Below are 143,842 nucleotides of genomic sequence, written 5' to 3' on the forward strand. Positions count from 1 at the left end.
TTCACCATGATCAAGTGGGATTTACTCTGGGCTGCAGGGGGGGTTCAATACTTGCAAATTGATCAACGTGATATACCACATCAATACAAGAAAGGATAAGATCCTCTCCATAGATGCAGAAAAAGCATTTGACAAAATACAGCATCTATTCTAGATAAAAACCCTCAACAAAGGAGGGATAGAGGGAAACATACCTCAATGTCACAAAGGCCACATAAGAAAGACCCACAGCTACTATAACCCACAATGGGGAAACACTGAGAGCTTTTCCTCTACCGTCAGGAACAAGACACCGATGTCCACTCTCATCATTACTATTTAACACAGTATTGGAAGTCCTAGCCTCAGCAATCGGAAAATAAAAAGCAACAAAAGGCATCCAAATCAGCAAGGAAGAAGTCAAACTTTCACTATTCACAGACAACATAATACTCTATTTAGAAAACCCGAAAGATCCCACCAAAAAATTGTTAGTACTCATACATGAATCCAGTGAAATCACAGGATACAAAATCAACATACAGAAATCTGTTGTACTTCTACACACCAATAATGAAGCAACAGAAAAAGAGACCAAGGAATCGATCCTATTTACAATTACACTGAAAATAAGATACCTCGGAATAAACCTAACCAGAGGTAAATGATCTGTAGTCTGAAAGCCACAGAACACTTATGAAAGAAACTGAAAAGGACACAAAGTAATGGAAAAACATTCCATGCTCACGGATTGGAAGAACAAACATTGCTAAAATGTCTATACTACCCAAAGCAATCTACACATTTAATCCAATCCCTATCAAAAACACCACCAGCAATTTTCAAAGAACTAGAATAAACAATCTTAAAATTTGTATGGAACCCTGAAAGACCCCACATAGCCAAAGCAACCCTGAAAAAGAAAATCAAAGCTGGAGAAATCATGATTCCAGACTTCAAGCTGTATTACAAAGCTGTAGTCATCAAGATAGTATGGTACTGGCAGAGAAACAGGCATAGAGATAGACAGAAGAGAAAATCCAGAAACAGACCCACAACTATATGGTCAACTACGACAAAAACAAAAATGAATTATGGGGACTTCATCAAGATAAAAAGCTCCTGCACAGTGAGGGGAACAATCAACAAAATTAAAAGGCAACCAACGGAATGGGAGAAGATATTTGCAAATGACATATCTGATAAAGGGTTAGTTTCCAAAATTTATAAAGAATTTATAAAACTCAACACCCAAAAAATAAATAATCCAGTTAAGAAACAGGCAGAAAACATGAACAGACATTTTTCCAAAGAAGACATCCAGATGGCTAACAGACACATGAACAGATGCTCAACATCACTCATCATCAGGAAAATACAAATCAAAACCACAATGAGATACCACCTCACACCAGTCAGAATGGCTAAAATTAACAACACAGGAAACAACAGGTGTTGGCAAGGATGCAGAGAAAGAGGAACGCTCTTACACTGTTGGTGGGAAGGCAAACTGGTGCAGCCACTCTGGAAAACAGTATAGAGGTTCCTCAAAAAGTGAAAAATAAAACTACCCTATTATCCAGCTATTGTACTACTAGATATTTACCCAAAGGATATACAAAAATACAGATCTGAAGGGGTACATGCACCCTGATATTATAGCAGCATTATCAACAACAGTCAAACCATGGAAAGAGCCCAAATGTCCATCAACTGATGAATGGATAAAGAAGATGTGTATGTGTGTGCGTGTGTGTATAACAGAATATTATTCAGCTACCAAAAAGAATGAAATCTTGCCATTTGCGATGACATGGATGGAACTAGAGTGCATTATGCTAAGCAAAATAAGCTGGTCAGAGAAAGACAAATACCATAGGATTGCACTCATATGTGAAATTTAAGAAACAAAACAGATGAACATATAGGACAGGGGTGAAAAAAAGAGGGGGGGAAACAAACCATAAGAGACTCTTAATGATAGAGGGTTGATGAGGGAGGTGAGTGGGGGATGGACTAGGTAGGTGATGGGTACTGAGGGCACTTGTTATGATGAGCACTGGGTGATATATGTAAGTGATGAATCACTGAATTCTACTCCTGAAACCAATATTGTACTGTATGTTAACTAAGTAGAATTTAGATAAAAATTTGGAAAAAAAATCAGTACAAAAATAAATAAGTAAATATGGGGTGCCTGGGTGGCTCAGTTTGTTAAGCATCTGCCTTCAGCTCAGGTCATTATTTCAGGGTCCTGGGATCAATCTCCACATCGGGTTCCCTGCTCAGCAGGGAGTCTGATTCTCCCTCTCCCTTTACCCCTTCCCCCTGCTCATGCTCTCTCTCACTCACTATAAATAAAACTAAAAATAAGTAAGTAAATAAGTAAGTAAGTAAATAAATAAATAAGCTTTCTGCTAAAGTTACCTATGTAAATAGCTTAGATTCAATTATGTAAATATATTTATATAAGGCTATGATAAAAGTAATTTTAGCTTGTCAGGTTTATATGTACAGAAATTAAAACTTCAAAAAGTAACATATAACTGAGAAGTAATATATTATAGAATATACAACATTACAGTTAATCTCGTATAGTTTTTTGACAAACTATAGTTTAAAAGCATAGTTTTTAACAGTGATCTATACCTGCACTTCTGTAGCTCAGATCTCCAAGAATTTTATCCCCAACTTTTCTGAGTTTCCAGTGTTGCCGTAATCTCAAAAGCTCAGAGTTGAAGTCTCTTTGCAGCTTATTTTCTTGGTTTTCAGTAACTGATTTGGTCAGTCTTTCTGCCCCCTTCAACAGGATCTGTGCTGCTCCAGCGAGCGACTTCTTTTTAGATATCAACTGCAGTGTCTGCGGATTCTATCAAAAACAATAGTGTAGTTCTGTATTTTTAAATGATTTCAACGTTCTCTTAATAATAAAATACCTACTTGAGAGAAAATTGAGAAATTAAAAAAAAGCAGATAACACTGTTTTTTGAAAAATAACCTTATTTCTCTGGTCAACTCAAATAAACTTATGTTAAACCACAAACACCACACTGGACTACAAATCAGAACTTACACCAACTCTGCCCAGCTTAGATGGGGTTCCCTTCTCACGTGGTACGCACGCCCACCCCCCCACCACGTGTACACCCTTTTGTGGCACTCATTATTCTTCTGCTGGAAGTCTGTAATCCCTACTTGAAGGGCATCCACATGATGGTAAAACCTACTATTCCATAGACCCTAGAACGATGCACGGCACACAATGCTTGATTTCTGGAACAAATAAATGATCCCAATAAGTACAGCTGTAGAATTATCTTATATTACGGCAAGCTACTAATGTGCCTTTGGAATACAGACTGAAGCCACCAGCATTAAAATTAATGCACTTCACCAAAGGCTGATTTTTGGAAAACTGCTGAGGATTCACAATTTATACATTATATATGCATACATAAATACCCATCATCACCACCAATTTGTGTGCTCTAGTCACCAGATACACTTCTAGAAAGACAAATTTAATACAAGAAAGTCTTCTGATTGTGTGAGTCAAAATCACCAAGTCTCATCAAATGTCACAATAATCTTTTGACCATATTGGGGGACCTAATTCTAAGTTTTTAGAGAGCTCAGAAAATTCCTGGAGACTCCTGGGTGGGAAGACCACAGGAAGGTGGCAAAGGCTGTGGGCCAGGAATAAGGTGCTAGAGTTCCTGGCTTTGCTGTCTAATCACTGGCTTTACTGCTTCTGAACACGTCACACATCTCTCTGAGTCTTAGTTCTCTCTCCATAAAACGAAGGAACCAGAATGAATGGTCTCTAGGAAGTCTTCCAGCACAATGTTTCTAGACCCTGAAACTATTACTACATGAGTAATTGTATCCAATTCACTCCACTTTACAAAAGGGTAAAAATCACCACTACTTCCTTTCCTTGCCGCTAACCTGGTCATGGACCTGACGCTTGTTTTCCTCAAGAACCTCCTAAGGGGCCTCCCTGCTTTCAGGCTCTTCATGAACCAATTCATCCTTCTGTTGTCTTTCATTTTCTAATGTTCAAACACTGAACATACTCTTCATCAAACTTCAACAATTGTACCTAGCGTTCAGTAGCTTCCATAATTTGGTCTAATTTTTCTAACCAGGCCCTAAAAAGAGGTTGAAGGGGAAAGCTGAGACTTCGAGAAAATCACTTGTAGAAGGATCCAGAGCTAATGAGGGCAGAGGCAGGATTTGAATCCAGGTCAGTCCGACTCCAAAGCCATTTTACCATCACGTTTTTGTGTAATACACTACAGATCAATGATCCAGGCTATAAGAATTTGTTAAGATCTGGGAAACTTTAGGGGCACCTGGGTGGCTCAGTCAGTTGGGCAGCCGACTCTTAAGTTTTGGCTCAGGTTGTAATCTCAGGGTTCTGAGATCAAGCCCCACTACGATCCATGCTCAGGACAGAGTCTGCTTGTCCCTCTCCCTCTGCTCCTCCCAAGCTCCTGCTCTCAATCTCTCACTCTAAAATAAATAAATAAATCTTAAAAAAAAAAAAAGATCTGGGATACTTTAAAGTATTACATTACTAATGAAACTTAACTGTTCTGAGGGTCACAGGGTCATTAATAAAATAATAAATAAAGGAGATATGTTTTATGTCTTTGTTTTGAACCTCTTTGTCTTTAAATTTTCATCTGGACTTAATTTTGCATGAAAGGTAAAGGAGACAGTAGGCACAAAGCCTGAGAAGTGGTCCCGGGACTTAATAAAATGGTACCATTATTCAACCGAAGTCCACACATACCTGTTTTGGAGGAAGTGCATCCTGAGAGACCGGATCAAGAGTCATAAATTTCTTATCCCTAACAATACTGAGGACATCATAGAGAACGCACATCTCTGTCAGGGCACTTCTCAAATTGTTCCTCACGGAGTCCCAAGGCCAAAGGGAAGGTTGAAATTTTACCAACCCTAAAAAGAGAAAGAAAAAAAGAAATTCACAGGTATGAGTTATACTGAGTAGAAGACAAATCTCATTTAGATGTTACAAGTACTAAAAGAAGAAACGATGACTTATTTCAAACCATTTCCTGTTTTATCCCATTCTGTGAACCCTTTCTTGAATCTCTGTAGATATTTAAGTTAGCATTCCTACAGTGGCAAAACAAACATGGTATCTAATTTCCACAGAGCTTAAATCTGACATTCCAACACTATAGGCAGGCATTTCAGTATTTTTTTAATGTATGCAAATAACCTTTTTCTTCCAGCTTTTAAAACTTCAATAATTGGAGAGCATTTCCAAAATACATTAAAGTGCAAAAATAAAAATGACCTATACTGGCAGCATTCAGATATTAAACAACGTTAACATGCCTTCCAACCTCTCAAATAATTTCGTTAAATTTCACCAAAACAAGCTCACTGCATAGAGTTCAAATAAAGTTATACAGTAAAAAAGTAATAAAAGTTTTCCTTTATCCCCCACCCCTAATTCTCTCCTCTCCTGAGAGGTAATCAAAATTAACAGTTGGGGCATATCCATTCAAATGCTTTTCAATGAATTTACATACATTTACTTCCATTTTTCTATTACTTGCTTTTTTCTCCAATTATTATGTCCTAGAGATACTTCCATGTCAGCACATATAGATCTATTTCATTCTTTTAACAGTTTGACACTCTGGAGCGTGGATGTACAGTAAGTTTAACCATTCCTACTTAATGGACATGTGCGCTGGTTTCACTAATGCTAGTAGTGGTAAACACGTTTAACACCCATCTGCGTACATGCATAACTTTTTCTGTAGGCTGTATCCCTAGCTGTGATTTAGTGGGTCAAAGGAGATGCACATTTAATACTTTTGACACATACTGAACGGCTAAACTGTCTTTCAAAAACGTTTTACCAATTCACATTCCCAACCCCGGATGTTAAGTTTTCTAAGTTGCTGCTAATGGTATGCACGAGAATAGTGTTTTAATGAAGTTTTAATTTGCCTCTCCCTACTAGTAAGATCTGATGTCTTTTTCAGAGAGCTGTTTATTATACCTTCAGGCTATTTTTCCAGTGAGCTGTCTTTTTCCCCCCCAGTTTGCAGGGAATCTTTGAACATCAGGGATAGCAACCGCTGTCTGTCCTACATGCTGCCAATACTTTTCCCAGTCTCCCATTTATTTTTTTACTTTATTCGTGGCACCTTTTTCCACTATTACTTGAAAATTTTACGTACTCTCTCTCTTTGGCTTTATAATTTCTGTTTCCTATCTTGCTTAAGGTCTCTTCTGCTCCCAAAGTTCTATGTTTGTAACTTCCTTCCAATCTTTATTCTCTTCATTTGCATTTCAATCCTTGTGGAAGTAATCCCGAGTGTGAAGTGTGAGACAGTATTTTTTACTCCCAAATGGACCCCCAACTGTCCTAACACCACTAGCTCGAAAATCCATCTTTAAATTCCTATTTACACAGGGCCTGTTGCAAATACTCAAACCAAGAATTGTATTTTTTATCCCCGACAATTACGAGAATCCAAAACCCACTCATACTGTTTCTACTATTCTCTCCTAAGGAGCCTCCTCCTTTCAGTTTTGTGTTCCCTGTAACCCATTCGCTACATAGAATCCAGAGTATTCTTTTTAACATACACTCACCTGTCTACTTAAATCATTCCAAAAGCTATCAGTTGTCCTTCCAATAAAACCCAAATGCTTATCTTGGTCTACTGGCTCGACGTGATTTGGCCCCCGCCGACCTCTTAGACCTTACCTCATATTCCAGTCAATACAGATCTCTCTCTTTTCAGTAGGCGTTATTAGCATCATCCCCACTGCACAGGGAAGGAAAGTAACTCGGACAGTAAGTGGCAGAGCAGCGATATGAACCGCAGGCCTCTTAACCAAGTGTGCCAAATCACAGGCTGAAACACTTCATCAGTGACAGTGTCTCAAATGCTCCAACTCAACATTAAGAGGCAGGCAGCGCCCTAAATTATCCAGCTGTGAAAAGACCCCAGTGAGCACGATCAGTATTCCGCGCGGATGTTGTCAAAGTTCGTCCACGCACCGCATTCGCTCAGCGCGGGAGAGCCGGAGTGCCAATACCCGGGCGGGTACCGGGGCCCCCAGACCCGCCGGCGGACTCGAGCGGCACACACGGGCCTTACCTTCCTCATCGTCCTGGTCCGCGCTGGACCCGGAGCCGGCCCAGTCCTGCGCGTCGCCCTCGGCCCCCGCCGCCTCCTCCTCCTCGGAGCCCGAACCCTGGCTGAAGTCGATCCGCTGCGCCAAGCGCGCCAGGTTCTGCGACATAGACAGCGGCTGCAGGTACGTCTCAGTGCCATCCAGGCCCACCTCCTGGACCTGCTTCTCACAGGCCGACTCGATGCTGATCCGCACAGCGCGCACTCCAGACATGCTGGCGGCGTCGGGGGGCGTCCGGAGGAACCCCGCGCAAGCCGAAAGCCGAAGTGAAAAGCAGAGGCGCCTCCGAGGAGAGCCCGCAAGCCGGGAATCGCGGCGCCTCAGCGCACCTGGGGTAACCAAACACTGCTGCCGGGCGGGAAACAAAGCCGAGGGCCAAGCGACTTTCCCAGAATGCACTGCAGTTCCCCACCCCGGCTCGGAGTCTCCCGGAACCCAAGCGGCAGGGGCCGGCGCTCCGGGCTTCCGGGGAAGCGCTTCCGGTTTTCCCTGCGCTGCGTCGGGAAAAACTTCCTGGTCTGTAGAAGGCGTGGCCGGCAGTGGGAGGGAGGAAGGGAGGGAGGGATTCCGGTGTTGAGGGCGTGGATTGGCTGGTCCCTGGTGTCCGTCTGCATTTTAAAGTGTTACTTGCTTGAAGTGACGGAGTACGGAAAGCTCAAGAGAGCTGAAGAGAAGTAGGGAAAAGGAAATGAATGGGTCCATGGGTCTTAGCAATGGGAGTCCCTCTGACAATGCTGAGATTTGAGGGTTTACACTCAAAGAAACATGTGTGAAGAGTTATAAAATAAGGATGTAATTTGAGGAAAAACATAAATAGTGCTTATCACTACTTAAAATTGTACTGCACAATTAGTTTATCTGTTTTCCTGTTAGTTGTAACCCCTGGACAGCGACTATCTCCAGGAAGCATAATAGACACTGGCATGTAATATCAGCTTAATTTTTATTTCATGCCTGAGTAACTGAGAATAAGTAATACTTTAAAAGATTAAGAAGCAATGGTATAACTTCAGTCTGAATCCCCAAGAGTATGTCATTAGTATTAATTCCACAGGGGAGGATAGATTATTTTATATTACAAAACTCTAAGGAATTATGTATAGCATTAATCATTTTTTTCAAGATTTATTTATTTGAGAGGGGGAGAGAGAGAGAGAGTATGAGCAGGGTGGAGGGGCAGAGGGAGAGGGAGAAGCAGACTTCCCACTGAGCAGGGAGCGTGACCGGGGCTGGATACCAGGACCCTGAGATCATGACCTGAACCAAAGGCAGACCTGGGCTGTTGAGCCACCCAGGCATCCCTATGGTATTTATCATTGATGAGGGATAGAAGCAGAAAAATGTTTACCTTCAGGCCAAAAGGCAGACCTATAGCCTGCATAGCTTTGATAAGGATCAAACAGGTGCTGGCTCCTACATCCTTTTTTTTTTTTTTAATTAATGACTTTTCTTTTTTCTTTTTTTTTTAATTTTATTTTATTATATTATGTTAATCACCATACAGTACATCCCCAGATTCCGATGTAAAGTGATGCTTCATTAGTTGCGTATAACACCCAGTGCACCATGCAATACGTGCCCTCCTTACTACCCATCACCAGTCTATCCCATTCCCCCACCCCCTCCCCTCTGAAGTCTTCAGTTTGTTTCTCATAGTCCATAGTCTCTCATGTTTCATTCCCCCTTCTGATTACCCCCCTTTTCTTTATCCCTTTCTTCCCCTACCGATCATCCTAGTTCTTATGTTCCATAGATGAGAGAAATCATATGATAATTGTCTTTCTCTGCTTGACTTATTTCACTTAGCATTATCTCCTCCAGTGCCGTCCATGTTGCAGCAAATGTTGAGAATTCGTTCTTTCTGATAGCTGAGTAATATTCCATTGTATATATGGACCACAGCTTCTTAATCCAGTCATCTGTTGAAGGGCATCTCGGCTCCTTCCATGATTTGGCTATTGTGGACAATGCAGCTATGAACATTGGGGTGCATATGGCCCTTCTCTTTACTACGTCTGTATCTTTGGGGTAAACACCCAGTAGTGCAATGGCTGGGTCATAGGGTAGTTCAATTTTTAACTTTTTAAGGGACCTCCACACTGTTTTCCAGAGTGGCTGTACCAACTTGCATTCCCACCAACAATGTAGGAGGGATCCCCTTTCTCCACATCCTCTCCAACAATTGTTGTTTCTTGCCTTGTCTATCTTTGCCATTCTAACTGGCGTAAGGTGGTATCTCAGTGTGGTTTTGATTTGAATTTCCCTGATGGCTAATGATTTTGAACATTTTTTCATGTGTCTGTTAGCCATTTGTATGTCTTCATTGGAAAAGTGTCTGTTCATATCTTCTGCCCATTTTATGATTTGTTTATTTGTTTCTCGTGTATTGAGTTTGAGAAGTTCTTTGTAGATCTTGGATACCAGTCCTTTATCTGTGGTGTCCTTTGCAAATATATTCTCCCATTCCGTGGGCTGTCTCTTAGTTTTTTTGACTGTTTCCTTGGCTGTGCAGAAGCTCTTTATCCTGATAAAGTCCCATAAGTTCATTTTATCTTTTATTTCTCTTGCCTTTGGCGATGTGTCGTGAAAAAGGTTGCTCTGGCCGATGTCATAGAAGTTGTTGCCTATGTTCTCCTCTAGAATTTTGATGGATTCCTGTCTCACATTGAGGTCTTTCATCCATTTGGAGTTTATTTTTGTGTATGGTGTGAGAGAGTGGTCAAGTTTCATTCTTTTGCATGTAGCTGTCCAATTTTCCCAGCACCATTTATTGAAGAGACTGTCTTTTTTCCACCGGATGTTTTTTCCTGCTTTATCAAAGATTAGTTGCCCAAAGAGCCGAGGGTCCATTTCTGGGTTCTCTATTCTGTTCCATTGGTCGATGTGTCTGTTTTTGTGCCAGTACCATGCTGTCTTTGTGATCACAGCTTTGTAGTACAGCTCGAAATCCGGCATTGTGATGCCCCCAGCTTTGTTTTTCCTTTTCAACAGTTCCTTGGAGATTCGGGGCCTTTTCTGGTTCCATACAAATTTAAGGACTATTTGTTCCAGTTCTTTGAAAAATGTCCTCGGTATTTTGATCGGGATAGCATTGAAAGTGTAGATTGCTCTGGGTAGTATGGACATTTTAACTATGTTAATTCTTCCAATCCATGAGCATGGAATATTTTTCCATCTTTTTATGTCTTCCTCAATATCTTTCAAAAGTGATCTATAGTTTCTAGGATATAGGTCCTTTACGTCTCTGGTTAAGTTAATTCCAAGGTAACGTATGGTTTTTGGTGTTATTGTAAATGGGATGGATTCCCTAATTTCTCTTTCTTCAGTCTCGTTATTCGTGTATAGAAATGCAACTGATTTCTGGGCATTGATTTTGTATCCTGCCACCTTACTGAATTGTTCTATAACTTCTAATAGTTTGGGAGTGGATTCCTTTGGGTTTTCCATATAGAGTATCATGTCATCTGCAAAGAGAGACAGTTTGACTTCTTCTTTGCCGATTTGGATACCTTTGATCCCTTTTTGTCTTCTGATTGCTGTTGCAAGGACTTCTAGTACTATGTTGAATAATAGTGGCGAGAGTGGGCATCCTTGTCGTGTTCCTGATCTTAAGGGAAAGGCTTCCAGCTTTTCCCCATTGAGAATAATGCTTGCAGTAGGCTTTTCATAGATGGCTTTTATGAGATTGAGAAATGTACCCTCTATTCCTACACTCTGAAGGGTTTTAATCAGGAAAGGATGCTGTATTTTGTCAAATGCTTTTTCTGCATCAATTGAGAGGATCATATGGTTCTTGAGTCTTTTCTTGTTGATATGATGTATCACATTGATTGATTTGCGAGTGTTGAACCATGCTTGCATCCCAGGTATGAATCCCACTTGGTCATGATGGATAATCCTTTTAATGTACTGTTGGATTCTATTAGCAAGGATCTTGTTGAGGATTTTGGCATCCATATTCATTAGAGAAATCGGTCTGTAATTCTCCTTTTTGAGGGGGTCTTTGCCTGGTTTGGGGATCAAGGTAATATTAGCCTCATAGAATGAGTTTGGTAGCTTTCCTTCTGTTTCTATTTTTTGAAATAGCTTTAGGAGAATAGGTATTATTTCTTCTTTGAATGTTTGGTAGAATTCCCCAGGAAAACCGTCTGGGCCTGGAGTTTTATTATTTGGAAGGTTGTTTATCACTGACTCAATTTCTTCATAGTTAATTGGCCTATTTAAGAAATCTATTTCTTCCTGTTTCAGTCTTGGTAGTTTATAGGTTTCCAGGAAGGCCTCCATCTCTTCCAGATTGTTTAGTTTTTTGGCATATAGCTGTTGATAAAAGTTTCTAATAATCCTTGCAATTTCAATGGTGCTGGTCGTGACCTCTCCCTTTTCAGTCATAATTTTAATAATCTCAGTCCTTTCTCTTTGTTTTTGGACAAGTTTTGCCAGTGGTCTATCAATTTTATGGATTCTCTCAAAGAACCAGCTTCTAGTCCTGTTGATCTGCTCTACTGTGCTTCTGGTTTCTAATTCATTGATTTCTGCTCTAATCTTGGTCAACTCCTTCCTTGTCAGTGGGTTAGGCCTGTCCCTCTGTTGCTGTTCCAGTTTCTTGAGGTGAGAATATAGAAACTGCATTTTAGATTTTTCTATTCTTTTGAGTGAGGCTTGGATGGCTATGTATTTCCCCCTTAGGACTGCCTTTGCAGTATCCCATAGGTTTTGGACCGTTGTGTATTCATTCTCGTTGGTCTCCATAAATTGTTTAATTTGTTTTTTGATTTCCTGGTTTATCGAGTCATTCTTGAGCAGGATGGTTCTTAGCCTCCAAGTGTTTGAGTTTCTTCCAGGTTTTTCCTTGTGGTTGAGTTCCAATTTCAGAGCGTTGTGGTCTGAGAATATGCAGGGGATAATTTCAATCTTTTGGTATTGGCTGAGACCTGTTTTGTGTCCCAGAGCATGATCTATTCTTGAGAATGTTCCATGGGCATTTGAATAGAATGAGTATTCTTTGGTTCTGGGGTGTAGTGTTCTATATATATCTATGAGGTCCAACTCGTCGAGTATGGCATTCAAAGCCTTTGATTCTTTGCTTAGTTTTTGCCAGGGTGTTCTGTCTATTTCTGATAGTGGGGTGTTGAGGTCCCCTACTATTACTGTGTTCTTATCTATATGTCTCTTTATTTTGGTTAAGAGTTGGCTTGTGTATCTTGCTGCTCCCCTGTTGGGGGCATATATATTAATAATTGTCATATCCACTTGTTGAATACTTCCTTTAAGAATAATATAGTGCCCTTCTGTATCTCTCTCTATGGCCTCTAGTTTAAAATCCAGTCTATCTGATATGAGAATTGCTACTCCAGCTTTCTTTTGAGGTCCATTTGCGTGGAAGATGGTACTCCATCCCCTTACTCTAAGTCTGAATGCATCTTTGGGTTCAAAATGAGTCTCTTGTAGACAGCAAATGGATGGGTCATGTCTTTTTATCCAATCTGCAACCCTGTGGCGTTTTATGGGAGAGTTTAAGCCATTTAGATTGATAGAGATTATTGACAGATATGATTTTAATGATGCCATTTCTCTTTAAAGTCTTTGTATCGGTTGTGACTTGCTGCTCTGTATCACTCTTGGGGCCTTTTTACCTTTATAGAGCCCCCCTTAATATCTCCTGTAGGGCTGGTTTCGTGGTTACGAAATTGGTTAATGATTGGCGATTTTGGAACGTCTTTATTTCTCCATCAATTCTGAATGACAGCTTTGCTGGATAAAGGATCCTTGGCTGCATGTTTTTCTCTGAAAGAGCTTTAAAAATGCCCCCCCAAGCCTTTCTCTCATTCCAGGTCTCTGTAGACAGGTCTGACGTAATCCTGATACCTTTGCCTTGGTACGTGAGAAATTTCTTTGCCCTGGCCGCTTTCAATACTGTATCCTTGGATCTAATATTTGCGAATTGCACTATGACATGCCGTGGCGTAGGTTTGTCCTGGTTGAGCTTGGATGGGGTCCTCTCTGCCTCTTGGACACGAATGCTTGTTTCCCTTGCTAGATTAGGGAAGTTTTCAGCTACAATTTGTTCAAATATCTCTTCTAGACCTCTGTTTTTCTCCACCCCTTCAGGGATGCCGATGATTCTGACATTGGATCGTTTCATAGAGTCAGTAATCTCCCGTAATCTACATTCGTGGGCGTGGATTTTTTTAAGACCAGCTTCTATTTTCGTTTTTTCTTCTACTAACCCATCCTCCAATTCGCTAACGCGTTCCTCTGCCTCGGTGACCCTGGCCGTCAGAGCCTCTAGTTTTGACTGCATTTGGCTCATAGAATTTTTAATTTCTGTCAGATTCGCTCTCATTTCTGCCCTTAGGGATTCTATATTCTCAGCAACGCTTTCTCTGATGCTTTTTTCAAGTTTACTCATCATCTTGACCATTGTTGCTCTGAATTCCATTTCTGATAATTGGGATACATCCATATGTATTAATTCTGTGGCCGAGGCCAATTCTGTGGCAGAGGCCACAGACTCATTATCTTTTCTTTGCTGGGGGGGACTTCTCCTTCTCGTCATTCTGATGAAGAGAGATTGCAGGGTTGTCCAGAGCCCAAGTGTTGACTGGGACCCAGGCCGTGCGCCCTTGTTTTATAGAGATCTTAGGGATGTGGGCTTCTTCCTTAAAGAGTTTATTTATTTATTTGAGAGAGAGAGAGACAGTCAGCAAGAAAGGGAACCCAAGCAGAGGAGTGGGAGAGGAAGAAGCAGGTTCCCGGTGGAGAAGCCCGATGAAGGACTCCTTACGGAGCGTTGTGATCACACCCTAATCCGAAGACAGGTGCTTGGTGACTGCGCCACTCAGGCGCTCCGGGTTGTGGGCTTCTTGATTTTTCAGCCTGCCTTCTGGGGGAGGGGCCTGCCTGCAGGTACTCAGAAAACCCTGTTTGGGTAGAGTCTCTGTGTCCCTTGCGAGGGGGGATGGGGATGGGCACCCTGTGAGCCGGTATTTCCGGGCTTTTGTTCTCTGGCGGCTTTCCCTGGCGGTTTGCTATGCCTCTTCTGAGAGAGCAGCAGCGGCTGAAATTCAGCCTCTGTCTCAGAACAGAGGGATCGCGGATCGTTCTCCACTGATGTTCTGGCCACTTTAACTCTGTTTCTGTTGGTGCTGCTCAACCCTGCAGCATCCCGGGCTGTGCGCCCCACACCCGGCGTCCCAGCCCTCACTTCCAGGGCCGGCACGTCTCTGTCCTTTGTGTTTCCAACCCCGCCCGCCGCCAGCCGCCCCGCGCGGGCTCCCGGAGCTCCCCGTCTCAGTCTGGTGTCTCACGGGTGCTGACCGCGAGTCCGCCTGCTCCCCCGTGCAGGTGGCCCTCCAGCCGCCAGCCGCCCCGCGGACGCTCCCGGAGCTCCCGGTCTCAGCCTCGATCCAGTGAGCACACCGGAGCTCCGGAGCTCCGTGAGATGCTTGGTGGTGCACGCTCCCGGCTCACGGACTCAGTCTGCCGTTTCCAGAGTGCGGGTCCGCGGTCTGCCCGCTCCCCGGTGCAGGTGGCCCGCCAGCCGCCCTACGCGCACGCTCCTGGAGCTCGCGTTCTAAGTCTGCTGTCTCGCGGGTGCCATCCGCGAATCCGCCTGTTCCCCCGTGCAGGTGGCCCGCCAACCGCCAGCCATCCCGCGTGCGCTCCCGGAGCTCCCTTCTCAGTCTGCTGTCTCAAGCGTGCGGGTCCGTGGTCTGTCCGCTCCCCCTTGTAGGTGGCTACCGCTTCCCGGCGCCCTGACACGGCGGCTCCCTCCCCCTTCTGTTTAGCTTCCGATATCTGTGCGCGGTTTCACGGCTCCCCGCTTCGTACCTCGATACTCAGCGCTGGAGATGTTCATTTGTAGAGATNAGATCCAGATGTATCTTCCTGCGTCTCAGGCTGATTCCGTGGATATTCCTGCTGGTCTGGTACCTATCCAGCTCAACTCAGGGGACCGGCTGAAAAAGGGGTCCCCTACTCCTCCGCTATCTTAACCTCCCCCCTGGCTCCTACATTCTTAAAGGATCTCACTGACTGCATTTACATCTCACCCATAGTTAATATCGAGCTGATTGATAAGCACCAGAGAAATCTTGTAAAAGTAGTCTTACAAGGAGAAATTTGAAGAAGACATTTATGATCTAATACTCCCATATGTCCCCTCCCCCTTGAGCACTAAATTTAGAACCACCAGCTTCACACAGCAGAAGTGCACCTCTTTCTGCTCATAGGTCCTGTCCCTGTGCTATAAAAAAGCACCTTTTTGTACAGAAAATGTCTCAAAAGTTTTTTTTTTCTTTTTCTCTTTCTTTCTTTCTTTCCTTCCTTCCTTCCTTTTCTTAGAGAGAGGCAGAATGTGCGAGTTGGGGGGCAAGGGCGGAGAGAGAGAGAGGGAGAGAATCTTAAGCAGACTCCATGCGTAGTAAGGAGCCCAAGGAAGGGCTCTCATGACCCTGAGTTCCTGACCTGAGCCAAAATCAAGAGTCAGACGCTTAACTGACTGAGTCACCCAGGTGCCCCTCAAGACTTCTTTCCTGACCATTTGTGGCCCCACATCAATCATGAGTCTTTTCAAGTTTTGTACTGACCAAGATAAAATTTAAGTTTTTGACTTACTTTCCTAAGGTGTTTAGGAAAATAGGATTGCGCTGTTATCAGCCTCTACCGAATCAATGTGTGGGGGTATGTGTTAGGAATGTGAATTTTCAAGAGAGAGAGACTTATTTTTTGGAAGCTCAACAGTAATTCTTTTGCACAATCATGTTTGAGAACCACTATACTTTTATGCATACATTTGTAAAAGGTTTTAACACTTTAAAATTTGATTAATATTTATTGTTAACTCTACTTGAGCCCATCACTGTGCCAAGTGTTTTAATCATATTTCTTATTTCGTCTTTTTAAGGTTCTCGTACTTCTGCATTTTGGCCCTGGCATCTGCTATCTCATCTGGGTTAGGGCACACACCCAAGAATCAGAATGGAGGCTGGGCTCAGCTGGAAGGTTCTACTTCAAGATCTAGGGCCACAGGTCATTCAGATAACTCTGTACCAGGTGTCTCTCATTGTTCTTGGACTAGCAGGCTGTTCAGGGTATGTTCTTATGGTGATGGCAGAGGTATAAGAGGGAAGTTTTGCCTGCATTACATGTCTGACATCCACATGGTCCAGGCCAAGCCTAAAAGTCAAGGAGGGGAGAGGGGAGACTCTCAGCCTTTTCAGTTGAAGGAACTTCAGAGTTACAGGGAAAGGGGTGTAGATAAAGGGAGGAATGAGGCCAACAACCTGTCACATATGGAAAATAATCCAGTTACATTCCCCCATCTCACACCATAAATAAAAACAACAATGAATTAAAGATCTAAGTATAAAAAACAGAGTGAAGTCTTCCGCAGACTCAGATATATATGAGACTAAGTCCTGTTTAAAGGGAAGTGTTCTATGAAAATTATTTGTCAGATTTTGAGGGTTCATGGAGCTCAAATCTTCCTAGGGAAGAAATGAGCCCCCGACACACAAACAATTTTTCAAGACTGAGGAGACAGAGATCTGCTAGGATCTCAATGAAAACGCCAAGGAACACATGGAATAACAGGCTGTAAGTAGAGGTGGCCTGAGTCTTATTTAAAATGTAACCGTACTCCAACCCAGCTCAATCTCTGATTACATCAAGGAATCAGTCTCTCACTTTATCTACCTTACAAAAGAAAGGTGGAAACTCTTATCAGTGGAAGATACCTAGAACATACAATATCCAGCTTATAATAGTAGTAATTGTTGTACATATGTAAAAAGGCAGGCAAGAGTGACTGATAATCAAAACTTAGAACAATAGAAACATATCCATGTTGATCAAAACATTGGAGATGGGGCAAGAACTTTAACTGATCGATGATGTTAGATGAAAATGGAGAAAATGGATGAACCAAGACTGGAAATGATTTTCTAGTCTATTGGGTTGATTTAGTCCATCACTGTGCCAAAACCACACTCTTACTTAATAAGTTTATAAATGTTGTAATCTATATATCAAATATCTCTGACCTTGTTGTCTTGATAAACCTTTGTTTATCTTGACATCTTGCTATCCCATATTTTAGAATCAACTGATCCTATGAAAAGCCCTACTGGCATTAGACTGGCATGGAATTGAATTTATAGATTTGACAAGAAATGCTTCTGGTGCTTCTATGATATTGCATTTTCCTAAATATAAGTATTTATTTTGCATATTTTTAAGTTTTCAACAGTTTTATAATTTTCTCCATGATGATTATATATAATCTTTGTTAAAGAAAATATTGCTATGTACTTTTGATAACATCGTAATTGATATTTTTCAAATTTACATTTTTAACTATTTCTTACTTATTGGTATGAAGAAATGCAACGCATTAATATACATTGATTTTATATTTTGGAAACTTCTTGAACTCAGTCTAATAATTTCACTATAAACTCTCTTGGGTTTTCCAAGAATCAATCATATTTTCTGCCAAAAAAAATTGTGTTTTTCTTCCTTTTCAGTCATTACTCTTTCTTGCCTGCTTTTTCTGGCTAGAACCTCCAATAGTTGATGATATTAGGCATACCTGTCACATTTCTTTTTTTTTTTTTTTTTAAGATTTTTTTAAACTAATCTGTACACCCAACATGGGGCTTGAACTTACAACCTCAAGATCAAGAGTCACATGCTCTACTGACTGAGCCAGCCAGGCGCCCCATCACATTTCTAATTTTAAAGTGAATATGGCATTAACATATAGCTTTGTAAATACATATATAGCATTGCACAAAACTGCTTCTTGGAGGGGCGCCTTGGTGGCGCAGTTGTTGGGCGCCTGGGTGGCACAGCGGTTAAGCGTCTGCCTTCGGCTCAGGGCGTGATCTCGGCGTTCTGGAATTGAGCCCCACATCAGGCTCCTCCGCTAGGAGTCTGCTTCTTCCTCTCCCACTCCCCCTGCTTGTGTTCCCTCTCTCACTGGCTATCTCTGTCAAATAAATAAATAAAATCTTAAAAAAAAAAAAAACTGCTTCTTAGAGCAGGCGCTACGTGTTAGCTGCATAGTCAGGTGGTCTTATTTTGTTCACAACAACGTCTTTATTGTTTCTTTTTCTTTCTTTCTTTTTTTTAAAGATTTTATTTATTTCAGAGAGAGAGAGTGAGAGAGAGCACATGCAGGGTGAAGGGCAGAGGGAGAAGCAGACTCGCCGCTGAGCGGGGAGCCCAATGTGGGACTCAATCCCCTGACTCCAGGATCATGACCTGAGCCAAAGGCAGATGCTTAACTGACTGAAACCGCCCTACTGTTTCTTTAACATTTAAAGTTCCCTCCTGCCTCGGGATTTTTAAATCTGCCAGAAAGATGTTTCTCCAAATAACTTCATGATTCACTTTCTCATTTCTTTCAGGTCTCTGCTAAAATGTCTCTTTTTCAGAGTCTTTTCCTGATTTCCCCATATAAAATGTGTAGTAAAGAGTCTAATTCCATTTTTTATGTTTGACTGCTGACAGCTTTTAAGCTTCACTCCTCCCTCTTCCCATTCTGCTCCATATTTGAGCAAGCTGATAAGCCTGGCTGCTCCTTCTTTGACACTTGTGGGAAATTTAAACTGCATATGGAATCATCACCCTGGCCCTAACCCTTCACCACCATAAAAACCCCAAGCCAGTCTCCTTTCCCCATTATCTCAAGCCATTTTTGGACCTGTTTGGGAGCTGTCCTGCTTTCCCCAGAGAGCCTCATTATGCAAGCAGTAAATCCTTTCATACCCTTTGGGCCGTGTGTGACTTTATCCTCCTCGACATCCAAACCAAATTTTGGGTGATGAATCCATCCTGTCATATGTGAGATGGACACAACAGTCCATCCTGTGCTTTATTTTTCTTCATAGGACTTAATACCACCTGTCATATTATATATTTGTTTATTGTGAGTTTTCCCCCACTATATAAATGACTGAATGATAGGGCCCAGCACCTGGTGAAGCATCTTACATAACCTTCCACACACTCATTCATTCAACAAATATTTACTGAATGCCTGCTTTGGCCAGGCACTGTTAAAGGCATTAGTGCTGCGCTAGTAAAAAAAGCCCTTACCCTCATGGAGCTTACATTCCAGTGGGCAGAGTAGGTGTCCAATATGCTTTTGTTAAACTAATTAACAGTAATATTTTTTTTCTGTCTGAAGGTAAGATATTAAAAAGAAACATTATATTCTGAATATAAAATTTTTATTCATTTTTTTTGCTTCAAACTGGTGCTTATTTAAAAATAACATTTAGGAATTTGTACTCACACGACATGTTATAGGTAACATCCAAAGAAGACAATCAAAAAATATTTTTTGAAGACTTATGATGTGTTTAGTATTAAAGAGAACCTAAATTTGCACATGGTTAGTATTAGCAAGATTAAGATTAGAAAGTTGATTTCTGACTAACGATTATTATAGAAGAATACTGAGGAAAATTTCAATAATTACAATCAGTAAAATAGTATAATTTTTTATTTTACAAAGGACAGTGGTCATGTTTAGCAATAGCCTCACTTGTAAATTAAAGTATACTCACTTCAGGGGCGCCTGGGTGGCACAGCGGTTGGGCGCCTGCCTTCGGCTCAGGGCGTGATNTGTTGTATTTTGATGCTGTTTCTTTTCCCTTTCCTTCTGGCAAAAAACCAACAAGGTACAAACTACTTCTAATTGCCAAGCCAAACAAAGGAGGCATCATGGCTAGCTACCTAGTTGCCAATGTTTGTGAAAGGCAAACAGCGAACTTCTGAGTATGGTTCAACCCCACCAAAAGGGGTAAAGTTGCTTCCTCTGCTCACCTTATTCCATGAAAAAGAGTATACTCTGATTTCTGAAATGGATTTTTTAAATTTAGTACTAAGATTCAACAACTATCAACATTTGCAACACTGATTTTTCTAATATCCAGAAACATCCACTTAGGAGTTGTGAGACTAATTTGAAAAATTTAATAATATTATACAAATGTAAGTTATTACCAGTAGACAGTAGGAATAAATCACATGATTCCTGATCATGTTTATACTTAAGGTATAAACATAAGACTGATGTTTTTGTTGTTATTAAAGAATAAAAAAAATAATGAAGAACATTTTCATTATGTACCATTGTTTCCAAAAATCTCTAACGAAATAATAGAGTATAAATGTCAACATACCTTTCAGTTAAAGGCCAAAAAATGGGATTTAAGTAGTGAGATCATTTCTATTGGATTTTATAGTAGTATTCGATTGAGTTAATTAGTTAACTTTAGTTAATTATTTCTTTTTCATTTGATTTAATCTCGCCCAAATGAATGGGTCTCTTTTGGTTGATCAATGCGATACAGAAACTCTGCAGGCAAGAAGTATCCAAGATATTCCACTGTGTCTGGGGTTGTATCATAATGGTAGTGTCCACCTTCTCCATGATGACTAAAAAAATGAGTGTGCTCCAATCGCAAATCAAACCCCTAGGACAACAGACAAGCTATTTGTCAGTATTCAAATTATTTTGGATAGGATTTAAGGGGGAGGGCGACCTTTTTATTAATGTTACAATAGTTTTTATTTTATTTTTTAAGTAACTAACATATTCACTTAATTCAAAATTCAAAGAGTGAAAAAGGATATATTCATTAAAATGTCTCTTTCCATTTCCTGATTTTACTACTTACTCCCTTTCCTTGCAGGCAAACAATATAAGCAGTTGCTTATATATCCTTCCAGAAATATTTACTTTTGTAATTTTTACTCAAATGGTAGCACCCTACCATTTGTGCTGAATATTGCTTTTCTTCATTTAACAATATGCTTGAGATCTTAGTATATCAGATTATAAAAGAGCTTCCTCTTTCTTTTACACCTACATGGCATTCTATTGTACATACATACCACGTCCCAACTGACATTTAGATTATTTCCAATTCTATTACAGTAATGCTTTCATGACTAACCTTTTAACTAATAATTTCACATAGTTTTGCATATATTTAAGGATAAATTCCTAGATATGTATGTAATCGCTAGATCAAAAAAATATGACTAGTCAGTATTCTGGTAGATATTTTCTTTGAATTGGTCTATATTATATCTTTTTATAATGTATAATATTAGAATATAATGAATAGTATCATGAGCAACAAATAAGATAGGAGACCTGAATCTCTTGATTCTACTAATTAATAACATGACTTTGGTGGTTATTTAAAATACCTGGGCCTTCATTTGCTCAAAGGTAAAATCGGCCCTGCCTAACTCATAGGGTGGTTAGCCACCTGCTCCCTTATCTTTCATGATAATTCTGGAGACTAGCCTAGTTCTTAAATAACAAAACAAAAGTGCCTAATTTTAAAAGAATATCCTAAAAATTAAGCATTATCACTGTGTGACACAGTAATATAGAAGACAGACATAAACTTACTGGGTCTCTGGAGACAAAAACTGGCAGACAAACCAAAGGAGCTTTCATCTCATAAAAGCGCAACCATTTATTCACCTCTTCATCAGAGTTCAATGGGCAGGAAGAAAATTCTGCGGGCTACAATAAAAGATCATTCTAAATATATACAATAGTATTTAGAATTAAAATTTTAAATTATATATAACATCACGAAGTTAAAATTTAAGCCTTCTTATACATTTAATCATTTTTAGAATCAAAACAAGTTATGTAACCTAGTTTTCAAAAGGATCACCAATCAAGTATATAAGCTAAAATGTATGAAGGAATAAATGAAGGAATGAGTCTATTACTATCTTTTCATTTTTCATAGTCTCTCAGTTTTCCTGGAAATATATCCTCATCCTAATTTTAAATCTCATTATTGCTACCGGTAGATGGGTGGGGGGAGGGGGAAGCAAGGCATTAGAAATTGGTAGAAGCATCAAAAAGAATAAAATACTAAGGAATAAACTTAAGGAGGCAAAAAACTTGTACTACAAAGCATTGCTGAAAGAAATTTAAAAAGACTCCAATAGGGGCACCTGGGTGGCTCAGTCTTCTGGGTGACCAACTGGATTTCGGCTCAGGCCATGATCTCAGGTCTGGAGATCAAGCCCTTAGTTGAGCCCCAAGTGCAGCCCCCCATCAGCTCCTTGAGACCCCCCACCCCCATGGAGCCCCACTAGGAAGGCCGCAAGGAGCACCACAAGGAGCCCTGAGGACACAGAAGGGAGTCTGCTTCTCTCCCTCTCCCTTTGCCCCCCCCACTTGTATATGCACACACATGTGTGCGCTCTCTAAAATAAATCTTAAAATAAGATAAAAAGATTCCAATAAATGGGAAAATGTCCTGTGTTTATGAATTGAACTTAATATTGTTAAGATGTTAATACTACCAAAAGTGATCTAAAGATTCAATGCCATCCCTATCAAAATCCCAAAGAAGTTTTTGCAGAAATAGAGAAGAACCCATCGTAAGATTCATATGTAATCACAAGGGATCCTGAAGTCCCAAACCAATGTTGAGGGAAAAAGAAAGCTGGAAGTCTAATACTTCCTGATATCAAACTTACTACAAGTAATCAAAACTGTGACAATGGCATAAAAACAGACATAAAGATCAGTGGAATGGAATAGAGATCTCAGAAATAAACCTTTGCACATACAGCAAATAATTTTCAATAAGGGTATCAAGACCATTCAATGGAAAAAGGATATCTTTTAAAAAAATGGTGCTGGGAAAACTGGATATTGATGTGCAAAAGAATGAAATTGGACCCTTAATTTATATGTATATAAAAATTAACTCAAAATGGATGAAAGACCTAACTGTAAGAGCTAAAATACAAAACTTAGAAGAAAACGTAAGGGTTAAAGTTTCATGACATTGGATTTCACCATAATTTCTTAGATTTGACATCAAAAGTACAGGCAACAAAAGGAATAATAAACAGGTGGGACTACATCATATTAAAAACTTCTGTGCTGTAAAGAAAACAGTCAACAAAATGAAAAGACCATTTGCAGAACGGGAAAAAATATTTGCAAACCATATATCCACTAAGGGGTTAATATCCAAAATATACAAGGAACTCCTACAACTCAATAGCAAAAACAAAGCCAATTAACAAATAGACAAAGGAACTGAATTAGACATTTCTCCAAAGACATGCAAACGGCCAAGAGGTATATTAAAAAGAGCTCAATACCACTCATCATCAGGGAATTGCAAATCACAACCATGAGATAGCACACCTGACTCCTGTGAGGATGGCTACTATAAAAAAAAACAGAACACAAGAGATAACAAGTGTTGGCGAGGATGTGCAGAAAAGGGGACCCCTTGCATGCTATTAGTAGGTATGTAAACTGGTACAATCATTATGGAAAATGTAATTACAGGGATACCTTGGAGATCTCATGGGTTCTGTTCCAGACCATTGCCAATAAAGTGAATATGCAATAGAGCAAGTCAAATGAATGTTTTGGTTTCCCAGTGTATGTAAATGTGATGTTTACACTACACTGTAGCCTTTTAAGTGTGCAGTAGCATTATGTCTAAAAAAATGTACATACTTTAATTTAAAAATACTTTATTGCTGAAGAATGCTAATAATCATCTGAGCTTTCAGCGAGTCATAACCTTTTTGCTGGTGGAGGGTCTTGCCTCAGTGTTGATGGCTGCTGAGTGACCAGGGTGCTGATTGCTGAAGGCTGGAGTGGCTGTGGCAATGTCTTAAAAGAAGACAACAATGAAGTCTCCGCATCAATTGACTCTTCCTTTCATGAATGATTTCTCTGTAGCATGCGATGCTGTTCAGTAGCATTTTACCCATTGGAGAACTTCCAAAATTGGAGTCAATCCTCTCCAACCCTACAGCTGCTTTAGCAACTAAGTTCATGTAATATTCTAAACCCTTTGTCATTTCAACAATCTTCACAGTATCTTTACCAGGAGTAGATTCCATCTCAAGAAACCACTTTCTTTGCTCATCCGTAAAGCAACTCCTCATCTGTTCAAGTTTTATCATGAGATTGTAGCAATTCAGTCCCATCTTCAGGCTCCGCTTCTCATTCTAGCTCTCTCACTGTAACCTCCACATCTGCAGTGACTTCCTCCACTCAAGTCTCGAACCCCACAAAGTCATCCATGAGGGTTGGAATTAACTCCTCCCAAACTCCCATTTACATTGATATTTTCACCTCTACTCTTGAATCACAAATGTTCTCTCTCTTTTTTTTAAGATTTTATTTATTTATTTGACAGAGAGAGTGCGCACAAGCAGGGGGAGTGGCAGGCAGAGGGAAAGGGAGAAGCAGGCTCCCCACTGTCTTGGGGCTCGGATCCCAGGACCCTGAGACCATGACCTGAGCCGAAGGCAGACACTTAACTACCTGAGCCACCCAGGCGCCCCTCACAAATGTTCTTAATAGCATCTAGAATGGTGAATCCTTTCCAGAATGTTTTCAATTGACTTTGCCCTGAGCTGCCACATATCTGTGGCAGCTATAACCTTATGAAATGTATTTCTTAAATAATGAGACTTGAAAGTTGAAATTACTCCTTGATCCATGGGCTGCAGAATGGATGTTGTGTGAGCAGGCATGAAAACATTCATCTCATTGTGTGTCTCAATTAGAGCTCTTGGATGACCAGGTACATTGTCAATGAGCATGAAAGGAGTATTTTTTTCTGAGCAGTGGGTATCAACAGTGTGCTAAAAATATTCAGTAAACCATGTTGTAAACAGATGTGCTACCATCCAGGCTTTGCTGTTCCACTGATGAGCGCAGGCAGAGTAGATTTAGCATAATTCTTAGCAGCCTAGGATTTTCAGAATGGTCAATGAGCACTGGCTTCAACTTCCAGTCACCAGCTGCGGTAGCCCCTAACAGGAGAGTCAGCCTGTCCACTGGAGCTTTGAAGCCAGGCACTGATTTCTTCTCTTGAGCTCTGGAAGTCCTAGATGGTATTTCTTCCAATATCAGGCTGTTCTGTCTACACTGAAAATCGGTTGTTCAGTGTAGCCACCTTCAGTAATGATCTTAGCTAGGCCTCTGGATCACTTGCTTCCGCATCAGCACGCTCTGCTTCCCCTCGCACTTGTATGTTACGGAGACAGCTTCTCTCCTTCAGCCTCATGAACCAACCTCTGTTAGCTTCAGACTTTTCTTCCGCAGCTTCCTACCCCTTTCAGCCTTCATAGGATTGCTCTGAATTAGGCTTTGGCTTAAGGGAATGTTGTGGCTGGGTTGGTCTCCTATCCAGACCACTAAAACTTAACCCATATCAATAATAAGGCTGTTTTTGCTTTCTTATTATTTGTGTATTCACTGGACTAACACTTCTAATTTTCCTTCAAGAACTTTTCCTTTGCATTTATAATTCACTAACTATTTGGACAAGAGGTTTAGCTTTTGGCCTTTCTTGGCTTTTGACATGTCTTCCTCACTAAGCTTAATCATTTCTCCCTTTTAATTTAAAGCGAGAGAAGTACAACTCTTCCTCTCACTTGGTCATTTAGAGGCCATTGTAGTGTTATTAATTGGCCTCATTTCAATATTGTTGTGTCTTAGGAAATAGGGAGGCCCAAGGAGAGGGACAGAGATGGGAGAATGGCCAGTGGGTGGAACTGTCAAAACATACCAACATTTACTGGTTAAGTTGTCCATCTTATATGGATGCAGTTTGTGACACCCCAAAACAATTAAAATAGTTACATCAAAGATCACTGATCTCAGACCACCATAACAAATATAATAATGAAAAGGTTTGAAATATTGCCAGGATTACCAAAATGTGACACAGAGACAGGAAGTGAGCAAATGTTGTTGGAAAATTGGTGCCAAAAGACTTGCTTGATGCAGTGTTGCCACAAACCTTCAATTTAGGAAAAATGCAGTATCTGTGGAATGCAATAATGTGAAACACAATAAAACAAGGTATGCCCATAGTCAGTAATGTTGTATTGTGTACCTGCATATTTAAAAATCCTATAATTATTTGGTATTTACCAATAGATTAATCTGTAACTCTGTTTTTAATAATTTGGAAAATTAACTATTTTCACAATGTTGTGTTTTTCTTTGCAAAATCAGCTGGCTTGCCATTTAAAGTTATCAGGATGAGATGCCAGGGCGGCTCAGTCGGTTAAGCAACTGACTCATGATTTTGGCTCAGGTTATGATCTCGGGATCCTGGGCTTTAGCCGCACATTGGGTTCTGCACTCAGCACAAAGTCTATTTGGGATTCTCTCTCTCCTTCTCCCTCTGCCCCTCCCCCTGCTCATGCACACGCTCTCTCTGTCTGTCACACTATCTCTCTAAAATAAATAAATATTTTAAATAATACAATAAAAAATAAAATTATCAGGATAAAAACCATTAAAACCAAACCTTTTTTGATGATTTTACTGATAAAATGGAAAGGAAATTAACTGTAATGACATTTATACTATTCATTCATTCATCTCCAAAAAATTATTTTAAAACCTGAATGCCCTAGGTCTTGCTATATAGTATTCCATCCTTAATGTCTAATAAACTTGTGTAATTAACCTATAACATTATAATTCTCATAAGGAGTCCTTTCCCCAAAACCACAACCATCTTTTTTTTTTTTTTTTTTAGAACGAGAGAGCGAGAGGGAGGGACAGAGAGGGGCAGAGACGGGGAGAGAGAATCTCAAGCAGGCTCTGTGCCCAGAGTGGAGCCTGATGCTGGGCTCGATCTCACAACCCTGAGATCATGACCTGAGCCAGTAACAAGAGTTGGACGCCCAAATGACTGAGCCACCAGGCGCCCCACCACAACCGTCTTAATAGCAAAGTCTATGTATGGAGTTTAGGATTCTGGCAATAAAAATGATAATCCATGTCTAAGGCTTATACTCATATCTCTCTAGATCTTAAAAACAAATGCAATGAAAAGAAAGTTCTAATTTATTAAGATGAAAAAAATGACCTAGTTAGACTTTATCGCACAGTGTGATTTACAGTATTGTTTGTCATTTAAGTTTTAAAGTAATACAATCCTAGTAAAAGTATTCAGGGTGTCTTTAAGGGTAGAATTCTCAATGTATAATAAAAAATCCTAAGATCTTAAGTATATGCACAGACATACCCACATACACATGCACGCATGTACATGAAGGCCCTTACCATTATGTGAGTCTTCACTTTTCCCTTCTGAATTATGAAAGTACCTCCCATCCCTACAGGTTTATCTCCATAATGTTTTTCAAGAGTCTGTCTCATACAAGTCACAAAGTTAAGTTTTCCAGTTCTTCTTTTGGCTTTCACCTCAATGACCTAAAGAAGACATAAATATGCATACCATTGTTCTAAGCTGAAAAATTTTATGTGAATAACTATCAAAGTGAAACACATAATCTAATGCCATCAAGCAAATATTCATTTGTTTGCTTAGAGCACCCACATAGGAGTTGAGTGAGATGTCTCATCCTGTCTTGATCAATGATATATATTATATACACATGATAAGTTATCATTTACTCTAATAAGTCTTATTCATGCTTTCTTGGACAGAGAGATTTACAGCGAAGTCTTCCACTGAGCTCTAAAGATTTTTATCTTTATGTGTCAAGGTGGTAAAAGGTTGAGAATTCCTGGCTTAAAGGGGTTAACCTCTGGTAATTTAGAGGGGAGGAGAAAGTGATTACATTTTCTCCTTTCCCTTAAAATTCTGCACTTATATAACTTCCACTTAATTAAGTCTATTTTTTTTTTAAGGAGGCTCCACGCCCAGCATGGAACCCATCGCAAGGCTTGAACTCACAACACTGAGATCAAGACCTGAGCTGAGATCAAGAATCAGATGCTTAACCAACTGAGTCACCCACACACCCCTTAATCAGGTCTTTTTAATTCACTGCCTCGTTTTTCAAAGTAGCTAAAGTAACTACTTCTATTGAAAAATCTGAGAGTTCTCACAACTGCTAACACTGTAATCATCTTTTTAATTTTCCTTCCTTCCTCCTTGCTATAATATTTTGCTACCATCATTTCTGTCTAGGTCAACCAACATCTGATCCATCAGGAATGAACAAATTACTTACAGACTAACTACAGGTAGGCACTATCTATTTATTTCAACTGAATGGCTCATGTATTTGACTCACTCCCCACACGAATATTCTGTTACCTTTTATTCCTCAGGAAAAAAGGTACTGCTTACTAAGTTTTGGGTTTTTTTGTTTTGTTTTGCTTTTTTGCTTACTAAGTATTCTTAACCTCAGTTTTAAATAAGACTTTCACCTTGCCTGTATTACCATAGTAATCTTCCATAATTGGGTTATTTAAAGAAATTTGACTTAGCTAGTTTGACTTTTCTTAAGAAAACAGTATTTGTGGCAATAAAAGTCCAACTTTTAAGCTGAGGGCTTTTGGAGAATATTGTGTTTTTGTGAACAAAAAAATCACCTTTCCAGGTTGACCCTCACTGGCAAAAAGATTAGCCAGTAATGCACACCCAAAATCATGATATTTCTCACTGTATTTCTCTAGTAGGCACCCTCCATCTGCAGGGTTAACACGGGCAAAGTAACTTCCATTCACTGGAGGTTTGTGTTCACTTTCTGTTTGAATAACTGGCATAAACTGGAAAAAAAAAGTAAATAAAAGTAAATTAGTCAACCCTGACATCAATATGCAAAGAGAGTATCTATCTAATCCTTGACTTAAGATATTTTATTTCAGGACCTAGTAAGAAAACATGAAGTATGAAATATTTAATTTGAGATTCAAAATGTTAAAGATTTACAAACATCAAAAAATTGAAAAAAATATTTTATAAAATGTGTACAGTATTTCTTACAGTGTTTCTATAACATTGTAAATTGTGCTTTAAAATGTCTGACTTTAGATTTGAAACTTTCTTCCTATATTGAACACTAGGTAAATTATACTAATCTTTCTACAAAAGAACTTGTAAGACTATTGACTAATGGTCACATCTGAAGAGGTGAAGGGATGGGCAGACTGAAGAGATCCTTCACGCTTCTATTAAGAGATGTGAAGAAACACTGATGTTTTTATGTTGTTAATATACTAACATACACAGTAATAGATAGTACTTTTTGTAAATAGTCATCATACCACTGTGGTCGGTCCTTACTATTTAGTCTGAAAGAGGGAATTAATGAGATCATTAATTATTCCATTCATCTTCTGATCAAAAGCTGCTCTCATATCAAAAGGAAAGATTTGAAGCTAGGAATTTTCTGATGTGCAAGGATTAAAATCTTTAGCAATCCAGGGTCCTCAGCAGACCACATTAAGACTTCAGACTCAGTGTATACCCTAAGAAAATCTGAAATTAGAGGTCAGTGCTCCATTACAGTTAGAGTATATGCTACAGTCCAAATCTGTACCAAACAATATCAAATCTGTAAAGAAAGATGACATTGACCATTTATAATTCATTCAGAAAGCAGATTTTCTGATAGGGTAATAAAAGAAAAAAGGTAAAACAAATGTCAAATCAATAAAATAAAATAAAATAAAATAAATAAAATAAAATAAATAAAATAAAATAAAATAAATAAAATAAAATAAAATAAATAAAATAAAATAAAATAAAATAATTATATGTATGCTGACCTCACAATTGAACCCAAGAGTCTGAAATGGGCCTGCTCCTGCTCCAAGAATAAAAGCTCCAGGAAGCTTGATTTCTTTTGCAATCTTATTTATATCATAAACCTATACAAGAAGAAAAAATATTATTTAAATGATAATCATACAAATCTCTTGGTTTACTTTTTTTGACTGAGTCCATTAAAACTTCCTTGCCACATTGGTCAATGGATCTAACAATAAAAAGAGGAATCAACCCAACTTCTTATAATCTTCATGTGAATGTAAAGAGTAAAAGTACACTTACTTTTTCTTTTTTTACAAGAGGCAATAAGTAGGGCACACCTCCTACTTCTGCAATTCTAGTTTTCCCACAGATGCCTAAAAAAAAAAAAGTCATCTTAAAAATAAGCAAACATCTAACTTAAGTATAAAATGCCAGAAGGCACTAATTTAATTTATTAAGAGTATATAACTTTTCCAGGGGCGCCTGGGTGGCACAGCGGTTAAGCGTCTGCCTTCGGCTCAGGGCGTGATCCCGGCGTTATGGGATCGAGCCCCACATCAGGCTCTTCCTCTATGAGCCTGCTTCTTCCTCTCCCACTCCCCCTGCTTGTGTTCCCTCTCTCGCTGGCTGTCTCTATCTCTGTCGAATAAATAAATTAAAAAATCTTAAAAAAAAAAAAAAAAAAAAAAAAAAAGAGTATATAACTTTTCCATTCTCACAGTTTTACAAGTGGCAGGGGTTGGAAGATGAAAGTAGCTATGATCCCCATCCTATTCTAACTATTTGTGTTTCCAATATTGTCATAACCAAGTTCGACTTAATACAGTTGGTAGCATAAAGGCAACAGAAAGTTGGTAATAGAGAAAGGCTAGAATTGAAGCCAAAGTTTGGATTGGATGAGATTTCCAGAATTAGTCTGTAATGACCTATTCCTTTAACAATCTGTGCTTTGGGGGGGGGTAGGCTAAAATTGTATTTTAATATAGAATATTTTGCTTTGTTAGAGTTATTAGTTCTTTAAGAAATCTATACTGGAAAATCGAAGTTGTTTATTCCCAAGGTTGTTTATAGAAATGCAAGTAATTAGAGATAACTTCAGATGCTGGGAACTTTCTACTTATATTTTTAATTAACATCATAGGTACAGCTAGACACGATCTGGGAAAGGTACCTTTTTTTTTTGAAATGTAGAGAAAAAGTAGTCTTGTCAGTTTCATACTAACATTATTACAAAGTAAAGCATATATAATTGCTTTATTTCTTCAGTTATGCAGAGGGGAGATGTACAACATTTTTATAGATCCCATTTATAATTAGGGATTTTAGAAATGTCTTCCATGGGATCAGCAGAAATTACTCATGGATAAGAATCTTTCTCATAAGTGATAGTAATGCTAAAGTTGTCTTTTTGGTTTTTGGGTTTTTTGGTTTTTTTTTTAACTTTAAGTAGGTTCCACCCCCAACGTGGGGCTTGAACTCATGACCCTGAGATCAAGAGTCACATGTTCTACCAACTGAGCTGGCCAGGTGCCCCCAGTAATGTTGAAGTTGAAAGAAACCACTAGGGGACTATTTTAATAGTCTAGGGAAAAGACAAGTAATGAGCTAAAAATGGTTGGCTGTAGAGATGGAGAAGAGGAAATTAAAAAAAAGAACAAGGGAAAATAGGCAACTATGGTGAAGGAATGAGCTAAATTTTAGACCTGCTGACCTCAAGTTGTCCTTAGCATTTATAGGTGGAAATGTCCTGTGGACAGGTGGAATTACTGATCCATAGCTAAGAAAAAGAGAGACCTAGGTGAGATGTGCAGATTTCAAGTTTTTGTATCCAAGTAGTAATTTAAAACCATAGGAGTGGATGGAAAAATGAGGAGAGATCATATAGAATAAGAAGAGGCTGAGGAAAGAATTCTAGAAAATGTCAGGATTTAAGAGCCTGTCAGAAAGAGAAAGGACCTAGGAAAAATGAGGTAGAAAGAACTGGAAGTCTGGAAAGATACCAAGGAAGAAGAGGCAAAAGAACCAAGGAGAGGGGAGAGAAAATGTCAGGCAACAACGGCCGGATACTAGTAATATGTGAGAGATCAGAAAATACTAGTAAACATACCAAAGTCACTGGTGACTTCAGTAAGACCAGTTCACACAGAAAGTACCTAATGACATTTATGAAAGATCATTCATATATAAACATACATATCTAGCTTCCTTAGTGTTACAATTTAAAGGCTTACAAATTATTGACTAGGAAATTCTTTGGATGACAGAATTAAGATTAACCATTTTTTCTTTTCCTTGTATTCTTCTGTGTTTTCTGATTCTTTAATTTTAACTAATTAATTACTTATTTAGTGGGGAGAATAAATTACTTCTATAATTGGAAGAAGCATGGCTATACAAAAGTATTATGCTAAACGCTTTCAAGGTACAAAGAGAAATTGCCATCTGGTACACAAAACTTCTAGAATTTACAGGTATACTTAAAACCAAAGACTATTTAAACTGGAAAGACCGAGAGGAACATGAAAGCCAAATCTCTCCATTTAAATATATGTGAGGCCCAAATATATTGCTTGGCTTACCTAGGGTAATGAAATCTGTACATGGGAGAGAAAGAAGCAGAGTCCAGGACTTCTGTGTAAAACTACTTTTTAACAAAGATGTCGGTTACATATCAAAGAGGGAGTGAGTGTGAGTGTTTATCTCAAATTGCTCAGCACAGTAGGGTATAATGGGAGAAGGTCAGACTTTTGAAACAGACTTGGATTTGAATCCTGCTTATAATTACTATTGAGCTTGCTTAGCCTCTCTGAGTTTCGGTTTTCTCTTCTATAGACTGGGGCTAGTAATGACCTTGCAGTGTTACTGTCAAAATTAAGACATCAAATATAGGTTTCCATCATACAAATTATCTTCACTCGACCAATATTAATTTCCCTTCTTACTTTAAACATTGGCTGGATGATCACTTGGCAAATAAGCATTTCACAGATGATTCAAATACAAGGCTTTTAAGATCCCTTCTGGCCTTGAATAAATAAAAACATAAAAATTTATGTTTCCATAACAGTCACCTCAACAGTTAAAAACAAACTATCATGTGCTATCAAGGATTCTAGGCTACTGAATATCTATATAACCTATGAAAATAACAAAAGTGCAAAAAACAGTATTTTCCCACAAGAGTATAAAATGAAATTTGCTCAATATAAGAAAACAGCACAGAAATTCAGCATGATTTAGTCTACAATTTGGGACAATAATCTTTATTTGTAGATAATTTAAGATGATCCTTCATAATAATTCTCATTTCAGAAGAAGATCAGGACTGAAAAAAGTGAACTGAAAAAATTGTTTACCTTTTACAGGAAAGGTAAATGGCTCCTTAGTCAAATCAGGGCAATCAACCACAGAGACCTGGACATCAGCAAAGTTATCCTTTAGCCCCTTCTGCAGAACTGACAAAGGCAAGGAAAAAAGGTTATTTAATATTACGTAAAAATTTGCCACCGTATATCAAATCTTCCCTCAACATTTTGGGTATCATGCTTCCAATCTAACCTTGTATTAATATGAATTGGAGGGAGAAGAGCATCTGGCTGGCTCAGCCGGTAGAGCAAGCGACTCTTGATCTTGGTTCAAGCCCCAGGTTGGACATAGAGCTTACTTAATAACGGGGGGGGGGGTAGAATGGTCTTCCTAATGAATATAATTAGACATTAGACACACAATTAATCTAATGTGTACTATCAAATACCCCCATAAAAATCACTATAAATCTGTAGAGATTTAAACCATTGAAGATAAACACTGCGCTAAGTCGTGGACTACCTTCCTTTTGGGGGGAGAATTCCAAAGACCTATTGAAATGTATATATTTAAACAGTTAGAAAGTAAGCATTACATGCAACAATTTCATTGACACTTGAAGACAAAATGTTGAGCAAAAGGAGTAAGACAGAAAAGAGTACATATAACTTCAGTTATATATACTTCAAAATCAGGCAATTAATCTAAGGTGACAGAAGTCAGAACAGTGTTACCTCTTGGAGTAGAGATATTGACTGGAAAAGTAAATAAAGGAGTCTTCTGAGATGCTGGAAATATTTTATATCTCAATCTGGATGGTAGTGACATGGGTATAAACATGTTAAAATTCATCAAGCTATACACTTAAGATTAGTGTACTTTAATGGAGATATAACTCAATAAAAAAGTAAAAAAACAAAACATATTTTAAAGTTATAAATCTAGGCATAATGTTGGGGAGTGGGGGAGGAGGAGAGAGAGAATTTTAAGCAGGCTCCACGCCCAGTGCAGAGCCCAACACTGGACTCGATCTCATGACCCTGAGATCATGACCTGAGCCAAAATCAAGAGTTGGACACTTAACTGACTTGAGCCATCCACGTGCCCCTAGGAGCAATGTACTTCTAAGGGTGATAAGTTTCCATAAAAATTTCTGTGGGAGTAGTCAGACATTAGTTCAGGTTTTATAGAATCAGATTCTCCAAAACATGAAGTCGTCTTAAATCTAGCCATGTAGACATTCCATACCAGATCTTTTATCTATATGAAAAAGGAAACCAAGTTACCTGGAAAATTCCCCTCCCTAAACTAATGACTGCAGACTTATGAATAGATAAAGTAAGATTTCAGCATGTGGAAATATAGTAAAATCTATTTTTTTGTCATTTACAAAGAGAACAAATTCTTGCTATACGATTTTCTGTAAAACTGAAAATAAATTTTAAGCCAAAAAACTCAGATTCCATTTCTATTTTGTACTGAATATATCCTGTACATATAGAAGGAACATAAAACACAAACACATGAGAGAAGATAGATGTAGAAAGGCCCTCAAAGAAATGATTCCTAGCTGTCCCATCATATCAGGGAAGACAGAAAGACTGAGAGAAAAAAAAAATATAGGCAAAGCACACAAGTGATACAGATTGTTTACTAGCTGCCACCTAAATTTAGGAAAAAATAGGAATGTTAGAAGAAGCAAGCCACAACCGAGCAAAACCCGAGAACACTTCTTGACTTCATCAGGAAGACAGACAAACTATCAGGATGCGTGGGCTTTGGAAAGGGTAGGTTTTATAGGTACTATCAGAACCTAAAGGTGTCAAATAAATGCTAGCTTTCTGACAGGCTATATAGTTTTGGGTTAGTACTATTCCTAGCTTGAATTCATATTCCTATTTTTATTTTCTTTTTCTTATCTATCACCCCTCCTAATTAATCTTGTGAAGCTGCCTTACATTCTTGTTCGAATAAGGGGAAATGCATAAAAATATACGCAGAGAAATCTAAGCAAGTTCATTGGCAGTCTATCATATCAGGAGAAGGGGAAAGGGTAGTAATGTTAGCAACATGATTAATATACCACAGTAGGTTATATATTTAAAGAATATTGCAACTGGTAAAAAGTTAAAATTGTGTGACTTTGTGGGCATCACACGTACTTAAATCTTGGATTACTATATTCATTTTCACTCTGTAAAGTTGGTATCATAACAAGAATCATCAAATGGTGAGTTTAGGTTTTTAGGGGGGCATAATTTTGGACTCTCTCAATAAAAATAGTACGAAGAGGGACGCCTGCGTGGCTCCGACGGCTGGGCATCTGACTCTTGGTTTTGGCTCAGGTCAGGATCTCATGGGTCACGGGATGGAGCCTGAGGGTCAGCGCCGCTCAGGGCAGAGTCTGCTCGAGATTCTTTCCCTCTTCCTCTCCTTCTCCATCTGCCCCTCCACCTGCTCACGTTCTCTTTCTTTCTCTCTCTCTCTCTGAAATAAATAAATAAATCTTTAAAAAAAAAAGTACAAAGAGTAATCGAAAAGGAAAATGAGGGAGAGGGAGAAGCAGACTCCCCACTGAGCAGGGAGCCCAATGTGGGGCTCCATCCTGGGCTCATAACCTGAGCCAAAGGCAGACACTTAACTAACTCAGGCAACCCAGGAATAGGAGTTCTGCATTGGAAATACCATTGCATAAATCGTATCTTAGAATATTTTTATTTTTAAAAATTTTCCTTAGAATAATTAAAAAGAACTCAAAGTTATTACTGTATTTACCTCCAACAAGCTCCTCGAGACTTGGCACGTGGAAAGAATACTCAGCACAAGCCATATCTTTCTTCTTTAGGTATAAGGATATACACGCAAAGCTACGGTAGGCTAATGATCACAGCGTTCGCCGTGCACCATGCATGAACAGCTGTTGCTCTGGAAAGGAACACAAGAGTTCAGTTACATAAAAAGGGCAAAAGGGCATTTATGTTTCTTTCCTCACAGAAAGACAACCACAGTTTCCAGTATGTATTTATGTATTTATTTATTTATTAATTCATTGAAGATTTTATTTATTCGACAGAGAGAGAGGGAACACAGGCAGGGGGAGTAGGAGAGGGAGAAGCAGGCCTCCTGCTGAGCACGCTGGGATCATGACCTGAGCCTAAGGCAGAGGCTTAACGACTGAGCCATCCAGGCGCCCCCAGTTTCCAGTGTTTAATATTCCAAGTGAGAAATGCCCAAGTAACCTTTTTTGATACTGATACTTGAAAGTCAACCTTTAAAATAGACAGACAAAAGGAAATGCCAAACCAAGAAGGCACATGATTCATTTTCTTTAGTCATATATGTGGATCGAACATGCAGTTTACTGATGGTTGGTCTAAGGAACGTAGGTCCTGAAGCAAAAAGTAGTTTCTAAGGTTTACAAGTAACTGTTTAAATGGTTGTAGATAACAGTATAGGATGCTCAAGTAATTCTCTCACAGATAATTTGTATTTTCTTTTCTATATTTGACATTTAAGGTAAAATTTACACAAGTTTCTTACACTATCACTTTAACAAAAGAAAATTTAAATTACTAAGAGAAATGCAAACTTCCACAAATGAGTACCTACTGAAATTCAAATTATTACTTTTACTTACAAATAAATACTTTCTTAGTAAGCACCTTTAATGTTCAATTATTCTGATAACCTAACCAATTACAGTTTGATGTTTTAAAAATATATGCTAAGCATATTTTACAATAAGTAGACATATACACACAGAGATTAGTATCTTACCTTAAGTGTTCGGGTGATAAGGTGTGCATGCAGAGGGAAATAAATAAAATGAAAGGATAAAGAAAAACTCAAGCAAATATAATGTGAGGTGGGCAGGGAATCCCACGCTCAGCCAACTGCAACAAAGAATGCAGGCAAAACTCTTTTAAGAGTGTTTCTAAGCACTATTCAGATTTTTATTAAAATTGTTAATGGAACACCTCATTAATGATTAATCTCAATAGTCTCTGATACAAGCTTACTTAGTAAGTGAAAGGTGCTCTTTCAGTATCACTTGGAAAATCCCCCCCATTTTTTTTTTTTTTAATTTTCCAGAGATTCACAGGTTTCTTAGAAACTGAGTTTCTGGTTTTGATGATAAATTTCAAATGACATATCCTCCACAAACATGCTATCTCATACATTTAGGACTTAACATTTACACAAGTACTTCATCAAATACCAACTTTTATTATCCTTTAATTACATAATATGCATAATCTAGTCTTGCAAATAAAATATCAACTGTTGATAATGGGCCCCAAGACCTATATAATCATGTTTCAATGACCTCAAGCATATCTTTCAGTTGAACAATCTATAATGGTTCAGGAATGAAACATTTTAACTTTTTTTTTGAAATTAATTTCAGGTGGACAGAAAATACATATAAATATTCCTGTATACTCTTCACCTAGATTTTCCAAATGTTAACATCTTATATTTCATCAGAAAGTACTAATTAAGAACATGTCAAAATCTGCTCAATACTCTATTTAGTTATAATGAGGAAAATAAAGCACTCTAGATATTTCTGTTTATAGTACGAATAATAAAGACAAGTTTAAATTCAAATACAATCCTAATTTTATACCCTTTTCTATCTTTAAAAGGTCAGATTTGTTTGTTTGTTTGTTTTCTTTCCTCCCCAAAATAAAAACAAAGTCCAGCCCCGGGGGGGGGGGGGGCCCNGGCGCTACAGTTGAATAACTGGTTTGGAAATGTAGAACTTCAGGCAAGCCAACAGCCCAGAAGGCAGTGTGGTAATGTGTGCATAAATGTGTTTATGTGAGAGGGAGGAGGGGAGGTTGATGCTAGAGTGATGGGAGAAGGGGGTTAGAAAGGTTCTAACATAAAGTCAAGTTGTGGCTCTAGGAGGACAGCTTTGGGCCGTAAGGAGGCACAGGAAAATTTCCCTCCAGATTCCTCTAGAATCAGTGGCCCAGAAGTAGGATCTAGAAAAGGGAAGACTGTAAACAGGGGCAGTTGGATAAGTGGAGCTGCAGAGACAATGCCTAACAGGGTAGACCAACTGTAGCAACCAAGCTGGTAACTATTTATTGACAGCCTGCTATATAACGGCTACCATGTTAGGCTCTTTACATTCTCTCAGAACCTCTCATACCGAATAGATAATATAATTCTCATTTTACAAAAGAGGAATAGGCCAGAGAGAATATATTATTTATTCAAGATCAGTCAGCTATTAAAGTGGCAGAAATAATTCAAAATCAAATGCAGCCCACTGTAAAGCCAGAACTCCCTCACATTAGACCATGTGGGTTAACCCGTGATGGAATGACATGTTTCAGCTCATATAGGAAGAATTCGTACAGAGCCATCTTATAGCACTCAGAGTTATCATCTGTTTGCTTTGCTCCTTCCACCTAGGCTGTGATCTCTGTGAAGGTAGGACTGTGGTTCTGTCTTCTAAGTGCCTTCCCTAGAGGACACCAGTTCAGCCTTAATTATTTATTGAATATTTACAAGGCATCAGACTCATAAGGCTCTGGGATAGGGCTGGCCTCATGTGTGTGCAACTAGCATAATGACAAAGGGCCAAGTGCTCAGATTGGCACTTAGTTTAATGCTCTGTGGTCTGAAATTCTTAACTTTATATTTGAACTTTTAAGACCAATAGGACAATGGAGCATGTGCAGGATCAGAGGCTGGGGGGCAAAGTGCATGTCCACCACTACTCCTTGCTACCTCACCCACATAAAGCATTTTTGAAACCCCATGAGCACAGAAATCTGGTGGACCCACCATCCGTGGGGAGCTCTGCGATTCCATACTGTTGGTAGAATGTGCATACATCAAGGAGTAAAAAAAAAAAAATACAGGTGAGTTGGTTTTGTGGTTTCCATTGTTCCAGTATGAACAAAATACATGTTTGTGTGAGCTACAAAATATGAATTGTGAAATTTCATCAATTCTGCATACGAGTTAACCGTTCTTACGTTTGTATTTAAAACCGGAGTTGCACGCTATAGGAAGTAAAATTCATGCTAATATTTATATTTAAATTTTTTTCTTTACTTTGACATTAAGTAACAAATTTCTGTTAATAATAGCATAATAATAATAGCACGATTAACATGCTATTATAATTAACAGTAGAAAGTTAAAACACCGTGACAAGTCAAAGGAGATACTACAGAAGAAAGCAGACAGCTTATATTTTAGTACCTTTAGTGGTGCTTCCCTCTGCTTTTGAACAAGAGACCCTGCATTTTCATTTCGTCCTGAGCCTCACAAAGTACATACCTAGGCCTGCTCCCATGTAGGGCAGTGAATAAGACATGTCCTACCTGTCCTGGAGCTTCCAAGTATTTCCTAACTGTGGAGATGCCTAGAGGATTCGACTTCTATGCATCAATTTTTTTCAATATTTAGAGCGAAACTGAGTAAAGAGATTAGATTACCTTCAAGGTGTGTTCAGTCCTGGGATGACACTAACTATACAGGACTAGGCAGTTTTAGGGCTCTATCATACGATACAAGAGGTCTGAAAGTGGACTCATCAAACCAGCTCCTTTCTGTAGGGGGAGAAAACCCACCAAACATTTAGTGGGGGCGGAACCCACCAAAACTAAACTAAACTAGTTTAACTGTTTCAACACTCAGTAGCCGTTCAGGGGACTAAGGAGTCAAAATCGCAGGAAAAAAATCCACCGCTGGTGTCTTGCGATACGTTAACCAAGTCCTGGAGGCTGACCCTCAGTTTGGAGGGAAAGAGTGAGCTAACGAAACAAGTCCAAAGGTGGAGAGGGGAATGGGGTGTGCTATGGAGTAATACTGGCTTCCAGAACAAAGGTTACATATTTGCAGTCACAGTCGAAGCACGAGCCTGTCACAGTTTCACACACAAGAGATTTCTGAAGGCAAAAGTAGACAGGACAAAACACAGCCGGCACCACACTCACCGCCACGCACACACCCCCGAAGGCTTTAGAAAATCAGACGGCAGCTCAGCAGATGCGAGACACCGGAAACAGCTGAGTGGCTGACTCCTCGCAGTTCACAGCCACTCCGTTTGCTTGGCCCCACAGTCAGTTCTTGTTATTAGCGGAAACGTTCTCGGGTACCACGTACCTACTAGGTTAGCGAAGCCTGCACCTGAATCCCGATTTTGTACGTCAACCAACCCCGCCTCCTCCGCGTTTGGGCATTCAGGCACCGCCCACCCCAATCGCCCCACCCCTCGCGGCGGTCAAAATGGCGCCCCGCGTCTCCCCTCCTCCCACCTTTCGCTTTCCTCGTGGCGTTCAATTGTTCTCGCGAGATTTCGGGCCCACAATTAGCTGGTTCGCGGGCTAGGCCCTCCTTTCTTTCCGCGAGGTTGTGGAGGTGAGTTGTCGTTGGCATGTTGGGGTGTCGAGGTTTGGAGGTTGCCGAAAGCGGACCTCCGACGCCTGGGTTGCGGGGCGCGAGTACGCAGCAGAGGCCCGTAGTGGGCCGGCGCTGTTGGTGCAAGCCGTTTGCCAGTTTGAGTGGGCAGGAAGGCAGGACTATCGGGCCTGGTTAGCGAGGGAGGAGCTAGCTTTTCCCGGGATCCCCGCGTTGCTCAGGAGGCTTGAGCCGCGGAAGGCAGACCCCGAGGGTGGAGGGCTCGCGGTCGTGGGCTTGCTTCGTGGCTGCACTGTGGCCCACACCTACGCGTTCAGAGGCGTGCTGCGTTGTGTCGATGCAGAGTTTAAAATTGAGCATTACGGACAAGTACACGTTTTGTGTATTAAGTGCCAGGTAACCATTTCTGACGCCGCCTTCCTTGCTTGAGGTGAGGTGCTTCCGGGAGACCCTCGCCCCAAGGTCAGACATACTAAGTGGTTGAAGGGATTGTTAGCTCTACAGAAGTGCGCTACCTCGCCGCTTGGCCTCTCGCCGAATCTTGGGATTGGAAGTACACTTCGTTAGGAATGTTTCTACACGGTTTCCGGAAAAGTGGTTTTTGAGTTAACCCCGCTGTACTGTAATAATGTGCTGATATTTAAGACAGACCTAACCTCCGGTATACCATCAGTGCCGTTGGACCCAATTTTTGTTAAATTTCGTTTTTGAATTATTTCATGAATACTTAGGTTTTCGCATTTTAAAAAACTACCATCAAAACATACCATGAAATTTAGCACGCGTCCATCGGACATTTTGTAAATCTCTAAGATCTACCTGACCTTGGTGATTTCTTGTATTTAAGATATTTGTCATTTTATCCTAGGATTCCTTTCTTCACTACTCAGTTGGCATTCTCAGGTATACTAAAGACAACACAAAAACGGAAGTATGTTGGTATCCCCGTAGGGGAGATGACGTAGTAAAATAAGACATCTTTAGTTTTTTTCCCCATTATTGTCCGATTTTCCAAGGAGATTATAAAAAGACGAAGGGCACCATTGTGTGGTTTGTTGTCCTTTTATTTTTATTTTTTAAAGATTTTATTTTATTCGACAGAGAGAGAGACAGCCAGCGAGAGAAGGAACACAAGCAGGGGGAGTGGGAGAGGAAGAAGCAGGCTCACAGCGGAACAGCCTGATGTGGGGCTCGATCCCACAACTCCGGGATCACGCCCTGAGCCGAAGGCAGACGCCCAACCGCTGTGCCACCTAGGCGCCCCATGTTGTCCTTTCTTTTTAAAGTTTCAGAATTCAGAACATTATTTAATTAGTACCCATAATGGCAGGGAGACAGTATGCCAAGGAAGAGGTTTCACAGTGACTTTGGTGAATCATAGTATGAATAAGGGGCTACAAATGGAAATCCAGGAGTGAGGTAGTAAATCATGATTATTTTTCCTGATATACCGAGGCAACACTGCCTTCTGGCTTTGTATGCGAAAGGTTTTTCAAGGAGTTCTCATCTGCTATTGAAGAATGGCTTTTTGGCCATTAATTGCATGTGAATACTTGTAATTGTACATTACATGGTTAGTGAAATTACATTTTGTATCATGGGAAGATGTTTAATACTTTTTTGGAAATGGCAATACCTGGAATCTTATTCCACTGGGTAGATTGAGAAAACAACTGAAAAACGGAAACCGTGAATTCAGTTTCTAGTTTATAGAATTTGATTTGAAATGGATGATTCTTACACAAAAATATTAAGGGCCTTGTATACGATTTTTGCCTTAATTTACATAAAACGTGACATAATCTGACTACATCGAATTTTGTACTATTGGGATACTAACTGTTGGCATTTGTTTAGAGAATTTGTCAGAACTCTGAAACAAATAACTAGTGGCGGATAAAACAGTTTGGAGAAGGACTTGGGAGAATATGTAACAGGAATAAATTTTCTCAACTCTGTAATGGCATCTAATTCAGCTGTGGAAATGGAAAATGAAAGGTAAGTGCTTTTTTTTTTTTTTTTTAAATCAACCACCACCAGATTTTTACTGCAAAACTGACTAGAGTTGCTGGTAATGTTTACTGTATTTTTATTACTTGGTAAGCAATAAAGGTAATTTTCAAGAATTAGAAAAGAAGGAAAACCCGTTTTACACGGGTCTTCAGTTTGTTTATGTAGTTAACGGTGGGACACATTCTTAACCCCCAGGGAAACAGAATATTCTCTGGGCCGGGTTGGTATCTCTTCTGACTAAATCATTCTAATCTTAGAACAGAATAGACATCAGTGGGGCGATCTTGCTTAAAAATCAACTTGTTGAGATCACGCACATTTATAATAGTGCTGGCATGCATATATACATGATGGAAATATCTAGTTGACTGGGAAATCAAATCTGCATTTCTGTTGTATTCAAATTAAATGTCTATTTGCCAGGCTACTCTTGTTTTATTTAGAGTAAGCTCTAGCAGTAAACAAGATTGCCTTTGGAAATTAAAATTACATTATTTCTCTCGGAAGGTCATTTTTTGGTAAGTGCTATGGCACCGTGGCACATGGCATTACGGTCCATTTTAGGTAGTCAGAACTAAGTGGTTGGTTTAATCCTGAGCCCATCTTTAAAAATCCTGAGCATGTTTTCCTGCTTTTGGTTTGTGGAAGAAAAAGTACCTTAGGGTAAAAAGCATTCGGTAATATAAAAGTGCAATTTATTTTTTCCCCTTTTTTCTAGTGATAACTCTTCTTCTGGTAGCAGCTTATTTAAAACTCAGTGTGTCCCTTACTCACCTAAACAGAAGCAGAGAAACCCTACTAGGAAGTTTGTTCATTCACCTCAAGGTGGTAAAGAAAGGGATTCATCTAGTGACTCATCTTTTGAACCAAGACCATTGACTTTAAAAGCTATTTTTGAAAGATTCAAAAAAAAGAAACGTAAAAAGAGGAAATACAAAGCAACAGGAAAACCAAGAGGAAGACCAAGAGGGAGAAAAAACAGTAGACGTTCCCAGATAAATAAGAAACAAGTCCGAGACAAAGGGTCTGGGTTCCCATTTTTAGAATCCGAGAGTGCAAGAAAACCATTACCCTGGAGAAAGATTTTAACCTTTGAGGTGAGTCAGTATTTTATATGTGTGGATACACATAGCTAAAATGTCTGAAATGACTTGTTGGCCACTTTTAGAATTTAGATGTGCCTGGAACATAGAATCTGCGACTTCGATAATCTTCTGTACTGACTTATCTGCCACTTCAAGACCAACCCATCCTTTAGCACAGACTTCACCTGGGTTTCTGGGTGGCTTCTTCACTGGTATAGTCAGTGAATATGCCTATATATGAGGTGCTTCAAGGCCGTTATCTCTTGATCTCATCAGGTCTTTAAATATCATCCCTAAAACTCAAGTGATTCCCAGTTATACAGTAACCTAAGTCAAACTCACCCATATCTTCCATGGGTAGTGGCTTTAGCAGAGGCCATTTTCTTACAGATACTGAATATTTGATTTTGACAGAATTGCTTAATAACTTAGGATTAGACTCTCAAATACTTGAGTTAAATGATTGCGTAATTTATAATCTTTTGCTCTAGAATTGGTGATTTAAAAGAATACTAACGTTTTATGTTTTAAGCTGATTATATGAACAAAAGAGATTTGTTCCTTTTGCACTTAAAAACGTCTTTAGAAATTCCCAAACAGTGCAAGATTTGTGGTTAGTTTTTCTTGGTATACCAACTTGGGTAAATTTGATAATGTGCTAGCTAGATAGTGTATTCTTTTTACAACCAGCATCTGGTATACGTGATCCACATATGGCAGTGAGGATTAAATCAAGATTGCTTAAGAGTTTGTGGTAAAAGGATCCTTTCCATTTTGGAACATAAGGCATCTGCTTATGGTTGCTTAAGTCATGGAGGAAGATTTTGTATTTTGTAAGACCATTATATAAAGTGTTTTTGATATTTAGCAAGCAGTGGCAAGAGGATTTTTCAACTACCTTGAAAAACTGAAGTATGAATACTACCTCAAGGAATCCTTGAAACAAATGAATGTTGGCGAAGATTTAGAAAAAGAAGATCTTGACAGTCGTAGATACAAATACTTGGATGATGATGGATCTCTCTCTCCTATTGAAGAGTCAGAGTAAGTTTATCCTGTGACATAATTTTGGTCCTAGGTTTTATTGAATTAAGTCTGTTTATATAATCTTAATTGTTCCATATTATGTTATGGATTTGTTTATTCTTTAATAGTGATGGGAGCACAGATACAATAAGCCATTTGAGTTGTAGTTGAGCTTGGCACATGAGCCATCCATTTGGGGATATCATACATGACAACATAATTTTTCTCCTTACTAGTATTGCTGTTTCAGTTGTACATCATGACAGTATATTACTAATTGGGTTCTAGAGGATTCTGTCATCTGAGGGTATATTTTAATGTTACAGAACAGAGAATGAGGCTGCAACAAATCTTGGACATAATGACGAATGTGATATCAAATTGGTGGTAAGTGACATTTTTGTCCCATTTCATTTTAGGAAGATAGCAGTTAGATTCTGAATTTAATTTTTGAGAGGCTTAGTGGATTTGGTACAGGAAATGTAAGCATAAAAATAGGGATTATTTGGATACTTGGTGAGAACATGGGCTTTTCAGTACTGTTAATACATTTAATAAATGTTAAGTTTTGCCATTAAGATGTCTAATTAGGATTTTCTAATGAAAAAAATTAGCCGAATTTGAGTTTTTAACATCAGGTCGTAGTTAACCAGGTTATTTTAAGTAACCTAGAATTCAGTTATATGTAATTACTAAACCACCTTTAACACCTTACTAAAATTCAGTTATATGTATAATTACTAAAGTGTAATTATACACGTAGTTATTTAATATTGATTTTTTTATGCAGGACAATGATGATTTCATAATAAGTTCTGAAGTACCAAAGATGAAGAATATGTATTTAGAACAAGGGGAAAATACGGAAGAAGCTGCTTTGTCTAAAAAGAGAGCATCAAAGTCCAAAAACACTGGACAGAGGATAGGATGGCCTGAAAAGAAATAGGAATATGAATGTTAAGGTAAATAGAACAGAGAAAACAGCTTTTCGTAAAAAGTAAAGATAATGCAAATACATTGGCGTAATGATAAAAGAACCTGCTAAGGGGAAAAGAAAAAATATCAACAAATTAGTGAAACTCTTAAAGAATTACTAGAAAAAAACATTTTAAAACACAGTGAAATTATACATGTAGGGAAAATTGAGGCTTGCATAGCAGAAGTAATTACTTGAGAAATAATAAACAGAAGACCCGTTTTGCCTGTATTTGTTTATTTCAGGGTAAGCATTTAAAAGTGTCACTTGAACATTCAGATCAGAGAAGTACAGAGATTGTAATCCTGAAAACCTTTATTATAATAATCACTAGTTACGGACAACCAACCATCCATTCCTCAGAGTACCTGAAACTGTTTTGATTGCAGTTTTATTGAGACAAAAGTGACTTTTACCTTCAAATGTATAGTACTGTAATAACTTACTAGTTACCTAGACTGTTTCAACTACCACTTTCTTCTCATCACTACTGTATATTTCTTTTTTTTTTTTTTTAAAGATTTTATTTATTTATTTGACAGAGATAGAGACAGCCAGCGAGAGAGGGAACACAAGCAGGGGGAGTGGGAGAGGAAGCAGGCTCAACAGTGGAGGAGCCTAATGTGGGGCTCGATCCCATAATACCAGGATCACGCCCTGAGCCGAAGGCAGACGCTTAACCGCTGTGCCACCCAGGCGCCCCATCATCACTACTGTATATTTCTGATTAATGCCACTAAAGATATACTGTATTTTATGATCGCACTTGTGCTTGTTTTTGTTTAGTTTGTGAACAAAGACATAGACAAAGTGCAAAAAATAAATCCTCTTTTGCAACCCAGAACTCATGGCTCAGTATGAGTTTTGATACAGATAAGAAGGAACAAGCTCCCCAAGACAGATTAAAGTGGTGGTTGGGGGTACTGATAAACCTGAAGGGCGGCTCCAGGACTGTAAAATTACTAACGGCATATGATACAAGGAAAATCTCAGGTATATTGAATTAGTATTCTCATTTTAATGTTGACATGAAACAAAGATGCCTTATTTTTTTAGGCTTTTCACTTGAAGACACTGTCTGGACTTAAAGGTATGTCTTAGGCTTTAGGTGAGTTTTTGGATCAGATTTGTTTAACTGTACTTTGTCAGTTTAAACCTCCACAGGTTTTGTTACTGAAAGACATTTTGCCAGTTTTATAATTATAGTGATAGAGTGCAAGCTTCACTTTACTTGCAGGAAAAGGGTCTCCACAAACTAAGTTAGTTTATATTGAAATAATCAGAATACCGGATATTTCCCGTTTCACACATTTACATTATTTTAACTAATGCATAGTCTAAAACGAGGTGTAGGGTTTCATAATATGTTAGAAATGACTAGAGGACATAAGATTTCTTAAATCTGAATGATGCAGAGGTTAATTAAAAAGCACCCAATTTGTTTATCTTCCAATGATTTCTTAAATGGGAAGAGCAGAAATACAGCCACATTAATATTTGCCTGTATTTTTTTTTTAAAGATTTTATTTATTTATTTGACAGCGAGAGAGGGAACACAAGCAGGGGGAGTGGGAGAGGAAGAAGCAGGCTCCCAGTGGAGCCGCCTGATGCGGGGCTCAATCCCAGAATGCCGGGATCACGCCCTGAGCCGAAGGCAGATGCCTAATGACTGAGCCACCCAGGCGCCAGTTGCCTGTATTTTTTATAAGTGATAGCAAATAATGATAGCTCTTAAGATGAGGCAAAAAATTAAACACTTTGCTGTAATCTGGGAATGTCCTAGACAAAACATTGTGATACTGGAGTTGCAAAAATCAAGACTTAGGTATGGAAATCTTTTTCCTTTGGTGGTTCTATAGTAGCTCCTTCATACTTTAATATTTGGTCTTTATTCTCAGTATAGGCTCACTCTTTCCTGTAAGCATTTTAAAAATCCTTACCATGTAATTAATTTATAGAATGATTTTTTTAAATTTATTGTAAATATTTGGCTTTTTGCATAATTTTGAACTCGGAGACTTAGAGCAGATCACAGTTCTGATTGTTTTTCTTGTGGAATCTTGCAATTTAAAACTGTAAACAGTGGTTGAGGTCTATCCCGATGGGGCTTTTTCTGTAGACCTACATCGTTGGAAACGCCTCATAGAGTATATGTGTGGTTTCCTTTATTCACAGAACTATGTGTTAGATCTGTGGGAAAGAACTACAAGACATTTATCTGCTACAACTCTGTGAAAGACCTAATAGTCAGATTTTTTTAAATCTTAGATATTGGCGTATCCCAACAATCTGCACAGTTCTAGGGTGTGATAGTTGAGGTAAGTTTTCATTGGGGACAGTATAATCTTTGGGGTACTGTTACAGTTCAGATGATGAATTTAACTGTTCAACTGCTGAATGATACAGACGTGAACTAAAACTTAATTCTGACAGAGCTGATTATAGCTTAAAAAATACAGTTACCAATTTGGATACTAATCATATACTTAGGTTTTAGATTTTAATCATTAAATTGTCCTTAATCTTTTATTTGGTATTTTATCTGTAGGGGTGAATATGATTTGAACTCATTCACATTTAGAGGTAGGTGGAACATCTTATTTGTGTTGAAATTTATTAAGGATCCAAAAGTTCTGAAAAAATGAAGTTGTGAGGTCAGCTTACTGTCGTATGCAGTAGTTTGGGTATGCAATAGAAGTATCAAGATCTTGGTAAACATGTTTGCCGTAATACTTACAGAATTGGACAAACTGAAGAGACTTCATGTCTAGGGAATAACATGAAAGTACCCCCTTTTGTACATTATTAAACAAGTCTCTGATTTATCCTAGTAACCTATTTGGCTGTGTTACAACAGGGATACTGAATTTTAAGGAATTCTGCCTAATAACCTGAGCAACTGATTTTGATTTCTAGTGCATCATTTCTTTTAGTGATTTGACTTAATAGTATGCATTTTATAGAGAGGATGGAGTAGGTTTAACTTAAGATTCAAGTAATGTAGTTGCCTTATTGGAATGACAATTAGGAATAAAGGTCAAATTATATATTACGAGTACTTAAATTTCTAGATTTTCAGGTAGTAGCATTGCAGCCTTGAAGTAGAGGGTGTTGCATATCTGTCAGGATCGCACTGCATGGTATCTGCCCTCAGCAGCTCATTCCTGCTGGGTGTTCAAAGGACAGTGCAATAGAAACTCAGTATCTGGCATCGTTGGTTTTCTTGGCTTCGTGCATGTTAAACCTGGTATTTTTATTGAAACAGTATTCCTGTAGTTTTTCAGAATGTTCAATTTGAGATCATCATCAAGAGGAACTAATGCTTCTCTCCTTTTTTTTAGGGTGTTTGAAATTGAGAACCAGGCAGATGCAGGCTCAGACCCTAAAGGGGTAAGGCTTTTTATATTTGTTTCTAGTGGCTGCTTTTTTTTAGTGACAGCATCTGGTTAGCCAAACAGCGGGACTTCTGTAAAGACGCAGAAGTCTTAGATTATAAGCTTGAGAGGAACTTTTATAAAGCCTCATTCTAGATGGAAATGGGCACTGTCGTTCTTGGTGTCCAGAAATTGTTAATGTGGCTACATTGAGACACAGGTTATGCTTCCATCACAACAAGTTTATTGCTGTGGTGACAATGAGGCCTGTAACATTTTCTGTTAGGCTCATGGAGTGTAGGTGGAAGTAACAAGACTTTTCAGCATTAGAAACAATTAAGGGATAATTTTCGATCTGTTCGCCAAAATAGCAATCGGTGTACTTCTACAATTTGATTTCTAGGGCCCTGAAGTAAAGACATTGGATTCCAAAGATTACAGGTAAGATTTCCTCTCAAGCCTTATGTTATAGGAGATGGAATCCATTTATTTACCTAATTTTAACAGCAAGTAATCCTGGTAGTTAATTATCTCACCACTTAAAAAAAAAACAGAAAACCCTAGATGTTAAAAGGCCACAATGGGTGTTTAATAGTGTTGGCCAGTGATTTGTGATGTTATGATGATGGGCAAAATGTTCAACTGCTCTGAATGCACTGAATGAAAAGTAGCCTTTCTGAACATCCATCCAAACAAAACCTGTGCTGTACTTTCCAGCAAAAGCTCTAAAGTAAAAGTTAACTGAAACACGAATAGTTACCTTTGGAGTTAATAATCCGTTAATCATTTCATGTCAATTAGGGTATTGAATGCAAATGAATATAGCTTTATTTTTAAATACATTTGTTCCCAACATTTAAACGGACTGGATTGAAAACAATTATTCCAACTTTGTAGTTTTAAGTCTGTAATTTCCAGCACATCATAGTTCAGAACTGGGTTTTAGGATACTTGGGAACCTAATTAACTGCATTTTGAAAATCCATAGGTGGGGAGTTTTTGAAGTGTGTCCATATTCAAGTGATGATCCAAGAAGCCCAACCGAAAAGAACTCTGGCAAGTTAATTCTCTATCTTCTACCATAAAATGGCATAATGGTCATTACCAAGGCTTTGAGAATGCAGTTTCTCATTTGCTGTGGACATGACCACAAAAAAATTATCCCACTAGGTTTTCTTTCTTTCTGCTACTTTGTTAGCATTCAGCCTATTGGGAACATTTTTTCAACCCTTTTCTATTTCCATTGCCTAGCTCAGCACTGTCCAGTATAAATGTAACACAAGCCATATTTCAAATTCTCATCTGACTATATGTGGCTAGTATATCGAACAGTGTGTGTCTAGATCTCTACTCTTGCAGATGTCTTTTGCATAATCTTTCTGTGTTGCTAATAACCATGCAACTTGTAATATAATAGATCTAACAGAGGGAGGCTGGCTTCAGTTTACATGGTCATCTCTGGAAATGGAACCTTAACTTTTATGTTCTGTTATACAGGACTGACAGTGACAACTGTGGATTGAACAAGTTCTTTTTAAAAGGTATGTACACATTTGAAAAAATAACTTCTAGGTCATTTCAAAGAGGGCTTGTGGGACTAAAACCAAGAGCTCTTAACGCTGTGACCAAATATTGGAGTTCTCCATAGGATGTAATAGTTACTCAATAGTGCTATGTTTTCCTGAGGAGATACAAGATTTAGCTGCTTCTATCCATGATTGGTCAAGTGGGAAAGAAGTCTCTCAAGTTTAACCAATGTATATACTCTTGTTCTCAGGACTGTTTTGAAGATTATGATTCTGACTTTGGAGGAACTATGGCGACTGGCAGCATAAGGAATCACATGTAAAATTCCTTAAATAAAAATTTATTACCTTTAAATAATTTTGCCTATGTTACACATAATTTAAAAAAAAAGTTACACTTTTAGTAGAAAGTCAGCATGTATTTTTGGCTCGAAGTTTCTCTAGTGTTTTCTGTGGAGGGAATTAAAAAAAAAATTTTAGCAGTTAACGGTGCAGTATACCCTAGACATGGAAGAATTGTAGGGGGCCTAGCTCACCTTATGAAATTCTTTTGCCCTTGCTCTGTTTTGGGCATATGCGTCTTGCTTTGCTTTCTCTTCCCTTTGCTGTTTGACTTCAGCTAATTGATTATATGATCTGTAAGAAATTTATACACAGAATTAAGGACACACATTTTAGGAATGTGAATTACTGTTCATTCACACACACATACACACCTATACCTTAGGGTCCTTTGATGCATGAGGGCTTGCGCAGCCTTTCTGTCTTCAGGAAGTGACACTCTAACCTTAACCTTATTCACACCCTTCAGGCAACTCACAGATGAGCCTGAGCAGAGAACAAGTGACTTGGCAAATGTTACAATGCTACTACATTTTCTTTGTCAGAACTGATGCAGATTGTGTGGAACATACCTGTAGGTTTCTCCTTAACTATGCTGATTTGAGAATTTTCAGGAATACGAATTTTATTCTTTATTTCTTTTTGTCTCTGGGAGGATCTCTCCATAAATGATTTTTTCCTCTTTATAAATGCTTCTTGTAAGCTCCCAGGTAGAGCTATGATCTTTGGAGAGGTTTCTGTTTAAAAAAAAAAAAAATTGAAGCTTATTTGTATTGTGCCAGCAGTTGTACAAGATTGTGGGGCAGGGTGAACACTGGAACTGAATCAGGAACTCTGCTGGCCAATGGTTAACACTAACCATTTCAGATGCTCAAGGGCATACCTGCAGACACGATCACTGGCTCCTCCGTGCAGTGTTCGGATACATCTGGACAATCCAAGGTTTCTGTTTCTGATACAAGAGGCAGAAATTCACTCACCTAATTGCAAAAAAATTATAGATGAATTTACCACCTTTTCACCTCACTGAACAGAATCACAAGCATAGGTTCTAAACCTTTACAGTTTTGTTTTTTTTTTTTAAGATTTTATTTATTTATTACAGAGATAGAGACAGCCAGCGAGAGAGGGAACACAAGCAGGGGGAGTGCGAGAGGAAGAAGCAGGCTCATAGCGGAGGAGCCTGATGGGCTCGATCCCACAACGCCGGGATCACGCCCTGAGCCGAAGGCGGACGCTTAACCGCTGTGCCACCCAGGCGCCCCCAAAACCTTTACATTTTCTAACCCCTGGTTCCCTTTGGTAGACAAATGTGGTCTTCAGGGGGAGGGAGGCAGTTGGAATGCCTACTCTCTAATCCTCAAATACAGTATGGGAATCTATGTCCAATAGACTTAGCTCCCGTTCTTTCACTGCTTTGTGCTGGTTCTCACATCTGAACTGTAGGACTAAGTTTTCTGGGAAGGCAGAGTTTTTGATAAATGACTTATTCTTACTAAAATGCTTTACCAGACCAGCCCACTCTAGCCAAAAGCTCCCCCGGCACCCTGATTCTTGTCAAGTTCTTCCATTCCACTTCTGCATCTGCTCTGCTGCTGTCCTGCCTCCCCAAATTACTCTTCTCAGTAATCATGGCAACAAGTATCAGGCCACAAAAGTCCTACTACTTCTCTGTAAGAGGGAAAATTAATACTCTGAATCAGACAGCGGGTGGGGAGTTTCCAGCAGCAGTTTTGTAATCAATTCATCTATTCTAATCTAGAATCCTTACTAAGCTAGAATTAAATTTGCGGCAGAATTCCCTCCAATGACTACCTTCTAAGAAGTGAAGTGAGCCAGCAGGAATGGTTTAGCTTGCCAAAGTGGAGAAAAGTATAAAGGAACCTGCCGCTAATAGAACTTAAAACCTATTTTAGTGTTAGTTTTATAACTTGAAACATATCCTCATTTTTTTCTTCAGGACTGACAACACAAAATAAAGTAATAGCACTCATTCTGTATCCCCCTCAGGTCTGGTTTTACCTGTCTTCTAGAACTCTGCTGCCTCAAAACTTGTTTGAATCAATTCATTCATGAGTTCTACAGCATCATTAAGATGAATAGATGTCCTTAGGACTATTCAACGGCACAAAACAATGCTACTGGGCAGTTTTGAGAGCCGGTCCCTTTTCCTGTCAGTTGTCAATTGCTCTAAGCACAGTAACCCCTCCTGTTCACTGGGTAGTTGACTGCATTTGCACCTAGGAAGGGGAAGTAAATTACGTTTGCAGACAATTCTAATGTGGAAACAAAGTGGGAAAAGCTTACTGTTTCCCTAGTCTCAGCTATGTGCTGCTGTATAAATGAGGTGTATTCATATTAAAGGGAGCTATGAAATTTACCTGAGAACTGCTTTTTGCCTCATTTCCTTTATTTTCTTCTAGGGTTAGATTTGCAAAATCCATTTCAGCAATACTGATATCACTAGTGCTTACTAATGTAAGCTCTGGTTCTTCCATTATACCATGGCCAGACTCTGTCTCCTGTGCAATAAAATTCAAAAGGAAACCATACCCTTAAAACATTAAAAATGTAAAAATAACCTACATTACAGAAGAACAGTGGTCTGCGAAGAGCATGGTGGTGCCTCCCCCACCCCAACCCACTTTTAGAAACACTTAAGCGACTTTGTGGATGGACAAAATAATGATACTGTCTGAAAACAGCAAGGCTTAGAAGTCCAAATGCTCATTATGGGGCTATCAGAAAGTATAAATGCAGGTTGACTGGGGGCTGTGCAGAACCTGAGGGGGTAACCTATTGGAGCAGTGGCTGGTGGGGTGCAGCCAAATGGAGGCCACTGCTGCCAAACTACAATTTTAGAGGGAAGTATCTTTAATTACTGAACAAGAATTTGCAAAACAAAACCACCCCAAAAGCCACGGAATAAAAACACATCTGTGGACTAGATGTCACTCTTCCTCTCAATATAATTTCTAGTCTATATCTGTAGAAGGACAAACAATACTAGAAGGTAAAAACTACATTCAAGTGACTGGACTGGAAACCAAGCAGATTAATCCAATGCAGGGCAAAGAGGCTAAAGCATAGGCCAAGCCATTAGAAAAGGGATGTGAACTGGGAGTAGATCTTTTGCTGGAGATTTCCAATGATGACAAGACTGACCATCTCAGGAACACAGCAAGTAGTTGGGCAGCTTGAATTTTATTTCAAAAGACTTCCCTAGAAATGAATTTATTTACATAGAACAGATTTCACTTACCCACATTGGAATAGAGCTCTGTAATGATCCAGAACTTAAAAACAGCTCTGATTGTGCTAGTTGAGAAAGGTTTCTTGGGATTTTTGGAGTTTCTGCTTTAGCTGAATACTCAAAATATTTTTCATTCTGAACAGAATATGGTGCCTGAACTGAAGTTCCCATCTCCACTGTTCTGGTGCAGGATTGAGAATCCATTTCCTCCACATTTGAATTTAAAACCCCATGGGTTTCATTTTTTTCTCCATCGAGTCCTCTTTCTGATGATTCTTCAAAACCCAGTCTTTCTTTTCTGCCTTCTGGTTGAGCTTTTACTGAGTACTCACTAGAGGCAGACCCACAGGGAGTGCTGTACTGTAAACTTAGGGGGTGAGATACATTAGCCTCATCAGATGAACTGAAGACTGAACTCTGTAAACTTCCTACACAGAGGTGGAAATGAACACTTTTTTTCTTATTTTGTATTTCAGTCTGTTCGGAGTAGTATTGATTTTCCATGCCTTGGTAAGAATCTCTTGCTTCAATGCTAAAAATACTTGGTAGATCAACATGCTGGCTCCCCTCCTGAGAAGAAAATTCTGGCAGAAGCTGTTGAAAAGATTGTTCAGATCCTGTAAGAATTAAGTTAACCATAATTACGTGTTGTAAAACCTGGATACAGATACAATCTCTAATGGTCTGACTAAATTGCAAGTAATGAAGTCAGATTACTTCCTACAATTTGAGGAGTGAAAGTTGATGTATGTATACATGAACAGAAAACTAAAAGGATGGTCACAGTGATTTTCAAATAATTCTGCTCCCACCATGTATTTTCTCCTAGTCTAATAAGATACGGTTATTAGACATGATGAGGACTCTTCCCTCCTAAGAGAGAATATTGATTTTAAAAACAGAACTTAGTCTGTGTATCTCATATAAAAATACATATGTATATGTGTATACATAAAATTTGTTCAAGAAGTTTTAGAAGGATACTGAAAACTTAACCGTAAGGGTTGAGGGTAAGGAAGTTGAGGAACAAGAGGCAGCACTTTTGCTTTTTATTTTATCAAGTTAAGAACTGTAAAAATGCAAACTGAGCATTATTACTTCTGTTACTGAAGTGAGTACACAGAGAAACAGAAGCTGTAACACTGGGAATGGGTGAGGACAGGAGTGGAGACATACCAGGGGCTGCTACGTACAATTTCCAAGAAAAACGGATGTAAACCAGGGAAAAGTATTTTCTAACTTAATCATACCCTCAGTCTTTTCTGTAGCAAATATCTGAGCTGCAGCATGAGCCAAAGGAAGGTCCGGTTGCTGGTTCAGGCTTGTGTTAGAATTCAGGCTGGTTCTCAGTGCTGTAAAGGAAACAGTACTTCCGGATGCTCCAACAGCATGGTGGCTTTCACAGGAAGAATCTGAGTTCTGATGGAAAACAACAGGGAAAGGCTGAAATACTGATTATGTATTACCAACTGGATCAATAGTCATGCTCCTATGATACCACTCTTCCTTAATTACCACTTTACTTTCACACTAATAATTTGCTTATTTAAACCCAATTCTTCCATTTCAGTCAATATGAAAGAGACTTTTTAAAAAAAAGATTACTTAGAAAACAAACTGCAAATTAACCAGATAGTTCAGCGTGGGATGTCAGGGTATGGGAGCCAAAGACCTAGGTTTGAATCTCAGCTGCTTTATTACACAGGAAGAGGCTTTAAGTTTTGTAAAATCAGCAAAAAAAAATTAACAATAAAAATATTCTTGAGCCTTTTATAGATTATACTTATCAGCTGGAGAGAAGGTTGACAGGACAAAATTCTAGTACAGATGGTTTTCAATCTTCCACATTAGAATCACTAGGGGAATTCAAAAAAGGTTTGCAATAATCTAAGCACTCCTAGAGATTATGATTTAATTGGTCTGGGTACAGCCTGGGCATTGGGATTTTTAAAAGCTTTCCATGTGATTCTAATCAGCAGCCAAGGTTAAGAACCACTGTTTTAACAGAAGAAAAGATAAACTGTTTTTGGAAATTCACAGCAATGAAGTATCTCCATTTAAAATACCTGGTAAAAGTCTCTGCTGTCTTGAGAAATCCCAGAGTATGATGATGATATATCAAAATCTGGATGTGGTTCTAACGGTTTAAATAGCTGACGATGCAAATGTGGAAAAGTGTGTTCCAATTCTGGAAAGTCAAGGTCAACTGTTGCAATTTTGAGAAAAAAAGGTAAAATTTAATTTTAGGTAACTGCAATTTAGCAAAATTACTTCCATATTTTTTTCATTGCCAGCAGATGCTTTCAAATTAAGTCCTATCATTACATCCCACATACAAAAAATGACGATACTCTCAATGACCGAAACCTTTGACAAAGTTTCCATTTGTACGCTCCAAAATCTTATGACATTAATTAGAAGAAGCCACTATGATCACTGCTTTGCTATATAAGCTTTGTTATTCTCGCTTATTTCATTTTAGGATCAATGATTTAAAAAAAGAAAGAAGAAAAGTTCCTGTACAGGGTGTTACTATGGGCCAGCCACTGGACTTCATGTGTATTATCTCATTTAATCTCCGACATCCCCCTTTTAACAGAAGATGAAGGATCAGCAACATGTTCATTGTCTCACAGCTAATAAACAATCAAACCAGGGACTCAAGGTCCGACCTTATTCTCAATATTGGTAAAACTGCCTCAGCTGTTACAGCTAACTTTGCAATGCTAAAGGAAGATCTGTTCATCTCTGCAACATGTTCTTCAGTCTAATTCATTCCAGATCTCCTCTCTTTCCAAATGCCCTGTTTTCCATGTATTGTGTCATAACTGCCACAGAAGGCCATAAAGACATGAAGCTCAAACAATCCTTAAAACTAAAAGGATGAAAGGTTATACAGAGGTATTGTTCAAAATAATTTTACCCTCAAGTCTGTTTTTTCAGCCATCAAATTTGCTTCACTTATGTGCTTGTCTATCATCTGCTGCACGTGTGTCTTACCAGGTGTAAACTTTTCCACTGCAGGCAACAGAGGCTGATGAACTTCCTGAGAGTCCTGCCTTTGACAAAGAACTTGTGATGAAGGAAGTATAGAACTTAAAATATCTCTTTCGTCTTCTTTACCGGTGGTAGATTCTTGTTCCCTGGGGTCCACATGCTCTGAAAATGACCCTGAACATTGAGTTTAATGAAAATACTTAATGCTGCCACTTCCTTAGAGACAAGTTTTGGTAGAGAGGCATAGCAATACACACTGAGGAGGGATCAGAGCAATTAAGAAATCTGCTCAGATAGATTCCCGCTGAATGGGAAAATGTGACAATTGCAGATAAATCTGAAAATGTTGGAGAACCACAGAGCATCCCTGTGGGCCTGCAGGCCTGTGACTTCCAATAATGTTTACAGTATCATACTGCCCATTATCCTCCCAGGCATGAAAAGTTTACCTCTGAGACTGGAAGAAACAGCCGCTCTCAGCACAATGACAAGCTCTCAGTGTCTGCTCTCACCACTGTACTGACCTCAACTGATGCCGGTCTTTCAGTTTACTAACAAACATTCTGATGTTATTACCTGGATCTGTAAGGCTCAGATCTGTGTTTTCATAACTTAAAAAGCTCCCAGTAGAAATAGTTACTGATGATAATGGCTCATGATAAATCTCTTCTGTTTCAGCCTAAAAATGAAGAGGAACATTAGACCACAATGTAGGAAGTAAGAGCTAGAAAAAAACCCAAATCAGCAACATTAGCAGTTATCAATTCTGAGCTCAGATCAAGTGTAGAAACCTTCATAGTTGTAAAGGTCAGTAGTAAAACCTTTTCATCATTGCTCAGAACTCATTAGTCTCATACACACACACATCTCCCCCCAACCCTTGACCTCATTTATCAAGTCCTCAGACAGAGTCACACAGTCACCTTTACACACACACACACACACACACACACACACACACACACACACACACCCCTCTCCAGACATAAGCCCTTATTGTTCTAAGTTACTTTCTTCTCAGAACTAGAGAGATCATGCATCAGGTAGACTGGAAGGTCTTCTGATGCTCAGATTTGGCTATTTTCATCATTGATCCACTTCAGTAAGAGCAGATCTCAGAGAACACAGACTGCACTAGAGACAACATGACACTGAACAGCTCTAACAATGGAGTGCACATTAAGAGACTACTTACGTGATCTGGCTCCACAGTTGGACTCAGACGTGTATGTTCTTCCTCCACAGCATGGCTTAATATGGCATGATTCTCAGCCACAGCTTCCTTGACCTTGACTGAAATTGGGGATGAGGGGTAGTTTAGATTATTACAAGTCAAATTCTTAGCACCAGAGGATTTCATTTCTATTTTCCTACAGTTCTCTTTCATATTTTGCTTTGTTGAACTGCCTTATCTTAGACCAAAAAGAAACAGAAACATTCATTTTATTATTCATTAGAAACATTTCCTAGTCAGCGCAATATGCTTTTCCCTGGAAAACTGTACTTGTTATTAACTCTACAAAAAGAAAATTAGCAGTGTGATGGGAAATGCTTTTGTTTTACGTGAAGCAAGAATATCCTATCACTAACACGGTATGATCTCAAAGTTGAGAAAAATGCATATAAAAAGACAATATATCAAAATTTTTGGTCTCAATAATTCAGGCATTCTGAGTTAATTTTTCTCTTACTCCAAAAGCCAAAATTTATGAGAAATAGGTCAAAATGTATAGTTATCTGTGGCTCTGAAACAGAATAAAATTAAAACCACGCCACCAAATATATAAACTAACGATGTATATCTCATTATCACCATGATTTTATTAAGAGACATCACACACATTACAAGTATGTTTCTTAAATGTTTTTGTAAGAAGTGTTTTCTCGAAGACCTAGGACACACACATGTACCTGTATATTTATAAAATAATATCTGTATTATGGATAATGAGGCAGAAACAAAGCTAATACTGAATATTATATATTAAGTACAATTTGTTTTTAATCATTTTTTTACTGTCTTCTACTTCATTACAAATATACCTACTTAATATAACCAATAAACTGTTACTTCTATACACATTAAAATTTTCAGTAAAGAAACTAAGATACAGTGCAATTTTACAATAAGTTATTTTTTCCTAGGCAGCTCATTTCAAAAGCTGGTTGGGAGATAAGTGAATCTGGGGTTTGTCAATTCATAATCATAACTATACTGTTATCTGTAACACACCAAGAAGATTCCCCCAGGGGGAAGACGTGGGTAGAGTTAAGAGGTGAAAAATAAAAGAAAGGAACAAGGTCTTGTCTTTTTTTTTTTTTTTTTTTTAAGTTTTTTTTTTTTTTTTTGANACAAGGTCTTTTCTTTTGGAGAAATGTTGCAGAATTCAGTGGAGAGGTTGCTGAATGAGCTGGAAGAAAAACAAGTGCCGCTGGTTTGGAAAGGACTCACTGATACAAGGGACCCATTATGTGATTACCGAAAAGGGGAAGTAGCATCATGAAAGCAATGCCTTGCATAGAGTCATCTTCCCAGGATACGCAAGGTTGTCCGCTTTCCTTCAGAAGCAAAGCACCATTTCCCGCCCTCCCACAAAAGAAAAGGGTACAGAGCTTGAAGTGAGTGATACCACCATAAAGCTACTAAGAAATCAAGCTGAGGTGATGAGAACCTGAATAAAGATGAAAGGAGGGAACAGAGAAGAAGTAACAAAGCAGGCACCCTCTTTTCTAAGACAGAAACAACATGAATGTAGGGATGATTATGAGAAAGAGAAAAGCAGTCCCTGAGAGCCAGGAACTGACCTGGGACAATCAGCAAGGCCTTAGTGTTCTCCTGTTAAACATGAACAATTCCACAGAATACCAGTAACAGGAAAGGCTACTCTGTGACTATGACGGATCAAGACAAAAATCAGGCCACCCGTACTATCTCTCAACCAGGAGTATTATCCAAAGCACAAAAATGACCAAGCATCTCCTTATCCTGGCCTGAATTAAGTGAGACAAAAAGTATCATTTTATATATTTTTAATATGTCAAATATAATTAAGAACAATTATTTTAAAGATTATTTATTTATTAGAGAGAGAGAGAGAATGAATCCCAAGCAGACTCTGTGCTGAGCATGGAGCCCGACGCAGGGCTTGATCTCACAACCCTGAGATCATGACCTGAGCCGAAACCAAGAGTCAAACATTTAACCGACTGAGACATCCAGGCGCCCTGAGAATGATGATTCATAATAAAGGCAATACATGCTCATTATGATTTTAGAAAGCACCAAAAGTTATAAAGAAGGAAAATTCCTCCTTTTCCTACCAATCATGAGCAACCACTTACTGCACTTCAGTGAATTTGTTTTTTTTGGGTTTTTTTTTTTGTTTTTTTTAAATATGAGGAACTGCTTTTTCTTTACCAGTTACAGCTTTCATAAGCCTCACTCTGTTGCTCCTACCTGCTGGATAATTCCAATAAGGGAACTGCCCCTCCTTTCTGATAATGTCCAGTACTCATAAGCAGAGCCCCATTTCTTTGAAGCCTTCCCCAAATCACCTAATGCATGCCCGAATCTTAGAGTAAGTCCTTTCTAATACCTGTACAGAGACACCTCCCAGTTCCCTGTCTTGAGCATTCTCCCTCACTGCAACAAGTGAGAACACGCAGTTCTGTTCAACTACAGGTATGTTCCCGGTCCTCTTTGGCTAGAGGACACCAATAGGTAGAGTAAAAAGGCAATACAGGTATCCACTGGCTAAATCTAAAAGAATGGTTAGAGTTTTATTTTAAATTGTTGGCTCTCTCTTGCCTCTCATTCTATTAAACTATAGGGACAGTTAAAATAAAAAGAAATCTGGCTAGAAAAGGTAACTGCTTAAAAGATCCTTTGGAACTAATGCAGCAGTATGAACCAGAACTATGCTTTGTAGGGAAAACAATATTACACATATAGAACAGTTTGTTATATACTTGCGGAAATTCAAAAGTGAAAAAAAATTAATACTAGTTGTTTTTGGGAGGCAGGATTAAGTGATTTAAAGTTTTTTCCTTGTAACTCTCTTTTCCAAATATTTTAAAGTAAACATAAAGCATGTCATTTAGAATGCCACAGGATATTTTAAAGATAATATTTAATACTATTAAATTAAATATGGACTGTTACAAATTGGCTTAAATACAAAATTTGTAGAGGTTGCCAATGGTGAAAACTCCATACCCTCATATATTTCCTATTAGCATTTATTTAGCAAAATAATTTAAAAGCAAAATTACTATTCTTTAAATAAACTTCACTCCCTTACTCAGCTTTTTGTGGGAAGAAATAATACATGCTTTTTGTAAAAAAGAAAAAAAACCTATAATACATGAACATATAAAATGGAAAGTGAAACCCAGCCTCTGACAAAGGTAAAGCTGTACCAACACTTTGGTGACTATCATTCCAGACATTTTTCAATACATAAGGACAAGTTTTACCCCCTTCATTTAACAAGTACACAGAAGCGCATGGTACAGACGCACCATAATGATTCTACTACCAACAGTCACTAAAGCTATTCACCATTTCTCATTACGAATTACACTACAGTAAGTATCTTTTGTCCACACAGCCTGTGCACAGCAATCCCACTGCCTAGTTCTCTCACCTGCTTCCTTGGAGTCGTCACCACAGACGTTCTCCTGGGCAACGGGGTAGAGAAAACCAAATGCATCACAGTTCAGGGGGCTCCCAACAAAACTTTGTTCTCGGCTTATTGAGACCCTTAGGGGGTCCCTGTCTGGATAAAAATCTGGTTTACCTGGGAGGAAGACAAGATGGACTCATTAGATTTTCACTTACGGTTCTAGAGTTAGTAGTTAAAATGAAAATGGCAATTTAGATTACAGGTAAAATCTATGTAGCGAGAAAATAGTAACTGCTTATCTTTCACACAGACCTTTAAATTATTTCACTTCGATTTTACTTTTTAATGACAGTCCCATTTTCAACACCAGATAATACTTCAGTATTGACTAATCACAGAAAAAAATGGCTGGAGAATTTACTAACTATTAATAGTATTACAAGGTGTAGTCTGTGTTCATAAAATAAAGTCAAAAATAGTCACAGCTAATCTGTGGTATAAGAAATCAAGGCAGAGGTTTACCCTGGAGAGAACAGAGAGATTGTAATTGGGAGGACACAGGGGAGGGTTTGTGGAGTTCTCGTTTTCGTTTTGTTTTGTTTTTTTTAAGATTTTATTTATTTATTTGACAGAGCAAGAGGCAGTGAGAGAGGGAACACAAGCAGGGGGAGTGAGAGAAGGAGAAGCAGGCTTCCTGGCGAGCAGGGAGCGCAGAATGCTGGCATCATGACCTGAGCCGAAGGCAGACGCTCAATGACTGAGCCACCCAGGCACCCCTCTAAGATTCTAGTTCTTGACCCAAGTGGTGGCTACATGGGGGTGGTTACTACAGCGGTCATCACTGAAATAAACACTTATGATTTGTGCACTTCTCTGAATGTTATACTTCTATACAAAAATAACAAACAAGTAAGGAAACAGAGGAGTGGGAGATACCCCAAAGTAGAAGCTAATCTGTGCACGACCCTGGAAAAACTTGGCAATTCAAGGCACCAGGTATTGCATGAGGAAAGTGTGCACAAGAGAACTGAAGACGGGGAGAATGTTTAGAAATATGTACTTGGAACAGATCTATCCCATCTCCTAAGATCCCTGTCCCTCAACATTGTCCCCACAGGAGACTAAAGGTCTTTTCTCTGGAGAAACTATATCCAATACACTCTGAAATTAGGGGGTTTAGCACCAAAAGGAAGCAACGGTAGAGGGAAGTGAGAATGCCATAAGGTAATCAGGAGTATTCAAGTCATCGGCCTCCATGCAGACCCCTGGGGTCTGGCTCCATTAACAGCAGCAGCCAGATTTGTATCGGGCTTGGAGGCTCCTTTCTTAAAGAAACTAAACTGTGAACTGCCTCAAGGAAAAGAACTCCAGATGCTAAATTGAGGGTACCCAATGAGAAACCCCCTTTTCTAATGAAGTTCAGCAGGAAACAAGGCCCCCGTTACAGAATTTCTAATTGGCCTTTAGCATCCCACTCAAATACGCAAGACATTAGAGAAAAGCCTCTAAAAAATGAGAAACAACAAAAAAGGAACAAAAGAATTCAGACAGAGAAAATACAGGAATCCAAACAAACAGAAAAACATATACATTCAAAGCAGGTAATACGCTGCATCTGTGAGCCAACAGCAGGATGCTATGAAAAAGGAAGAAAAACAAAACAAAACCAGGGAAAGAGCAAGCTTTTGAAAATGCAATTTGACAGTCAAAATGAAAATTCATTAAGTTAGGGAAAAAAGTGAGGAAATTCTTCCAGGAAGAAAAACCAAAAGCAGAAGAAATGAGCTAGGGAAGAAAACAGGAGGATCAACACAGATCAGTGTCTCTCAACAGGACTTCTCACCGCCTGCCCAAGGAGTCCATAGCCATTACCTTTCGTTCTATATGCCTCCTACCTTCGTGAAATTTTAATAACTACAGGTATACTGTTTATCTTTTTATGTACACCTGTGCTTTGGTACATAAAGAAAGACTTCACCTCCCCAAGAACCAATTCTCGTCCTCTTTGGAAGCAATAACCCCCTTATTAAGAACGCATGACAGAGCTCCCCCAACTTTCAAGTGGAAGGTGTTTCACAGACAAACTGGTGTGATCTCACCTTCTATTGGAGGTACGTGATAGAAGTATTAGTGTGAGAAAACAGATATTTAACAGAAACTTTAAGCAAATAAAAAAAGGAGACAATTTACTATTCAAGAAAGTTTTACAAAAAAGGAAACAGAGTTATAGTATACTAATTGTCTTAGCAGTGAAAAACATTTATACATTAGCATGATGGTAATTTAGCTTAATTTTTCCTAAAATTCATTGCCAAGTCGTGTGGTAAATTTAAGAAGAAACACATAAAAGACCTGAAAAGTGGCTGCCTCTGGTACAGTTAAGGGGTAAAGTGTGGATAGCGGCAGGAAAAAATGCTGTTTCATGTTATAACCTTTTAGCACTATTTGCCTTTTCAAACCATTTGCCTGTAATATTTTGACTAAAAGTCTTACCCAAAGAAGTGTAATAAAGGCCAGGATAAAAGCTCCAAAGGCCCAGGAGAGGGATACTTGATAGTTCAGGCCTGGTTTCCCAGAGAAGGGGCACTGGATCAGCCCCACCCTGAAGGGAAGAGGAAGACCACGAAGGGCCTGGCAGGTGGAGCTGGAGACTTAGACTCAATTTAGACTTATTCCTCGAATCGAACAGAAGCCCAATGAAGAGTTTCAAACAGGGACGCAGAGGGAGATGACTCGGAAGGTACGACGGGAAGATCAGGGTACAGCTAGACTGGAAACAGGAAGACGGAAGCTGTAGCAGCCGCTCAGGAGAGAACTGGTAGCCTGCATTCCTGAGTGCGAGTGGGAGCAAGTGGACAGATGCCCAAGCTGAACAGAACTGAGAACTGGGCATTTTTATTGGGTGTTGGAGAGATAAAGACAAGGGCAGTGTTAAGATTTACATCTAAGTACTTGTCCATGAAAAAAGAAGGCTCAAGGATAAGGAGGTGGTGGTGAGGGGTGAGCTATATGATATATAGTTTTCTCTTTTGGACAAGATGACACTTTTGCAATCTCAAACATGACTCATTAAATCATAGAAATCGATGGTGAGAATTTCCCAGTGCACATACTGAATTAGGGAAAGCACTAATTCCCAAATAGCTGTGGTTTGCTGAAGAGTGCAAAACAGGAGAAAAGCTTCCAGAAACACCTAGAATAAATAAAATCATTATGTTATAACTTCCGTAAGACACAATAAGGAAGCAGAAAGGGGACTGATTCTTAAGAGTTACTCTGAATCTCCACCTTCCTTAATTCTTTTACTCAGAAACAAAGGTACAATATTTTATGGCTTAAGACCAAGGTAGCTGTTACTATTACACTTCTACATACTTGTCTAGTGACAAAGCCAATTTTCCCCCCTAATGTGTTTTGATAAATTTGATCAATTGAGTGTGAATTCTAAAAATAATTATGAAATTCAAATAGGGCTATTTATTAAAGATCAGAGGGAGGACTTTTCCTAGGTAACTGCATCTCGGAAAAAGTATAGAGAAGAAATATACCTGTAACTGTCCTTAAAGCCAGGATTTTAAGCACAATAATTATCTCATAAAAAAATATAAGAAAACAGCAGGGAAGGTATTGAAGTAGAAAAGCAGCAAAGAAGCAAAGAAAGCACAGAGTGACTCCTAAACAAAGGTTTAGAAGGTAGATACGAAAGGAAGCAGAGGGAAGCAAGAGTGTCGGAAGCAGACGATACTGAAGAATTTTTGTCTACAATAAACAGATTTTCGCCACTTACGAGAAGAAACTAGTTACCTAATGCCACATTTAAGTCTAAATTTTAAATACGATATATGTAAACCATTTTTTTCCTTTCATGAATACTCACAGCCTGTTTCTTCAGGACAAAAGACTTAGCAGGTAAAAAAATGTAGAAAACTGGTAAACTATTAAAAAATCCTGTTTTATCAAACCATATACTTACCTAGTATAGAAGTTCTGCCACTTGCTGGCGACTCTACCTCTGGTATAGCACTGAGTTCATGTTGGTTCAAGTCCAATCCACATTTCACTTTTGCTACAGGTGGCTTTGAGGATCTCCTGCCCAGTCCTTTGTCCGGATACTCGCCTACCGAGTCAGTGACAAAGTTAGGCACAGTACAAATCTGTTAACATACTACAAACTTTTCTGCAGTCAGCAGGTTGCTGGAGGTGAAAGCAAAGAATAATCAGGATAGTTCCAATAAAAAAATGCAGTTATCTTACCACTTTGCTTGGCGCCACTCTCTTCTGAGAGCCGCTGATTATCACCAGAGCTGCTCCTACTTGCAGGACTAACGCCTTCCTGATCATCTCCTGCTAGGTCCTGGCGATGAGGAAGCCACTCTCTGAGCTTCTGAGTTCCTACACCACTTTCAGACGTGGGCTTACTCATCTGAGAAAGTGGACAGTTGAGGGTGGGGATGACACAAGATAAGGGACCATGTGAAGAATTCACCAGGTGTGTATCACCCTTCTTAAATCAGAACCTCAACCAAATAGTTTCACCAATCAGACTATTACAACTTTAGAGATTAAAAAAAGTGAGAAATGCTTCTAATACAGAAAAGGTGATACTTCCATTGAAAAGTTCGACCTTTCACAGGGCTTGGACTTAAAAAACAGCCTCCACTGTATCTTTCAGTAAGACATTACACTTCAGTACTTCCCCCTCCTTTTCTTTCCCCATTACTTTTCCTTAAAATGACCAGGAAATCCCTACAACTCAAGTTCTCATGAACTCAACTCAAGCTTCTCTTGAATGTCAAAGGATTTATAGAGAATTCTGTTTAGGCTAAATCATAGATTCAGGAAGTGGCCTTTTAAAATAAAATGGACAGATTCACATTCAGGAGAATATACTCATCTCCCCTACAGAGGAACTATGAATATAACGTGACTGTGCCAGAGTCTTCTCACCAATTCAATAACAAACAGCAGGTCTAACTGCCCACCAGCGTAAAATCTCGCCAGTTTTAGAAAAGGTGGTGATACTGTCACTTGAAAAAGGTGGTACCAATTTTGATTCAAATACAAATGTCAACAAAGTGCTATACAGAAAGCACAAGACTTGCTATTTGCATAAAGAAATTCTGCTAATTATTTTGCAATTTAATCTTTTTTTTAAAAAACATTTTACTTATTTTTGCGAGGGAGGGTTGAGAGAGCAAGCTCACAAGTTGGGGGAAGGGACAGAGGGAGAAGAAGACTCCCCCGCTGAGCAGGCAGCCCAACACAGGGATGCCAGGACCCTGGGATCATGACCTGAGCCGAAGGCAGATGCTTAACCAACTGACCCACCAGGTGCCCTTGCAATTTAATCTTATGGTAAGCTCAAAACCCTTTATAATAAAACTTCAAATGACAATCTGCGTTTTTAATGGTGGTTGCATTTGGCTCTGTCAAAATAAGGCTGAAATCAGTTGGGCTTCGAACAACTATTAACCTCATAAATACCATGCAAGGTAGAATCAATTTTTATGTTTTAATTTCCACGTTGTTTAAGGTAGAAAATTAAAGCAGTTAAGGTCAAACCATTTATTCTCAATAACTGAGAACTTATTTAGGCCTGAGATGAAAAAAAATATCTAGATTGTCTGAGTTGGTTTACCTCCATTAATTTAATTTCCAAGTATTCAAGTTTAACACATACCTGACTACAGTTAAAGAAATCCTTCAAAGTCTCTTGATGTTTCTGTATCTGCTGCTGCAATGTTGTCTGTCTCTGTATAAGCAATTCTTCTTGGGCTTTTTGGCTATAATGCAGAACTTTCTTCTGTACATCCAACTGCTTCTGAAGTCCTACGTTATCTTGCTGAGTTAAGACAGGTTGTGAAAACCACACAAGTCGATCTTGAAATCTGGGGATCACAGAATTGCTTGAGGGAGCTGCATGTTCACTCTTAGATGAATACAATTGACCATTGTTTTTAGATTTAATTTCAGCAAAAGGCAGTGGAATAAATGAATGCTCTCTTTCTGTGGGTAAAAACAAAGAGGGAATAGCATGCTCAGAAGATTCACTTTCAGTCAATTTTGTTTGTTTGTTTAACAGCAGTACTTCCTGGTCCTTCTCATTAGAATGCACCACTTCCCTCTGTAAGTCCAACTGTGCTGTCAAAATATCCTGCGGAGGCACAACAGGCTGTGATGAACTTGAAAGTCTATCCTGGGATGTTGGGATCTCAGGATGACTCGAGGGAACAGTACTGTCACTTCTGGTTGCAAGAGGCTTCTGGATTCTTTCAGAGTCAGCCACAGGCGGTGCTACCTGGGATAACAATGAAGAGCCAATCTGCTCCGATGATACCCTTTTCTCCAGTTTACTTAGTCTTTGCGAAAGTAATTCTTCTTGGACTTCCTGTCTAGATCGAATGGCTATCCTTTGTATTTCTAACTGCTCTTGAAGTACTTTCAAATCACCATGGTGAGGCTGGATAAAATGCTCAGAGGATAACTCTTCCTCAAATTCATATTGTCCGGGCAAAACCAATTCTTTCTGGGTTTTCTTCCCACACGGAAGGGAATTTCTTTGTGCATACAAGTGTTCTTGCTGAAGTCCGATCAAGTGATCTTGTTGAGGTAAGACAGGCTGAGATAAACCTAAAAGCCTGTCAGGCAATCCTGGTATCTCAGAATGTCTGGAGGAAGCTGTATTATCACTCTTAGTTGAACAAGGTTCTTGGGTTCTTCCAGATTCACTAAGAGGTAATGAAGCAAATGAACGCTGCACAACTGGGGATAGGAAGGAAGAGGAGCCAACCTGCTCAGGAGATATTCTTTGCTTCCACTCACTCTGTTGGTGCAAAAGTAATTCTTCCTGAGCTTCCTGTCTAGATTGAACGATAGCTTCTCTCTGTGTAGCTAACCTTTCTCCAAGCGCCTTCAAATTATCTTGTTGAGGCCGAATAAGCTGTGATATCCTCAAAAGCTTATCCTGCAATTGTGGGATCTGAAGATGGCTTGAAAGAGTCTTACCATCACTCTCTGTTGAAGGAGGCTCCTGGGTCGTACCAGATTCAGCAGAAGGTAACGAAGTAAATAAAGGCTGTCCTAACTGCGGTCCGAATGAGGAGTTGGTTTGTTCCGAAGATACATTTCCTTGGGTTTTCTGGCTAAAATGAAGGGCCGCCTTCTCTGTGTCCAGCCATTCTTGGTGTTCCTCCAACCTACCTTGCAGAGGTTGTGTAGGTTGTGAAAATCCTAGAAGTCCTTCCTGAAATCTTGGGATCTTAGAATGGCTTAAGGGAACTGTACTGTCACTCTGGATTGACATAAACTCCTGGAATCTTTCAGACTCGGCTACCTGGGACAGGGATAAAGAGGGGCCAGTCCGTTCAGAAGAAATTGTTTTTTCTAATTCATGTGGTTTGTGTATGAATTCCTGAGCTTCTTGTTCAGCACCAAGCATTACCCTGTGTGTGTGTGACTGTTCTTGAAGTGCTGTCAAGTTTTCTTGCCGTGGCAGGTTATACTGTGGAAAACTACGAAGCTCATCCTGAAATGCTGGGATTACCGGATGACTGGAGGAAATAACACTCTCCTTTCCAGATAAATAAAAGCTCTGAATTCTTCCAGGCTCAGTTTTAGCAGGAGTTTGTGAAGCAACTAAACACGGAGCAACCGCTGTTGGGAGTGAAGAACTCATTTGCGCAGACTTACTGTCTCCCAAATCCCTTTGTCTACGCAAAAGCAACTCTGCCCGGGCTTCCTGCCTGGCCTGAGGAGCAGCCCTCTGTGTGGTCACCTGTTCTTGGAGCAACTTCAAACTATCATGCAAAGGTAGGAACTGCTGTAGGAAACTCAAGGACCCATCCTGAGGTTTTTGGTTTTCAGACTGGCTTGAGAGAAGTCCCTTCGTACTCTCCAATGAACACTGCTCCTGGATCTTTCCGGAATGAGTGCCAGCTGTAGGTAGTGAAGTAAATGTATGCTGAGCTACCTGAGAAGGGAGAGAAGGGGGTGCAGTCTGTTCAGACCATATTCTTCCACCCAATTCCCTCTGTTTATGTACATATGATACTTCCTGGGCTTCTCGCCTGGCCTGAAGGCTGTCCCTCTGAATATTTAACTGTTCTTGGAGAAACTTAAAATTATCTTGCTGTGATAAGACGGGCTGTGAAAAACTTAAAAGCCTATCTGGAAGTCGTGGGACCCCAAGATGGCACGAGGGAACTGCAGTGTCATCCCTGGTTGAAGAAGATTCCTGGACTCTTCCCAATTCAGCCCTGGCAGAAGGCAGTGTAGCAAATGAATCCAGAGATACTAATGGAAGGGAGACAGAGAGGCCAGTTTGTCCTTCCAATTCTTTCTGTTTGTACAAAAGCAGTCGTTCCTGAGCTTCCTGTCTTGACCGAAGAACTTCCTTCTGCAGGTCTAACTGTTCTTGGAGAGCCTTCAAATTACCCAGCTGGGCTGTGATATTCTCTGAGGTTGGCAAAGATTTATCCTGCATTTGGCTGATTACAGAATGACTTACAGAAACTGTACTTTTGTTCATGGTTGAAAAGGATTCCTGGATTTTTCCAGATTCAACTGCAGCAGGAAGAGAACTAAAAGCATGCTCGGCTGCCAGTGGCTGGAATGAAGAACGTTCAGGTAGCTTGGAGGGTATACTTTCCTTGCTCTCTGAGAACCTTTGCTGGGGATCTAAAGTTTGAAAAGTTGTTGCCCTAGATACTTGGGCTACTTCTTTAGGGTCCTGTATTATGAGCAGCTTACCCTGTGACCAAGGCTTTGGAAGTGTATGAGAGTCTTTATGCATCAATTTATAGTCTCTCTGTTGTACTTCACTCTGTGAGACTTGCTTAGGCTGTTCCTGTGGTTCCAAACACTGCTTGGCCAAAACTTCTGAAGTGATTAATCTGTCTGTTTCTACCTGTCTTTGTGGAAAGAGACTTTGTCTTGGAACCTGAAAATAATCTTGCTCTAATTTGGAGATCTGTATGGATGGTACAGGTTGGTATTTGTTAGGGCTCAACTTGGGTCTCTGACCTTGATCCCAATGCTCTGACAGAACAGTGGGTCTTTCAGAGTTCTGTGGTAGTACTGATATCATTGATTCAGATATCCGCGAAGTGGCTAACCCGGAGGAGTACTTTCCTTTTAACATAGTCTGATATTCGAGTAATTGTTTCCTGGCTGTTTCAACAGACTGTCTGTGAAACCTAAAACAAACAAAAAAAAACCAAACATTATTCTTTCTTGATGAAAATAATGCCCTATATTCTCAAGTGTCTACACATTAAATTTAACAAACAGCAATTTAGGGTTGGCCATCATCATGATGAAAAAAAAACAACATTCATAGTGATCTTTGGGAAACCTATATACTGTAGTTCTAAGGGAATCCAGATTAGATCTTCATATAAACAAAATAATAAATTCCGAAGAGGCAGCCACACAGTATATCACATATAAATTGTACCCTAGCTAATACCTGTTCTGCTGTAAAAGCTGCTGTTGATAGTTACGAATCATCTGCCTATGATTATCTTCATCAGAAGTTACAGTGCATGGTGCTGGAGCAGTGCCAACCTAGTAAAAGACAAAGCTACTAATTAAGAGGCAAATCCAGACACAAGTACTGAAGTATTTTATATAAACTGAAGTTCTACAATTGTAAACTTTCATATAGCTTTATTTTTCATAAAAAAGACTGGCATTTCCATTATTAAGAAATGAAGTAATCCGGGGCGCCTGGGTGGCACAGCGGTTAAGCGTCTGCCTTCGGCTCAGGGCGTGATCCCGGCGTTATGGGATCGAGTCCCACACCAGGCTCCTCTGCTAGGAGCCTGCTTCTTCCTCTCCCACTCCCCCTGCTTGTGTTCCCTCTCTCGCTGGCTGTCTCTATCTCTGTCAAATAAATAAATAAAATCTTAAAAAAAAAAAAAAAAAAAAAGAAATGAAGTAATCCACCATTCTCTTTTAGTGCCAAGTCCAAGAGCTCAACACACACATTATAAATCAAGGTCACATATACTGGTAACCTCTAGAAACTTAAAAATGAAAATTCAGATATATCTATAGCTACCTATATATGCACACACACACACACACAGTGTTAAAAAAAATTACCAAATAAAAATTAGAAATGCATTTTACTTTCCTGAATGCTACTACTGTTCATATTTTCTTATCCCCCAACAATCTAAGTAGGGATGAGATTTCCTGCATCCTACCCCAGTCTGCTGCGTTCTTGTCCTTTTTTCTTCTTCCAGCTGAGCCTTGAAGCAATCAGTTTCTAATCGTAACTTCTGTTGTTCAATTTGTTCAAGTAATTCCAACTGCTTTTGCTTCTGCTCTTCTATTTCCATTATCTAAGTAACAAAAATACTACTACCTATTAACAACAAACTCAAACAAAACAGAAGTTTGTATGGATTACATTGAAAAGAAACAGATCTCATCACCAAGAATACCAATTATCCGAGAAGAAAGTGGTAACGTTTTATCTGTTACTGCCACTGCCAGAGGGAGGAAGAGGGTGAGATGGGAAAGGGGGGAAGGAAAAGAGAGGCAGAAGGGGAAGGAAAAAATAAACACATTAACTGTTCCTACTTCCTGTGGGAGCACAGTGAAACCTTGCTCACCACTCTTAAGACCCACCTTCAGAGAAGCAGCAAATGAAGCTCAGGCAAATTCTGTGCTCACATCTTTAATTTTACAGTGTTCTCAGTAAGAAAAATGACTGAAGAAATTAAATAGCAAGGCCTTACAAATAATTTGACTTCTTAGGCACACCCATAAAGGAGTGCAGTTATCTGGAGGCCAAATAATACATGAGCATCATTCTGTGTCTTCTGTCGGGTGTGAAACAGACGGGAAGACAATGGTAGAGGGCTGACACATAAACTCTAGTGTTACACCAACACACACACACACACACACACACACACAGATCCAAGTAATGAGAACATGTCAGAGGAGCTCCAAGCTTTGTAAGGACAGGGACTAGTCTGACTGGTTGTGTGTTAAACCCAGCACCTAGTACAGTCCCTAGAATACACATGACACATAAATATTTACTCAATAAGTAGAACAAGGAACATATGGGGAGTTTTATGAAGAGGGACACTTCTGCTACAGATAATGAAGAACGATCTTGTTTGCAAAATAAAAAATGTCTCAATCTGGTATTTTCCCTATTTCTAATCAGGCAAGAATGGCTACAGCTGAGTTCTTGTCTGCTTCTTCTCTACTTTCCCTCACTCGGAGGAGCCACCGAACTTAGGCCACTTGCAGTTCTGCAGTACCTCTAGAACTACACTGTCAATACAACAGTCACTAGCTACAGAGGACTACTAAAATGTAAATGAATTAAAATAAAGTAAAACTGAAAATCCAGTTACTCAGTAGTACTAGGCATATTTCAAGTATTCAATAGCCCATGCTGCTAGCAGGTACCATAATGGGACACAGATATGGAACATTTCCATAACCACAGAAAGCTCTATTGGGCAATACTGCTTTAGAATACTGATTAGAAAACACTTATCTGAGAAAAATACTGGCTTACAGAATTCTTACCCCCAGCTGTATTTTCATAAAAACTATGACTATAAACTAACTAGCTTACTGACAATTAGCCTCTTTCAAGGAAATCTGGGTTAAAAAAAAAAAATCTTGTATTAAGACAGATGGGGCCAAAATTATAGTTAAGGAAGTTGAATTAACAATTTTTCTTCTGAAATACTGTTTTTCAAAAAAACTTTTTTTTTTTTAAAGATTTTATTTATTTATTCGACAGAGATAGAGACAGCCAGCGAGAGAGGGAACACAAGCAGGGGGAGTGGGAGAGGAAGAAGCAGGCTCCCAGGGGGAAGAGCCTGACGTGGGGCTCGATCCCAGAACATCAGGATCACGCCCTGAGCCGAAGGCAGACGCTTAACGACTGCACCACACAGGCGTCCCTCAAAAAAACTTTTGAGGTTATAAAGCCTAGCTGAATTCAACAAATATTTATTGAGCACTTACTATGTATAAAGCATTGCACCAAAAACTATGTAAAGTAAGGAGAATTTTCAAAAAGACAGTCCCTGTCTTTAACAAAAATATTAAATACAAAACAGAATGCAGTAAGAGTCAAATGAGTAGTATAAGCAAAGATGAAGTGTCTTCTATCAGCTGAATGCATAAGACAGGACAGAAGAAATAGTATCAAAAGCAGCCAGACAGTAAGACAAATTTCATTGATCACACAAAATTATAGAACCTAGGGGAAGAAAAAAACCTCTAAAAATAAAAATTTCAGATTACCTGTTTCTGCCTTGCTGCCATTCTAATTCTGGCTGCTTCTTCTTGAGGATGCAGTAGAATTGAACTCTGAGCTACAGCTGTGATAGGCTGAGCCTCCTTTATTTCTAAGAGAATCCCCAAAACAAAAATTAGTTCCAATAATTTAAAATTCTGACACCACTAGAATTCTTTATTCATTTATCACATATGTAATTTTATTAGGAAAAAAATGTTAAGTTGAGCAAGCTTAATTTGAGAATGTGATAAAAAGAAATACCTTGTTTCTTTTCAGAGTCTGTATCCAATGAAAGCGGTTTCTCTTCACTAGTAAGTGGTCCGGAGTCAATTGTTAAAGTATCACTTTCAGCAACTGTAGTAGATACATTATTACAAACATATTATCACTGTAAGCTTAAATCTGAACAAAGTAACAAAACCCTGCATTCAGATTAACAATTCAATTTTGGTCCATCTGTCATATTTAGTTAAGATCTAGTCATGTTCCAGATGACTGCATATTTTATCCATTAAACCTGAACCTAATATAAGAAGACAGATGAGAGACTAAAATTGTGAACTTTCAAAAGGAAAAAATGAAGAATTGATTAAAAAGGTTTACTGACAGTTTCAAACACAGGGAAAAGCAAAGAAGAACAGAATAAGCAAGGCACCTAAGATAAAAAAGAGAAGCTTAAGGAATGTCAATGTATCCCTGCCATTTTTAGACAGGATTTTTCATATTTCTGAAATCAGAATGGAGAAGGAAGTTAAAGCAGTGCCTTGGACCATATCAGGGTAGTTAGGAACTCTGAATCAAACGTTCACTCACTCACTTATGCAGCTCCTACTTACGTGCTGCACGCTGGGAATACAGAGGCAAATTTTAAAAAGGCCTAAAGGAAGTTTTACAGGGCAAGTGGGGGGAGAGGAACATTAAATAATCATCCTAAGAAAAAATTACAAAACTAGTAACTGATAAGTGCTATATAAGAGAAAGAAAGGATTATCCAGTAGAGTATTAAAGGAGAAGGTAAATTAGACTAGGGGCTCAGGTGAGATTTGTCTTAGGAAATGACATTTAGGCAGACATCTGAAAGGTAAGGAGGAATCAGCCACATAAAGGAGATGGGGAGGTATAGGAACGAATATGAAATGTAGTCAGACAAGGGGGAGAATGAATGAAGCAAGATGATGCTGGAGAAAGCCAACTCGTACAGGGCCTTTAAAAAAATAACCTGGTTAAGGATTGAAGATGAAAGTGCCTCCTTTTACTGAATTCTGAAACCATACTCTCTCCTACTTTTGTCGGCCACTCCTTTTTACCACCTTTGTTGTCTGCACCTTCTTTAGTCATCTTCTAAATGATGGAGTCCCTCAAATGGTCTCATAAGCCCTCTTCTCACCAAATTCTTTCTCCTGGAAGAGCTCTTCTATGCCTGTAGCTTTAAATATCATATCTACATCTGACTTCCAAACCACTCTTGTTTTAAGCTATTCAATCCAGCAAATACTAACTGAGCATCGTTTAGGTACAAGGCACTAGTCTTGCCCTGGGGATACAGCAATGAAGAAAACCCAGTTCCTACCTTCAATGGAATTGGAGGATGTACAGGGTGGAGAAAGTGTCAAGAAGCAAATAAGCCAAGAAAGTAAATTTATGGTCCAGGAGATGTTGGTAAGAGCTATGGAAGGAGTGAAGGCAAGAGCTATGGAGAAAAAGCAGGGTAAAGGTGATAGGGAGAAAGGGAATGGGAGGAGGAGAAGTGTAGAAACTTGCCATTTTATACAGAGTGAACAGAGGAGGCCTTGCTGAGAAAGCCATGTCTCACTAAGTATCTGAAGAAAGTGAGAGTGAGGCACAGAAATATCCAAGAGCACCCCAGCCAAAAAGACCTCAATTTGCAAAGACCATGTTAGTCAAGTTTGCTATGTCTGAGGAATAGCCAGGAAGCCAGTGCCTATGGTGAGTAGTTTGAAAATGAACTTAAAGAAAGAGAGGGTGAAAGAAATGGTGGGAGGGGGTGTATATGCATGCAGATTATACAAGGCTTTGATGCCACTGTAAGCACTTTGGTTTTAACTGAATGAACTGGGTAGTTGTTGAGGGCTTCCTCCTTAAGAATGACTTGAGGTAATTTGTGTTTTAACAGGATGACTCTGGGACTAGGTCGTAGCAGGGAGATGCAAAATCTGAAGACAGACCAGTTAGGAGGCCACTGCCAAGAATCCCCAATGGACAAGAAACGTAGCTTAAACTAGGATGGTAGGTGGTGAGAACTGGTTGGACTGTGGACAGGTTTTGAGGGTGAGACCAAGGCTAGAAAGACACTCAGATGTCATCAGAATAAAGATAGTAATGTAAAGTCATGACATTAGCATTCAACTAGGGAGTGTAAAAGCTCTGGGAGCAATGACTAGTGGTTATAGAGATAAGAACAGCAGCAAAAGAAATCACAGAGGAGCCAGTGAGGTAGGAAAAGTGAGAGGGTGGTGTCAAGAGGTCAAGTGAAGAAATGAGTTCCAGGTTTCCTGTTGTACTTAGGATAAAATCCAAAACCTAGACACAGACTGTAAGTCACTTCTTTCAGAAGGCTGGTAACAAAATACTTCCATAAAAATCCAATCACATTTTTAAAAAATTCAGAAGATAAAACTCTTAGGAAAAAAAAAAGAATCAAAGAGGAATTACATCATCATGACTCATTTGTTAGTTTGTAACGCCAGATAATGTTCTGGCTTGACCTTTGTAACTTCCGGTTAACAGCCTTTTCGTCTACCAAAAGAAACTTCTTTAAGAGTCACAAAGAAACCAAATTTCTGGTGGCAATGTGAAATAAACACACAATATATTCAAAGGCTGTTAATATATTCACATTCTTTGATTCAGGAATTCTTTCAAGAGTTGTTACTAAGGAAATAAAGATATAGGCAAAGAGTGCTAAAAGGATGCTCACTATTGCACAAAAATAACAAGAAAAATTAGAAACTGGCTAAATATTTAACAATAACAAACTGGTTAATTTTGGTTCCTCAGTTACACTGGACTATTAATATATACAGCTGACCCTTGAACAACGCTGGAGTTTGAAGCCAAACCCCCTACTTACAACTTCTGACTCTCCAAAAACTTTACTAATAGCCTATGGTTGGCTGGGAACCTTACCAATAACACAGTTGATTAACATGTATTTTGTATCTTTTATGTATTACATGCTACATTCTTAAAATACCTATTTAATTTCTTCTGTAACTTTAGGCTATGCAGTTTCTCTGTGAGTTTTTTCAAACTGTCACAACCTCCAAAAAATCTTCTAATATGTTTATGCAAAAAAACCCTGCATATAATTGGACCCATGTGGCTCAAACCCGTTCTGTTCAAGGGTCAACCATGTATAAATAATACTACCACATTAACATGTGTCTGGAAGAAGGTTCATGAAGGTTTTTAACATTTACTGCCTTGAAGTAGCAGCACTATGGGCTTTAAGCATTTTCTTCCTTTTGACCACTATTCTTTGATGTTTCAGGAATGAGTGTGTTTTTGAACAACTTAGAAAGGGTCTACAAAATGAGACTCTTGGAGAGAACCACCTTGTTCCTGCCCAGAGGATGACGTTCTCTCTTCGCTAACAGTTGCTCCTGATTCGACTGTTGGTGCTTTACTCTCAGTTTCACTAAGAGTTGTAATCACTTCACTTTCATCCTCAGATGTGGATTTAATTGTCCAGAGAGATTTTTGGCTTCGGATCCTATTTAATAATTTTTTAAAAAGAATTTTTGAAGGGACCTGGTGGGTCTTTATTGCCAAGGGAACTAAAAGAAAAGAAAAAAAAAAAACTTATTCAGGACCTGTTATATACCAAGCAAATTATTCTATTATAGTTAGCAACTACCACAAACACTAGATAAAAGCACAACTTTATATTTTCTATTTTTTCATTTATAATTTAACAGCACATACAATTTTGTTTGACCCCAATTGCAATTTTATAACCAGGAATAATTTTCAATTTAAATTTAAATAAAGGCACCAAAATTCAACTATTTTCCAACAATATGCAATACCGATTTCAAGCTTAAAAATTTATCACGGAGAGGTTTATTCTGCTTGCTAAATGATGACAGAATGCATATCACATAATTAACTTGCATGAGATCAGCATTCAAAATATGTTCTGTAAGGTTTTATACTCTAACCTAGAGAAGGGGCCTAAATAAGGCTCTGTACTTAGTAAGCTACAGAGGAAAATGTTACTAGTTATAACCCTGAAAGCCAATCAGGTGCTCCCAAATTATTCCTGGTACTATCTGGAGAAAATTTTCCCCACCTATCTTCATAAAAAGATCCCTTTCAGTTAAAAACAAAATTCTTCAGTTATTTCCCAAAACATCCTTCCCTATGGGTTGATGGTACACCACCAAAACTCAGCGTAGTACAAACAACTCTCTAAGGGGACAAAAGTGTGTTGCAAAAACATAGTTCTCTGGCTTTAATCAAGGAATAAGATTTAAGAAATCCATTAAAGTTGAAAACAGGTGACCTATAGTTTTGTCTGACATACTTTTCAAAAAACACTTTCTAATTTTAACTTACAAACAATAAAGTACATAAAACCTAAGTGTACAGCTCAAAGAATTTTACATACACATGTAACACCATCCAGATCATTACGTAGAACATTACCAGCACCCAGAAGGCTCCATCATGCCCCTTCCCACTCAGCACACCCCTAAATATAACCACTGTTCTAATTTCAAGACGAGATTAGTTCTGAATGTTTACTCTTTTTTAACTTCATACAAATATGGAATTATACTTAGGTATTTTTTTCTGCCTGGCTTCTTTCAATCATTAGCCTGTGACTCACTTATATTTAAGAAATTAAATTTGTTACCAATATTTAAAATAAATATTTTTTAAAATCAGTGGGATTCCTAGATTCTTTTGAAAAATCAAAGAGAGCTAGCAACATCGAGTGAATTCCAAATGGGATTAGCAGGAGCTGAAGAGTAACTGTCCCTTTGGATAAGGCAAGAATTGCAATTCTGACAAACTAGATATCTGAATAATTTAATTCCTAATTAAAAAAACTGAAAAAGCTGGATGAAATAGTAAAAGTATCTTCCTTAAAGGCTCTGCTGATCTGATAAGGAAATCAAAGATTCTTCAGAGGCCAGAAAGAAAGTGTAACTGGGAATTCTGGAAGGAGGTGAGCACTGAACCCATCTTCCGATGCTTATGAAAAACCACAGTAATCTCACACTGTTTAGACAGCAATTGGACATAGGAGACAGGGAGTCTAGAGTCTAATAGGAGTCTCACCAGGAGTCGAACAGGAGACCCACATAAAGTTGGAACCACAAAGGGATACCTACCCACACTATAGAATAAAGATTTATAAGAAAGCTTGAGTGGTTTTGAACAAAGGCAATATTAGTAGGTATGGGGGAGAGGAAGAGATCAAAATAAAGAGAACTTGGTCTCTAAGGAGACGTGAAGTAAAGGGGGAGGTGTTAGTGGTAACATTCACTGGTCTGGCTTAGATAATTACAGACTGTGGTATCATTTACTAACATGAGGAAGACAAGATTTCAGTAGGCAAGAGAAGAAGTTTAAATGTATTGTTAGACAGGGAGTTTTAAGTAGCTGTGAGACAGCCAAGTGAAAGAGTTAAGAATGGTGGGGCCAGAGGTGAAGTTTAGAAGAGAGACTGAAGTTTGTGTTACTCAACATTGTACACGAAGTACTTAGCAGTAATTAACATAGTAGGATCTGTGGTGATTCGATGAAAGTCTAAAGATAATGCTGAGCCTTCAAAGGAATTCAGCATTGGGCATCTAACTTAAATAACCTAAAAATCTTCACACTATATGTACATGTGAACAAAAGGACTTTCCTTCTATATATATGAAAAGGATCTTTAATGATGGAAATCTAAAAACATGGCTTCTTTCTTCCTTTACTCCCATTAATATTAGTCATTTGTTTGCACTAACATTAGACCAGATTTTCCTGTTGGCAAATTACTAGCATGTTTTTCTATGAAATATGGTAATATTCAGCTCAGAAGGAGTTTTTACCATCTGCTTCTCTAGAACATATTGTTTCGGCTTCTGTCACTGGAATGTTTTCAGTTTCTCCTAGGCTTTCTTGTTCCATTGAAAGGTCCAGTTCTTCGTCTTGGATCTTATCAGTCACAGTGGGCAAAGGTTCTGGTTCGAGGTGCAAAATCAGGTTTCCTTTCACTTCTCAGTAAAGAAATAGAGAGAGAGGTTTCCATTCTGAAATGACTAAAAAGAACTTGAGCATAAAATTTTAAAGGCCATTTCTTTTTCTTTTTTCTTTCTTTCTTTCTTTAAGATTTTATTTATTTATTTGACACAGAGAGAGAGGGAGCACAAGCAGGGGGAGCGGCAGGCAGAGGGAGAAGCAGGTTCCCCACTGAGCAGGGAGCCCAATGCGGGACTCGATCCCAGCACCCTGGGATCATGACCTAAGCAGAAGGCAGACGTTTAACCGACTGAGCCACTCAGGCATCCCATGAAAAGCCATTATTGTTTCTAAGTCTAAAATAGGAGGGCCTCTTTCAAACTGAGAACTCATCCCAAAATAAAAACTGCTTTGTTAATACAAATGTATTTCACCACCAAAACACTTAGAAGCACTGCTGAAAGCTTATGGGAAGTGGGAGAGTCTTACTCCTGTCTGCATTGTACATGTCTTCAAAGGCAAATTCCAGCTCTCTCTGCCAGTCTTCCTTCATTTCACTGCGTTTGTGCGGAAGCTCAACCAGGTGTGGCGGCATCCGCGCTACCATCTGCCTCCTCCGTGCCAGGTCCTCTTGCTGGAGCTGTCTGAGTTCTTTCATTAGCTTCTCCTGAGTCTTCAAGAATAGAGGAATTTAATCAATAACAGTTTGGTCACAGACTTTAGACAGTAACATTAACAGGAAGGGAAAAGTGGAGAAATCATGAGGAACAGGGCCTGGAGCTCTCTCCCTGCCCCTCCCGTGTTCTGCTACAAAAAGACACAAACTATTCATTCAGAGACATTTACTGAAAGCCAAATACCATGTGAGATGCTAGGAACACAATCTCACTCCTAGCCTAGAGATCAACACACAGGTACTAGTATTATGTTAGTGTTACGGAAGGATAGTACTGGCTAGGCCACAGAGCTTCCAAATTGTCTCCTGGTTACAGATCTCCTGTCTGAGGATGGTTGTGAAGTGACGGTCTGTATGACCTGCTGTGGCTCCTGCAATGTACTTTGTTCCAGTGCTCCCTGGAGCCAGCGGTACGTATGTACGTACAGTCACGAGTAAGCACCGAAATCCAGAGTGGCTAGCTTAACAGACATTTCTTGTCACTTCACACTCTTACAAATCCCCATGATGAAAGGGGATCTGTATCGACTTCTTTAACCTTAAGAAGTCTGGCTAAAGTTTAAGTAATGTTTTAGTGAGGTTATCTAATTAAATTATGGTGGTGAAGGATAGTGAGGGAGGATGAGGGAAGACTTCTCATCCCGAGTTGAGGATTTAGCCAGATAGAAGTGGATGAAGGAGAAGGAGTACAAGTAAGAAATAATAACTGGAACACAGAGGAATGGAGATGAAGGCATGAGGCAAGCAGGGAGAATACACTGCTTTAGGGTATGGGTAAGAAAGGGTATGGTCAAGGAGAAAAGACAGTACTGGAGAAGCAGGTAGAGGTCAAATACTAGTTACAACAGAAACTAGCAGGAAATAAGATCCCAAGGCACAAAGGGGTCTGCAGCAAAAGGGCTCCCAAGGAAATCCTCTATCAGTGGTGAGACTGCAGGTTTCAATGACCATTCTCATGTAAGAGACACTAAATCAAAAGGCAGAGAGCCTGTGTAATAGTGTTTGCCAAGTGATAATATAAACACTACTATTCTTATGTAAAGTTTTACAAATTCATTTCTTTGATATTAAGATTCAAACATTTCATTAAATTAACTTCAAAGTTATCTGAATAAATATACTATTTCTGGCTCACTGAAAGTATGGCATATTATTCTATTTGAATTATTTTATTATAACAACTACCATCACCACTGACATTTGCTGTGAGCCTGTGAAATTCCAGGCACAATTCTAAGAGCTTTACTAAACTCATTTAATCCTCACAAAACAGACAATAAAACAGAATTCAGAGATGTTAGGTAACTTGCCTGAGGTCAATCAGCTAAGCAGTGAAGGAGGGAGAAAATTCCAGGCAGACTGTGGAGTCCACCTTCTTAAGCACTAAACACTCTGATTTATAGAAGAATCCGTTCAGTTTATGATTGCTTTTCACATTTTTTTCTATTGGTTTAAATCTTAGATGAGACTTACTGGTAATAATTCAGACAATCAGTTATTTTAGCCATGATTTACTCCTAGTTTATAAAATGTAAAAATTTAAGGGAGGTCATAATCAGTTAAAATTATACCAATGAATTTTAAGGTCTTTAATTCTCACAGAAATACTTAAAAATTCACTCCTCACATGAGTGTTTGAAGCATCCATATGCATTAGTCAAATACAGAAGAAACAGTTTAATTTTGAAAATGAATCATTTTTATGCTATGTTTCAGGATAAACGCTCACTGAATAAGCATGACAGGAAGTGAAGCTAAAATTATAAAGCCAGTTTTCACTATACATATGGTACGGCTTTACAACACTTTTTCAAAGCTCCCTGATAGCCAGGATCATGGCTCTACCTTTGAATCAATACTCTGCAAAGCCAACAAGTGCTCTGCTCAGTAAATATTTAATAAACAGAATCCTAAAATTTGCAGAGCACAAATGCAATTCATTAAATGAGAAGAGTGATTAATTTCTTTTCAGGCCATTTCCGGCTGATTAAAATAGTAAACTTTTAATAAAATCATTATAAAAACTTTTAGAACAGCAATATACTGTGAGAATTGCTTCACTCAACCTGAATTTGAAACAGGAGGTAAAAGTTGGGAAACGTGAAATGACATGGGTCGAGGACTGTTATTTTCAAGTTCTTCATACCTCAGTACTTGGAAACCATTTACACTGATCAGTTAGTTCTACAGTCTATCGGTCCATCTACCAGCAGCGGCCCCAGCCAGAATTCTTACTTGAGCCAAATGGATCTTTTTCATTGCTTGGAAACCCCGTACGTGCGCCTTCTCACACTGTTCCACTCTCTCCTGTGCTGCTTGTTTTTGTCGTTCTTCCGATCTTTTAGCTTCTTCTTCAGCAGCCAAATGAGGATCTGGCTAGCAGTCAATTAATAACATTTTAGACAACTTTAAAAATTGTGAAATAAAGTGATAACTAAAACACGACCTTAAAATCATGCTTTCCTACTTATATAAAATTAAATAAGTAGAGTTGTATTTTTAAATGCCCACAATTACCAAGCACATATATATATGAAAAATATCAAATTGTTAGTGAAGGTTGAGCAAGTTGGTTCATTTTAAGCCAGATTACATTATTCTCACCCACACATTTCTCCATCGTTGTTTTGTTCAGAAATTCCAGTAAAACAACAGTGCTGAAGGCACTCACAAAGCCAGTAGTTAAGAAGCCACAAACAGCAAAGGTCATTTAGGGAAGCACTGAGATTTGTCTTTGGTTTTCAGTCAACATCTGCTGCTTGGAAGGCCAAATCACTGAACAACTACTTTAATATAATTTCTGACTTCCTAAAACTTGTGCATAATCAATGATGATGTGATTGTACAGTCAGCTATCATCTCACCAAGCTAACAATAGCAAGTAAGCGGGGAAAGGGCACAGAACCTGGATTTATTATTATGCCTGAATGTTCACTTTCAAACACAGGAAAGCCTTCCAAATGTAACTTTAAGTAAACATCTTATGTTGTATGTTGAAATTCTTCGGTGAAATAATGATGATTATGAAAGCTATCATAGTTGGCCCTTAACACGGGTTTAAACTGTGCGAGTCCACTTATACGTGGGTTTTTTCCAGTAAAAATATCGGAAAGTATTTTGGAGATTTGCAACAATCTGAAAAAACCTGCAGATGAATCATTAAGCCTAGCAATACTGAAAAATTAAGAAAAGTTAGGTATGTCATGAATGCATAAAATACATGTAAGATACTAGTCTATTTTATCACTTATTGCAATACATAAAAATCTCTTATAAAAAGTTAAAATTTATCAAAACTTACATACACAAGCCCTTACAGACCGAACATGGAAGGCATTCACAGTCGAGAGAAATGTAAACAAACATAAAAATTCAATATTTAAGTCATAATTGCATAAAATTAACTGTACTACATCCTGTACTACTGTAATTTTTAGCCACATCCTGCTGTTATCACAGTGAGCACAAGTGCTGTATCTGCTTAAAACACGGTGTGACACTAATGCTATCATTTCTGCATGAGCAAGTCATCTCTCCAGTAAACTGCATATGGTGTCTCATGGTTCTTGTGTATCTTTCCTTGGGTTTATGAGAGCAATATCATAAACTCTGAATAACATCATGGGTCCCGTACAAAGTACCACCAGTGATACTGGAAGTGTTCCCAAGAAGCAGAGACAAGTCATGACATTACAAGAAAAAGTTGCACTGCTTGATATATACTGTGGGTTGTGGTCTGCAGCCGCAGCTGCCTGCCATTTCAAGATTAATGAATCCAGAGTGAGGAAATTGTAAAAGAAGAAAAGGAAATTTATAAAGCTATAGCTGCAGCTACAACAGCAAGCATGAAAACCTTGCACTTTTTGCAAAATAACTTTTATCTCATATTGAAAATGCAGCTTTTCTGTGGGTGCAGAATTGCTATAAGAAAAGACACACCTATAAACTCTAATATGATTCAAGAAAAAGGAAGTCTTAAAGCAAAAGGAAAGGTGAAAGATCTAAAGCTGGAGAATTTAAAGCAAGTAAAGAATGATTTGATAATTTTAGAAAGAGATTTGTCTCAAAAAGATCAAGGTAACAGGAGCAGCAGCAGTTTCCAGAGGTGTAATAAAGAAAATCAATGAAGAGTAGGGATATCTGCCTGAACAGGTTTTTAAGGCAGAGGAAAATACCCTATTGGGAGGGGGACCACATCCCACAAAGGGCACTTATTAACATGGAAAAGAGGCGAACACCAGGGATTTAAGGCAAGGAGGGATAGGTTAACTACTATTTTATGCAAATGCACACAAGTTTATGATCAGGACTGACTTTATCTATAAAGCTGTAACCCTTGAGCTTTCAGAATGGAAAAGATAAACCCTGGCTGCCAGTCTTTTGGTTGTACAAGAAGGCCTGGACAAGTTGACCCCTTTCTCTGGATTGGTTCTGTTGGTGTTTTGTCACTGATGTCAGATAGTATCTTATGACCCCTGATCTGGAGGCTAAATTAGAGACATTGTGTTTGGGAGCAAGTAGACCACTTCAGCACTTTCAATGTTGTATCCCTTTTGAGCCAATAACTATTTATGCAAATCTACATAACACCAGGCAGAACAACAAAAGCTAGATTAAATCAATACTGTAGTCTCCAAAACATTTACTTAGGAAATTACAATGCATAAAATTAAATGAAATAACTTTTTTTTAAAAATTTTTTTTAAAGATTTTATTTATTCATTTGACAGAGAGAGAGACAGCCAGTGAGAGAGGGAACACAAGCAGGAGGAGTGGGAGAGAAAGAAGCAGGCTCTCAGCGGAAGAGCCTGATGTGGGGCTCGATCCCAGAACTCCAGGATCACGCCCTGAGCCGAAGGCAGACGCTTAACGACTGAGCCACCCAGTCACCCCTAAATGAAATAACTTTTAGGAACAATATTTCATTCCACTTAGGCCATGAAATTTTTAAGAAAAAAATTGTTTGGAAATTCGTCACATCATTTGAAGGTAAATTAATAGGAGAATGTCAATTTTGCTACACCAAAATGTTAAGGGAAGGAAATCTTCAAAATATACAACATTCACAATATTCAGTCCAAATACAATGAGGTATATAAGCGATATGAAGAAAATAAGGGTTAGAGTATCTGCTCAAACTTCAAAACAAGATTTTACAAGAATTCTTTAGGAAGACAATCTCCAATAGATTTGAGTTAATGACACTAAAAATTTATACAAAAAACTGGTCGAAATAATTGTTAGATTACATTATTAGTAGGTAATTCAGAAGGTATATGAAACTTGCAAAAACTGTGAATCCCAAGCAAAAATTTTTAGAGAACATGTTTCTAAAAAACTTTTCCATGAATTATACTCTGCAGTGCACAAAACAGTAAGTGATATTATTAAATACACTATTCTGCATTCTGTATATCAGACATTTGGACAGAAATCTTTTTCAGTAAGACAACAGAATAAACTGATGAATTTAACTGTTTCTGCTTTACTTGTCTAAAGTTTCTGCTTTACTTGTCTACTTTGCTAGGTCTCACAGCAAACAATACAGTGTATCTGCTTGGAAAAATACTCCTAGGGACGCCAGGGTGGCTCAGTCAGTTAAGCATCTGCTTTCAGCTCAGGTCATGATCCCTGGGTCCTGGGATCGGCCCACATTGGGCTCTCTGCTCAAGAGGGAGTCTGCTTCTCCTCCTACCTGTGCCTGCTGCTCCCCCTGCCTGTGCTGCTCTCTGTCAAATAAATTAATATAATCTTAAAAAAAAAAAAAAGGAAAAATACTCCTAGGACAAAAAATCAATTTTTAACAAATGCTATGCAACTGTCATTGACAAAGAGACAAACACAATTAAGGCCATGAATAATTTAGAAATTGTAAGCATGTTCCATTAGTTGTGCGAACAGAAAGTAAACATGGCTGAACATAATTCAGAGAAGAACTGGCTCTAAGTGGGGATACAGTAGGCTGACTAATTATCCTTCAGCCAAAGACAAATTTTATGACATGTAAGAGATTTTAGAACTACTTTATCAGGATATTCAAGCAAAACATGATAGCACTCGTACATGTTAAAAGTAGTTTATTTGCAGACAGCTGCTAAAGAAATCACCAACCATTTATGCCGAGTGCAAGTATTTTTTACATGATACCTGCTATAAAGATCTTTTCGTTCTACTCCAGAAAAGATGCTAAATTATTGTGAATGTGATATAAGCTTAGATGCAGAAGAAAAGTCTGAGGTAATTTTATTATCTGGAAAACCAAACACATTGCTCCACTGCCACATTTTAAACCCCAAGGTTTAAAAGAGACAGATTTTTCTCAAGTGATGGTATAAAGTAGCAAATAAAGAAAATATCAGAATCCTTCAGTTTGTGGGACTATTTTTATAAAACTGCATTATAACTAGTGATCCAATTTTCAAGCCAGAAACTGAAGAGGAGAGGGGTTTTTCAGTTATGATCAAAGAGAAAAGTTTAATAACTTACTGTAAGACTATTAGTAGTACCCTATACAATAGCTAGGTAAAAACACATTTTTCTTCATCAGTCTTACTTGAGAGAGAACTGTTTAGTACTGCAAAATGTAGTGTAGTAACCACAAAAGCAAGTTAGCCACAGACTGAAGTTATTGTTTCTATGTTATAGTAATATTAAAGTTGTAATAATAACTTACAATTTTAAACAAATCAAGATTTATTCTTATTTCTTAGAAGTTAATTCTACAATGAGAATACTCATCTTAGGTCTTGATAAATAGTGATTTTTAACAACCGCCATTAAGCAGTTAACCAAAATGTGTATTTGCTGCAATCTAAACTCCAAGGAAAGCTATATTGAGAAAGTCTGTTTTCCCAGGAGCCAAATAAATCCAACATGAAAAGAAATTAAAATCCAGTTACAAAAAATAGCAATTTCAAAAACAAGGACTATCATTTATACTATCATTTATCACTCTTGAGACCGGCACCAATTTCTAAACCATAATCATCCCTACAAGGGAATGCAGAAGGTTATGGTAAGGTGGCCATTCTCATATGTTGCCAATACTTTTTACAAGGCAATTTAATGATCCATATTGAGTATCCGTACCAAATGTCATATAGTTTGGAACCAGTAATTTCTCTTCTAGGAGTCTACTCCAAACATACCTCAGAGTTGTAGACAAAAATGTACAAGATCATGTTTGCAGTATTTACGGAAACAAAATGAAATGAAATAAAGAACAATGGTTAAATCTGTGATGAAATATTAAGCGCCTATAAAAAATTACGTTTTGAAAAGTGTGTATATGTTTATATATAAAGGCTATAATGAATTCATTAATGTATTAATCACATCACTTTTAGGTGATGGAATTGTAGTTGCTTTTCCTATAGTTTATGCTTATGTGTATAGTTACAAATTTTTCACAGAGAACATATATAGATATAACTCACTTCAACGAACAGAGAAACAAAGTGAGGATTGTGAACAATAAGTCAATCACCTGCTTTGTGTCCATCTCTCTATTCACAAAAGCGCAAAGATGATGATAGGTGGATCTGCCGGTTTTCACATTAGAAGTTCTTTTTAGTTCAATGTTCTGAAAAACGAACATAAGACAATGGATTATTAGGTTAACAGTATTAATTTTCAAGTAAAGCTGGACTCCCCCCAAAAAATGCTGGACCCAATTAAAAAAAGTAATTTTGTATTTAATCAGTTATCCTTACTTATTTTTCTCTACATGGGCTATATTTCCATCACCTGGAATGTAGGTTTAAAAGCTAGAGTCCACTTAGGCAAGAATACTAACAAAGGGATGCTGTATAGTTTACTGCACCACAGCAGGCAAGCTGCTCCCCTATTATGGATTCCAAGTTTGATCACTTGGTTATGGTGGTGCATGCCCAGTGATGAGAAAGTTGTCTTTTCTTTTTTCAAACACAAGTAGGACAATGAATAAATGTACAAGGATGATAGATACCTGTCTGGTGCCAAAGTATTACCTCCCAGGTTACTTGGTAATTGAAAAGAGAAAAATATACCTTTATGATAGAGATCTCTGGTAGTCACCACCATAACCAAATGAGACAAATACAGAATACGATAAACTAGTCTCTTCAAAAAGTCTGAAATAAAAACGTTGACTAGGGTTGTATGAGATAATGTTCTATACCGAGAGAAAGTCAAAACAAGCAGAAGTAATGGGTGAAACCTGACTTGATCCTGGTTTAAAAAAGAAAGAAGTTGTAAAATAAAACAATTTAGGGACAACTGGAAAATCCTGATTATGGACTGTATATTAAGTGGTATTAAGAAATCAATGTTAATTTCCTTAGTGTGATACTGTGGTTGCATAAGAGAATGCCCTTATTCTTATAAAGAGCATAATGAAGTATTCAGGATGAAACATCATCTCTACAAATTTACATGCAAATGTATACATTTGTACACACAGCTATTTGAAATCTATACACACATATGTAAACAACTATTCACTGTATTTTCCTTTTAACTTCTCTGTATTTTAAAAATTTTCATAATAAAAAGTTGGGGAAAAAAGTACAACTACACATTTGCACATAATTCATATTTGCACTTACACAGATGTTTTATTTGGTTTAGGTAAATATGTGCCCTTGGCTTGGTAGGAACATTAGGAATTAAAATAAAGGTAATCAAAAGGCATCATGGATAAAATACTGCTTGCCTTTTAACATCACACTGAGGGAGTGACTGAAATCTGACTCTCCCATTTTAATCTTGGATTAAATGTCAGCGTGGCAGATGGCTCCACATAAAAGCGGGAAGGCTGACAAAATGAAAGGCTTAAGAGGGCAATACCTGTACTTATGCTGATCCTGCATACACAAAATATACTTGTATATACAATGAAATCAGATATCCCTACATTTTGGTTTTTTTTTTACTTCCATGTTTTAGATAGAAATAACTATGTAATTGTAAGAATCATCCAAATAGCCATTTCAATAACTACCACAAGCTACTGTAAAACAAAAGAACCAATACCTTTTAAAATTAATTTCCTCTTTAATGTCTTTTCAAAAATAAGCTCCAAATCACAAAAGCACACATATTACTCCCATAGAGAAACAGACTTCTCTCATCCACTTTATGTAATCTTGTGTAAATTTATCTGAACCTAACTTCTTTACCTCTAAAGTAATAACTGTTTACAATACCCAAATCTTGAATGTGAAAAAGTTGAGAGGGCAAATAATCTAGTTTTTTCCACTATAAATAAAGGGCATTAAAAAAAAAAGACCAAACCACTCAGTTTTTTAAAAATCAAAAACAAGGTTTTTGAAACAACTAAAATAAATTAAGACAATTGGTGAAAACTGAGTACAGACTGACTATTAGATACCAGGAATATTAATACTGTGCTTTTAAAAAAAATACTTATACATCAGAGGTACATACTAAAGAATGGGTAAAATGATATCTAGGATTATTTTTAAATACTCCAGACATACTCATGTGTTACCTTACTGTACGTTTAAACAAATGAAATTCTGACCTGCACTGAATTCTAATAGTAAAGAAGAAGTATTATAATCTAGTTCTTCTCAACACTCTAAGTAATTCACCTCAAAAAGAGTTGGAGGTGGTGGTGGCAGACTTGTAATTTTGGCCGATCTCTCTTTTTCCACAAGGAGTGCTTCCTTTCGAGCTGTTATATGCCTTGAAAAACAAGAGATGTCCTAAATTAATCTCTCAGGTAATATCAGAATACAACCCTCAGGGTCTAAAATATAAAAGCCACAGGATCTCAGAAATCCTCCAGTCTGATCCCACAGGCTCGATATGCTCTTTAATAAACAATCTCTATACACTGGACACGTAAGAAATGTGTACCAAGTAGAAGAGGTGTATCTTTAAAGACAAAAAGCCCTACAGTGAAACTGACCCAACAAACATCTAATGTTTCTTCATTTAGAAGAGCGTAGGTTAAAAACCGGAAACGTTGATAAAGATGGGGGTCACTGTACAAAATGAGCACTGTTGACTAGTAACAGTCTCCATCATCTTTACAACATGAAAGAATGATTTGCCAAGAGCCTAAACCTCTTTTCATGTTCTTAATTGCACTGATTTTTCTGTTTTTTTTTTTTTTACATCAGAGGCAGACGGATTCTGGGGGACATGCATTTTGAATGAGCCATACATTTCTCCAGAAACTAAGTAAGTGCTGAAGTCACACGAGAAGAGAAAGTTCATGTGTTACTTTGGCACCGAGGTCAACCACACCTCCACTGCATTATTTTTAAACCAAGTTGAACAAACCAATGGATATACCATATGATTTATATTTAATATCTGCTTAAAAATTAAAGTACTCCATGTACTCTCTACTTTAAGCCATATCAAGTTTCAGTGGAAAATGTGGTAAATTTCATTATTACTTTACCAGGTTTTTTGTTTCACTAGTTCTTCTTTTTTATTTTTCTGTAATTTCAGAGCTTCTTTATGCCTCATTTCTGCTTTTCTTCTTCTTTCTGCTGCCCGCTGTGCCAGAGCATTCAAATCAGGTTCCTAAAAACATATATTACTTAAAATGTTATGTCAAACAAGATTAAAATGCCAAACATATAAGTAATATGGGTGGTTCTCCAGTCAGGGCAAAATCATGAAGATACTCAAATGACTGAAATTTGGGAAACACTGCACTAAGCATAAAGTTAATGGTGGCATAAATAAAACTACAAAACTCAGATGTCACAACCTAAGGCTATTACTAAAAACACAGATTAAACCCAGAGAGCAAGAACATATTTCATTGTCACATAGTTTAAAGATATTTATCTTCCTCACTAATTGTTTGATATCAAAGACCTGCCTTCTCCAGAACCACATTCTAGTCATTTCCAACCATAACTCAAAATAAACAAAACACGGTCAGGGAACAGTGTTAAAGTTCCACTTTGCCTTTCTGAAAGTCACCAAAGAATTTTTACTATTTGTGAATGAAATACATTAAACTATACATGTCTTAGAGGTATGAAGAATCATAATAAAATGAGAAATCTGAATTCACCCCTAATAAATCTGTCCAAAATGCTTGAAGCAATCAAACTTCTGATTCAGAAGGTTATTTACCCAGATAGTTAAGGACTAGAAGAGAATAATTCCAATTTAAACATCATATGAAGATAGATTTTATTGAACGTGACTCTTACTAGGAAATGCATCTAGCAGCATTATTGAATTACATTAACATACCAAAAAGTTGAGGCAGGTCTGCCAGGGCAGCACCCCAGGAACCCCAGTCTGCTCCAGTTTAGTCATCTTGACAGTACAGCCCCAGCGGAGAGCACCCGAGACCCCTGGTCCCTGCCCAAGCCCACCCTAGTCGTCCCATCAGTACTGCACACCAGGCCTCAGTGCCACAACTGTAGCAGTTCCAGCTGGTTAGCCAAAGCTACCAGGCACACTCAGTCTACACTAGGGGCATCCTTACATAAGGCCACTCTCTCAAAACGAGGAGAGGGAGCTGCTCCACCTAATTCCCAGAAACAAACACAGAAAGTCAGACAAAACGAGGAGAGAGAGGAATATGTCCCAAATGAAAGAACAAGGCAAAACCACAGAGAAAGACCCGAACAAAATGGAGATAGGCAATATACCTGGTAAAGAGTTACAAGTAATGATGAGAAAGATGCTCACCAGATTTAAGAATGGATGAATTCAGTGAGAACTTAAAGAGAGAGAAAATACAAAAAAAGAACCAATCAGAGTTGAATAATACAGTAACTGAAATGACAAACACACTGGAGGGAATCAACAGTAAGTTAAAGGATGCAGAAGAATGAATCAGTGAGCTAGAAAACAGGGTAGTGGGAAGCACCCAAGCTAAACAGCAAAAATAAAAAATAATAATTTAACAAAGGAGACTAGGTTAAGGGACCTGAGATACCATCAAGTTTAATAGCATTCACATTATAGGGATCCCAGAGGAGAATAAAGGGGCAGAAAATGTATTTGAAGAAACAATAGCTGAAAACTTTCCTAACCTGGGGAAGTAAACAGACTTCCAGGTCCAGGAAACACAGAGAATACCTAATAACATGAAACCAAGGAGGCACATACCAAGACACATAATTAAAATGTCAACAATTAAATCATCACCATGAAACCAGCCTTATAAGTAATATTAAAGGGACTTAAGTGGAAAAGAAAAGGCCATAACTAGAAGTGAGATGAAAGGAAAAAATTCCACTGTAAAAGCAAATATATTGTAAAAGTAGTAGATCAATCATTTATAAAGCTAGCACGAAGATTAAAGGATAAAAGTAGTAACATCAATTATATCTACAATAATTAGTTAAGGGATACACAAAATAAAAAGATGTAAAATACTACATCACATACATAAAATGTGAAAGGGGGAAGTAAAAATGTAGTGTTTTTAGAATGTATTCAAACTTAAGCCACCATCTACTTAATACAGACTGCTACAAACATAGGACACTATACATGAACCTGATAACCACAAACCTATAATAGACACACAAAGATATAGAAATCCAAGCATTAACACTAAAGAAAGTCATCAAAACACAAAGGAAGAGAGCAAGAGAAGAGGAAAGAAACACAGAAGAACTACAAAAACAACGAGAAAACAACAAAATGGCAGTAAGTACGTACCTATCAATATAATTTCTTTAAATGTAAATGAACTAAATGCTCCAATCAAAAAGACAGGGTGAATGAATGGATAAAAACTATGACCCATCAACATGCTGCCTAGAAGAGGCCAACTTTGGACTGAAAAACACATACAGACTAAAAGTCAAGGGCTGGAAAAAGATACTCTACACAAATGGAAGTTAAAAACAAAACAATAACAACAAAAAGCCAGGGTAACAATACCTATATCAGACAAAACAGACTTTAAAACAGACCATACCAAGAGACAAAGAAAGGCACTACATAAGAAAAAAGGATCAATCCAACAAGATGCTATAACAATTGTAAATATCTAGGCACCTAACATAGGAACACCTAAATATATAAAGCAAATGTTAACAGACATAAAGGAGAGAAAGTGACACTAATACAATAATAGAAAGGGACTTTAACAGCCACTTACATCCACAGGTCATCCAGATAGATGGACTTAAAATATATAGAGATTACATTCCATCCAAAAAAATAAAAATAAAAATGCAGAATACACATTCTTTTCAAGTGTACATGGAACATCCCCCAGGATAGATCATATGTTAGGCCACAAAACAGTCTCAATACATTTAAGAAGTCAAATCGCATCAAGTGCTTTTCTGACCACGATAGTATGGAACTAGAAATCAATTACAAGAAAAAAACTGGGAAAAAAAAATCCACAACAACAAATGGAAAATAAATAACATGCTATTACAGAACAAATGGGTAACAAAGACATCAGAGATGAAGTAAAAAAATACATAGAAACAAATGAAAATGGAAACACAATGGTTCAAATTCTTTGGGATGTAGCAAAAGCAGTTCTAAGAGGGAAGTTTATAGCAATACAGGCCTCTCTCAAGAAACAAGAAAAATTTCAAATAAATAACCAAACTTACACCTAAAGGAACTAAAAAACAAGAAGCAGCAAAGCCCAAAGTTAGTAAAAGGAAGGAAATAACAGGGTGGAAATAAATCAAAATGGAGATTAAAAAAAAAAAACAATAAACAAGATTGATGAAACTAAGCTGTTTTTTTGAAAAGAGAGATGTGAGAAACATTTCACTAGACTCATCAAGAAAAAAGATCAAATAAAATTTGAAAGAGAAGTTATACTACAGAAAAACGAAGGATTTGAAGAGACTGCTATGAAAAATGATACACCAACAAGTTGGACAACCTAGAAAAAAATGGATAAAGTCCCAGAAACAATTTTCCAAGACTGAATCAGGAAGAAATAGAAAATATGAACAGACTGATGACCAGTAATAAAATTGAATCAGTAATCAAAAAACTCCCAACAAATAAAGCTCCAGGACCAGATGACTTCCAGTGAATTCTACCAAACATTTAAAAAAAAGTTAATACCGACCCCTTCTCAAACTATTCCATTAAACAGAAGAGGGAGGACTGCTTCCAAATTCATTCTACAAGGCCAGGATAAACCAGACAAAAACTGCAGAAAAAGAAAATCACATCCATCTATCCTTGATGAACATAGATGCAAAAATCCTCCTCAACAAAATATCAGCAAACTGAATTCATCAATACATTGAAAGGATCACTCACCATATTTAGGTAGGATTTATTCCAGTAATGCAAGGATGGTTCAAAAACCACAACTCAATTAATGTGATATACCATATTAACAAAACAAAGGGGAAAAAACCATATGATCAATTTCAACAGAAGCAGTAAAGCATTTGACAAAAATCAATATCCATTCATGATAAAAACTCTCAACAAAATAGGCAAAGAGGGAACATAGCTCAACATAATAAAGGCCATTTATGAGAAACCCACAGCTAACATCATACTCAATAGTGAAAAGTTGAAAGCTCTTTCTCTAAGCTCAGAAACAAGACAAGGATGTCCACTCTATTATTCAACATAGTATTGGAATTCCTAGCCACAGAAATCACACAAGAAATAAAAGGAATCCAAACTGGAAGGGAAGATATAAAACTGTCACTATTTGCAGATGACATGGTTTTACATATAAAAAACCCTGAAGACTCCACCAAAAAGACATTACAATAAATGAACTCAGTAAAGTTGCAGGACACAAAATATACGGAAATCCGTTGCATTTCTATACATTAATAACAAAGTAGCAGAAAAAGAAATTAAGAAAACAATCCCACTTACAATTACTTCACGAAGAATAAAATACCTGGGAATAAATTTAAACAAGGTGAAAAGAACTATACTCTGAAAATTAAAACACACTGATGAAAGAAATTGAAGATGACATAAATAAATGAAAAGATGTTCAATGTTCACAGATTAGAAGAGTTAATTTGTTAAAATGTCCATACTACCTAAAGTAATCTATGGAGTCAATGCAATCCCTACCAAAATATCAACAGTACTTTCCACAGAACTAGAAAAGATAATCTTAAAATCTGTATGGAACCACGAAGACCCCAAATAGCCAAAGAAATCTTAAGAAAGAAGAACAAAACTGGAGGCATCACACTTGCTGATTTCAAACTGTAGTAATCAAAACAGTGTGGCACTAGCATAAAAACAGACATACAGACCCATGGGACACAACAGAGAGCCCAGAAATAAACCCACGTTTATGTGGTCAATTAATCTGTGACAAAAGAGGCATGAATATACAATGGAGAAAAGACAGCCTCTTCAATAAATAGTTCTGGAAAAACTAGACAGGTACATGCAAAAGAATAAAACTGGACTGCTTACATCGTACACAAAAATTAACCCCAAATGGATTAAAGACCTAAGCGTAAGACCTGAAATCATTAAACGCTGAAAAGAAAACATAAGTAGTAATTTCTTGGAAATCAGTCTTAGCATTATTTTTCTAGATTTGTCTCCTCAGGCAAGGGAAACAAAAGCAAATATAAACAGTTGGGACTACATCAAACTAAAAAGCCTTTTCACAATGAAGGAGACCATCAAAAAAAAAAAAAAAAGCAACCTACTGAATGGGAGAAGGTATCTTCAAATGATATATCAGATAAGGCATTAATATACAACATATACAAATAACTCCTATCACTCAAAACAACAAAAATCAAATGATCCAATTTAAAAATGGGCCGAGGATCAGAATAGTTTTCCAAAGACGACATATGGCTGGCCAACAGATGCTCAACATCACTAATTAGAGGAATGCAAATCAAAACCCCAAAGAGATATCACCTCACACCAGTCAGAATGGCTAGTAACAAACAGAAATAACAAGCAGTGGTGAGGATATAGAGAAAAGGGAATCCTTCCACACCGTTGGTGGAAATGTAAATTGGTGCAGCCACTGTGAAAAACAGTACAGAGGTTCTTCAAAAAATTAAAAATAAAAATACCAAATGATCCAGTAATTCTACTGCTGGGTATTTACCCAAAGAAAATGAAAACACTAATTTGAAAAGATATATGCACCTCCACATTTTTTTAAATACATAAATACATTTATGTATTTGTTTGAAGGGGGAGGGGCTGAGGCAGAGGGAGAAGCAGACTCCCCACTGAGCAGGAAGCCTGAAAAAGCAGAAGCAGGAAGAAGAAGGAAGCAGGAAGCAGGGCTTGATCCTGGATCATGACCTGAGCCAAAGCAGACGCTTAACTGACTGAGGCACTGAGGTGACCCTGCACCCCCATGTTTATTGCAGCATTACTTACAATAGCCAAATTATGGAAGCAGCCCAAGTGTCCATGGACAGATACACAAAGAAGATATGGTGTATATATACGATGGAGTATCACTCAGTCATAAATAAATAAATAAATAAATAAATAAATAAATAAATAAATAAATAAATATCTTGCCATCTGTGACCGTATGGATGGAGTTTAGAGGTAATGTGCTAAGTAAAATCATTCAGACAAAGACGAATACCTTATGATTTCACTTGTAAAAAAACAAAACAAATGAACAATCAAGAAAACAGAAACTGACTAATAAACACAGAGAACAAACTGGTGGTTGCCACAGGTGAGTGGGTGGGGGATGAGTGAAACAGGTAAAGGGGATTAAGAGGTACAAACTTCTCTCTATGAAATAAATAAGTCACAGGAATGAAAAGTACAGCATAGGGAATGTAGTCAGTATTATTGTAATAACTTTGTATGTTGACAGCTGGTAACTAAATTTATCAGGATGAGCATTGCATGATGTATGTAACTGCTGAATCACTATATTGTACACCTGAAATTAATATAATACTGAATGTCAACTATACTTAAATTTAAAAAAAAATCATAGAAAGCATAAAGAAGTTCAGGCTGGCCAAAACAAACTCTGTACATGCATGTATACTATAAACAATTTACTTTTTACCAATACCACTACCAGACAGGTAGTCAAGTAAGCATTCACTTACATTTTCTTTGGCCTGTTGGTGTCCCTCCCCCATACTTCTTAAACTTGCCAAATATAGCTTTTCCAAGTTCTTTATTTTCTGAGTTTGTGATTCTTTCCATTCTGTCCTTAGTTCCTCTGCCAAACGAGTTAATTGCTGATTTCTCCTCTGTTTTATGTCTTCTCTTATCTGTAAAGCGATACCCCTTTCTTGTTCTCGAACCTAAAGAATGCATATTTAAGAGATTATATGAAAAGAGGCTTACTTCAAGTTTTCTGAAAAGCTGTTTGGAAATAGGAACTTGAATGAATTCTGTTCAGGTATATCAATTCTCTGGAATATTCATATTAGATAAGGCCTACATAAAATGGAAACTCCAGTGATGTAAAAAAGTTAAAACCTCAAGACTACTTCTAAAGTTCTCTAACTTATTAGCTATTATCTTCTCCCCAACCCAAGCACTAACAGGATTACTATTATCATTTTAATAACTGGTAAGAGGTTAAAATGGTAAGGATGTTCAATAAAATTTATAGCCCAGGGGTGCCTGGGTGGCTCAGTCAGTTAAGCGGCTGCCTTTGGCTGAGGTCATGATCCTAGAGTCCCAGGGTCAAGAGCCCCCTATAGGGCTCCCTGCTCATCAAAGAGTCTGCTTCTCCCTCTCCTTCTGCCCCTTCCCCCACTCGTGTTCTCTCTCTCCCTCGCTCACTCTCTCTCTCAAACAAATGAAATCTTAAAAAAAAATTAAAAAAGAATAAAATTTATAGCCCAGGAGAGTATAGAGCCAGATGAGAAGTCCATATTTGTGGTACATCATCTCCAATTTTAGATAGAATGGCACCTAAAACATGCTTCCCAAGGGCTTAACTATCTTACTCTGAAAGGACTTCTAGAAAATAATCTACAACTTCTTAATAAATATTACAGCAGCTAATAATATTTCCAGTAAGTCTTCTTCAAAGCCATTCTAATCTTCCTACTCTAATCTACATCAGTAACACATAGTTTGAAAAATGTTTATTAAGAACCATTTTCTAGTAATCATCGAGTCAAATAATCTCTATCCTCAAACTCTTCATCTATTTACCATTTCAGCCTATTTTTTCGAATTTTCCTGAACTAGTTAATACACCAGAACCAGGGCTCTTAGCCAGGAAAGGGTTTTAAATACAACATTCAGAACTCTCTACTGTAAAAAAAAAACTAATTTGGGGAAGACAAAGAATTTGAAACCTTGTTCCAGATGAATCTTACCTGCAGCAATCTTAGTTTTCGTCGTCTTTCATAATCTTCCTTTAAAATGCAAGCTTCCTCATTAGGACTCAATCTCAGCTTGCCAGCATTCACTACCTTTCTTTTCATTTCTGGGTACTTCAAATACAAAGTTGCTGAATTAAAAAAAAAAAGAAAGAAAAAATGTCTATTAAAACAGGGCAGCAAAGATTAGAACAATGTTTAAAATATATTTAATACTTGACATTTAAAGAACTAAATATACACAAAATAATTTGGGTAAACTGAGTCCAACTTATATTTACAAATTGCAATTATTAAATTCAGCACTTTAATCAATGATTCTCAAATGGGGAGAAGGGGTTAAGTGGAGGGTGAATCAGAATTACTTGAAAAAGCTTTCCCCCATGACAGCAGAGTGTTGCTTACCTAGAGTATCTGGGACCTGACTTATTTCTGATTGGGATTTCCGGAGTTTACCTACCTTAAATGTAAAAAAGCACAGACATAAAAAAATGCTTTCACAATTGCAATTTTACACTTTGGAACTTTGATAACTTGTCCATAACCAGCAGGACTGCTGTAATTGCAAAAGGCTCCCAGTCCCTAGTTTCAACTCCCAGTCTGCTGTGTAAAACTTGATGACCAAGTGTCACCGTATCATATGGAATCACATCAACCCCTCAACAATTCTTTAATAATTACAGTGGTGTGATTGTTCTAAATCAATGACCACTTTAAACATTTCCCTGAGAACGATTCTGTGGTTTGTATGAATCAGGTGTTTAAGCTCTCAGATCTATACGTGCCATTGACATTCAGGTGCTCTCACTCTCCTCCCTAGATTATAACATGGATACTTATATCTTTCTGAAGCTAGCTGAAGCTCCATTTCTTCATGAAACTGTCCTCTAGTAATTTTTGCTTCACCCACCTACCACCTCATTCCTGACTTGCCCACCCAGAAGGCACACTATCTTTACACTCAATTTGGGGACCAATCTAATGCTGTCTTGGTATTACCTTGCTCTAGTTTTTCATCAATTACACTGTGCCTTTTCTAGCTAGATTCCTAACAACTGAAGGACAGAGGTTAGTTTTATTTTAATATTCAAATTAACTTAATAAATAACAACTATCAGGCAGTACTTCACATACTATGGATGGATATTGTTCTGGGCTAGGAGGACTGAAAGTTATCTAATAGGGACTGACAGACTCTGACGCCAAAAAGAAATAATTGCTTGCATTTGAAAATCGTTTCCAGCAAGCAAAGTAACAGTAAGTAACGTTCATTTTATAAATGAAGAATCAAAGGCCTCTTGTCTTAAAGGACTTGACCTAAGTGACAGGATCTACTTGCAGATCCAAAGAAAGATTTCCTTATTCCATATGGCTCCTAACTTTCTGATATGCTAAAACATGTGGAATGAGGAAATTTTTGTTTAAACTGGTATTGTTTGCTAGTGGGGATTGATGAACAAGGAAACACTGAACAAAGAAGAAAAAACGAGCAAGATTAAATTCAGTCTTAATAATTTTTCTGAAGGTCTCTGAATTTATATTCAAACTATCAAACTAATTCCTGGTAACTCTCGTAGACAAAGTATCATGGGGAAAAAAGACAAAAAAGAGTACATACTGTAAAATTCCATTTATATCAAGTTCAAAAACAAGCAAGACAAATCCATGATGACACCGGTTAAAACAGGGCTCGCCTTTCTGTAGGTTAATGACTAGGAGGGGGCACAAAGGAGCCTGCAGGGATGCTAGAGATGATCTGTATTTTGATCTGTTATGATTACATAGGTATATACATATGTAAAAATTCCTCAAATGATACACTTAGATTTGTGTATTTTAAGGTTATACCTCAATAAAAAAGGGAAAAAACCCTGTTCTTTTCAGATTGTTTTGAGTATCTATTATCTCATTGGATTATAAGGAAACATACATTTGTTACTTTTACTTCCTGAGATGTGGTAGTATAATTTTTCTCTTGCATATTACTTTCTTAATTTTTTTAACTTATTTGGAAATATTTTCAGACTTACAATTCCCATATACTCTTTCCCCCGCTTCTCTAAACATCAATCACAGCACAAGACCGAAACCAAGAAACTGACACTAGCACAATACTTCTAACTAATCGACAGACTTTATTCAAATTTTGTCAAGTATCCCACTAGCATCCATTTTCTGAACCAGGACCCCATCCAAGGACAACCCATTGCTGTTACTCTGGGTCTCCAAGAAGCAGAGGACAAGATAGGATTAAACCCACAAGGATTTTATTAGGAGAAGTGCCTGTGTGAGGGGAAATGGGAAGGAGCTAGTAAAAACTGGGAGCACTTCAGACTTCCACGTAAATCTGACACTGAATGGAAGAAGGGAAAGTTGGGTAGATGACTGCCATGCAATCTAAAGAAGATTCAGGAAGACCTCTGAGGAATTAAGGGAAAGTACCTTGTTTCTCAGGAATAGGCCTGCCTTAATGTCCATGCCATGCTTAGTCATTGGCCAGAAACAGCCCCGGGAAGCATCCATGCAAATGGATTTCAGAATATAGGAGCTGAAGGTCTGTGAATTATATTCTCATGGCTGTCGAAATTGTCACCTCTCCTTCCACCCCTCTAACCTGGGACAGCTCCTCAGTTTGTACCTTTCTTTTCAACCTCTTGACTTTTAAAAACTACTGGCCAGTTATTTTGTAGAATGTCCCTCAATTTGGATTTACTTAATCTTTTCCTGTGGTTAGACCGAGATTACACATTTTTGGCAAGAACACCACAGAAGTGATGATGCACCCTTTCTCAGTGCATTAAATTATGTTAACGCGTCTTACTACTACTGGTGATGTTAATTTTGATCCTCTGGTTAGGTGGTGTCTACCAGGTCTCTCCACTTTTCCTTTATAAGTACCTGGAGAGAGAGTTGAAACTATATATAAATATCATGTTCCTGATTATACCTTCGCTCCTTAGTATCCACTGACGGTTGCTGGAAGCATTAACTACAGCATGTACCGAAAAGTATTTTCTATTTTCGTTATTCCTTATCAATTGGAATCCTACTGTAAGGAAGAGTTTCCCCTGCTCCCTCTCTTATTAAATCATTTATTCATATCAGTACGATTTTTAAATTCTGTGTATTAATATTAATATTAAACTTATCTTTTAAGATTTTGGCCTGAGAATTAAATGGCACTTGGCATATTGTAATCACAAAATACTAGACTTAGAAGATTTGTGTTCAAGACTCATCACGACCATGTTTACAGCAGGAAGACACTAGCCAAGTCGTTTTAAGTTACTGTGGTTTCGTTTTCTTAAACTATATAATGGGAATCGTAACATCTACCCCAACAGGTTGTTCTGATGATGTGACTACGTGAAATGGCCAAATACTTTATAAGTATTAAGGACTCAAACGTTCCCCACTGTTCAGTTTGTGGCAGGACTAACTACCTGAGAAATTAAAGGTGAGAGACAGCAAAAAAAAAAAAAAAAAAAAGAGCACGCTCTGTGCAGGGAACAATTCTAGGCTGTGCTCTTAAACGGCTCCCGGGTTGCAGGCCGAGTTCGCGGCGGACCGGGGGAAGGGTGGGCAGAACGCAACGAGAAGCGCTTGCAGCAGCAGCCCCGGGAAGCCCTCTCCGCCGCCCCGGGTTAGGAAGCCCAAGGTCCCCGCGCGACCCCACCCCGGGAGGGCGCGCAAGGCCACACGCGCCTAAGGCCCGGGAGCAGCCTCTCGCAGCAAGCAGCCGGTCTGCGCCGGGACGCACCTCCCTTCCCCGCACTCCCTACCGCCGCCAGCCTGACCCCTGACAGGGCCCGGGCCGCGCCGAGGCCTCAGAACAGAGGGCCGTGCTGCCTTCCCGACGCCGCGCCTTCACAGCATCCCCTTCCCGGGGCGCGCACCGCCAGCTCCTGGGCTTGGGGGAGTTGTGCACGGCCGGGCCGCGGGAAGCCGGCGCGTCCGTCACTCACCTGAAAAGCAGGGGCCCGGAATCGGGAACAGCAGCTCAGACACGCACGGCCCCGGCGACCGCGGCCCACCAGTGCCCCAACAGCCGTTTGTGCGCCTGCGGGGCGGCCATCGCCGAGCTCCCGTCACTTCCGTCATTCAAACCGCCCGCCAATGGCGGGGCCAAGCGGCGGGAATCCGCCTAGTCCCGCCTCCCCCGAGGGCCGCTGGGGGCCCGCGCCGGAAAAGCCCGCGCACACGCCAAACCCTACGTAGCGGCCCATTATTTCTCATGCCTAGGACCCTCCGAGGTTTACTGCCTCTCTGTCAGTGCGCTCGCGTTACACATCAGGAGATAGGGGTCCAGAAAGGGGGAAACATTTGCCCAGAGCATTGAGGGTGGCGTTAGTTTTAGGCCCTGCTATGAAGATGCCTTGGGCTGTGTGATCTTTCGCGCATGGACTGCACAATTCACTTAGTACTATTATTCGGCAGTTCGTGATTCCTAGCGTTAAGGGTCTCCAACTTGCACAACAGTGAACCATATCGTGACAGTCTGTGCCTCCAGAGGTCTGATACATGTACAACATGTCACAATTTATAATCAGAGAGGGGATGAGTGCAGGTTCATATTTATTAAGCAACTAGTATGTGCCAAATACAGTGTGGTAGGTGGAGGGGAGACAAGGGTAAATGGATTAAGGCCCCTATCTTAGATTTTGTAGCCTGGAAGTAGAACATGGCAAGAATCAAAGAATTAGAATATGGGGAGTAGGGAAGAGGGAAGTTGCTGACATGATCAGATTTGGCTTCAAGGTGGAGAAGAGGCCAGAGGGAGTGAAAGGCTGAAGACCAAAGGCAGGGAAACAAATTAGGATACTACCACAGGAAGTGAAAGATGATCGCAAATGAGGCCAAACATCAGAAATTGGCAGTTACTATGGAAAGCAAAGGAGAGGGAGAAATCAACCATGATGCCTAAGTTCTATATTTGGCAACAGAGTGGATGGGGATAACATCCTGCTAGAACTCAGGAGGACGAGCAGGTTTGGGCGGGGGAGGGGGGAGGAGTAATGATTTAAGGTTTGAATATTCTGAATTTGAGCTGTTTATGGGATATCTAGACAAAGGATGAATTGTAGAAATATTTAGGAGGCAAAATTAGTAATACTAACAAAGGATTGCATGTGAGGTTGAGGGAAAAGTTGAGAGTGAAGTTAACCTCATATGCTACTAACAATGTTAAAGGTGGTGCTACCAACCAAGAGTGAAATCAGAAGTGGGAGTCAGTTAAGTGGGCAAGGTGATGAGCTCAGCTCTGGACATACTGAACCTTACCTGGGTGTGGAACATTTTGTGATGTGCAGTGAGCAGATGACTACAGTGGTAGACAGCTCACAGAACTGGGCTAGCATTTAGACTTGGGTTTCATTTCCATATGAGTGACAACCAAAGCTATAGTAGGTAAGAACACTTAGCGAGGATTTGCAGAGTGAGAAGAGCAATGAGCTAAGGACCAAACTCTAAGGAACATCAAAACTTCAAGGGAGTTGGAGAAAAGAACTGTCCAAGTACATGAAGAGTTAGGGGGACCCCACTTCAGCTTTGCAAACAAGGAAGCTGGGTTAAAGTGAAATTGAGTGACTTGGCCAAAAGCACATGTCAGTAAAGGGTGGAACCAGGGCTAGAATTCATGTCCTTATCCTAAATACTAAAATTTTTCCTCCCTGCCTCCCTTCCCATTTCCAGTTCACATTTATCTTGACGGATAATTGTATTCATTCTAAACATAGTCTTCAACATCCTCAACATAGACTCAGAGGTACCCTCTTACACCCAACAAAAGATGAGCCCATTATTTCATGCTGCCGGCTAGGTTTAGTGCCCACCATGTTTTTCAAAAGCACCTTTCCCATCACGGCACTTATCAGTTCTTACTGAAATGAGCTATTTATGGGGATCTCTATTGATTAGACTCGGTTCCTCAAGAACCAGGAATGCATTTTTTTTTTCAGTTGCTGGCCACATAAATCTTCTTAAATGTTTTCTGAGTGAATGATATGCTCTACTCTCCTAACCTGCATCCTGGGCAGAAATTCTACAACCGGAGATTTTGAATTAAGGCTTGTTCTCTTTTTAATAGAAGGCAGTAAGGAATCAAAGAAAGCCCAGTGGGCTTAGAGTCAGAGCATCTGATTTAGCATTACAACTCTGAGATTTCTAGCTGTAGGACCCTAAGCCGATGAGCCCTAGTTTCTGTTTTGGTTCTCTATTGTTGCCAACCAAACCACCCTAGAATGTCCACAATGGCTCGCTCTTCATGGCTGGCAGTTGATGCTGGCTGTCACTTGAAAGCTCAGCTGGAACTGTTGAGTGGAATGCCTTCATGTGGCCTTTCCTTGTGGGTTGACTTCTTACTAGCTGAGTTTAAGAGGGAGTATCCTCAGTGTGAGCATTCCCAGAGAGGGAAAGTGGAAGGTGCAGGGCCTTTTAAAGACAAAATGATATTATAGTTAATTCAGCCACATGTTATTAAATATCATAGGGTGAGCCCAGATTCAGGTGAGGGGAAATGAACCCCATCTCTCAATGGAGACAGTGACAGAGAATTTTTGGCCATCTTTAATTCATCACCATTATTTTAGTAATACTTGATGTGCCCTCTTCACAGGTGGCTGAATCATGAGAGCATTTTGTAAGTTCTAAAGAGGCAGAGTGATGTTATGTAATAGAGCAGCTATTTTATATTTCCTCTCTAGCAACTTTCTCTCCTGGTATAGTCCCAGCCCTCCAGGCCGCAGGGGTAGGCAAGCGACCCAGACTGGGCAAATCACAGTCCTCTGTCTCCCTTGCCACTGGGATTGACCCAAGGATGAGTACATGACCTAAACTGGGCCAATCAGAATCTTTCACAGGAATTTTTCTTACTGGGGCCAGCAGGGATGAATTTTTTCCTCTCTGGGCTAATGTTAGAATATGAAGCTGAAGCTTCCCCAGTGAGGCGCCCAACATGTGATCCCCCACAAGGTAGTCTGAAAGAATGAGACTGACATTCATTGCAAACACAGAGAATCCTGTGTTCAAGTCCCTGGACCCAGCCTACTCTCCAGCTTACTGACAGAAACCGTTAAATCCCCCCTTTTATTTAAACTGCTTTGAATGGAGTTTCTTTTTCTTTTTCTTTTTGCAAATGGAAAGAGACTATAGATTCATATTTAAATTCTCAGAGGCAAACAACATCTGGGCATCTTGGGAAATAGTATCAAAGAATAGTTAAGATCTTGGACCTCGAGTCCAAATGCCTGGATTTAAATCCTGCTTTAACAACTCTGACCTTGAGCTCGTTCCTCAACCTCCTCAAAAGTCGATTTTCTCATCTTTAAAAGGGCGGTAGTAATAGTACTGAAAAGGCGGTTGTAAGGTTTAAAACTCGTAAGATATGACTGGCACAAAGCATGTGATAAATGTTAAGTTCTTTGGCTTTTAATACATTTATTTCAGGCCACAGCAGACAAAAACAAAAACTGAAGCAAAAGCAAAAAACCCTCTTAATATGTGTCCATTGGTGTTTTGGGTTTCATCTTTAATTAGGTCCTTCCGCATCTTGTAGGCCTACGTGGAGGTATGTACACTGACCTTCTTGGGCATTGTTCCAGCACTGGGAATGAATGTTGACATGCAGGGTCAAGAGGAAGAGCTGCCAGACACAGTGATGACTTCAGTGTGACTGGGCCTGGTGTGAGGCTGCCTCTCCTCAAAATGCAACTGGAGCCTTTTTACGATTGGAGCCGGTTCAGACATTTCTCAGATGCTGAGAGTTTCACCGTTCTGAGCTCACACGAGTCTTTGTCCGCATCCGGTATGAGCGGCTGGCATTACAGTGGTGGTGGGTGGGCGGAGGAGGGAACTTCCTCAATAACTCTTGCATGTAAAATCCAGAAGAAATGGAATCGTAGAGGCTGCTTTTAGGCCACCAGCCTTGAGTGATGAAGGGTAGAGAAGGCCCTCAGGGACCCCCTGGCTGAATACAGATAGGCCTATCAGGCAACCCACCTCAAAATATCCAGAGGCCCTAACTGACCAATGCGCTACTTACAACCAGGCCCGGTTATTACCAAAACAAGGGAGAATTCCATACATCGCCATAACTCCTCATTTTCCCCCTTTAAATACAGCCCCCACTCACTGCCTCTTTGCAGGCAGTATATTCTCTGCTGTCCTGGCTGACGCTCCCTTGCGATGTGTCCAATAAACTTCTATCTCCTTTGTTCTGCCTCAGGTGAATTCTTTCACCTCCCGTGCCACCGACTTCCACCTGATTGTCACCCCACATTTGGGGACCCCTTCTGATTAAGAGACACCCCATTTAGACACCACAGGAATCCCTGCAAGAAGAGAAATAATCAACCCTCTGACCATCTGCCAACTGCCCTCTCTCTCTGGCATAAACACCACCAGAGTTTAACAAGTGATTGTATCTCAGTGGGATAATTTAGAGCTGCCCCCAGCAGTGAGATTAAGAGTGCCCAGCGGGAGAGGAAAGATGGGCTGGGAAAGGCTTTTAAAAGCTATAAATATATATTTTGTAAGCTGTGTGGGTAGTTCCGGGGTGGTGAGGAATTGGGCCATTTATTTATTTATTTTTAAATATTGTATTTATTTATTTGACAGAGAGAGAGAGGAGAGCACGAGCAGAGGTAGCAGCAGAGGGAGAGGGAGAAGCAGGCCCCTGGCTGAGCAGGGAGCCCAACACGGGGCTGAATTCCAGGACCCTGGGATCCTGACCCGAGCTGAGGGCAGATGCTTAACAGACTGAGCCACCCAAGCACCCCTTTGGGCCATTTGTTTAAGGAGAGTGAGAAATGAGAGGAGAGTTTCGGAAATTGATTGGTTTTGTTTCATATTTTAAGTCTTTTTTTTTTTAGCAAATTGCTAATATGTTATTTATTAATATACTAATGTTTATTAAGCCATTAGCGTGTAGACCGTGAGTTACATACTTAAAAAGAGGGAAGTTTCAATGAAAAGTTGGGGGTGGGGCGATGAGATTAATTACAATCCAGAAAAGCACATGGCAGTTGAGGAAGACTGGTGGTGTGGGAAGAGTTTGCAGCTGGAAGAAGAAGATGTGGGTTTGAACATCTGCTTGACAAATAGTTCGTCTCTCTGAGGCTCAGTCTCCGTCTATAAAACGGGTATAGAAATACCCAGCATTTATTGGGCACTCTATGGGCCAGGAATGTTAGTACCCATCCTATCTTACAGAGCAGTTGCAAAGATCACATTTTAAAAAGTTAAGTTGTCAGTATCCTACATAGAAGCATATCAATAATTATAAAAAATGATACTACAGGGGCGCCTGGGTGGCTCAGTCAGTTAAGCATCTGCCTTTGGCTCAGGTCATGATCTCAGGGACCTGGGATCGAGCCTGGTGTTGGAGTGGAGTCCCCATGTCAGTCTGCTTCTCCCTCTCCCTCTGCTCCTCCCACCGCCCCCTCATGCCTGTTCTATCTCTCTCTCTCTCTCTCTCAAATAAATAAATAAAATCTTTAAAAAAATCATACTGGCTCAGTTGATTAAGCGTCTGCCTTGGGCTCAGGTCATGATCCCGGGTCCTGGGATTGAGCCCCGGATTGAGCTCCCTGCTCAACAGGGAGTCTGCTTCTCCCTCTCCCTCTGCCTGCCACTCCCCCTGCTTGTGCTATCTTTCTCTCTCTGTCAAATAAATAAATAAAGATCTTTTTGAAGAAATTTTAAAAATTTAAAGAATTAAAAAAATCATACTACAATTCGATCACCAGCACAGGCTGGGGGCAGGGAACTTTCCCATTAAGGTTTCTTTGTCACTGCCATTTAGCCTGCTTTAACTGATCGAGCTCTTATAGTAAGGGATCGGCACTCCTAGGTGAGTTCCTTTCATCCAAAATTACTTCCATTTACCTGTGAACATAACAGTTATCTACACCCCTGCTTCCGAAATTGTGGTCCAAAGATCAGAAGCATCGGCATCACCTGGAAGCTTGTTAGAAATGCAGACTCTCGGGATCCGCCCCAGATCCGTGGCATCAGAATCTGCATTTTAACTAGATCTGCAGGCAATTCATACTCACATTGAAGTTTGAGAAGCACTGCTCTGCACAAAGCCCCGTGTGAGGTAATGTTAGGACAGAGAAATGTATGTCTAAGCAGGAATAGAAAAGGGGAAGCAAATGGGTCACAATATGAATAAGTAAAAGAGACAGATCATGACACCTTCTAAAACGTGAACAGTGTTCTTTTTTACTAACGTGGATCTTGGCCACTTGCTAGTATAGTTATGTGCATGGTAGAAGGAGTATACTGCTTTGGAGTTCTTATCCTAGCTCTGATACTTACTAATTTAGGAAATCAGTCATTCTGAGATCCTCATTTTATGAAGAGGAAACCGAGACTCAGAGAGGTCACATCCTAGGAAGTGAGTACAATGGACTTCCAAATGAGGACTTTTATTCCAAAGCCAAACACCCAAGTTTGATGATATCCTGTATTTTTTGGAATCAATGGATCCATTGATGGTATTTCCTAACGGACATGGGATTATGGCAGACTCCTCAGTGCCAGTCTCATATTTCCAGATCTTACCTCGGGGCTAAAGTTATGTGTTGCTGTCCAAAGTCATTCCTACTAGGAAATTTTGTCTCTGGACTTCCTCCCTCTCAGCTGGCATCCTCCACGCACCTGCTCCATTACTCATTCCTGGGTGTGGCTCTCTCCAGCCACCTCCCTACATTTTTACCAACGAACCGAGACACCCAGGTGCACCAACACATGGATTCTTGAGGGACATAATTCAACCCAGAGCACTTCCTCTTGAAGCTACTGCAAGGATGAGAAATACATGAAACCACTCTGTTTGTTCATAGGCTCACAACTCAAGATTTCACAGCATTAAATGGTAATATTATAGATGTGCAAAGTGTGTGGGATTTCTGGCTCGTTACTAGTGTGGAACCAATGTTGTATGACCCCCAGGGTTGTTCTCCTCTTCCTAGCATGCTTCTGTGTTGCTTGCTTATAGTATGAGTGTCTTGACATGAAGGAAGATTCCTCAGGGTGTCAAGACAAGGATGTGCTTGATAAATAGTGGGATACAAATGTCCTTCCCTTCATTTCCACTCATCTACAATCTACCCATCTTTCAAGGCTATGATTGTCTCAAACATTCTTATATCTACCATTTTATTGAGCCCTTACGTTGCCTGGGGTTACATGACTCAAGTCACAAGGCTGAATATTTTTACCCAGATATTTCTAATATTAGGGTCCATATCCCCATTCCTCTCCGTTCATGCCACTGTTTTCCATTCAATCCTAGTCACTCAATACCTCTATACTGAGTACTTGTGTGAACAAATACTGTGTTTCTCTTCTAGCCAGCTGTGATCAGACTGTTCCCCAAACGTTCCCTGCTCAACATTAACAACCCTTCTACCCAGTGTTATACTTATAAGTGGGCCAGGTCCTCTGGTAGACTGCAAACACCTGGAAGGAAACTGCCATGTCTGCTTTATGTTGCCGCACTGCAGGGCTGCTTGGAACACAGTGTTCAAAACACTGGTGGTCCTAAATATGTACCTGACGAACAAGGGAAAAAATGTGTGCACCCACAAACATTAGACATTAGACATTAGACTTTTTCCAGCTCTGTGTTCTGATTATTAGAATATGATCTAGTTGTAAAAATAACTGGACTTTAATTTCATTGGCTAGCAAGGGGTCTTGTTTCCCTATATGTCTGATGTGATAAAACTTTGGTCATGAGAACTTCTCCCTGAGGTTCCATTTTTTACTTGGCTTATTCCTAAGAGAATGACACTTGATGACCCAATTTTCCATCAGGTGAGTTGAGAATGACTTTATCACCATTTCAACCACACACCACCTACTATAGAACCACCTTTTCTGGAGTTCTCAGGGCCCCTTCAGGCAGTTTCCATCTCTTTCAGACCATGTCTGTGGATTCCACATTTGGGCTTCTGTTGACTCTTCTTTAGACAAAGCCCATCTGCTATTTCTGTGAGTCAAATCTCTTATCTCCAATAGCCTTTCCTAGATTTCAAGCTTCTGTGTTCTTTTTTTCTCCCTTTCTTTCATTTCCCTCTCATCTTTTCCCTAAGACTTCACTGTTAGGATTCTGCTACTGGAATTTTCCCCCAAATCTTCTAATAGAGGTCTATTCATCCTACACTCTCCCTCTTCAACTCTTACAAGAGCCTAAGGACTTCATAATCTATCCCCTGATGTCATCAAGCCACCAGGCCCAAGTCAGAAGAGGGATACATGCCCCCTTTCTGGTTCACGCCCTCACCTTCAACACGAGTCACAACATACCACGTTTAGGGGAACTTAAGGTAACAAACAAAACCATTACACGATCTGTGGTTTACCAACTATTTCCCTGAGACCGTAACTATCACCACTGTGCCCATTCTACAGTTGAGCAAGCTCATATTCAGGAAGACTGAATAGCTTGCCTGGTATTACACATCTTGTCAGTGGCAAGAGGGGCATGGTTTCTTTATGCCAGCACGAATGCAGCCAACATGGTGAGAGAGACTCCCCCTTCGGGCTGGGAAGTTTTGCATTCCTTTCCTTCAAGACCTAATTTCCAGTGTTATGACATCAACTTCTGTTTTGAGGTACTACTCCTAGACAGACAATTACAATTTTTGAGGGAACAGAGGAAGCATTTGGGGAATCGTGCCTTTTGCTTTTCACCCTATGAATAGCCAGCAGACCCATTTATGGCTCCCCTGTATGGATGCTTCCCACAGACTTTCCTGGCCCTCGTCTTGAGAAGTGTCCTTCCTCTGGCTCTCTCAATTCAAGCTAAAGTGTTCACAGGCAGACCGCTGCTTGAAGGCATAGGCACAGATTTCTATTTTAAGAGGGCCTTTCAAAGCTTTAACACAGGGCGCCTGGGTGGCTCAGTCGGTTAAGTGTCTGCTTTTGGCTCAGGTCATGATCCCAGGATTCTGGGATTGAGTCCTGCATCAGGCTCCCTATTTGGTGGGGAGTCTGCTTCTCCCTCTACCCCTCCCCCCTGCTCGTGCGCACGCGCTCTCTCTCAAATAAACAAAATATTTTTAAAAAAACCTTAACACAAGGAGGTGGTGATCAATGGGCCAGTTTTGGGCACTTCCACACACATTTACGTGGTGGTGGCAGGATCAGGAGTGAGAGGTGAGGCAAACACCTGGAATTTTTCTAGTTAAACTCCAACTGAGGGAAAGTGGCAGACATTATTATGTCTGCCACTAGAGGGCGGACTTGTCAAATTTTGAAATGTTTGCAGGCCATGGAGAAGCTGTGGGAATTTTTTTCTTGCTTTCACAAATGCCCCTGCATTAGGCAAGAGAAGAGACCAGGGTCACCAAAAAGAGAAGGAAACAAAGGTAGTGCCAGTGTTCTTGATAAGAGTGGGTCCCGCTTGTCGTCTTCTTCTCTAAGTGTGTATAGCGTAGTGGGCCTGCCCTAGGGAAGCAAACAGCACACCAGGCAGTAACAGCCTCCTATACTTTCCATATGCCCACGCGCCCATATGAATCACTGTGTATTAGACATTTTACCTACGTTATCTTCTTTGGTCCTCACAACAGCCTCTTGAGGCAAATTTTTTTTAACTCATTTTTCAAGTGAAGAAACAGTCTTATTAAGTTAAAAATATTGCTCAAAACTAAGTGGCTAATAAATGGCAGGCTTGGGATTTGAATTGATGTCTGTGGGGAGGGGTTAAATGAGAAAAGGGAAAGTCTAGAAAGGGCCTGAAATTAAACAGTACATCACCATTCGAAGCCTCCAAGAGGGCTCAGCGCAGGGCATTTTCTGTCTTATGGTAGAAGCTCTAAGCAGAGGAAATACCATTAAGCAAATTATACGTGTTCTTTGTAAAAGGGAAAAAGTGATCAACACAGAACATCTAAAGAATAGAATGAAAGCAACCTTCAAGTCTTATCATCTAAAGCACTTTTAATCATTTTTAGTCAGGATCCTACTAGCTGGTTTTTAAAAAATTGTGGGTACGTTACCATGTAGAGAAGGACAGGATCTTCACTCTCAATATTAATGATTGTGTTTTATTCTCTTGTACTTAGATTCCTTACATCGCTTATCCAGTTCCCAGTAATAAGCGTTTCATTAATTTCCAATTTTTTTGTTACCATTATAAACAATTCTGTAACTTCTATCCAAGGGATACTCACTTTTGTTAATTGGATCCCATCTTATCTCCCTAAATTCCTTTGTCATTTCTTCCTTTCGGCCATATCACTTCTTTAACAACCAGATACCAGATAAACAGCTATCTTCTAAAAACTATCTTTCCTGATGCCACTCTACCGCCCACTACAGCCTGTTTTCTTTCTTTACCTGGACACCTGGAACTCTCAAGAGAGCTATTTATAACTTGCCAGCCTCACTTTTTCTTCCCCCTTCTTTCTCTTGAATCCACTCCAATCAGGTTTTCTTCCACAAAGAGCTCTTATCAAGGTCACCAGTTGGTGACCCAATGGTCGGTCCTCCATCTTTATCTTTCTCAAAATATTTGACATACTAAACATTCCTTTCTTTCTTGGAATTCTTCCCTGGCCTTCCAGTAAACCACTTTCTTGGGTTTTCTCCTATTTTCCTGGCCACTGCCCTTCATTGGCCATGGGCACCTTTGCTTTGTTTCCCCTTGCCCTCCTGACCTCTAAATTTTGGAGCAACCCAGTGTTTGCATCTCAGACTTCTTCTCTGTCTACATTCATTCCTCAGGTGATCTCCTCTGGTCTCAGGACCAAATACTATCTATGTGCCCAGACCTCTCTCCCTGAACCCTGGATTCCTATTCCAACTGCCTACCTGACATCTTTACTGTGATGTCTGATAGACATCTCAAACTTGATGAGTTGAAAGCCCTTCATTTCTCTGACTTCATTTCACTCAATTTCTCCTTCTACAGGCTTTCCCATCTCAGTAAATATCATACTTTTCAGCCCTAAACCTGAGACATCCTCGACCCCTTTATTTCTCTTACAACTCACATCTGTCAGGAAATCCTGGTGGCTCTACCTTCAAAACATCCAGAATTCAACCACCTTCATCCACCTCCACTGTCCCCTCCCCCCATCATATTTCCCCTGTCTTATTATAATTACAACCTAAGTCTTTGAGACTGCTTCCACCCAACAGCTGGAGAGACTCTTCACAAATTCATGTCGTTGACCCATCACTTCTCCACTCAAATTCTAATTCTGATTCTGCCTGTTTCATTGGTAGTAAAACTCCAATGGCCTTACCATGGCTGACAAGGCCCTGAGTGGTCTCAGAGCTCGGTCCTCTAGGGTTCCATGTCTTTACCCCTCCCCCACTCTACTCCCATGTCACTGGCCTCCTCACTGTCCTGCCTCTGCTCCTACCCTTTGCTCTTTCTGCAGGTATTCCTTATACCCTGCTTCTCTATTTCCTTCAAATCTCTGCTCAATGTCATCTTGTCAGAGAGGTCTTCCTAATCACCCTGTTAGGAGCAGTGCATTCCATTCTCTATTGCCCTTAACTTTTTTCCCCCCTGCTTTATTTTTCTTACTATTATCAGTACCATCACCACTACCACCACACGTGCGCACACACACACCACACACACACACATGCACGCACCAAACACACACACAATTTATTTATTTGTCATCTGTCTCCCAGGACTATAATGTATGCTCCTTGAAGGCAGGCATTTTGCCTGTTTTCTTTTTGGTTATGCCTCTAACTACTAATCTAATGCCTGACAAATGTAAGGGTTCAATACATATCTGTTGAATGAATGAATAATTACTCATCTTCTAGTGAAATAATCTCCTTAGGGTAGATTTCTGGGAGTGAGATTACCGAATCAAAGGGTATGAATATTAAAGACACATTTGACACATTCTGTCATTATTTGATGCATTTAACCAATTTATATTCCCATCAACAGAGGACCTGACAGTGTCATTGACTCAAGGCCCATTAATAAGAGACTTGTCGATACTTTTCATCCTTAGTAATCTCATAGGGAAAATATTTCCTTTTCACTTGCATTTTGGGGTTATTTGCATATTTTGGGTATAGATTTATTGACCATTTATACACGCATTGTTTGTGAATTCCTAGATTATGTTCTTTGTCTACATTTCTATTATAGGTATTTCTCTTACTGATTATTTTTTTTTATTAAATCATTTTGGACTTGCCAATATCTTTTCCAGTTTTTTATTTGTCTTTCATCCTTATTTTAGATGTTTTTGACAAAGAGAAGTTAACAATATATTATGCAGTCAAATTTATTCATCTTCCCTGGTGGTTTTTGATTTCTCCAATAAAAATAAAGTTATGTGATGAATATTTGAATATTGAGCTTGCTCGGGCTTTCTTGATAATGCTTACTAAGGCTATTCTTTGCTTGTAGATAAATTTCTGCCAAAGTATTATGCAGCCAGGTAGTAGGAGGTGGTGTAGCACCACCTGCCCCTCAAACACATAGTTCCAGGAATCTAAGGAGTCAGAATGCTGTACCAAGGCAAAGTGCCATGAAACCAATTCCCGGGGGAGTTCACAGAAGGGTGAGCTGACACAGCTGTTAGACATCTTCATGGCATAAAGCAGGTGCCAGAAAGAGAACTTTGTGCAGCTCCTGGAAGCTGTGCACTCATTGTTTTGCTCCACGGAGAGACATGCAAATGAACATAAGTACACAGTTCTGGAGAATTGGAAAGGTTTACCTTGACAAGTTTCCCAGATTGCAGAGCCGTGTAATCACCAGCTAATTCCCTTTCTGTCAGCAGGGTTGGCTGACGTATATCCCACCCCAACGTGGTGCTAAACTTATGCACTGGGCAGGTGTCTTCCCACCCACCCTCGCCCCGTGTGCATTAGACACTAAAGATGTCCCCAGGAGCAGGAACAACACTTTCTGGTCCCCATATAAATGATGAGTTAACTCAACGTAACGTGAGTAAGGATCGACTTCCTACCCTTGGAGCCACAGATGTGCGAAGGTGTGCAGAGAAATTTCCTCCTCCCTGGCCCTCAGGGCCTCAGTACGGGGCGCAGATGGACTGAAGCCCCAAACCCTACTCCCTGAAGTACCGGGAGCTCGTTCCAAAGGCAGCATTTCAAGCCTCCCCTCAGAATCTGCATTTCTGCAAGGTGCCCATTAACTTGCAGAAGCCATGCCCCAGACAACTGATCTGCGCTCGAACAATCCCGTGCCATGCATAACTACTATCGTTATCTGCTCCTCGATCGTGAACATATTTGGAGAGTACCGACTATAATAATCCGAGCTGGAAAGACGGTCAGCTACTGGAGCTGTTGCTGCTGTGGTTTTCTGGAAAAGTATGGACACTAGTTAGCACTTGCTTTTGTTGGCTTTCTCCTCATCTCTCATTTCTCCTTTCCAACGAGACGTAGGACTAGTTCATCTCATGACATCTCCCTCCAAGTTTTTAGTACCATAATGCAGGGTTTGGCAAACTTTGCATTGAAATCACTGGGTGGGTGGAGGTGTCTTGTTAAAATGCAGGTTCTTTTTTTTTTTTTTAAGATTTTATTTATTTATTTGACAGAGATAGAGACAGCCAGCGAGAGGGAACACAAGCAGGGGGAGGGGGAGAGGAAGAAGCAGGCTCACAGCAAAAGAGCCTGATGTGGGGCTTGATCCCATAATGCCGGGATCACGCCCTGAGCCGAAGGCAGATGCTTAACCGCCGTGCCACCCAAGTGTCCCTAAAATACAGATTCTTATTCAGTAGCTCGGAGAGTCTGCATTTCAAGCAAGCTTTCAGGTGATGCTGCTACCGCTGGTGCAGGGACTGCACTTTGAGTAGCAAGGTTGTAGAGTATTCATTTGACTCTCATAACGAGCTTATGAGATGGGTGGACTAGATGTTACCCCCACCGTTTACTAAGGTATTTGAGGAGCGTGTCCCGTAACTATTAAGAGGTGGAGTTGGGTCCCTGTGGTGTTTGCCTCTTGTTGACTCTTTCTTCCTTTGTACATTAAGGGACAGAAAAGAACTGAGGGGCGTCTGGGTGGCTCAGAGGGTTAAGCGTCTGCCTTCAGCTTGGGTCATGATCTCCAGGTCCTGGGATTGAACCCCACGCTGGGCTCCCAGCTCAGCGGGGAGTCTGCTTCTCCCTCTCCCTCTGCCTCTCTCCTCTGCTTGTGCCCTCTCTATCTCTCTCTCAAATGAATAAATAAAATCTTAAAAAAAAAAAAAAAAGGAACTGAGACTGGCCCTATAATGAATTGCTAGAGCAGCCTAGGGGCTATGACCAATGTTTCCTCTTTTCTTTATTAATGGCCATGACTCAGGCACTACACCTCAGATTGGCATCATAGTGCCTTAGTCCATATGGGCCGCTGTAACAAAATACCATAGAGACGGTGGCTTGTAAACAGCAGAAACTTATCTCTCACAGTTCTGGAGGCTGGGAAGTCCGGAGAAAGGCACCAGCAGATCTGGTGTCTGGTAAGGGCCCTCTTCCTGGTTCTTCGATGGTTGTCTTCTTGCTGTATCCTCAATGGTGGATAGGGCCAAGGAGCTCTCTGGCATCTCTTTTGGAAAGGGGCACTAATCCCACTGGTGAGGGCTCTACCCTTATGACCTGATCACCTCCCAAAGGCCCAATTCCAAATACGATCCCCTTGGGAATTAGAATTTTAATGTATGAATTTTCGGGAAGACACAAACATTCAATCTATAGCAATTGTGAGTAGGAGTTTTGTACTAGGGGGACATTTAGACATTCTCTCAGTGAACACAAAATAATTTCATCAAAGATACTTATAACTTAAAAAAATTTTTTTGAGAGAGAGAATGCACTTGCAAGCTGGGGGAGGGGGAGGTGGAGAGGGAGAGAGGGAATCCCAAGTAGGCTCCACGCTCAGCACGGAGCCCAATGTCAAGCTCGAGATCACAACCTGAGCCTAAATCAAAAATCTAGAGCCGGACGTTCAACCCACTGAGCCACCCAGGCTCCCCAAAGATACTTATAACTTTAGACCCAGTGTTTCTCCATCCTGGCTCACTTGCCACACTCTAAAAACATAGATTCCTAGGCTCCCCAATAAAGATATTGAATCCAAGTCTTTGGAGATGGGAGCCCAGGCATCTGCATGTTTTCAAAATCACCACAGGTGACTATAATGGATGATTAGGATTAAAAAACAAAACAAAACACTGCTTTATCTTTTCATCGTTTCCCAGTGAATTTTTGTAAAGTTGTCCCCCCCTTATCCACAGGGGATCTGTTTCAAGCCCCCCAGCAGATGCCTACAGCCACAGATAGTACTACTGAAACTTGTCTATACTGTTTTTTCCTGTACGTACATACCTAGGAGAAAGTTTAATTTATAAATCAGGCACAGTAGGAGATTAACAACAGTAAGTAATCAAAACAAAATTAGAATACTATACTGGGATACAAGTTATGTGATGTGGTGTCTTTCTCTAAATATCTTACTGTACAGTACTTACACTTCTTGTGATGATGTGCATTGATAACGAGCCTACGTGGGGAGATGAAGCGAGGTGAATGACATAGGCACTGTGACATAGTGTTAGGTGACTACTGACTTTCTGAGGATAGTGCAGAGGGAGGGTCACCTACGTTCAGACCGCAGGTGACCACAGGTAGCTGAAACCCTGGAAAGTGAAACAATGAATAAGGGGGGATGACAGTCATGGAATAGTTAACAGATACTCAGGATTTACTCTGGCAATCACTCAAAGTGTGGACAGGGGACAAGCCGCATTGGCTTTGTCAGGGAGCTTGCTAGAAGAAGTCAGAATCTCTGGCTCCAACCCACATTCACTGAATCAGAATTTGCATTTTAAAAAATCCCTGGGTGATTCCTAGGCACGTGGAGCTGGAGAAGTCCTGCTTTACGTGCATAATCTCCTTTCCTTTTATCTTTCCAACACAGTGCGGGGTAGTTTCTCAAAAGTATGGGCATTGGGGTCTGAGGAGGTTAAGTAACTCGCCTAAGGTCACACAGCTAGGAAGAATTCAAACTAGGTCCCATCTGACTCTAGAACCCAGGCGCTTAACAGATACATTAGTGATTTTCACAATTTTATGTGCCGAAGATATTCCTAGGATACTTCCTTCTCTGAAAATTCTGATCCAGCCCACTAGAGTAGGCCCCAGAGATCAGCATTTAAATCCACCCATCATTGGGATTTCGAGGCATGTGGTCACACAGAACACAATTTACAATGCACTGCACTTTACTTTCTGAATGTGCTTTTGGGGAGAGAACTACCTTGTATTTCCAAAGCACTTCAAAATGAGGTCTTGGCTGATGATAATAAAGATATTCCCCACCTAGATGGACCCAGATCCCCTGGAAGCCTCTGGAACCCATCTCAAGCTTTGGGAAAGAGCAAGGAGGAGTCCCACTATAGCCGAACAGGTGTACCAAAGCAGGGGTTTACTCGGATGCCAGACAGACACTGAGGCCAGATGAGACCTGGGATCTATTTAAGAACCAAACCAGGGGCGCCTGGGTGGCACAGCGGTTAAGCGTCTGCCTTCGGCTCAGGGCGTGATCCCAGCGTTATGGCATCGAGCCCCACATCCAGCTCCTCCGCTATGAGCCTGCTTCTTCCTCTCCCACTCCCCCTGCTTGTGTTCCCTCTCTCTGGCTGTCTCTGTGTCTGCCAAATAAATAAATAAAATCTTTAAAAAAAAAAAAAGAACCAAACCAAAAGCTTGTTATTTTTCACAATCTACAAGATTGAATGCAGGCAGGGATGTTGGTTACCTTTTTAAATTTTTATTATGATTTCATGTATAATTTAGATCACTGGATGGCTGTAACTCCTGCTAATAAATTGTGTACACTCTGAACACAATAAAAATCAGCCAGCACAGCAGAATCAGTCCGTTCAACTGTTGAACCCTTGGGACATGGCCGAGTCAAAGAACGATGGACAAGAATTAGCCTCAAAGCTGCAGAAGCTCTCCCCTCCAATTTTAACAGAATATGGTTTTTTTTAAAGAGTAGTTTATATTCCACTCTCCACTTCTTTTTTTTTTTAATAAATATTTTTGATGACTTCATTTTATCCTTTTTAAAAAAATTTTTTTTGTTTATTTGAGAGCAAGAGAGAGCACGTGCTGGGGCAGGGGTGGGTAAGAGATGGAGAAGCAGGCTCCCCACTGAGCAGGGAGCCAGAAGTGGGGCTTGATCTCAGGACCCCAGGATCTGGACCTGAGCTGAGGCAGACGCATAACTGACTGAGCCACCCAGGCACCTCCAGAATATGTTTTTGAACATACTTTTTTTTTTTTTGACACAACACTCTTGTTCTAAAGAGCTCAGGGTATAACACACACACACACACACACACACACACACACACACANTGACACAACACTCTTGTTCTAAAGAGCTCAGGGTATAACACACACACACACACACACATACACATTCCCTTCATTTGATGATTGCCTCAAGAGTGAACACAGGATTGACGTATGAATGGAGAACTAATGGGTAAGAAGTGGGAAGAGGAAGTAGTGGCAAATGACTTGTTAGGACCCACCATCGTGAGTCCATCCATTTGTTATTTTACTTAACAGCCTGTACTGAACATTTGTTACACTCTGAGCCACTGGGTAGCTACTGAGTCTATCTTGGCCCCAATCCTCCTGAGGTGCGGGGTGAGGGTAGGAGGGAAATACTGAAATACACAATTTTAACACATTCACTTAGTGAAGGAAACGCCTCCTTAAAAGACGTCTTCTTGGAACTTATCTGTTACCAATAAGGAGGAAATGCAGGACTTGGAAAATGTGGTAACAGTGAGCAGCCCCTACTTTGGGAATGCCTCCTTACTCAGTGTCACACACACCACCAGCAGATCTCCACCTAGTTACCCAGACTTACAAGGTGTGGGAGCCCCAGGAGCGTTGGGGTGTTCCCAAGGTTACGCTAGGGGAATGTGGCGTCATCAAGACATATGTTTTTCAGATCCTAGAGCAGAGGTCTTCTGACCTTGCCACCTTATTTTCATGGTTGAGAAGGTGATAAAGAGAAGAAAAGAAAAATCTATACACAAAGAAAACTTGACATAGAAAGAAACACCTCTAATGATTACTGCTGGGTTTTTAGAAATTCATCTCTGTAGCATTGGGTAGAGTTTGGTAATGTTCTAGACAAGTGGATGGTCTGGGAAAGGCCAGATGGGTGATTTCCTCTTATAAAGCCTGAAAGAGAACCATGCCATGAGATTCTACCTGAGTTTACCCAGAGGGGGGCCCTGGTAGGGTGCTAGATTCTGGGAAGAGACTTTGTTGAGGGACTTAAATCCAGAGAAACAGATGACATCTAGGGACTCAGAATGTTGCATACTGCTGCCCAGGGAATGGAATCATCAGAGAATACATGAGTATGTTGCTTTTCCCAGGCCAATGGGTCTATCCTCCCTTTCCGAACATCACGGTGTGCTGGGGCTGGAGCCAAGTCTGGCAGCGTGTCTGGTAGGCTGTCTAAGGTTTCTGTAAGTGGTAGGAATCCAAGGAGGTGTGAATCAGTTACACTACAGTAACAAAAAGGACTCCCAAATCTCAATGTTTATGATGACAAATGTTTATTTCTCACTTCTGTATCCTATGTGGGTCAGCTGCCACTCCATCCCATGTCTCCATCCTGGGACCAGGCTGATGGAGTTGCCTCTCCCTGAAACGTTTCCTGTCATTGAGACAGAGGGAAGTGTACCTAGGGTCACTTCTGCCCACTTTTCATAGGCTAAGTGAGCCCATAGCTTCACAGGACAGGCTTTTATAATCCTCTCTCAGGGAGAAGGATCAGAATATTAGGTGATGAGTAAATCTAATCTACTGCAATGAGTAAAGAGTTCTGAAAATCAAATCTGGGATCTAAATTCAGAGGTCAAGTGCAGTTGATGAGAGGAAGGCCAGAATTGGGAGGGAAGACCAGTGAGGCTAGAACCCACCAGAATGGGAGGAGTATGGCGATTTGGAGCAAGGGTGGGGTCAGGGGTGATTGCCATGGATACCCTGGGTCGTTTGTGTCCACTGAGCAGTGACTGGCTGGGACATGGGGAAGCTAGCTGGTTTAAAGGTTCACAAATGTGCAGGCTTGGGGGACGGAAGCCATTAGGGTCCATCAGGGAAGTGTGAGCGATTCACTTTGTGTTTACTTGTATCAGTGCTGTCTTCTACTTAGCTCTCCAGACACTGATTACCCTGGGGGAAACTGAGGCAGCATGCTACACCAGTAAAGGGTTCAAGAACACTTCCCATGCCTACAGCCTTAGAAGATCTTTTTCTAGAACCCTTAATGCTTTTTTTTTTTAAAAGGTAACTTACATTGGACAAAAGCTTTCTGACTCAATTTAAAGGACTTTTGATAAAAAGATGGTACAGTTAGGCAAACCTTGCAGATAATTTCTGCTCTGTGATAAATAATGATTTACAATGAGCAACAGTCAGGATTGTTAAATTAGCTTTGTTTGTTTTCCCATTATCTGGAGCAATAGCAAGCCAGATTCTGCTACAAAGAGGAAAAGGCAAATAATTGGCCCAAGAAGGGAGTCAGATCAGGTAAAGGAACACAGGATCCAATTCTTCTCCTTTTAGACCTTGAGAAAAAGCGTCGAGTGCATTCAGTTCAGCATTCTCTACCTACTTCTACTGAGTGTTCACCTCACTAGCTTGGGACTTTTCCCTCCTGTGAGGCACCCAGGGCCCTCTTGCATCCCACTATTCAGGTCTGCCTCTCAGGCAGGGTGTCAGCCTCCAAAATCCTCTCTCCTCTCCACTATTGCAATTACCATTCAATTGACTTGGTTGAGAAATTTAAGGGCATCACCTGAGGAATGTGTGGATAGACTAATTCAGACTACAGTGCAAAAGACTAGTGAATATGGTAACCTTTTTTTTTTTTTAAAGATTTTATTTATTTAGGTGACAGAGACAGCCAGCGAGAGAGGGAACACAAGCAGAGGGAGTGGGAGAGGAAGAAGCAGGCTCCCAGTGGAGGAGCCCGATGTGAGGCTCGATGTGAGGCTCGATCCCAGAAGGCCGGGATCACGCCCTGAGCCGAAGGCAGCCGCTTAAGGACTGCGCCACCCAGGCGCCCCTATGTTAACCTTTTCTAAGAATATTTACATTTCAAAGCTTCACAAAGACAATGCTTTGGCTCTGCAAATAAACACTGCCCTAGTAGTGGAATATGAGGCAAGGTGGCTTGCCAATGGGGGTGACTTTTTGATAGGGGGACTTTTCTGGATTATTCCCAGTCCCTCGTAAACAACCTGCGTTTATTCTACCCTCTAGGATTTGTTAGCACCTAGCTTGCCACACAATTCCAGGAGCCCAGAAGCCAATGGCTTCTGCATAACACAGGGCCACTTTCAGCAAGATTGTGTGAGTTCCAAGTGTCTGTGCCTGCATGGTCAAGAAAAAACTAGTAATTAGGGGTGCCTGGGTGGCTCAGTCTGTTGGGCGTCTGCCTTCGGCTCAGGACATGGTCCCAGGATCCTGGGATGGAGCCCCACATTGGGCTCCCTGCTCGGTAAGTCACTTGCTTCTCCCTCTCCCTCTGCCTGCCCCTCTGCCTGCTCGTGTTCTCTCTCTCTCTCTCTCTGTCAAATAGATAGAAAAACTCTTAAAGAAATTAGTAATTATAATGCCATACATATTATCAGACTCCATGACGAAAAAACCATGAAATCCCAAGCATTCTCACATGGATTAACATAGTGAATACCCAAGAAGTCTATGATGGACCGGGCAGGTCTGTTATCCCCCATTTTAAAGATGTGGCAACCGAGATCTGGAGACACTGAGTGACTTATCTAAGGTCACACAGCTGGTTCATCTTTGCACACCTGTTCCGGGGCTTTTCCTCCAAGCAGCGCTGCTCCTTCAGCGGCTAGCACTGCCTGGACTGAGGGCACTGGGAGTTTGGATCGGGCGGGGCAGAAAATGCAGGATGGTGGCGGTGATATCACCCATCAAAGCCCCCGCGCCACGTCTGGCCCCAGCTAGGACCTGGCCAACGTGTTGCTGTAGGGCACCACCTCAGCAGCAGGGGTGAGGGGGGCGGGGCTGCTTTCTATATTGGTATTCCGCGTCTGTGTGCGTATTGATTGCTCTCTCAAAGGGTTCCATCTGCCTTCTATCTCATTATGTTACTAATCTTCATCCCATCCTTTGAGGATTTTTATCCTTGTTCTATAGAGGTGCAGGTTTCCAGGGCTACCAGAAATCCATAGATTGAAGCCTTTCTCCAGCTTTCTTGTAAAGGTCCTTAGCAGTGAAAATCTTACTTTTTGTCATCTTTGTTTGCTGGATGCTGTGTCTCCCACAACTTCTCTGTTTACTTCTACTTGAAGTCCGTGAAGAGCAATCCCTGAGAAGAAGCTGCTTGATGCAGAAAAGGATGTGACATAATCACAGACACCATGTCCTCAGTGCGAGTTAAACAAACAGACCCCAAATAGACCAACGTCATGAGGCAGAAAGAGCTCTGCTGTTGGAACCAGCAGATCTAGGACAGTCTTGGTGTGTCAATCAGCAACTGTGTGGTCCTGACCAAGGCCTGTAATTGCTCCCATCTGAGTCTTAGTTGCTTCATCTGTGAGTTGGGGAAGTAATGGCCACATGGGTTTGTGAGGATTTGATGAGACAATTCTGTCAGGCAGGGCTTCTCAGACTTCATGTCACAGGAATCACGTGGGAAATGCAGGTTAAAACGTAGATTCACAGTCTCAAAGTCTGATGTGTGGGGCCTGAGATGCTGATTTCTACCAAATTCCCAAGTGATGGGACCAAGATTGAGTACCGCTGTCTCAAGAAAAGTTGGAACGGCGTGCGGTGACAACCCCTCAGTTCCTCCTCCTCCATATTGAAGACCCTGCACAAAGTGGTGTTGAAATGGGGCATTTATTGTTTTTTCTTATTACGGAAGTAACGAGGGGTATTTGTGGACACAAGGCTGACTCACATCTCAACACTTTTCTTGGCTGACATTCAGACTGATTTGCAGTGCCAGGGACTAAAGATTTGAAAATATCCCAGCATCCTGCTGCACAGGCAGCTAAATTAAACTCAATACCCAGGGCCTGTGTGATTAGAATAATGAACTATTCCGATCAACCTCGAAGACCTGTTGGTGGGAGAGTTTTGTAGAAGCTGGAGGAAGCCAAATTTGGGAAGCAGAAACTGTACTGCAAGAAAGAAATTCCCACCACCTGTTTACATATCAGATAAATTGTTGTTTGGGATGGGGAGGAATTTGCTGCTTCAATTCACCTTGAGGTATGATGGATTTTTGACCCAGAGAAAAACCTCTTTTCTCTTTTTTTGCAGAAAGTGGGCAAAGTCTTGTTACGGTCAATACTGTGTCCCTCTGTATTCCCATGTCTAAATTCTCCATCCCTCTTCAGGGACTGGACAATCTTGGAAAGGGTTATAGACCAACCATACTGCTGACCCAAGACTTTGTTGTCTTCAGGATGATGAGTTAAAATTGCACAGTGCTTTATGGTTTCGAAAGCACTTTCACCTACGTTACCTTTTTTGATCTCTATGACTCCCCTTTAAGCCAAATAATATTATCTCCAATTTCAATTTTGGAGAATTTATATGATGTGTCCAAGGTCATGCTGAAAGTGGCAGAGCTGGAAGGCAAAAACCATCTTCTGACCACTTATTTATTGCTCTTTGCACAATAATTTATCTGTCCTTGTTCTAGAACAGCATCTCTTCAATCCTGGACTCACATTAGAAGCTTTTTAAAAATCCTGATGCCTCGGTCCTATCCCAGATCAATTAAATCAGAATCTTTGAAATGGAGCCAATATCCATCTGCATTTTAAAAAAATTCTGAGAGTGATTCTACTGTGCCTCCGGAAATGAGAAATCACTGCTCCAGTAGTTTTGGGGACTGCTAGAGGACAAAAAAAAATTTTTTTTTATCAAAAGGGAGGCTCTATTTATGCAGGGCTAGATATTGTCATAGTATTTGATTCTTTGTGTGATTTCTAACATCTAGCTTAACACCTGACAGAGGGGGGGAAAAGAACCAAAGTTGCTGAACCCCTACTATGAATTAGGTGCCCTGCTGGTCATTTAAGTGCCCTACACCTCAGTGAGATTGGGATCACTACCTCATTTTCCAGATGAAGACACTAAAACATACCAAAGTGAAATGACTCATTCAAAATCATGCCACTTGTAGGTATCATGGCTGGGATTTGAACCTATACCTGCCAGTGCCAAAGCCCAGGTGTGTTCCATTATGCCAGTAGTTCTAATCCCCGGCCAAGAGTCTGATTGGCTGGACTGGAGTGAGGGCGAGACATTGGCATGTTTCAGAAGCATCCCGGATGATCCTAGCCTGTAGCAAAGGCTGAGAGCCGCTGCCCCAATCCACTCTGCCTTTCCAAAGTGCTTACAATATGTTCGTTGAACTTGAACGTTCCAGGGGAAGGACTTCCTCAGGCACGTAGACACATACATGTGCATACGTCGACATACACACGTCTCTTCCCACCCCTCCACCTAAATTAGAAGGGACAAAGACTTTCATTCTACAGTGAACACTTTTTGGAATAGGAAATCCAGTTACTTAAGCCCCCCCGTCAAGGCTTTTCTGAGAACTTGTGCCCAAGGGCCCAAGTATTTAAGTATGGCTCGGCAGACGGAGGGGGCGCAGGGGGGTTAGAGAGTTGAGGCGGTGGGGGGAGGGACAAAGACAAACTTGGACATCTTTACAGTTTTGCCTGAAGTCAGTCCGCCCCAGGAAGCAGCCGAGTCTTGGCAAGCAGAAGTGATCATTTAGACTAGACTGTAGTGTGACTGAAAGATCCCTTGACGTTTAGAAAAACACCTTATTAACTCCCTGGATCCAGGCATGATCTGAGAGGATGGATTCATATTTTGAGGAAAATAGAACAGATTTTTTCCCCTTGGATTGGGCCCCGGCTCCACTAATCTTCAGCGGGTCCCATGTACACATGTAACACTGTCAGGGTATCTGGGAAGAGGTGGGTGTGTTTCAGTCCCAGGTAAAGTGATTCTCGGGCACTGCCCCTGCTCCCGAAGCCATATCCACATCATCGTTGTTATTCAAGATTCCAATTAAGTGCCTCAGAATTACTCCTCAGAGAGCGAGAGAAGAGAGAGAGTCTGGTATCTCCCCATTAGTATTCCTACCATGTTAGTAGAAACACAATATAATTTTTACATCATTGTTTGAAATTTGTCCAAATGAAAAATTCTTGGTCAATTCCATTCAGTTGTTTGCTCTTGACCTTAGCTGAACTTGAGACTCCAACTTCTAAATACCAGACTATCATGTGAGGGTCACAGCTCAGTGACCCCAACCTTAGAAAAAGAAACCTCAAGAGCCAGACTAAATTGGGTCCAAATTAATTTATTTTTGGCCAAAGATGATATGCTTCCTGAGCAGAAGAAGAATCGTTGTTTTAGTTAAACATTTTGGGTCTCCTAAGCCAACATTTCAGAAAGGCCCCCTAACCTCTGTTAATGACATCTGAAGTCAGTTTGATAAGTATTAATTGAAACAATACTTAATTGGAAGACTCAAAAGGGACCAGAACAGAGTCCCAATCATTTGTTCATCAGACATTAATCAAGCTATTACTATATACCAGGTATTGGCCTAAGCATCGGGCTGTAAAGGTAAGCAGCTGCTGCCTCCAGCCTAGAGCCTTCCCATGCGGTGGGGAGACTGACAGTATTTTCTCAGCATCCCCCTGCACAGTGGGAGCGGTATTTTTATATCTGGTGTACGCATCAGGAGAAAGAGAGGACCATCCCCCTTGTTAGCTCTCCACTGTTCCTTCTTCATGCAGACCCAAGCCACACATTCAGACCTTGATAAACCCAGCTTGCTGTAGTTCCTGAACATTGAGAGGCTTTAATTGTATTACTTTTTGGATCTTTTCAAGGTCGTTCAAGGTAGACAATACTTGTTGACTTCCTCTGTGCCATTAGTTCATTTTATAACTGGGAAGAGGCAGAGGCTCACTGGGATGTGGTGACTCCTTGGTTGATGTCTTAAAGCCACAGCCTTTTTCTGGATACCAAATCTTACAAGGATTGGTTGGGGAATTTCACCTAGGCAGGATAACACATCATAACACATTGCCCCATTTCACCATTATTATCACATAACTCACTTAACTGGGGCAAGAATGTGGGATCTTGGCATTCCACCTAACAAGTCAGATCAAAGGGAGGGTAAAGTGGGAAGTGTCTGAAGTCGGGGCATTAGCCAGATCTCTAGGTGGGGGGTGAGCCAAAAACCTGCGAGGGTGGGAGCTCGGGGGCAGAAACAGTCAGAAGTCAGATGTCCCCATAGTCTGGGCAGGGGCTCAGGAATGAATGGGTAATTCTGGTTAGAAATAGGCTAAAAGTGGAAAGGCTGGGGAACCACAAGAGACCAAGGGGCTCTCAGCTGCCGGGGTCAGGGACAGGCTCGAGTTCTCAGAGGTGAGGAATCTCTACAGCTGTGTTGGCAGAAGTGATGTCAGCATTTGGGCCGGTGAATGCCCAGAGATGGGATCTGAGAGGTGAGCAGGGAATGCAGCTGCTTAGGGCAGAAGAAAGCCGAGGCTAGAGATGGTTAGGAAGATGTTTCTATTCGTTGAAGCAGAGTGAATTCTTCCATCTATATTCTTAACCTTATTGTTGCATTTATGTGTGTGTGTGTGTGTGTGTGTGTGTGTGTGTGTGTGTAGTCTTTTAAACGTATACATATTTTAACATGCTACCTCCCCAGCAGACTTTGAAGCTCCCAGGGCAAGGCACTATGAGTTTGCTCACACAGATTTGGCACATAGGAGATGTTGTTCACTTTACCTGACTCCTCATCCAGTATTCTTGACTGTCCCCCTGGAGGTTTCCACATGGATGCTAAAACCCATAGAACTGACATTGCTAAAANGGGAGAGGAAGAAGCAGGCTCCCAGCAGAGGAGCCCGATGTGGGGCTCGATCCCAGGACTCTGGGATCACGCCCTGAGCCGAAGGCAGATGTCCAACGACTGAGCCACCCAGGCGCCCCCTCCATCCAGTATTCTTGACTGTCCCCCTGGAGGTTTCCACATGGATGCTAAAACCCATAGAACTGACATTGCTAAAAACTCTCCGGGTTCTTTTGGTCACCGTTGCGTCTGACACAACGGTCACACTGGCTTGCAAATCAGTGGCATAATGTTAGAGACATTGCATATATGTTCTGCCCAGAGAGCCTAACGAAGTGATATTTACTGAGAACTGGTACAAGCCTGGCCATGTGCTTATGGTGCTAACCTCAGTTAACGTACTAGAGTGTCTGTTACCATCACCCCGGCTGACGAGGCAAACGGTCCCCAAGGATGCAGCCCTTCTCATCTCAGTGATTAGAAACGGCTCTCTGACAGCTCTTGCCACTCTGCTTTTACTTCTCTTATGTGGACCTTTGTTTCCCGGGCTGACAGTCTTCTAATGAGGTACGGCGTTTCTTTTTTTCTGATTCCCACACACTGGGATAGAGCGAAAGCAATGCTATTGGCTGCAATGTCTTCCGGTTTTTGTAAAGAAAGGAAAAAAGAGAGGCAGAGCGGAAAAAAGGGAAGAGAAGGGAGTGCACGGAGGGAGAAAAGAAAGGGAAAAAAGAAAAGAAATATGAGGGAAAGTAAGAAAGAAAAATAACGTGAATCTTCTGGACAGTGTGAGTTTTGCCTTGTTCTGAAAGGTGTTTAAATCCTTCAGAGTTTCTCTTTCAAGCCAGTCTGCTGTCAGGACTTGAAACACCTCTTCTGCCTAGATACACATTATAGGAAACTTAAATGATACAAAGATATCTATCTAGATACTTCTATTTAAGTTCTCTGCGGTGTGCATGTTCCTTAGTAGGGCTGTGGGGACCACTTCGGAGTTTGAAAACCCAAGACAAACTCTGTATTTTTTTTTTTTTCCAGGACACAAGTATCTGCTCGAGATTTTGTTTCCCCGGGATGGCTTAGTTGGATGGCTGAGAGGACAGTAATTCAGTCATTCATTTTCGTTCCTTGAGTCGCCAGGGGGCAAGGGGAGGAAGATGATTAACTTTCTTATGTCTTGATTGCTTTGTGCATTTTGAAGACAGAAAAAAATGTCCTTTCCTCCTTCCGTCCTGCTGAGCTTCTGGATGCTGGTTCTTCTCCTCTCTCCTGTCTCAGCTGATTGCCTGCCAGCCTTTGTCTCCAATTTTGTGCCCTCCTCTGCTCCGGACTGTGCCTACTGCCGACACGGTGCAGTCGTCCCGTGCGAGGAGGCCTTCTTTCTGGTCCACTCGGCAGACATCCACCAGGTGTGTCTGTTCTCCTTCCCAGTGAGTCCTTCAGCGATGTTCCTGATGAGAGATGAAGTAAAAAGCCAGAGCAGCAGGTCCGAGGAAGAAGAAAAGAAAATTCTCAACAGTGGACTCGACAGTAGTCAGGGCTTTAGCGTGTGTGTTTGTGTTTATGAGTGTGTGTGTGTGTGTGTGTGTGTGTGTGTGTGTGTGTTGGGGGAAGATGTGATGATGGACAATGAGGAGGAGGCAGGGCTTGGATATTCCCAGAATTATTTTAATTTTTTAAAAATTATTTTAATTCTGCTTCCTCCATGCACAGTGGCCCTCCGACCTTCTCCACCTGCCTTCCCATGCTCCCTTCCCTCACTCCAGCTCAGGGAAGGAGACAAATGCCATGTCACCTGGAAAACTCTTCAGTGAATGTGGAGGTGACAGGAGGTGGTGAAGGAAGCAACCTGGAGAGGAGGAGAAGGGAGCGCTCTGATGGAATTAGGACTGTAGGCCTTAGACACACCTGGGTTTGAACCCCAGTATTAGCGCATGGAGCGGGGGAGTCACTTGGCTGTGCTCATTTAGGCTTTCAGGCCTATAAATGAGATGAAATTCGATTCTTTAGTGCATCAGAGTGCTATCCATTTAGTAAAATCTCAATAAATGTCGATAGTATTAGCACGGAATACCTGGAGTGCAAGAGCTCGGAAGGAGTTGTTTTTATTTGAAGATGCTCAAGCCGATGACTCGGCCACAGCAGGAGGAACCCCAGTCCCAGATGCCCCCCCCCGCTCTTACGCCAGGTCTGTGGGCAAAGGCCGGGCATGGGTGAATGGGCTGCCTCCATTCGAGAGGACTTCAGGGAGGCCTAGGGCAGAGGCAGGTGAGCAGCTGGCACGAATTACCTTTTTAAAAAAATTATGCCTGGGGGTGTCTGGGTGGCTCAGTCAGTTAAGCATCTGCCTTTAGGTCCAGTTATGATCTCAGGGTCCTGGGATGGAGCCCCACACCGGGCTCTCTGCTTGGGGGGAGCCTGCTTCTCCCCCCCTCCACGTCTGTCTGTCTCTCAAATAAATAAATAAAATCTTTTAAAAAAATCGTGCCTAACATCTTAGCTTCAACTAGGTGACCCTCAGGGTCCTTTAAAATCTAATTAGGAAAAAACCCAAGGGGCACCTGGGTGGCACAGCGGTTAAGCCTTCGGCTCAGGGCGTGATCCCGGCGTTATGGGATCGAGCCCCACATCAGGCTCCTCTGCTGTGAGCCTGCTTCTTCCTCTCCCACTCCCCCTGCTTGTGTTCCCTCTCTCCCTGGCTGTCTCTAACTCTGTCACATAAATAAATAAAATCTTAAAAAAAAAAAAAAACAAACCCCCAAAACTTCACATGCTATAAAATCTAAACTCCATAAGAGGACTGAAGGACAGTGAAAAGGTTCCCCAGGGGCAACAACCACAACCACTTTCTCATATATTCACATGCATTCTTAATGTTCTAGTCTGTGAAACCCCTTTGCAGAATATCCCCTTCTTCTTTAAGCCGGTGTGAAAAACTAACTTCACATATTCCCTTTTACACTTTTTTTGGGCGGGAGAACTTCCACACTGTCATGGTGGGTCCCATTCCGACCCAGGCGGCCGCTCACAAACACAGTGCCCCTGTTCTGGGGAGAGTCCAACATGAGGACGCAGAGCAGGTCGGAGTGTCCCGGAGCTGCAGGTGCGGCTTGGGGCCCAGAATGGCCTGCCCCTCTGCTCTCCCCCGGGGACATTTGCTTCCTGCTCTCTGATCCCCTCCTTCCCCATGGCCCAGATGTCCGTGAACAAGATAATGCTAAATTCTGCCGATATGGTGTGGTGAGGAGAAGAGAGGGAGAAGAGCATACGTGCTTAGGAGTGGTGGGCAGGGGAATGGAAGGGTGTTTCCTTCCGTTTAAGAGCCCAGAAAAAAGGTCTGTAGGGCCAAGAGAAGGCAAAGCTCAACTGGAGGGGCGCCTGAGTGGCTCAGTGGGTTAAGCGGCTGCCTTTGGCTCGGGTCATGATCCCAGGGTCCTGGGATCAAGCCCCACATCCGGCTCCTGCTCAGTGGAGAAACTGCTTCTCCCCCTGCCTCTGCCCCTCCCCCTGCTTGTGCTTGCTCCCTCTCTCTCTCTTTCTCTCTCTGTCAAATAAATAAAATCTTAAAAACAAAACAAAACAAAAAAACCCTCAACTGGAAAGTAGAAGGGAATGCAGGGGACAGCAGTGTCGCTCACGCTGGTGAGAGCCAAGCTGGAAACATAAATGCTTTCTCTTCTGTTGCTCGAGAACTACCTAATCTTAGATTCTTGCCAAAGGCGACTTCACTCCTTCTGCCATTCCACAGGACACTGTCCCCATCCAATGATACAGCATTTCTCGATTGTTGACTTCGGGGAGAAACCCTCACAGGGTTGTTCGGCGCGTTTTTACAGAATGGTCTGATTTCACTGTTTATAAGGTGGACTCATTAGAGGCAAGTTGGGGGGCCCCAGAACAGACAAATGAATAGTCTGCTAAGCCATGCATTTAAAATGACAATAACAAAAATGTTAATAAACATCAATATTTGCCCCGCGGTTTATGATCGTTTTTAACAAGCAATTCTGCTGTGATCTTTGAATGATTTCCTTTAGTAGATGACTTCCTTGTTGTCCGATTTGATCTTGACTCAATACGATTATGCTTCCCCACCACATGTGTACTCGAATTAAAAAGCCTTTTGGCTTATTTCCACAACTGAACTCAAGAGTCAGACTCCTTACAGATTTTTATAAGTGGTTGTCCCTTCTCTGCATGATTTGGGGTGGAGGTTGTTGCTGATTTAAATTAAAACCCATTTAGAGGAATGATTAATTCGGGCCCTCCAAAAATCCATTTCTGGGCCATAATTATTTGGGTGGGGCCTCTGGACAACGATGGAATAAATTACCTAATTAACTTCCAATTTTATTTTCTGCTTTTTAGATATTGACTTAGTAGGTCACAAAAAGTTTTTAAAAACAGACAGGGTTGGGTAACCAAAGGTTTTATTCACTCTTTGAAGCTCAGTTTTCTCATTTATAAAATGGGTGATAATAACCCCTACTGCTCAGAGTTATATATGAGATATTTATGCATGTGTTTATGTATATGTGTGTATACATATATGTGTATGTGTGTATATATATTTATATATATATTAAATTAGCTACGAAGCCTCTTTTGTCCAGATCTTATTGAAAATTACTTCCAACTGGATGAGTTCATTTTCCCACTTGTAAACAGTTCCATGGACATAGCAGTTTATCTTTCTGGGTGGCAGAGCTCTTTGGGTGCCTGGGTCATCATGCTGAATGCTGGCTTTTATCATACGGGCCTGAAAACTTAGAAGCTGAAGAGCAGGTATCGGCAACCTTTGCCTTGTGCCAAAGCTGGCGCCAAGGCTGAATTTTCCCTGGGTTTGCTACAACTATTTCTTACTCCATTGTGTAGTGTAGACACTTAATAGATATTTGTTAAATAAACGATGATTGTATATTTTTCCCCCCAACATACTCGGCCTTGCTTACCACCTCTCTCTCCCATCTTTTCCTAAAAGTGTTTAAGATAGCTTTTAAAAAAGGACTCCTAAAATATGAAAAGACATGACTCTGTAGGAGACATTGCTCAAGGATAAACCAGTCTGAGGCACCTCTTCCCTTTCTCTCTGCTGTGTGGTCCACTGTGGTGGGCCCAGTTCTGCTGATGAAATGGGGCAGCAGGGTGGGCAAAGTGTTGGCCACAAAGAGCTAATCAGATCCCCTCTCCTGGGAGACAGATGGTTCTCAATGTCAGTATAGTGTTTCCTTGCAGAAACTTCCCTCAGTTTAGTTAGCTTGGGTGGGTCCTGTTCTTTACAACAAAATAATCCCTGACTAAATCTCAACATCAGATTCTGCACTAAGCTCTCTGCAGGATGTTCACAGACTGGAAATGCACAGTAAGCTGATTTTTGTACAGGACCTCAAGTTACATTTTCAAATAACATGTTTGATATCTGGATTCCTTTGCACATGGAGTATTTCTAAATTTCAAGCAGTGGGTCCAATTGTTAACCAGAAAAAAATACAATAAATATATAACAGTGGCAAAAAAAAAAATTCAGGAATTTTCAGGAAACACCAGGAAAACAGTGTATTTGTTATAATTTTTTTCAGATTAACTGTCTGATATTCTACGGTGCACTTAATTTGGACACAAAGCCGTATTAGTCAACTTATTATCTAAAAATGTAACTCAGGTACTGTTTAAAAATAAGTTTATCCTACATTTTTAGATGTTTCAGACCCCCTTCACTAGCCAATGCAAACATGGAAACTTCCTTGTTGTATGTTAACGAGAATGTCATGGGTTAAAGCAGAATATTACCACTCAAGTAGTTATAGTCCACTCTAAGAAAGAAATTTATTCTGAGCATCTTCATAAAATCTCAGTTTAACACAGTGAACATCTTCAACTACATCCTTACAGTAGCACTAACACAAATTTACTTCTATCTGCTAATATCTTCCAACAGAGGCAGATGCGGTTATCTCCACGGGTAATTCAGGAAAAATGCAAAGGGAACAAGGGGGCAGTGGGCATCAATCTCCTTTTATTGGCCTTTCTTCAGTATGGCTTGCCCATCCTGTGTTCTATTCATTTCAAAAAATATTTATTGAGCACCTACTATGTATACTGTGCTAATTGCTAGGGATGGATATGTAAATAAGGTAGAGTCCTGCCTTTCTAAAGTTTACAGTCTGGCAGGGATTAGAGACATTAACCAAGAGGACACAACTGGGACAAATAAAAAGCACCTACTAGGTGCTAGGCCTTCTCACGGACACTTCACATCCGCTATCTCTGTCAAGTAGATCTTTTTTTAAAAGTTTATTTATTTAGGTCATCTCTACACCCAACATGGGGCTTGAACTCATCACCCTGAGATCACGAGTCGCATGCTCCTCCAACTGAGTCAGCCCCAAGTAGATGTTATTATGCCTATTTTAGGATACTGGTGCTCAGAGAAGTTAGGTCATGCAGAGGTGGGATTTAAATTCAAGTCTGCCTGATTTCATAATCTAGAATCCCGTGCCATCCAACATGGCAGCCACCAATCACGTGTGGCTGTTTACATGTAAAGCAATACATACTAAATAAAACTTTAAAATTTAGTTGCTTTGTCACACTAGCCCCATTTCAAGTGCCCGACACCCACATGTGGCTCGTGGCTAAGGTATTGGACAGTGCAGACTTAGGAGCTTTCCAACATCACAGGAAGTTCTACTGGTCAGCACTGGTCTAGACTCTTCAAGTGAGAGATTGGCCCCATGTCAACTTCAATATGGGATTTCCAAAACCCAGGAACCACTATAATCAGCATTGCTTCTTTTCCCTGAACCATTAGAAGAGAAGCCACTGAATAGGGACTTAACCTGGCACACTCTTCGAAGGTTGCTCACCTTGCAGGTAGACATTTGGAGGTGAATTGCAGATGTTTTTAACAACAGGAACTGTGGAGAATTAAATGAGACAATAAATCACGTTCCTCAGTGTGAAGCCTGGCATAGAGTAGGCCCTCAAGAAATGCCAATATATTAAAGAGTGTGGAACGTGGAGTCACAGGGCTGGTTTGAGGCCCCGTTTACCACTTTGTAACCAGGTGGCCTGGGCAAATCAGTCAATTTCTCCAAACCCCGTTCCCTTAACTATAATTGGACGTAGTGTCTGACCTTCCTACCTCGGAGGATTGTGGTGAAGCCCAGGAGCTAACAGATACAAAAGCGCTCTGTCAAGTTAAGGTTTTGTAAGTGAGCTCTTCTTTCTGCCCTCCTTTGTGCCCTGAAAAAAGTGATTAAAATAATAAATTCTTAATCTTAGTTTATCAGGGATTTGCCTCTTTTGCCTGAAAATGGAAGACCAAAAGATACGGTTTATGGAGGGGCGGAATTACATGAGATTACTCAGATCTTACTGCAGTAGAAAGAGGAAAGAAAGAATTGGGGGACGGTGGGAGCCAGAAGGAATCTTTGTGAATTCCCTAGCAGTCGGGGCGAGGGCTGTGTAGATTGCCCAGGTGCGTGTGAAGTAGGCGCTCTCCTTGGGTCTCGTGTTGGCGAGTCTGGATGGACTTCGGTGGGGGGCTTCAAGGGGACCCCATTGACCATCCATGACAGCCCGCAGGTACCCACACAGGTCCTGGGGAGCAAACATGCTTCGGGGGTCTCTGTCCCATCCTAAACCGAGCTGTCTCCTGAGAACCTCCAGGCCGTAGACTGCCAGGCTTGCAGGAGAAATGATCCACAATAAATCTAGATCCTTCCATTCGAGATGAAAAGTGACATTCATACAAAGCAATTCAGGTTAATTATCACTTTCTAGGAATTTTTAGCCCACTTTTGAAAAGGCTTGTTAGAACAACTCCTTTTTTCCCCCACATCTACAACTCAAAGCCAGGCTCAACGCCTGAAGGCTGCTGCTTCCTTCCAGTCATGACCCCGAGTCACCCAGATCATCATTTCCGTGTCACCCAGCCTTCCTCGCTCCCTCCGAGCCGTCGTGGGGGTCTCCTGTCACTGGGCTGTTGGCCCGTCCCCCTGGGGTACAGTCCTCCCAGTAGGGTGCTGCCCCATTGTGTGGACATCCACAGAAGGGTACGAGTGGGCAACATACACACCCGCTCTACTGTCCAACCCTTTTATACCCACAATGCCATCACCCAAAGGTCAACGAGGGTGTGTGTCTGTCAGACTACCAAAGACCTGGTATAACTAAAGGGAATTATAATAAATAGGGCATGAAGGGGAAAGATCTTAAAGAAAAACTGCTAAGTGACTATCCAGAAAGGCAATGGAAAAGCATGAACAAAGTCCACTCCTTCACAAGGGAACGCTCAGGGGCGTACCCCAATTCCCAGCTCTGATCTCCATCCCTAGGTGGAGCACCTTCCTCCTGGGGAGCACATTCTTCTTCAAGCTCCCAAGTCACAAAACCATCACCCTTCAGGAAATCCTGCTCTCTCCCCTTAAGCGTTCTCTGGCTCTAAGATCAGTCCCTGGACCCCTGAAAAAGCTGGAACTCAGCAATCCCCTCAGTACATTTCACCAAATCTGAGGAGTTACATGGTCTGGTGTCAAATTCAACAGAATAGTTCAAGATGGGCTTTGACTGCCCACACTGCCCACCTCAAGTCCTCTTACTGAGATGAGGTGCACATGGGCCTTTTCAGTCTTCTGAGGGATCCTAGGTGAAACTATTAGGACTTGCACACTAACACACACAAACACACATACACACACCCTAATCTAACTCCATATTGAAGAAACAAACCATTTCTAATTGCAACGTGCCCCACTGAAATGCTCTTGCCAGCAATGAAGATAGCACGTCATGCAAAGTTCTGGTAGTCTCTCTAAATTCTTTTTCCTGTGCTTTCCCGTTACAGAGAAACCAGGCTCACTATGGCCATGTACCACTTAATGACCACCCCTTGCCTACTCAGAATACCTTGCCAGAGTTTGAAAATTAAAGTTGTTTGGTTTTTACTTTTCAGAAAGCATCAGTTTGCTAGACTCCTATAGCAAAGTACCACAGACAGGGTGGTTTAAATAGCAGAAGTTTATTTTCTCATAGTTCTGGAATTCTGGGATCAAGGCGTCAGCAAGTTTGGGTTTTTTCTGAGACCTCTCTCCTTGCCTTGTAGATGGCTGTCTTTTCCCTGTGCCTTCACATCGTCTTCCCTCTGTATCTGTGTCCTAATTTCTCATTACAAGGACACCAGCCATATTGGATCAGGGCCTGCCCTAATGACTTCATTTTAAATTAATTACCTCTTTGAAGACCCAATCTCCAGATACAGTCACATTCTGAGGTTCTGAGAGTTAGGACTTCAACATATCCATTCTGGGGTGTGGGGGGAGACACAGTTTTGCTCCTAACAGGGAACAAGATTAAATTCTCAGGCTGGATATTGTTCTGGGTGCCTCTGAAATCAGAAGCAGGAGGTGCTGTCATCACTCGGTCCTGGTGAGCCCCAGGGGCACGAAGGCTGAGAAAGGGCGCAGAATTGCTCTGACTTCTTCACAAACAGCCAATTCATCCTACCAGTGCCGCTTACCAGCAACATATCCCTGAATGCCCATTCTCCAAGAATGCCAGAAGATTCCCCAAGACCTCTAACATCAGTTTAAACTTGGATAATGAGTTTTCCTCCCCGTGTCTTTTTTGCTGAAACAATGTTCTGCATACTATGACTCCTTAATGGAAAGCCTTGAATAGAACGTATTGTCATAAGGCTTTGGAATCAAAGGGACCCGAACTGGTGTGAAGACCCCACCCCTTACTAACTGCGTACCCGTGGGCAATCAGCTCAGTCCATTCCATAGACATTCAGCAAGCACGGACCATACGCCAGGCACTGTGCTAAATTTGAGACACAAAGATGAGCAAGATCAAGTTCCTCTCTCTAGGAGTCTAGGAGAGGCTGGCGGAAAAGTAAACAAGTAATTACCGCAGAGCATATAATAAGGGCTTTCATAGCATTCAACGCAGACTGCTGTATGCAGAGTTCAGAGGCCCAGGGGTGGGGAGGTGGTAGCGGAGATAGTAATGGCTGAGCCAGTCCGAAAGGATGAATGCAACCAGATGGAGGGAACTTGGATGGTTAAGGAGGAAGGGGTTTCTGGTCAAAGGGAGGTCACCCCTCATCGCTTGGGGTGAGGAACACCTAACTCCCAGGGCTGTGGTGGAAATTAATGGTGAAGGGGATGTGTATGAAGTGTCTAGGACAGTTCATAATAGGTGCTGACGAGTGCAGCCAAGGAGGCCCGTCCCCCCCTCGTCCCTGCTATTCTCTACAACTTGCCTCTTTGTGGCAGCTCTGAGCTTGGGACTGTAGCGAGCGTCCCCAGTGGTCCCTGTGAGTTTAGGGTATGGCAAAGATCCTACTTTCTCCACTACATCAAAACTGCTTGTATTCCGTGCATCTTAATTCAGAAGTTGCAGGGGGATTTGGCCACCTTCTCCACTTCTCCCCACAGCACATAAATTATCAGTAAGTCCAGAAATGCAAATAGAATCACAATGGAAAGGTTTGAGGCTGCTGGTGCATGCACCAAATTATTCTCTGCATGATAATTTCTATCACTGTAATTAGACTCTGTAATTAAAAATCACTAATGTTTCATGACAGCCCGCAATTGGATTTGGGGCACAAAGGAGAAGGTTGGGGTGTGCTGGTATGGGTGGGGACACCGCACACAGAGATAGTCTGGGCTGGGCAATGGTGTCACCCTTTAGGGCCATTCACTAATAAAAAGTGTTCTCATTTATATACCAAAATAATGAGGTAAAGGAGCAGCTTAAAAAAAAAAGGGCGGCAGAAAAAGAAGATAAGCAACAAACCTACAGATCACTTAGGAAGCCCCAGTAATTTACCTGCCTGCTTTCCTTTCCTGGGAAGATTTTTATCTCCGTCGGCATTGTCGTAAATTACTTAGTAAAGCTGGAGTCAAAATTGGTTTTCAGTGTGTTCCACCTCCATTTGACCCCTGTGTACACAAGAAACCGCACTGGATTTTCCCACACTTTTAGCTGTGTAACGGCTCCCAAGAAATTTCTGTTTCCAACTGACCATGACTCCAGGGCTCGCAGATCAGTGATGGCAGAGAATCAAAAGTTGATTTCTGGCCCCTCGGTGGGGGGCTTCTTCATGCTTCAGACACGCCGGCCACCTGCTGGGGGTAAACAGGGCCTGTCCTTGGTGTCCCTGCCTCGTGCAGGGGAGCCGGGAGGGAACCTGGAGGAAATCTAGCTCCGTTCTCGCCCTTGTCAGAAAGGGATTTTTTCCCTCCGGCCTCTGAGAAGGTCTTCGTCCTGTGAAAGTAAATTAGGTATAAAATTACTTTTTGACAAACTTGACTGAAGCTGTGAAAGTCATTCTGCCTAAGTTTGAAAAGTGATTGGAACTGAAGGGTTTTTTTTTTTTTTTTTTTTGAAGATTCGCTCTTCTTTTCTTTTAAAAAGCAGATTGCCCTAGGGGAATGAATAGGAATTCAGGTAGATGGTGAATGCTTTTTTAGTTGGCCTGATTTTGATGGGGAGCTCTTGTCTTCATTAGCATGTCAATACCGAGGGCCCTCTTGAATTTTCTAGCCATTCTGGATCAGTATGTAGAATTTTCTATTCTTTCTTATTGTGAAGTGTGTCCTGTTTAGGGATTAAACCAGGCTTTCCAGCTAGGTTTAGGGGAATACAAAGATGTATTTAAGTGGTTGTGTCTATGATTGTTATCTACTGCTGGGTAACAAAACACCCCAAAACTTAGTGTTTTAAGACAACAATGATTCCTGTTTTCCCTTGTTCTGGGGTCTGCCTGGGCAGTTCTTCCGGCATGCATGGTACTGCCAGGTCCAGCCGGCAGATGCACTGGGCTGGAGGGTCCACGAAGGCCTCACTCACATGTCTGGGGTGTGGGTGCTGACTGTCAGCCAGGGTGCCTCTGTTCTCCATGTAGGCTGTCTCTCCACAGGGGGCTCAAGTCCCAGGCCCTCTGTACCTCCAGCATGTCCTTCTAGCATGGCTGCGGGGGTCCGAGAGTGTGAACTCAGGGCCAGACCTCTCACACTTTCAGGGATTGGCCCAGAAATATCCTTTCCACCACACGCTGTTGGTCAAAGCAAGAGACAAAGCCATCCAAGGATGTGGGGAAATTGAAGGGAAAGGGAGACTGACTCCACCTCTTGGTGAGAGAAGCAGTTTGTACAGTAAGGGTGTGAAGAAGGTGTTGGTAGCCATCTCTGGAGACATCTGCTGCAATGGTAAAATGCAGCCTCAACTAATGCTTAAAAACTGATTCCAGGGAATTCAGTATTACTGAGTGGACCCTGATGAGAATTAAGAAAGATGACAAGCATAGTTATTATGCCTTCCACACCTCCTTCATGTGCGTTAAGCAGCGTGTGAGGTGCTCTGCCTTCATCTTCTAGAAAACAGCTCTGAAAAGATGGTGTTCTTATACCTACTTTACACATTGGGAAACTGAGGCTTGCAGACCCTGTAATGCAGGGGTTCTTTGCAGCCAGCTGTGAAGGATGCTAAAGGGGGGCTTGCTGCCTCTCCTTGCACCTCTGCTCTCCCCAGTGTCCCAGCTCTCCACAGTACCCCACCTCAGTTCTGCACCTGCCTGGGCTGCACCAGCCAGACCCCCATCACTGTTCCCTATCGGAAGGCCTCCTATGTTAAGACTCTTTTTTTTTTAAAGATTTTATTTATTTATTTGACAGACAGCTAGTGAGAGAGGAAACGCAAGCAGGGGGAGTGGAAGAGGAAGAAGCAGGCTCCCAGGGGATGAGCCTGATGTGGGACTCGATCCCATAACGCCGGGATCACGCCCTGAGCCGAAGGCAGACGCTTAACAACTGAGCCACCCAGGCGCCCCTGTTAATACTCTTTTTAAGCCTGCTTTTTGCTCAGTGACAAAAAGTACTAATAGGTTTTTAGTTAAACTTATTCCATCAAATATGTTATTCCTTTAAGTTGTCAGTTTTGGCTCAACCAGTTAAAATTTTTTCTTAAGAAGGCATTTGGCGGGGTGCCTGGGTGGCTTGGTGGGTTAAGCATCCGACTCCTGATTTCAGCTCAGGTCATGAGATCGAGCCCCATGTTGGGCTCTTTGCTGAGTGTGGAGCCTGCTTAAGATTCTCTCTCTCTGCCCTTCTTCCTCCCCCCCGTCCTTGTGCACACACGCTCTCTCTCTCAAAAAAATTCAAAAAAAAAAGAATTCACTTGGCCCACAAAAGTCAAGAGAATTTTGAAGAATTTAGAAGGGAACTGGTTATGTAGCTATTAAGACTTATTATAAAGCTACATTAATTTAAAAATGTTGTATTAATGCCACGGAAGACAAGTGGAAAAGAATAAGGAACTCAAGGTTAGCACCGCCCATACAGAAGAATGGTTGTGCACAGGATAAAGCATGAATCACTGGAGGAAGAATGGACGCTTCTAAGAATGGCTCTGGACAACCAGTCGTTCATATGGAAAAGTACAAAATTAGATTCTCACTTCACGTCAAACACAAAAATAAATTCCAGGTGGATTAAAGGCCTAAATGTAAATAGGCAAAAAAAAAAAAAAGTGACTATTTCTAGGACTGTACATATTGAGGAGGATTTCTTAAATAAGACACTAAAGTTCAAACCTTCTTGAGGAAAATGATTAATTCAAGTGACATTAACAGTTCACGTGTGTGAGGCTGAAGATGTGCTTACCTATGACCCAGCAATTTGGGTTGTGGGTAGATCTGGGGAAACTCTCAGCCACAGGCATAAGGAGGAATGCAAAATGTTGCTCGCTGATGCATTGGTTACGATATAAAAGATTAGAAACAGCTTAACTGTTCCTCAGCAAGGGAGAAGGAAAAATAAACTGTGGTTTATTCATATAATGCAATAATATTTAGAAGTTGAAATGAGTAAAGTAGATTTCTATGTAGCAACATGGATAAACCACAGAATCATGGCGAGTAAAAAAAACAAGTGCAGGAGAGTACGTACAGAGTGGTGCTCTTTATGAAGTTTCAAATAGAGGAAACAACACTGAACATTTTTTTTTTAAGATTTCATTTTTAAGTAATCTCTATACCCCATGTGGGGCTGGAACACACAACCCTGAGATCAACGGTCACATGCTTGGGGTGCCTGGCTGGTTCAGTGGGTTAAGTGCTCAACTCTTGATTTTGGCTCAGGTCATGATCTCAGAGTCCTCAGATGGAGCTCAGCGCCGGGTGTGGACCCTGTTTGAGATTCTGTCTGGCCCTCTCCCTCTGGCCCTCCGCCCTCCCTGCTCCTGTGCCCACATGCACATGTGCTCTCTCTCTCTGTCAAACAAACAAACAAACAAACAAACAAACAAACAAAGAGTTGCATGCTCTACCGACTAAGCCAGCCAGGTGCCCTGACATTGAACATTTTAAAAATATAGCTATCTACATTTGGACAAAAGCTTCAAGACGTGCAAGGAGGATACACACAGTCTTCAAAATAATGGCAAGGAGGAAGGAAGATGGGATTTCACATATAGGGGGCTTCAGTCATTTTTTTATGCATTGTTTCTTAAAAAGAATCTGGATTAAAGATGGCAAGATATTAACGTGTGCTAGATCTGGTTAGGGGTAACGTGATTTTATCAAATTACTTGCAAACTGTTTCCTTCTTTCTTTCTTTTTTTTTTTTTTTTAGATGGGGAGGGAGAGAGAGAATCTCAAGCAGGCTCCACACCCAGCACAGGGCCCAACCCAGGGCTCCATCTCATGACCTTGAGATCATGACTTGAGCTGGAAGCAAGAGTCTGACACTTAACCAACTAAGCCACCTAGGCACCCCGATATGTTTCTTATATTTTAAAAAAGTACTGCTCTTAGAACCTGTCAGAATGATGACAAGGCTGTGAGGTCTGGGTCAGTA

At 40.2% G+C, this 143,842-nt stretch overlaps 4 protein-coding genes, 1 long non-coding RNA gene and 10 other non-coding genes across 24 annotated transcripts in view; 10 read left to right on the top strand and 5 right to left on the bottom strand.

Annotated features, from left to right (window-relative positions):
- MED17 (mediator complex subunit 17) overlaps positions 1-7,619 on the bottom strand; it is a 22,687-nt gene extending 15,068 nt beyond the window's left edge. The window contains exons 1-3 of the mRNA XM_002929542.4: positions 7,137-7,619; positions 4,778-4,944; positions 2,629-2,848 (exon numbers count right to left, since the gene is read on the bottom strand). Coding sequence (XP_002929588.1) covers positions 2,629-2,848; positions 4,778-4,944; positions 7,137-7,386 — 637 coding nt within the window. The 5' untranslated portion in view covers positions 7,387-7,619. The remainder of the gene's footprint in view (positions 1-2,628; positions 2,849-4,777; positions 4,945-7,136) is intronic.
- A 12,194-nt stretch (positions 7,620-19,813) lies between these two features.
- Positions 19,814-40,453, bottom strand: C8H11orf54 (chromosome 8 C11orf54 homolog). Of its 3 annotated transcripts, none has more exons than XM_011237594.3 (9): positions 40,325-40,453; positions 35,817-35,966; positions 33,092-33,190; positions 30,036-30,109; positions 29,753-29,854; positions 28,574-28,750; positions 27,293-27,442; positions 21,611-21,727; positions 19,814-20,660 (listed from the first exon to the last, which is right to left on the bottom strand). In XM_011237594.3, the coding sequence occupies exons 2-9, from the start codon at positions 35,869-35,871 to the stop codon at positions 20,487-20,489; spliced, it is 948 nt and encodes a 315-aa protein (XP_011235896.1). In that variant the 5' UTR covers positions 35,872-35,966; positions 40,325-40,453; the 3' UTR covers positions 19,814-20,486. The 3 variants fall into 3 exon arrangements, with proteins under 3 accessions (XP_011235896.1, XP_011235894.1, XP_011235892.1); XM_011237592.3 differs by lacking the exon at positions 40,325-40,453 and adding an exon at positions 40,173-40,295; XM_011237590.3 differs by lacking the exon at positions 40,325-40,453 and adding an exon at positions 40,004-40,259.
- A 68-nt stretch (positions 40,454-40,521) lies between these two features.
- On the top strand, positions 40,522-49,949 carry TAF1D (TATA-box binding protein associated factor, RNA polymerase I subunit D). Of its 2 annotated transcripts, none has more exons than XM_034666161.1 (9): positions 40,522-42,425; positions 43,159-43,537; positions 44,394-44,569; positions 44,878-44,938; positions 46,584-46,617; positions 47,796-48,110; positions 48,869-48,917; positions 49,305-49,342; positions 49,890-49,949. In XM_034666161.1, exons 1-6 carry the CDS (start codon positions 42,388-42,390, stop codon positions 47,828-47,830), a joined length of 723 nt encoding a protein of 240 aa, XP_034522052.1. In that variant the 5' UTR covers positions 40,522-42,387; the 3' UTR covers positions 47,831-48,110; positions 48,869-48,917; positions 49,305-49,342; positions 49,890-49,949. The 2 variants fall into 2 exon arrangements, with proteins under 2 accessions (XP_034522052.1, XP_034522053.1); XM_034666162.1 differs by having other exon boundaries at positions 48,076-48,110.
- Positions 46,289-46,415, top strand: LOC117803630. Its single transcript, XR_004627573.1, has one exon. It is a non-coding gene; the product is annotated as a small nucleolar RNA SNORA40 (small nucleolar RNA).
- LOC117803627 lies at positions 47,613-47,743 on the top strand. The gene has a single exon (XR_004627570.1). It is a non-coding gene; the product is annotated as a small nucleolar RNA SNORA18 (small nucleolar RNA).
- Positions 47,891-47,962, top strand: LOC117803641. The gene has a single exon (XR_004627582.1). It is a non-coding gene; the product is annotated as a small nucleolar RNA SNORD5 (small nucleolar RNA).
- On the top strand, positions 48,657-48,794 carry LOC117803614. Its single transcript, XR_004627557.1, has one exon. It is a non-coding gene; the product is annotated as a small nucleolar RNA SNORA8 (small nucleolar RNA).
- CEP295 (centrosomal protein 295) lies at positions 48,859-103,171 on the bottom strand. Of its 7 annotated transcripts, none has more exons than XM_034666156.1 (30): positions 103,015-103,171; positions 99,047-99,180; positions 97,814-98,014; positions 91,210-91,334; positions 90,389-90,482; positions 88,282-88,377; positions 83,031-83,171; positions 80,609-80,792; positions 79,990-80,154; positions 77,500-77,721; positions 74,186-74,278; positions 73,930-74,033; positions 71,853-71,990; positions 71,111-71,208; positions 67,325-70,838; positions 65,899-66,067; positions 65,618-65,761; positions 61,666-61,818; positions 58,215-58,312; positions 57,596-57,698; positions 57,023-57,193; positions 56,089-56,228; positions 55,273-55,441; positions 54,032-54,639; positions 53,151-53,291; positions 51,653-51,749; positions 51,342-51,506; positions 51,150-51,255; positions 50,964-51,063; positions 48,859-50,877 (listed from the first exon to the last, which is right to left on the bottom strand). In XM_034666156.1, exons 1-30 carry the CDS (start codon positions 103,148-103,150, stop codon positions 50,839-50,841), a joined length of 7,848 nt encoding a protein of 2,615 aa, XP_034522047.1. In that variant the 5' UTR covers positions 103,151-103,171; the 3' UTR covers positions 48,859-50,838. The 7 variants fall into 7 exon arrangements, with proteins under 7 accessions (XP_034522047.1, XP_034522048.1, XP_034522046.1 ...); XM_034666157.1 differs by having other exon boundaries at positions 57,023-57,181; positions 79,990-80,157; XM_034666155.1 differs by having other exon boundaries at positions 79,990-80,157.
- On the top strand, positions 49,045-49,179 carry LOC117803617. Its single transcript, XR_004627560.1, has one exon. It is a non-coding gene; the product is annotated as a small nucleolar RNA SNORA1 (small nucleolar RNA).
- LOC117803612 lies at positions 49,514-49,587 on the top strand. Its single transcript, XR_004627555.1, has one exon. It is a non-coding gene; the product is annotated as a small nucleolar RNA Z40 (small nucleolar RNA).
- On the top strand, positions 49,997-50,122 carry LOC117803625. The gene has a single exon (XR_004627568.1). It is a non-coding gene; the product is annotated as a small nucleolar RNA SNORA32 (small nucleolar RNA).
- Positions 50,394-57,995, top strand: LOC109491304. The gene is made up of 3 exons (XR_002144649.2): positions 50,394-50,442; positions 50,679-56,252; positions 56,505-57,995. It is a non-coding gene; the product is annotated as an uncharacterized LOC109491304 (long non-coding RNA).
- LOC117803615 lies at positions 50,472-50,598 on the top strand. Its single transcript, XR_004627558.1, has one exon. It is a non-coding gene; the product is annotated as a small nucleolar RNA SNORA25 (small nucleolar RNA).
- LOC117803628 lies at positions 57,787-57,856 on the bottom strand. The gene has a single exon (XR_004627571.1). It is a non-coding gene; the product is annotated as a small nucleolar RNA U2-30 (small nucleolar RNA).
- Positions 58,035-58,114, bottom strand: LOC117803629. The gene has a single exon (XR_004627572.1). It is a non-coding gene; the product is annotated as a small nucleolar RNA U2-19 (small nucleolar RNA).
- Positions 103,172-143,842: the final 40,671 nt, after the last annotated feature.

The sequence above is a fragment of the Ailuropoda melanoleuca genome, chromosome 8 (genome assembly GCF_002007445.2).
Source record: "Ailuropoda melanoleuca isolate Jingjing chromosome 8, ASM200744v2, whole genome shotgun sequence".
In the NCBI taxonomy this organism is placed as follows: Eukaryota; Metazoa; Chordata; class Mammalia; order Carnivora; family Ursidae; genus Ailuropoda; species Ailuropoda melanoleuca.

Excerpts from the sequence above, each read along its gene's own strand:
- C8H11orf54 (XM_011237594.3), bottom strand. The coding sequence starts at position 35,871 with ATGGCTTGTGCTGAGTATTCTTTCCACGTGCCAAGTCTCGAGGAGCTT. Across the intron at positions 30,110-33,091 it reads ATTTACCTTTCCTGTAAAAG|GCATCTGTGGGAAAACTAGA; the intron begins GTAAACAATTTT and ends TTTTTTTTTTAG. Across the intron at positions 29,855-30,035 it reads CTCTTGTAAAAAAAGAAAAA|GTTTATGATATAAATAAGAT; the intron begins GTAAGTGTACTT and ends CTTCTTGTATAG.
- TAF1D (XM_034666161.1), top strand. The coding sequence starts at position 42,388 with ATGGCATCTAATTCAGCTGTGGAAATGGAAAATGAAAG. Across the intron at positions 43,538-44,393 it reads GAAAGATTTTAACCTTTGAG|CAAGCAGTGGCAAGAGGATT; the intron begins GTGAGTCAGTAT and ends TTTGATATTTAG. Across the intron at positions 44,570-44,877 it reads TCTCCTATTGAAGAGTCAGA|AACAGAGAATGAGGCTGCAA; the intron begins GTAAGTTTATCC and ends TTAATGTTACAG.
- CEP295 (XM_034666155.1), bottom strand. The coding sequence starts at position 103,150 with ATGACGGAAGTGACGGGAGCTCGGCGATGGCCGCCCCGCAGGCGCACA. Across the intron at positions 88,378-90,388 it reads CACCTCCAACTCTTTTTGAG|AACATTGAACTAAAAAGAAC; the intron begins GTGAATTACTTA and ends TTCGTTTTTCAG. Across the intron at positions 74,034-74,185 it reads AGACTCTGAAAAGAAACAAG|AAATAAAGGAGGCTCAGCCT; the intron begins GTATTTCTTTTT and ends GGATTCTCTTAG.